At 49.7% G+C, this 140,989-nt stretch overlaps 3 protein-coding genes, 1 long non-coding RNA gene, 2 other non-coding genes and 2 pseudogenes across 24 annotated transcripts in view; 4 read left to right on the forward strand and 4 right to left on the reverse strand.

Annotated features, from left to right (window-relative positions):
- Window positions 1–211: 211 nt before the first annotated feature.
- On the forward strand, window positions 212–51,162 carry SHANK3 (SH3 and multiple ankyrin repeat domains 3). Of its 5 annotated transcripts, none has more exons than XR_012511035.1 (23): window positions 212–376; window positions 1,694–2,338; window positions 2,682–2,885; window positions 3,740–3,811; window positions 5,741–5,849; window positions 5,925–6,076; window positions 6,172–6,339; window positions 6,438–6,554; window positions 6,940–7,017; window positions 7,958–8,024; window positions 13,453–13,726; window positions 16,743–16,945; window positions 18,055–18,168; window positions 23,248–23,323; window positions 23,583–23,665; window positions 24,128–24,252; window positions 24,351–24,483; window positions 25,422–25,502; window positions 32,912–33,042; window positions 33,712–33,796; window positions 38,222–40,481; window positions 48,621–49,960; window positions 50,974–51,162. XR_012511035.1 is itself a non-coding variant. In XM_074375876.1 (23 exons), the coding sequence occupies exons 3-23, from the start codon at window positions 2,051–2,053 to the stop codon at window positions 49,210–49,212; spliced, it is 5,412 nt and encodes a 1,803-aa protein (XP_074231977.1). In that variant the 5' UTR covers window positions 212–376; window positions 1,241–1,396; window positions 1,694–2,050; the 3' UTR covers window positions 49,213–51,162. The 5 variants fall into 5 exon arrangements, 4 of the variants coding, with proteins under 4 accessions (XP_074231977.1, XP_074231978.1, XP_074231976.1 ...); XM_074375876.1 differs by adding an exon at window positions 1,241–1,396 and having other exon boundaries at window positions 48,621–51,162; XM_074375877.1 differs by adding an exon at window positions 1,316–1,396 and having other exon boundaries at window positions 48,621–51,162.
- Window positions 51,163–52,411: 1,249 nt separating this feature from the next.
- Window positions 52,412–59,754, forward strand: ACR (acrosin). The gene is made up of 5 exons (XM_010957330.3): window positions 52,412–56,314; window positions 57,273–57,479; window positions 57,713–57,996; window positions 58,490–58,635; window positions 59,153–59,754. Exons 1-5 carry the CDS (start codon window positions 56,238–56,240, stop codon window positions 59,666–59,668), a joined length of 1,230 nt encoding a protein of 409 aa, XP_010955632.3. The 5' UTR covers window positions 52,412–56,237; the 3' UTR covers window positions 59,669–59,754.
- Window positions 59,755–65,878: 6,124 nt separating this feature from the next.
- LOC123617490 (glucose 1,6-bisphosphate synthase pseudogene) lies at window positions 65,879–70,297 on the reverse strand (annotated as a pseudogene).
- Window positions 70,298–72,436: 2,139 nt separating this feature from the next.
- On the forward strand, window positions 72,437–72,882 carry LOC123617492 (riboflavin kinase pseudogene; annotated as a pseudogene).
- Window positions 72,883–77,622: 4,740 nt separating this feature from the next.
- Window positions 77,623–77,697, reverse strand: TRNAP-AGG (transfer RNA proline (anticodon AGG)). The gene has a single exon. It is a non-coding gene; the product is annotated as a tRNA-Pro (tRNA).
- Window positions 77,698–79,207: 1,510 nt separating this feature from the next.
- Window positions 79,208–99,080, reverse strand: RABL2B (RAB, member of RAS oncogene family like 2B). 15 transcript variants are annotated; one of them, XM_074375893.1, is made up of 9 exons: window positions 98,966–99,080; window positions 95,840–96,002; window positions 85,812–85,841; window positions 84,585–84,664; window positions 83,839–83,918; window positions 82,503–82,614; window positions 82,061–82,155; window positions 81,583–81,666; window positions 79,208–81,411 (listed from the first exon to the last, which is right to left on the reverse strand). In XM_074375893.1, exons 2-9 carry the CDS (start codon window positions 95,944–95,946, stop codon window positions 81,331–81,333), a joined length of 669 nt encoding a protein of 222 aa, XP_074231994.1. In that variant the 5' UTR covers window positions 95,947–96,002; window positions 98,966–99,080; the 3' UTR covers window positions 79,208–81,330. The 15 variants fall into 15 exon arrangements, with proteins under 15 accessions (XP_074231994.1, XP_074231992.1, XP_074231993.1 ...); XM_074375891.1 differs by having other exon boundaries at window positions 79,208–81,423; XM_074375892.1 differs by having other exon boundaries at window positions 82,061–82,158.
- On the reverse strand, window positions 87,926–87,998 carry TRNAA-UGC (transfer RNA alanine (anticodon UGC)). Its single transcript has one exon. It is a non-coding gene; the product is annotated as a tRNA-Ala (tRNA).
- Window positions 99,081–135,702: 36,622 nt separating the features above from the next.
- LOC141579477 (uncharacterized) overlaps window positions 135,703–140,989 on the forward strand; it is an 11,003-nt gene continuing 5,716 nt past the window's right edge. Inside the window, exon 1 of the long non-coding RNA XR_012511036.1 lies at window positions 135,703–135,861. This is a non-coding gene — a long non-coding RNA (uncharacterized LOC141579477). The remainder of the gene's footprint in view (window positions 135,862–140,989) is intronic.

Below are 140,989 nucleotides of genomic sequence, written 5' to 3' on the forward strand. Positions count from 1 at the left end.
CCAGGAGGGGAGAACAGGGGCAGGAAGATGGTGGAGACAGGATGGGGCCTGGAAACACCAGCTTCCTCTCTCCAGGGCTGGGCCACAGGAAATCCAACCCTCATGCTTCCCAAGGTGCTTCCTGCAGATAAGTGGGCTTCCGACCGCCCTTTCCTGCTCCCCCCTTTCCCTACCCCTCCCATCCTGCTCCAGCCCCAGGGGACCCTGAGCTCTCCCACTCAGTCCAGGCCAGTGGCCTTGGGAAGAGCCTGGGGCAGGGTGGTGGTGGGGAGGTCTGGGCATCCTGGGGCCACACTTCTAGGCAGGGACGGTCCGCCCAGGCTCGGGGAGAAAGCAGACCAGACCACAGACAACGCTGGAGATTCGGCTCTTCGGGGTCAGTGAAGTCTTGGGAAGCAGAGATTTTTTCCTGAAGGAGTGGTGGGTAGAGGAGGAGAGAGCCGAGTCTCCCTCAGGGGTCAGGACTGGTCCTGGGGAAGAGGACCCAGCTCTGGGGTCGACTAGAGGCTGTTCTGGGGGCAGAGGGGTGGTATTGTGGGCTTTGCGGTGGTCAAGGTGGCCCTGTGGTGGTGGGGGTCTATGTGGGGCTCTGTGGGGAGGGGACTGTTCTTGGAAGGGATGTCAAGCATTGTTCAGTGCCAGGTCAGGGTATTTCCAGGTTGTCATGGAAAGGGGTAGGGAGATTTTCTGTGTGTGTGTGGTGGGGGGTGGGTGCAGGGGGTGTTCATTCAAGTTTATTCCTGGGAGGCTCACGGGACCCAGGGATGCTCTTGGAGAAACTGGGTGAAGCTGGGGCCTTTTCTACCAGGGACCAGGTGTCCCAATGCTGGGTTGTTCTGTGAAGGTTATCAAGGGTGTCTTGTGAGAGGGTGAGCGGCTCTGCGCTGGGGGTCAGGGCCTGTTCTTTGGGAAGGAGTCAGGCATGTTGGGGGAGTTTTGTGGGAGTCAGAAGCTGCTTCTTAGGAAACCAGGGATATTTCGACGTTTGCGGGCTGTTATTTGCTTTCGGCGACCTTGGGGCACAGGGTTTCGCAGCACAGGGGTAGTTCTGTGAGGTTGATCAGTGTCGGGGGGGGCCTGGCGCGCTCCAACGGGGCGGCGGTGCCTAAGCTGGTCTCTTTACTGCGCTCCCCTCTCCTCCGCCCACTCATCACCCCCTCCCGCGTTGCCACGACAACGCGTAAAACTAAAATTCACTTCCCAGTCGCAGGTGGAGACTAGTATCGCCCCCTCCCCTAAGCCCTTCCTCATAGGTCGCGCCCTCATACTGTCGTCGCTAAGGTGACTGGGAGGGGGTGACAGACGCTGCATCTAGGTGGACCAGAGGACCCGAAGAGGGGGGAGATGGAGATGCGGGCTTCAGAGTCCGGAGCGAACTCCCCAAACTCGGCTAGGGGTGGGTGAGCCGCGCTTAACACTGTGTGGTCCTAAGGGTTAAGTCGAAGGGTTAATCGGCTCTGGCTGTGGGAGAGCCCCTGGCCTCTCCAGGTTTCCGAGTTCCCCACCGTCCAACTCCCAGGACTGGGTCAAGGTGGTCCCTGTCATCTACGGGGGCCTTGAATGGGGTGGGGAGGGGAGGTCGGTAGAGTGGGGAGAAGCTACCACCCCCGGAAATTAATTCTCCTGTTTTTCTCTCCCTTTCCTGCCCTGCCCCTGGTCCCTGTGCCCAACACGGCCCCCACCCCCGCTCCAGGACCCCCTCCTCGCCGCTTCTTCCCCGGTGGTCCACGGATGCTCTTCCGCAGCCAAAGGGCGGTGCGGCCCTCGCTGCTCAGCCACTACCCCCACACCGAGGCCTAGGACTCCCCACACCCCCAGCGCAGCCCCTAAGGGCCCCCACCCTGCTGCACGGCCCTCACCCTTCGAACGAAACCCCTTCCTCACCCCAGGACCCCACAGAGATTCCCCCGCCCTCGGCTGGCCCTGAGCCCTCTCGGCCCCCGCCTCCAGCGCAGCCCCCTTGCCACCCCCGCTTCTCTCCCGGCTCAGGCCCCCTCCCCCCGCCGCCCCCGCCCCCGGGGAAGGCAGGCGCCGAGCTGAGCCGGGGCCGATGCAGCTGAGCCGCGCCGCCGCCGCCGCCGCCGCCGCCGCCGCCTCTGCGGAGCCCTCGGCGCCGCTGTCCTCCGCGCCGGCCCCGGCCCCGGCCCCCCCCGGCCCCATCCCGCACAGCGCGGCCGACGGGGCTCCGGCGGGGGGACAGGGGGGGCCGGGGGGCCGCGCGGAGTCCCGGTGCGCCCCGCTCCTGGCCGCTCCCGGCCCCGGCCCCGGCGCGGGGATGGACGGCCCCGGGGCCAGTGCCGTGGTCGTGCGCGTCGGCATCCCGGACCTGCAGCAGACGGTGAGCCTCGCCGCTCGGGTCCCGACAGCATCCCCCGCCCTCCTCGCCCAACCCCCCACCGGCGCGCTCTGAGCTGGGAGCGGGAGACCCCAGGCCCGCGGCTAGTCACCCCTCCCCCGCCGCCTCCGCCGGGACCCTCCCCACCGCCCGGGCGGGGGCGGGGCCCAGGGAAGCACCGCCCTTGGGGCGAGGCCTTGCCCTCTGGATGCGGAGGCGCTGGGTCCGCCTCGTGGGCTCCCGAGCTCTGGACTCGCGGGGGCCGGGGGACTTGGTGCCCTGCGCCAGGCAGGCGGGGCGAGCCCTCGCTCATCCGGTCCGCTCTCATGAGCCCGCTCCGCCGCAGAAGTGCCTGCGCCTGGACCCAGCCGCGCCAGTGTGGGCCGCCAAGCAGCGCGTGCTCTGCGCCCTCAACCACAGCCTCCAGGATGCCCTCAACTACGGGCTCTTTCAGCCGCCCTCCCGGGGCCGCGCCGGCAAGTTCCTGGACGAGGAGCGGCTTCTGCAGGAATACCCGCCCAACCTGGACACGCCCCTGCCCTACCTGGAGGTGAGCGGCGGGCAGGGGCGCGAAACTGGGGACGGCAAGAGAGCGTTCAGGACGCCCCACCGAGCTCTGGGACGTGAGCTGTGGGGGGCGCGGCAGCGAGGAGCGACGGCCGTGTGGAGTTAGTGTGGAAGCGGTGGGGCGCTGTGCGTAGCGTGCGCTGTGTAGCGTGTGAAATGTGAGCAGCGTGCAGTGCCTGCGATCAGCGGCTTGTGCGGTGGGGTGTAAGCGGGAGTGAGTGCCCAGAGCGCGGTGTTGAGTAAGGCAGCCGTCGGCTGTGTGCACATCCGTGCGGTCGTCCTCCCCGTCCCCCGCCCCTTGTCTCGCTTGAAATTCTCCAAAGGGCAATCTGTCTTCCACCTTTGCTGAGCCGTTCATGATGTAAAGGCTGTTGAGTGCCCTGTGAGCAAGGGGACCCAGACTCAGAGTTGCGGGTGGGGTCGTGGCAAGTGCAATGAGCATTGAAACAGACATTATGGTAGCTGAGCTCAAAGCTGGCTAGGCCTCCGCGGACAGTTCTACTAAGAGAGGGGCTGTCTAGGAAGCTAAGCCTGGAACCTGGTCTTGGAAGAGAACTAAGGTTTCCAGGGGATTCTGGGGATGGGAATGAGGAAGAAAGGGCACTGCAGGCGAGGGGACAGCTGGGCATGCATCACACCTGACCTCTGTGTCGGCGGTGTCGGTGGTGGTGTGTATGGATTTGTGAGGCTGGCAGGCAGGGGTTCTGTTGTTGAGGGTGGGTGGGAGGTGGTGTGGGGCCTCAGCTGCACAGGAGTGGGCAGGACTGGGTTCTGTGCCTGCTTTCACCCACTCAGCCCAGGTGGGTGCCTTTTTCTACCTTGTTTTTACCTGAGCAGTTTCGATACAAGAGGCGAGTTTATGCCCAGAACCTCATCGATGATAAGCAGTTTGCAAAGCTTCACACGAAGGTAAGGAGGCAGCCATGGGGAGGGGACTCCAAGGTTACCTCCTGCACTACCCCCTCCCCTCGACGCCACTGACCATGACAAATGTTCCCCCACCCCAGCCTTGACTGGGTTTTGTCATGTCAAAAATGTCCTTTAAAAGTTTCCTTCTTGAGGCCCTCCCTCATCTTGGGGCTGACTGGTCAGTCCCTCCGGCTTTCTCCTGTCATCAGGGGCCCAGGGTAGGTGTTGAAGGTGGCTGGAGGGCTGGGTGCAGACTCTGGGCACCACGGCTTTAGGATGGGTGGTCCAGTGATGGGTTCCAGTCGCATCAGACTCTTGCAGACCCTTCTGGTGGGCCCCTGGTTAAGAGGTAGCGTGCGACAGGGCAGTGTCTTGGTGAGCACCTGCAGGGAGAGAAGTGAACCAGCACCTGATGTTGCTGGAACTGGCGGGGGTGGGGAGAACAGGGAGTCCAGCCATCAGTGGTCATCCAGGGCTGGGCATGTGTAATTAGGTGTCTCATTAGTTTTCTCCTGAGAGGGGCTATTATTATCCCATTCTGCTGATGAAGACTCTGAGTCCCAGGGAAATTAAGTGACTTGCTCATAGCTCTGCATCCATTGATTCTGGGCCTGGAACCAGATTTGTCTGACTCTGGGGTCCTGTGCCTAGGCTTGCCTATGGGGTCTTTACTCCTGGGCACTGTTGGTAGGAGGGCCTGAATCCAAATACTCTTTGCAGGGCACCTCACTGCCTTCTTTGAATGTAGGAGGGGCAGAGTGGGGCCACAGCCCTTCCCACAAGCAGACTCCTTAAGCTCCTACCCCAGGCTCCTGAGGGCCAGTGGACGTTTGCTTACTGGATACTTCATTGACAGTCTCTGGAGCCTAAGAGAGGGATCTGAGCACTCACCTCTGTGCCCCAGTGACCCTGTTGTGACCCTGGAGGATCTGTGCCAGACTTCTCTTCCCTGTGGCTTGTGGTGGGCTCTGCCACCATGGGTTCCTCCTGTAGTTACTTCTCCAAAACTGTCCTCAGTGACTCACAGGACACCAGTGACTCTTAACCTTCAGTGAGTCCCACTTGTTTTTAGGATGAGTTTCAATTCCTATCACAGTCCTGTGTTTCTGCTTGCCGGGGCTCCAGCTGACCCCACCATCACATGACCCTGCCTCGTTTCTTCCCTCAATTGTGAGCACTCTTCCTCCTGTTCCGCTGTCCTGACCCACTTGAGGAGGCCACTGTTTCCTATTTTTGATGCACTTTGTTTCTAGGGGGCTTGGGGCCTCTGGCCAAGGCACCTTGCCTTGTGCATGCAGCATTGTAGCACCAGCAGTAAAGCTCAGTAAAGCTTTGCTTAGTGAATTAATGCACGATTGGGTGAAGGAATGAAAGGCAGTCAAAGTCATGCCACAGGAGGGGACACCAGCAGTGGGGGAGGACCCGGAGGTAGGGTTCTGCCATGGGGTGAGATAGTGAGAATAGTGGTCTAGAGAAGGAACAGGCCACCTAGGGAGCGATGGGGATGGGGGTTGCCCTAGGCTGGCTTCTGTCTAGGTGGCCTTGGGCTCTTCCAGGCTGGACAGGTGGGGGCACCAGGGCCAGGGAGAGGGGCCAGGGCAGTGGCGGAGGCTGGCGTAGGGAATTCACTCGGAGGGCGTGACAGGGCAACCTGGCCTTGTTTAGGGGCCGGCTGGGCTCAGGCGAACAGCTATGCTGGGCTTGGGATGCAGGGAAGGACTTCAAGTGGCACGTGGGTCCAGCTGAGCTGGGTGCAGGACTGCAGTGGGAGGGCAGGGCTTAGGGTGACATGAGTGGAGTGACAAGGTCATGATGTAGGGTGATAGGCCAGACTGAGCAGGTGGCCTGAGGCTCACTGGTGGAAGGTGGGTGATGGTCAGATAATGGTGGCTGTGGTGCTGGGCTGACTGGGATGCCTGGGTTTTCCAGGCAAACCTGAAGAAGTTCATGGACTACATCCAGCTACACAGCACGGACAAGGTGGCCCGCCTGCTGGACAAGGGGCTGGACCCCAATTTCCATGATCCTGACTCGGGAGGTAAGAAGCAGAGCAGGAAAGGGTGTGGCCTTGGAATGGCCAGGACTATAATCTTCATCTGTCCCCTGAACCCAGAGTGTCCTCTGAGCCTTGCGGCCCAGCTAGACAATGCCACGGACCTACTAAAGGTGCTGAGGAATGGTGGTGCTCACCTGGACTTCCGCACTCGTGATGGGCTCACTGCTGTGCACTGTGCCACACGCCAGCGGAATGCGGCGGCTTTGACGGTCAGTGTGGGCGGGGCCCTGGCCTGGGGGGGGCACGTGGGCCAGGAGGGTGAGGAGGCTGGCCTGGCATGGGTACTGAGGTTCCTCACCGTCAGACCCTGCTGGACCTGGGCGCTTCACCGGACTACAAGGACAGCCGCGGCCTGACGCCCCTGTACCACAGCGCCCTGGGTGGGGGGGACGCCCTCTGCTGTGAACTGCTCCTGCACGACCATGCTCAGCTGGGGACCACAGACGAGAACGGCTGGCAGGAGGTCCACCAGGTGGGCAGGGAGCACGAGGGCTGGGTCCCAGGCTTGATCTGTGGGCTTGGGGTGTGGGTTCTGTCTGGGGACCCAGCAGCACCTCCCTCTTCCCCCAGGCCTGCCGCTTTGGGCACGTGCAGCACCTGGAGCACCTACTCTTCTATGGAGCCGACATGGGAGCTCAGAACGCCTCAGGGAACACAGCCCTGCACATCTGTGCCCTCTACAACCAGGTGTGCCTGCACGTGTGCACGTGTGTGTGTACACAGAGGTGACACTATGGAATAACTACATGTGTGTGCACATCTGACCCTGTGTGTCATTCCACAAGTGTGTGTCCTGTGTCCTGCAGAGGGCTGTGGCCTTGAAGGCCTAGGTGTGCACATCTGTTCCCTGTATGCACATGTTACACGTGTGTGTTCTGAACAACCAGGTGTGAATTGTACGCATCTGGGTCCTCTGGGCTGGGTGGGACTGGCGTGCGTATACCTGACCTGCTTGTCTCTATGCTACACATGTGTGCGCTGAACACATAGGTGTGGTTCATGCACCCTGCACACCTGTGTGCCCAAGCGCTGTCGCTCAGCTGTGACTCCCCCGACTCTGACCCTCCCATAGGAGAGCTGTGCTCGTGTCCTGCTTTTCCGTGGAGCCAACAAGGATGTCCGCAATTATAACAGCCAGACAGCCTTCCAGGTACACAAGTGTTTACAGGAGCACGAGGCTGCCTCGGGCATGCCAGTCTGTCCTTGGTCTTTCTGAGCCTTGCTTTCTTACTTGTGAGGCAGGAAGGGAGCTCTGAGCTAAGGATTGCCCAGGGTGAGGTGGAGGAAGAGCGTGAGCCAGCGCCATGCCCAGTTCGCGGGGAGCGTTCACTGTGAACAGTGCCCTTGGTCCCCGTCCCAGGGAAAGGAGAGGGGGGACAGAGGGCTCTGGGGCCTGGGGAGAACAGGTGTGGGCTGGCCTGCCAGAGACAGGCGGCAGGTGTAGGGGCTACGCTGGGGGCAAGACAGGTGGTCCCAGCCCCGATTGGGCTCTGGCGATGTTTCTGAGCCCTCTCTCTCTGGCCAGGTTCTGAGCACCGGATGACCTGGTGGATGGGTTTCTGTGTGGCCTGGAGTTTGTGGGGGGAGTCTGGGACCAGGTTCTGGGGACTCTGGATCATGGAGGGAGCTGGGACTGTGCTCTCAGCGGAAGCAAGGGTCATCATGGGTCTCTGGGGAGACGTGGGAAGAGCAGATCAGGCCACTGTGGTTGTCCAGTCAAGGGGGTGGAGGCTGCAGCGGCAGGCCTGCCGGGTGATGAGACGCAGGAAGGAGAGAAGGGAAGAAGGAGGGAGACAGGAGTAGGGCAGTGTGGGCTGAGGCTGAGACAGGGAAGATGGTGTGTGCAGGGCCATTAAGAGCATAGGCAGGGTGAACAGTGCACCCCAGCTTTAGCTCTGAAAGTCTCATGTCCCAGGAGACCCCTCAGTCCCAGGCAAACTGGGGAGTGAGTTAGACAGGGGCTAGGGTCCGAGCCTGGGGCCCCCAACTGAGGAAGGCCCACATGGAGTCCAAGAAAGGGCCCTCAGGGCCAAGGGGGCGGTGAGGTCGGTGCCACTGAGCCTCCTCCCTTCTGCCCCCGCCTCCCGCAGGTGGCCATCATAGCAGGGAACTTTGAGCTGGCAGAAGTCATCAAGACCCACAGAGACTCGGACATTGGTGAGTTCTGCCCGCCCAGGTGCCAGCTGGATGTGGGTTTGTGGGGGTTGTCGGGGCCCGACAGTCTGATGGGCAGTGGAGATGTTACAAGGGAACCCCCCATTCCCTGAGCCTCCTCCTCCAGCTCTCCCAGTACAGCTGGGAGTAGTCTCAGTGGTCCGTTAGTTGCTCCTGCAGGTATGGGGAATGTGTTGAGGGCAGGCCTCTGTAGAGTGGGCAAAGGGTCAGGGTAAAGGGCGCTGTTAGGTTAGGGCTGTGGGTTGGGGCCCGTGCTGGGTTTAGGGGTCAATTTAGGTTGAAAGTAGAGTTGAAGTTAGGGTCAAGGCTTGTCTTGTTGTTAGGGCATATGCAGGACCAGCAGGGGACATGTGGCAGTGGAGCTCAACCACTGACCCTCAGAGTTTCACTTCAGCCTGGAACATGGGCCAGTTTATGTGGCTGCAGCAAGTAGCAAGCCTCAATGTGACGCAATGGTGTGAGTCCTCGTGCGATGAAATCAGAACGCGGTGGTGGGGCCACATGCAGGGAAGGGCAGCAGCCGTCTCAAGCGAGGGCTCTGAGCTCTTGGCACCCAGTGCGTCCTGGGAGCCCAGTATGTGCCCAGCAGGAAAGCCAGGGGTGCTGTCCAGTCTGGCAAGAGGAAGGGCGCAGGGAGGGCCCCACCCCTTCCAACATCAACCATGGGTAGGGGGCTGGCCTGAACCTGAGCTCTGCTGTCCCTCTGGGTGGGCCTCTTCTCATGGAAAGAATATTTTCTGCCAGAGGCTGCCCTCTCCAGCCACCTGACCACAGAGGGGCTCCCATCTCAGCTCCCTCTGCGCTGGGCGGGCCAGGCTTTTTCTACCCATGGTTCTCTGGAACACAGACTCCCAGGCTCCCCTTTCTGCCATGAGTGATGTGTCCCCATTTTAAAAACCTTTGCAGTGACAGTGGACAGCAAAGGGCAAGGGCTGATCTCAGGGTTTGAATCCTGGTTGGTTCTAATGTGAGGCTGTGGCTAGGCTAGGGTTAAGACTAAGGTCCAGTTCATGTTTAAGGAGTTTTCCTGTATAGTCTTCCTTGAACAGACCTCCCTGCAGTGAGGCTTGGTTATGAGCCCCTGGTGCCCCGCACAGGGTCAGGGGGCTGTGACGGTGGGTGGACTGTCCAAGGCTGCTGGCAGGCCCTCAAGCCGCAGCTCCAGTAGGTGCCTGTGGAGCACATGACTGAGCTAATGAAGTGGTGTAGGCTTCAGGCAGAACTGTGATGAGGTCTGAGGTTTGAATTAGGGGTGAGAGGCTGAGCAAGGGCTCCAGTTACGCTCTGCTGGGGGCTGGTAGGGGTTTTGAAGGTGTTTGTTAGCCTGGGAGAAGCCTGGTTTGTGGATGCATGGGGTCCTCTCTTCTGCTTGTGATGTCATTTTGGGAAAGCTGCTTGGGACCTCTGTACCTCAGTTTCTTGTAAGTAAAATATGGTCTTTTATGGTTGTTTGCAACCCCTCCCCCCGCCGGCCTCATGTGGGATTCGATTCTGTGGGTCTGGACTCTGGCGGGTAGCCTTGGTCCAGCTGGTTAGAGGGTAGGGGCTTGTCCGTGCTCAGGCTGAGGGTCAGGAAGGCCTCAGCCCCCCACCCCCCGTCTTTGGACAGGGATGCTGTGGTCCCTGGGGTCACCATTATTGCAACTCTCCATCTGGCTGACCCAGAGTACACTCACCTGGCTGGGGTAGGCATTTCATTCCTGAGCCAAAGTCCGTATCAGTTAGTTCCATTGCAAGCATCAGCTCTGGTGGCCGTGCACCCTCTCCTGCTCAAGTGTCTCTCTCACACACTCCGATGACACAGCCAGAGCTAGTGGGTAATGTATTCATGAGTATTTATGATAAACTCTGTTATCTTAATTCACTCTCTCAACACCCCCCAGTGAGCGATCATTATTAGTCCATTTTTACAGAGGAGGAAACTGAGGTACGGAGGGGTTAGTGGTAGAGCCTGTCTTCAGACCCGGGCAATCCAGGGGCCCATCCTTGTTACTCTCGCTCCCTCTGCACACATTCACTTCAAGGACACTCCCTCCATGAGTCATGTGTCCTACCCCAGCTTGGGGACCTGGGTGGGGCCTGCCCACGGAGGAGGAGCCAGAGGGAGGCTCTGCCCAGCCTTCCATCTTCCTTTTCCGTAAAGAGGAATCCCACCTGGAGGGTCTGGTAGGCTGTGACCTGTCACTCTCCAGGGGACAGGTCACTATGAAGTCTCTTGGCAGCCCCATCACGCCTCCAGACTGGCCGGCCAGGAGCAGGGGCCCTGGCCTGGGGCAGTAGCTCTGCTCTCTTGCTTGTTGCCTTGAGCTGCTCCTCAAACAGGCTTCTCGCTGACTTGCTGTCCCCAGTGCTTTTGAAGAGTGCCCTTGGGAAGTGCTTCTCACCTGGTAAGGTACATTTGAGTCACCCAGGGATCTAGTTAAGTGTAGATTCTGACGCAGAGGGTCTGGGTGGAGCCTGAGATTGTGCATTTCTGAGGCTGAGGGGAGGCCCACACTTTACATAACAGGAGTCTAGACTAGGGCTTGGCAAACAATGCCCCTAGGCCAAATCCAGTCCATGGTCTGTGGTTTTTTTTTTTTTTTTTTCAGTTAAGGCTTTAAAATTGAGGATTTAATAGAAAGATCTAAAAAGTAAAATAAAATTGAGGATTTAAATTCCAGTTAAAACTAAATTCATGTAACATGAAATTAGCTATTTTAAATTGAATAATTCAGTGGTATTTAGTATATTCACAGTGTTGTGCAACCAGCTTTATTGAATTCCAAAACATTTTCATCACCCCAAATGGAAACCCTGTATATATTAAGCAATAATTCCACATTCCCCTCTCCCTCAGTCCCTGCCAACCGTTAATATACTTCCTGTCTATAGAGATTTACCTATTCTGGATATTTCACATAAGTGGAATGACCCTTGGTGTTTGGCTTCTTTCAACAAGCTGAAGTTTACTGTAGGATGTATCACTACTTCATTCCTTTTTATGGCTGAATGATATTCCATTGTTTGTGTATGTGACACTTTGTTTATCCATTCGTCCTTTGATGGACACTTGGATTGTTTCCACCTTTTGGCTATTGTGAATATTGCTGTTATGATCATGTATGAAATGTATTTGTTTGAATACCTGTTTTCAGTTACTTTGGGCACTTAGGAGTTGCTGGATCATATGATAATTTTATATTTAATTTTTTGAGGAACCACCAAATTGTTTTGAATCAGTTTACACCCCCACCAGCAATGTGTGAGGGTTTCAAATTCTTCAAAATCTCACTGACACTTGTTATTATCCATTTTTAAAAAATTATACACATTCTAATTGATGTGTTATCTCATTGTGGTTTGATTTGCATATCCCTAATAGCTAATAATGCATCTTTTCATGTGCTTATTGGCCATTTGTGTATCTTCTTTGGAGACATGTCAAGTTCTTTGCTCATTTTTAAATTGTTCATAGAATAAGTTAGGAAATGTTCCTTCCTCTTCTATTTTCTGGAAGAATTTTAGAAGCGTTGGTGCTAGTTTCTTTCCATATTTGGTAGAATTCATTAGTGGTGCCCTCTGATGCTGGACTTTTCTTTGTTGGGAGATTTGTGATTACTGATCCAACGTCCTTGCTTTCCATAAGGCTGTTTAGATTTTCTATTTCTTCTTGAGTCAGTTTTGGTAATTTGTGTTTTTGTAGAAAATTTTCCATCTCCTCCAGCTTATCTAATTTGCTGGCGTACAGCAGTTCATAGTATTCTCTTAAATTCTTTTTAATTCTATAGGATCAGTAGTAATACCCCATTTTCATTTCTGATTTTAGTTATTTGTGTCCCTCTTCTATTTTTCTCTCAGTCTAGCTAAATGTTTGTCAATTTTGTTGATATTTTCAAAGAAACAACTTTTGATCTCATTGATTCTGTCCATGTTTCTATTCTGTCTTTCATTTTGCTCATATAATCTTTATTATTAACTTCCTCTGCTAGCTTTGGGTTTGGTTTGACTTTCTTTTTCTAGTTCCTTAAGATATGCAATTAGGTTATTGATTTGAGACCTTTATTCCTTTTTAGTGTAGGTGTTTACAGCTATAAATTTGTCTCAGTATTGCTTTTGCTGTATCCCATAAGTTTTGGTATGTTGTAATTTTGTTTTTATTTTCTCAAAGTGTTTTCAGTTTTCCTTATGATTTCTACTTTGACACATTGGTTGTTTAAGAGTGTGTTGTTTAATGTTTCACATATTTGTGAATTTTCCAGTGTTTTTCTGTTCTTAATTTCTAGCTTCATTACATTGTGATTGAAGAAGATACTTTGTATGATTTCAGTCTTTTAAAATTTATTGAGATTTTTTGTGTGACTTCGCATATGATCTATCCTGAAGAATGTTCTTCGTGTTCCATGTGCACTTGAGAATACTGTGTACTCTGCTCTTGTTTTGTGGAGTGTTCTGTATGTATCTGCAGGTCTAATTAGTTCAAGTCTTTTATATTCTTATTGATCTTCTCTCTAGATATTCTATGCATTATTGAAAGTTGGGTGTTGAAACCTTAAATATTATTGTAGAACTGTCTCTTTCTCCAAATATGTCAATGTTTCACATATTTTGATACTCTGTTGTTTGGTGCATATATATTAATAATTGTTAATCTATTTGACTAATTGACACTTTTATCAATATATAATGTCTTTCTCTGTCTCTTGTAACACTTTTAAGTCTATTTTGTCTGACATTAATGTAGCTACTTAGCTCTCTTTTGGTTACTATTTACATGGAAAAAAAATCTTCATTTATTCTCTTATTTTAAGCCTACTTGTGTCTTTGGATGCTTTTGTAAACAACATATAGTTGGATCATGTTTTTTATATCACCATCTGCTATTTAAATAAAGTTTTATTGGAGCTCAGCCACATCATCTGCTTATATATTGTTTGAGGCTGTTTTCTTGCTGCAGTAGAGTGCTGAGTTCTTGCAACAGGGACTGTATGGCTTGCAAAGCCTGAAATGGTTACTATCTGATTCTTTACAGAGTTTGCCAACCCTGGTCTAGAAAATCTTTTACAGTTTCTCTGGTTATGGTCAATTGCAGATGGCCCCATATAGTAGTAGTCTGGTGAGATTTGTCACATGTGGTCTGTTCTGTCTCCCCGGAAGCCTGTGGAATGGGCAGTTCCAAGATTTGATCTGAGCATTCCCAAGACATTCATTTGGCTGACAGGATAGCTTCTACCCCTGAAGCAGTTTGGTATGTGACCCCCAAATACAGTTTTAGACATAGGGTGACCAGCTGTCCTGGTTTGCCTGGGACTGAGGCAGTTCATGGGACACAGAATTTTACTTTTAAAATTCGGAAAGACTAGGCAAACCAAGATAAGGTGGTCACCCTATCTAGCTGCTCAGAGTCTCACCTGTGCCCCTCCCCCCCCAGTACCATTCAGGGAAACCCCCAGCTATGCGAAGCGGCGGCGGCTGGCTGGCCCTAGTGGCCTGGCCTCTCCTCGGCCCCTGCAGCGCTCAGCCAGTGACATCAACCTGAAGGGTGAGGTACAGCCAGCAGCTTCTCCAGGACCTTCACTGCGAAGCCTTCCCCACCAGCTGCTGCTCCAGCGGCTGCAGGAGGAGAAAGACCGGGACCGGGATGGTGACCAAGAAAATGATGTTGGTGGCCCTGCAGCAGTCAGGGGCAGCCAGAGCAAGATCAGGTAGGAGGTGGCTGGGAGGCCCTGGCAGGGTCTGGGTAGGTGGGATGCTGGAACTGGAGCCAGGAGGAGCCACCATGGGGAGGCAGGGAGAGGCCTAGTGGTGCTTGGCACTTCTGCAGTGATGAGCTGAGGCTTTGAGTCAGGGGGCTCCCAGACCCCCAGATGGGCCTTGCTGGATGGGGAAGGGAAGAAGGTGAGGTCCTATGGCCTGGGGCAGTCTCCCCCATGCTGGTCTCTGGTTGGAGCTGGACTTGCCCCGAGGACAGTGGGCATCTGGTGGAGCATGCTGGGAGGAGAGGGTCTGGCCGGACCTGTGGCTTAGAAAGTCTCCTGTAGTCCTAAGGAGGAGGGTGAGGGCTGGGATGGGGCAGGGCTGGGTGACATGTGGTAAGAGGTTAGGGAATGGAGCCTCCTCTACATACGGGCTCCAAATCTGTACGTGATCCCTAGCCCAGTCCCCAAGGTGGAGTTTTGGTCTTACCCCCACCCCTCCAGCCCTGTATAACCATAGGACTCCATGGTTCTTCTCTTTACCCCTCATCACAAATGCTGGGACTGAGAACCAAGGACATGTGAACGGCTTGGCATTCCCAGAACTTAGAGCAAACAGCCTAGGCTGGAGCCCTACTGAGCTGAGCATGGGGAGTGGAACATAGATGCTGGCTCTGCAGATAGACGGTCGGGGTCCAGGGCAGCCATGGCATCTGCTGCCCGTGTGGCCTGGGGCAGACCAGCCAACCACTCTATGCCTGGGTTTCCCAGCAGTAAGGTAGGACTGACCCTACCCAAGACGTTTCCTTCAGGGAGCCTTCTGGAACCTGGGCAGTGAAGGCTCCCTATTGGGACCCCCTGACCCGCAGCACAGGCCAGCCATTGCTGATTAAGTCATCTCTCCTCCCTGAATCTTGAGGGCGGGAGCTGTCGTTCTTGTTTCCTACAATTTCCCCATAGAAGGTGCTCAGGAGACATGTTGAATGAAAGTGACTTAAATAACTTTGTTCTCACAACAACAGCTGAGCTGAGCAGCTGAGTGTGTATCATCTCACTTAACCTTGACCTTATATGAGGCTGTGCTGTATTTTACAGATGAGGGTCCCGACGCTCAGGTGGGGTGAGTGACTTGTCCAAGGTCACAGAGCTAGGAAGCAGCTTAGGTAGACCCCAAGGAGACCTGATTCCCAAATGTACTAAGCCTGAGTGTCTCGCAGTGGGCTTAGGGCACAGTTGGAGCTTATAGAAGCTGCTTCTTCCTCTGCTCTTGTCCCTGCTCATACAGCCTTGACTTGTGATGTCTTCTCTGTCTCTCAGTGTCCTTACCCAGACTCCAAGGCTGTCTTCCTGCCCCAGATCACTTCAATTCTCCCCCAAAACTTTTGCATGGCCCATGGATTTTCTAATGGTGGGATGGCTCAGTGACTAAAAGAACAAACTTTGGGATATTTCAGTTTTGCAGACGAGCTGTTTCTGAGCTGGTGGTGTGTGGATGCCCTGGTTTCATTCATATTTTGTATATTCATTAATTCTTTCAGCAAACACAAACTAAGACCTATTCTGTGCAGGGCTCCAGCTCACTGCCCTGTGGAGACAGCAGAATTATTATGGTTTTTTCTGACATTTAGTAGTATCCAGAGTGCCAGATGTGGTGGGAGCTAATAGCAGGGGTCCTAAAAGTCTCAGAAGGACATAGACAGCTGGGGCCCAGGGCTAAGAAGCAGTTAGGTGGGGAGTGATCCAGGTAAGGGGGCCTCCCAGTGAGTGGCCAGGAGTGGGCTGAGGAAGTCTGGCGCAACCTGGAGGGATAGGGTCTGGGGGGGTGGGGGCAGAGGGAGAGGTCACCTTTGGTGGAAGGAGAGAAAGTGGCATTTGAGCTGCTTTTGAGGAGGTGGGGGTTAGAGGTGGGGGCAGTTCCCCTAGCGCCCCCTGTTGGCCGTTGGCAGAGCCTGGCATGAAATGTCACAGAGGTCCACCAGCATCACAGGGCAGGGCAGAGAAAGGCGGATTTGGAGCTGAGAGACAGTAACTTAACAACTGGCTTGATGAGCAGGATTTGAATAGTTGAGGTGTTGGGAACAGCATCATGAACAGCCTGGGGAGTAGGAAGGTACCATGTGACTGGAGTGTAGCTAATTCGCAGCCCAGAGAGTCTGGCTGTTGGCTGAAAATGTGGACCTGGTCAGCCTAGCTACCAGGGAGCCAGTGCAGGCTCTTGAGCAGGGTCAGGCTCGGTGCCCAGGTCGGGGGAGTGGTCCAGGGAAGGTGGTCAGCGTGGAGTGGGCATGAGCATCAGGGGCAGGTGTCCAGGAGGAAAGGACACAGGTCTGGAGGGGGATTTGGGCGCCCAGCACATTCAGCGGTCAGGGTGTGAAGAGGCCAAGGCCCAAGCTGGAGGGTGGGGTGCGGACTCACTGGGGGAGCCCCTCCTGGCGGTGAGGCGAACCTTCACTGAGGCTGCTTTTCTGATGTCTTAAGCCCCCAGTCCCCTCTCCAGCTCCCACCTGGCCGCTCTGACCACCGTTCCCGCCTCCCCCTTCGCTGGGCTTCTCTGTTCGACCCCTCCTCCTCCCTCTGCGCACAGTAGTCCTCTTCGCCCCTGTGGCCTCTCCCTCGTCGGGGCCGCGGCGACCGGGCCGCAGGGGGAGAGGAGGGAGCCCGGCCCGCCGCCTGCAGAGGGAGGAGCCGGGCCGCGGAGGAGGCGGGGCGCGCGGAGCGGCCGCGGCATGGAGCGAGCCCGGCGCGCCCGGGAGCGCAGCCCCGCGGCCCCGGAGCCCTGAGCGGGCGCGGCTCGTGCGCTGGCGGGAGCTGGCCGGGCGCGGCGGCGCGGCCCATGGAGCGGCCCCGGGCCGGGCCCCCGGCGGGCGGGCGGGCGGCGGCGGGCGGCGGGCGGCGGGCGCTGCGGCGGCGGCTGCGGTGAGGCCGGCGGCGGGGCCGGGCCGCGCGCCATGGAGGCCCCGGGCGCCGGCTTCGCGTGCCCGCTGCCCCCCGGCATCGCGTCCGTCACCTACGTGTTCGTCTACAGCCCAAGCGGGCCCGGCGGCCCCGGCGGCCCGGGCCCCGCGCCCGGCCCCGGCCCGGCGCCCCCCGCGCCCCCTGCACCGCCGCCCCGGGGCCCGAAGCGGAAACTTTACAGCGCCGTCCCCGGCCGCAAGTTCATCGCCGTGAAGGCGCACAGCCCGCAGGGCGAGGGCGAGATCCCGCTGCACCGCGGCGAGGCCGTGAAGGGTGAGGGGGTGCGGGGGGCGGGGTCGCGGGGGGTGCGGCGTGGGGCGAGGGGCCTCCTGAGCTTTGAAGGCGCCACTCGGGGGTGCATGGCCGGGCTTCTTGGCGATCGAGGAAGGGCTGATGCCATTTTGGGGTGTCTCTCATTAGGGGTGTCCGTGGAAACTCTGAGCCTCTGTGGTCATTATGGGATGCGTCTGCCACTGGGGATTCCTTGTGTCGCTGTGAAGGGCTCAGTCAGGGAGGGGTGTCTGTCTGTATGGGGTTCCTGTCATGTGGGTCCCTCTCCATCCTCTGTCGTTATGGGTTCCCTGTGTCACCATAGAGGCTCTTCTCGTCATGGGGGTGTTTCTGTGTCATGATGGGGGCTGGTGTCATTGGGGTTCTCTGTGTTTGTAGGGCCCTGTCCCTTCCCTGAATTGTGGGGTTCCTGTGTCACTTCTGAGACTTCTTCATTGGAAACCCTTCTGATACATGGGGTTTCTGTGCCGTTGTAAGGCGTATCTGTGACAGTTATATGGGTGTCTGTGATGAGGGGCGCCTGTGCCATAACAGGCTCCTCCCATTTGGGGGGGTCTCTGTCATCACTGGGGTCCTGATCTCGTGAGTGCCCTCTGTCCATGGGAGCCTGAGGAAGAAACAGTTACAGACATCAACCTTCCATGGTCCATCATGTGACCTAATCCCCTGGCCACAGCATAATGACCCTGACCTCTTGGCAGAGACCCCTGGGGTGGGCGACAGAGCAAGGATGGGGGTTGGTTCAAGAGGTGGGAGGAGAGGGGTCAGCTGGGTGAGCAGGAGCAGGGTTGTGGCCCCTGCCTCTGCCTCCTGTCCCCCCTCGAGTGTGTCCATCTGTCAGTCTTTCTGTCCCCCACATGCCCATCCTGTGCTGTGCCCATCTGTTCTTTTCTCTTTTCTGTGTGGATCCCAAAATCTTCTCAGGGAAAAAGCCAGGAAGATGAAGGGAGGGAAAGAGAAAGAGAAAGGGCGAAGGTTGGTGGGCAGAACCTGAGTCTGAGGTGCTGGTGCTGGTGGTGGTGGTGGTGGGAGAAGTGGGCTCTGGCTTCCCTGGTCTACCCTGACAGCCTGTCTGGCTTTTGTCCCTCCAGTGCTCAGCATTGGGGAGGGCGGTTTTTGGGAGGGAACCGTGAAAGGCCGCACAGGCTGGTTCCCGGCTGACTGCGTGGAGGAGGTGCAGATGAGACAGTATGACACACGGCACGGTGAGTGACCCCTGCATCCCCTGGGTGGCTCCCAAGAGGTGCTGCCCCTTCCAGCTTTCCTTTGGTCTTGCTTAGAGGCAAATCCACATTGACACTCACAGGGAAAAGACTGGAGTAAATTGAAACACATTTGAGTTGGGTACAAACTTGAGTACATGATAGACATGGCACGTACACACCTCGTACTCACTGACACGTGTGTGCATCCAGACCCTTGCCAGCTGTGGAGACACATGTGATGTGCCCACAGGATGCACACGTATGAATGTGCACCAATCTGTGATCGTACACGTGGCTCCTAGTGACCATAACCCACTCACAAATGGGTCTCACAGAAATACTGGGTACTTGGAGTGCGAGACTCCTGCGTGGCTGGCAGACAAGTAAAGAGGTCAGTATGAGAAAAGAGGAGTCTTTCCAAAGTGGACAGATTGTCCAAGTGGGCAGTGCAGGGAGGACTGGACCAGCCAAGAGGAAATGAGGCCAGTTGGGCCCAGAGGGGCTGTCATGGGTGCCCTGGGGTGAGGATGGCCTGACGGTAGCAGGTGATGGATGATTCCATCCTTAGCCTGCAGGGAGGACACAAGGACAAAGGCTAGTTCTCCTGGGGTGAGCAACCTCAGTCTGACCCTGCTGAGCACCTGTGCCTCCAGGAGGGACCCCTCTGGGAGTTGGGATCTGAGGTGATCCTGCCAGTGGAGAGGAGAGGCTGGTGCTTCCAAGACCCTAGGCCAGGGCTGACTGTGTGCCCTTGCAATGAGGACTTGAGGGTCTCTGGAGGCCCCTAGACCGGCAGGTATTTCTTCTGGCCTGGAGAGCTGGTAGGACAAGGGAGCCCTCCTGAGTGGTGGCTAGTGGTGGTCACCAGTGGTGTGTCTGGACCCAGGGTGCGTGCATCAGTCTTTCTGCTCAGGAAGAGCTCAGGCCTGGGGTTGGTGTGCTCCTTTATCCCAGGTGGAGAGTTTCCCCAGGGAGCCCACCCATGTGTGGCCTGGACTCCTGTCTGGTGTGGAGCAGGGCAGAGGCCCAGGGAGGCAGGCCTGTGGCAGCTGATCCACTCGTGAGCAGGAGCCTTTACTCCCTTACCTGGCCGTTCACCGCCCTACCAGGACAGCTCTCCTGGTGGCTGGGAGCGTGGGACGGACACGACCCCTGTGGTGTGCCTATGGTGGGTGGGTGGGGTGATGTGTTCAGGTGCGGAATGGTTTCAGAAGCTTGGGCTCTGGTGCCAGCTGAACAGAGGAGGGGAGGAGAAGAGGGGGCCTCCAGACCTGAGTCAGGAGTGGGTCCTGTGCTCCCTCACAAAGAGGGCAATGAAGGTTCTGTTTTGAGGGATCCAGGGGCAGTTGGCCCTGAGTCTGAAGCTGCGGAGGAAGGAGGGGAGGTCTGGACTAGAGTTGGGATTTGAGAACAGCAATCGTCTATTAGGTGCTTGACGGGTGCTGGACCCTGTGCTGGGAGCCAGAATCACAGAGGCTGGCTGTCAGCCCAGTGAGGAGCAGGCGTGCACAGGGCTGTGGTAGGCGTGAGCAACGGGGAGCTCCTGGGTTGAAGGAGTCACGGAGGGCTTTAAAGCAGAGGTGTTGTTTGAACTGAGCCTTCCAGGACGGCTAGGATCATCTTAAGTGGTCGGCTGAAGGGGTGGGGAGAGCCTGTCGGCCAGAGCACGGCACTGGATTCTAGACCTGCATGTGCAGGCACCCAGCAGGCACCAACCAGCGTCAGGATACCTGGCTTGATTTTAAGCACTTTTACATCTGAGGATTCACTGACTCGTCCCAGCAAGTCTGGGAGATGGGGACAGTTGTCAGTCCATTTCCAGGAGGGCGGGTTCCCCGGCCCAAGGAGCAGAGTCTTGTTTGCAACGTCGGCAGCAGCTTCAGGGTCTGTGCCACAGCCGCCATGCGTCGTGGGCTCTGGCTGAGTAAACCTGTGTGTGTTGGGGGGGGGGCGGCAGAGCCGGAGTGGGGAGCGTGCAGCTGGTCAGGTGGCTGTGGACCAAGGGGAAGGACGGTGGGCTTGAAGTCTGTGGCAGTGTCACAGGAGGAGTCCGAGGGAGGTTGTCCTGGTTGTGCCGGTTGTTTCGGGTTAGGGCGACGGCCCAGGTAGGCCAGAGTGGGGAGATGGAGACGGGGTGGGCAGGGCTGGGATGGAGTCAGGAGAAGGGAGAGGACTCAGAGTAACCTGGTGAAGGAGCTGAAGGCCTTTGGGCAGTTGTGGGGCTCTGAGACAGGGGTGGCTCTGGGGTTTGTCATCTGAAAGTGTCAGAAGGTACCTGGGTGGATGGGAGCAGTTCATGGACGGGAAAAGGGAGACAGGCCTGTGGGCCTGCCCTCTGGGAGGGGGTGGGAACCACCTCTGCCCTCACCTGCAAGCCCGGCCGCCAGCTGCTCTGGGCAGAGTCTCTGGTTTGGGACCCAGGGGCTGAGTTCTGCCAGAGGAGAGAGGGCAGCCCAGGAATGGGAACCTGCTTCCAACAGGCCCAGATCCAAAGAAAGATCTGTTTGTGAGACTGGAGCAGGGACAGAGAGGGACTTAGAGGCCAAGGAGGGGACACTGCCAACACGTGTGGACCAGGCTGATGCCCAGGGTCAGCAGAGAGTGTGGCTCCCACGGCACCTGTCTAGGGTGAAAGGAGCTGTTGCAGGCGGGGAGGGTTGAGCCGTGAGGGGAGGAAGCGGGGAGATCGGCCCTGTGCATGCTGGGGGCTGGTATAGGACCCCCCAGGCTGTGGCCCTGGCTGGCATCCTCTCTCCTCCCCTTCTCTTTCCAGGACTTGGGGGTCATGCTATGTGTTATTGTTTTAGCTGACTTTTATGTGTCTGATTTAAAAAACTGGAAAATGAATTTGTGTTATATAATAAATATATTTTGTTTAGTCAACAGGATATAAAAACAGGAGGCCAGTGATCTGTGGAGTGTGTGTGTGGGGTCCTTCTGCAGGCAGGCACTAGGAACATTTCCAAAGTTGCGTCAGTGTGGAGAAGCATGTGATGGGGCAAGGAGGGGTCTGTGGCCTCCCTGAGCAGTGATGCGGCCTGCTCTGGCTTTGGGAACGACAGGACGGTGGGTGCAGGTGCTCTAGAGGGAAGAGTGCACGTGAGTGCCTGGGAGGTGACAGGGTGATAAAGTGACAGGTCATCGGAACCTAGGGGACCCTCCAAGGTGACTTTTCCTGCTCTGTAAGGAAAAGGCCGACAGGACTGTCAACATGCTAAGAACCACAAAAGTTAGTATCAGGGTCCCGCAATCTGGATCTGAGGTTTTCTTGACATCTGTGTCTTCTGATGTTTGCAGGAGCTCTTTTGTTCATCCAGCCACTGCTCCGTCTACTGTTAGCATCCGTCTGTCCTTTAACTTACCCACCCATCCATCTACTCACCCATTAGCCCACCTAGCAAACCCCATCCCCTCATCCCCTCCTTCCATCTATCCATCCACCCCCCACCCCTCGCTCTTTTCCTCCATCCACTTACATCTCCATTTACCTTTGGTCCATTCTTCTATCTGTCTCTTGTTTCATCCATCCTTGCATCTTTCCATCCACCCACCCACCCAGCCAGTTGTCTACCTATCTCTCCCTCTAGTTAGCATTTGGAGTGCCTGTTATGTGCCAAGTGCTGTACTTGGTACTAGGATCACAGAAATAAACAAGACATAGTCCTTACCCGCAAGGAGCTCACAATCAGTGGAGGAGACAGGCCTCCCTGCACAGGCTGCTGACTGTCCCTGGAATACCCCAACTGGCACCTGCCGTGTGACTTTGCCCTGAGTGGCCCCACTCCCAGGAAGTCCTTTACCCACATAATCTGACGGCTGCTCCCTCACATCCTTGTGCCTGCATTAACTCTTCCTTCCCGATGAGGACTTTGTGTGACCACCTAGAGCTGCAGACTTTCTCTGTACTCCCACCTGCTTACCTTTTTCTTACTGCTTACCAGCATTTGACATGTTATGTTTGTACCTGTTTCTTGTCTCTCTTCTATCTTTGAATAGATCGTAAACTCCACAGGGTAGTGGTTTTGTTCTCTGCTGTATTCTCAGAGCCTGGTACATAGTAGGAGCTTGTTGAATGAAGAAAGTGATCTTGAGAAATGCTGAACTTACGGATAATGAGGGAGGAGCTGAGGGATGAAATTTGTGGTGGTGGTGGAGCTGGAGAGCTGGAGACAGACGTGCTGGGAAGCTGGGGGGCAGGAGTGGGTGCGAGGGTACAGGAGCATCTGATGTACGTGCAGCTGGAGAAGTGAGCCTGGAGCAGGGAGGTTGGGACGGAAGGTGTGGATTGGAACCTGCAGGTGTGCAGGAAATCAGCGAGGCCAAGGGTGGAGCAGCGGGCAGATAGCTGGCCAGCTCTGGTGGTTATGAGGAGCTTGGAGATCAAGAGTACAGGTGGGGACTGAGAAAGCTCTGTGATGCAGTGACATCAGGGAAGGGGACCCAGCCCTCAGCCTGAGCCCCTCCCTGCCCACCCAGGGGCGGGGTCTGGAGCAAAGGACCCCATGAGGTCGAACGTCAGTGGGCTGTGGTGAGGGATTCAGCAAAGTCACAGGGCTGCTTCCACACCAGTGCACCGAGGTGTGCAGCATGATACTTGCAGCGACTGTGGGTCGTGCACACACAGACATGCACGTGTACAAGCATGTGTGAGCACAGCACTGGCACGTGGGTGCAGGTCACACAGACATATGCCTGTATGCACACAACACACACTCAGGCTGCGGGCTATGGGCCACACACTTGTGTGCACACCTCCTCTGCCCTTAGTTTGGAGGCTTGCTGACTCTCCTGTTGCCCTGGCCTGTCTGGTCTGCTGTGTGCAGCCACTCAGATGAGGGTCCTGCCCTGATCTGGACCCTGACCCCCAGAGGCCAAAATTTCCAGCAAGGCCCCCTTAGCCTTCTTACCTTAGGACCATTGGGCCCAGGACCCCAGGATTTGGACCCCTTCCTTCCATGTGGGCACAGCCAGGCCAGGGGTGTGTGTGTGTAGACAGAGGCTGATGACCAGCATGGTCAAGGGGCGGTTCGGGCCATTTGGAAGGTAAAACCCTCCACCAGCTCCTGAACCTCCCCTCAGAAACCCGGGAGGACCGGACGAAGCGACTTTTCCGCCACTACACCGTGGGCTCCTATGACAGCCTCACTGCACATAGGTACAGGTGGGGCAGGTGGGCGGGGGGGCGAGGATGGGCATGCATGCAGATGGGGTGTCAGATGTGGAGGGAGGCCGAGAGCTAGTCAGGGAGGCCTGGGGTGAAGAGGTCACCACCGGGAGAGGTGGTGCCCAGCCCACCTGTCTTCTACCTTCCCAGATAAGTCTGAGGACAATTTTTGGGCACATGTGGGGGTCAGCCTGGCCAGCCGTGCTTTCTGGCAGGTTTCTCCTTACCCCTCCCTGTTTCTCTCCATCAGCGATTATGTCATTGATGACAAGGTGGCTGTTCTGCAGAAACGGGACCATGAGGGCTTTGGTTTCGTGCTCCGAGGGGCCAAAGGTAATGAAGGGTAGGGCACCGGGTTGGCAGGGGTGGTGCACAAGTTGGGGTGTCTTCTGTGTCTTGTGGCTGACCCTCCCCTCTTCTCTCCTCCTGCCTATCCCCTGCCCACCATGTTCGCCCCTGCCCCCTGCCCTTTGCCCTTGCCTCCCTCACTCCTGGGCTCGCCCCCCCCCCCTTTCTTCTCTCCCTCTTTCTCTCCCCTTTCTGTGACTCTGTGTTCTTAGTCTGGAGTGTTGATGAGAGGCAGCAGCCTCTTCCCTCATTGATTTACGGGATCTCTGCTGTGTGTCGAATGGTGTGGGAGGCCTTTCTGGTAGGAGTGGGGGGGAGTATTTCTCAGAGGGGCGTGTTCTGGAATCCTGGGCTGGGTCACTCACAGGGTTGCTGTGTGGCAGCTGCCCCCACCTGGGCCACGCTGGTGAGGTGCCGTCCTAACTTCCCTCACCCCGACTCCCACAGCAGAGACCCCTATTGAGGAGTTCACGCCCACGCCAGCCTTCCCCGCGCTGCAGTATCTGGAGTCGGTGGATGTGGAGGGCGTGGCCTGGAGGGCTGGGTTGCGCACTGGAGACTTCCTCATCGAGGTGAGGCTCATCCTTAGCTGTGCAGCCCCAGGGGGTGCTGACCTCTGGGCCCCCAGGAGAGCACACCTGACTGCCCAACCACCCCCTGTCTGTCCCAGGTGAATGGGGTGAATGTGGTGAAGGTTGGACACAAGCAGGTGGTGGCTCTGATCCGCCAGGGCGGGAACCGCCTCGTCATGAAGGTGGTGTCAGTGACAAGGAAGCCAGAAGAAGATGGGGCTCGGCGCAGAGGTGAGGTCTCAGGCTTTGGTCCTCTGTGCCCCGTCTCTCCCCTCTGGCCCCTGACCTTAGACCTTGACCCCAGGCCCACAATCCTCGTCTCACCCCCGCCACGGCCCCAGACTGTTGACGTCAGGTGCCTGAGCCTACACGCCCACATTTGTGGCCTGAGCGCCAGTCCCTGATGCTAACCCTGGTCCTGGCCAACCCTGGTCCTGGCCTCTGACCCCTGACCCCAGGTTGCCCTTCCTAAAGTCCCTGCCCCCTCCTTCCCGTCCGCATCCCGGCCCCTGGCATGGAAGAGCCCTCCTTCCACTGCCGGCAGCTGCCTGGAGGCCGGGGTTGCCATAGCAACTGTGAGGTTGACGCTGCTGCCGCTTATTGTGGAGGGAGGGGGAGGCGGCACCTGAGGGAAGAGGAAGAGCGTCTTCTCCCCGCGCCGACGTCGCGGCACAGCCTGGGCCCAGGCGCTCTGCCGGCCTGGCCCAGCCCAGCCCAGACCCTGGCTTGGCTGACCACACCCTGGTCCCCTGAGGTGCAGTGGCCTCCGAGGCCTGAGGGGGCCCTGGAGCAGCAGGGGACCGGCCTGCCGGGAGACCCCTCCCAGCCCCCACCCCATGGCTCTGGTGCCCCCTTGCTCAGCCCTCGAAGCCTACAGCGTGGGCACTCAGACTGGGGCTGGCCAGCACCGTGACCCGCCTGGGGCCCTTGACCACGTCCTGAGGCCCTGACCACCCCGGCCCAGCCTGGCCCTCAGCACCCCTGAGCTCCCAGCGCCATGAAGAAGTTTGCGTCTAGCCGCAGCCTGAACAAGATCCTGGCACAGTGCGACTCGTCCTCCCGGGAGTACGAGGAGATCCAGGCGGTGGAGCGCAGGTGGCACCTGCACCTGGCCACGCCGCGCTGCCTGCTGCTGGACAGGAGGTCCAAGGCCTCCCTCTTCTTTGCAGCCCCGCCGCCCCCCAAGAGGGCCCCCAGCACCACGCTGACCCTGCGCTCCAAGTCCATGACGGCAGAGCTCGAGGAGCTTGGTGAGCGGCAGGGCAGACAGCGGGCAGATGACTTAAGGTGGGGGCCAGGCGAAGGGGGGCTGGGCCAGAGGGGAGGAAGACGGACAGATGAACGTATGAACAGGTCAGAGGTGAGTGGGTGCTAGAGTGGTGGAGGGGTTGGGTGAATGTGGGGTGAAGAGGGAGATGACATGTGGATGGATGAGGGCTGAGGGCTGAAGGAAGGAGATGGACAGTGGGGCAACCAGGACTGATGGTCAGGGAGCAGGGCCCCTGCTGTGCTTGCATGCGCGTGCACGTGCTGCCTCTGGCTCTCCACATCTCCAGTGTGACTGTGCTCCTTCATTTCATCCAAGTGAGGAAAGGGGCCTGGGCTTTGCTCCTGGCTGGCTCTGCAGGCACTAGCTATATGATCTCTGCATTTATTCTACCCTCTCAGCAACTGTTTATGCATCAGTTAAGCAGGGGTAATTACAGTGAGTGGCTGACCTCCCAGGGCTGTGTGAACATTGCTGGTACAATAATGGAGTAGGCCCTCTTGAGTTGCAGGAGGCAAACAAGAGTCTGCTGGGGCTTTGATGGGGCATTTGGTGGACACGATCCCAGGATGACCACCAAAGCCTCATTGTGGGCATGTGTCTACATATTGGACTGTTAATAGCCTCATCGTTGGCATGTTCAGCTATACATGAATATGTCCTGACATTTGTGACAGTTAATAATGGTCATGCCGTGACTTAGAGTGACCGTCAGCATCTTCATCATGGCATGTCCGAACACACATGGACTGTTAGCATGCTCTACCCTTCTATAATCTGAGTCCAACCCTAGTTCTAAATTTTGCTCTGGTTCCAGCCATGGGAGGACCCCTGACTCTGGTCCTAGGCTGAGTTCTGACCCAGTCCTGGCCACAGGAAGGGCCCTAATCCTGGTTCCAAAGCCACAAGCTTGATTTCAGGCTTGATTCTGCCCAGGCCATGGAAAGAACCCTTACCTGTCCCGTAAAATTATTCCTGACCTCACTCATGGGCTAATCCCTGACCCTGGTCCTTTGCTGAGCCATCCCCTTCTAAGCAGGTCCTCCTGACTGCAGTTTGGTTTGGTGTGGAGGACAGCCACCAAGACAGACTGAGCAGACATGGTCAGGATCTTCATCCCTATAAATATTCTGGACAAAATAAAACTTTAAAAATACACTGCCAATTCAAAACAAAGGAAGAGGAATTTCCCAGTTCTCAAAAATGAAGAGAGAAATGAGACCCAGAAGAGTGCGAGGAAGCTGATGCTTCCATAGTCCGGGGGGCTTGGGACAGGGTATCCATGCAGAGGGCAAGGGGTCAGGGCTCTGATATCCTCACAAAGCCAAGAGCTGTGGCTGTGGACCCATGAGAAGTAGGAAGGCTAGAACCAAACCCAAGAACTGGAATTAGCATCAGAAGAACTGGAAATTATAGAATTACATGAAAGAGACAAAAAAAAAGGTGTTTAAACATGAAGTTTAAGAGGACTAACAGAATTCACAATGAAAGAGCAAAATAAAAATAAAAAGGATATGCAGATTTAAAAAGGATCCCTAAAGAGATGCTACTGAAACAAAAACTGTAGTCACTGGGATTTTTAAAATCTATGCATGGGAAATAGTATACTAGACCCACCTGAAGAAAGAAGCTGTTACTAAAAGACAGATCTGAGGAAATTACCCCAAATGCAGCTCAGAAAGATAAGGAGAAGCGAAGTATCAAAGAGCAGGTAAGAGATATGGAGAACAAGTGAGAAAATCAACCTAAATAGAGTCCCAGAGGGAACGAATAAAGATTGGGAAAGAGGCTATATTTGAAGAGTAAATGGCTAAGAATTTTCTAAAATTGAACAAGGGCATGAGACTCCAGTTTGCAGGAGTCTAAGTCTGAATCAAGGAAATAAAAACAAATCCACCTCTAGACCTGTCATCGTAGTATTTCACACCACCATAGTCAAAAAGGAAAATCTTGACTGCTGGAGACAGATGATTCAGAAAGGAACAAAGGTCAGGCTGACAGCAGACTTCTCATCAGCAGTAGCAGATGCTAGAAGGCAATGGAAGAGTAGCTTTAAAGTCTTGAGTCCAAATGCCTTTCCACCTGGAATTTTATACCCAGTGAGCCTGCTCATTCAAGAGTGAGGCAGAGAAGCTGGCAGACTTCTGGCCCCGGGGTCACAGGGTCCAAGGTTAGTCGGGGAGCTGATCCATCACACTGACTGAGGATCCTGACTGGTCAGTAAACCAATCCCAGTAGGCAGCTGGGTCTGGCTAGACAACACATCAGGCTCTGGTGGGTAGTTTCCAGGAAGCCCTTTCGGAGGCTGTCACATTGCCATGTTCAGCTGTTTGTTCTGAAGGGACCCTCCCTGTTCTACACAAAGAGGTGCTTGGGCAGCCTGATACCTGTAAACCAGGGATCCAGGGACTCTGCCCTGTGGAAACAGGAGAATTGCCCTCTGCTCTCTGGGATGCTTCTGTCTGAAGAGACCAGCGAATGGAAGAAGAGCCTCCTTCCTCTCTGCTCTGGGCATTCCCTCTGCTGCCGTGTGACAGGGTTGCTCTGCAGACCCTTGTCTTCCAGAGGGGCTCACTCTTGTAGCCTCAGGCCAGCATCCTGTTCACCAGCTTTTCCCCCAGCAGAGTCTGGGGGAGGATGAGGGGACAGCTTAGTACGAGCCTCTGTCCACACTGCTGAGCAAGGGTCACAGCTTTTGTTGAACTGGACCCAGGCTCTTTCTGTTGCTCTGTTCAGAGAAGGGCCTGGGCAGCCAGGAGCACAGGAAGCCTGCCCCACTGGCCCAGCTTCTCTAGAGACACTTGGTTGGAGGGAGCCAGGCCAGCATCAGGGTTTCCCAGGTATCTAAGCAACACGGGAGACCCCATGTTTCTGCTTTAAAAAAAAGACGGTTCATTGCCAGCATAAACTTGCCAGGTTTGTGCCACATTGTTGAGGGCTGATAGAACCCCCTTAGGATCCTGTAGTCTATTGAAAAGATGACCTGAACACCTGGAAAAAAAGGAAAATGTGAGGCAACAGAAAAAGCAGGGTGTAGGGGCCAGGGGTGGGGGTCAACGCCAGGTTGGCTGCTGGCTGCTCGGAGGAAGAGGAAGAAAAATGTATCCTGGTGGGGGGATGGTGTCCCAGAAAATGAAGGGTTGAGGGGGCTGGCAGAAATGAGATTGAGAGGAAGGGGCTGGGTGGGGGCCCTCCTCCTGAGACAGCAGGGAAGAGGAGGAGGAAGGGGGGATAGCGCCGGTGCCCTGAGGCCCCAGGGGCCTGTCACGGCCACCAGGTGCTCCTGTGACGGTTTGAACCAAGGACGTACTCGGACAGCAGGGGTCAGGCCAGAGAGCACCTTGGTGGGCCTGAGACCCTCCTGTTCATCCTCTTTCCCATAAGAAATCTGGAACTTCTGGGTCCCTTTTTCTTTTGTGATGAGAATGTCAGGGCAGGTGTCACGCCAGTGTGTGGTCCCTAACCAGCCTTGGCCTGGCAAACACATTGACCTGCCCCCTTTTTTGGAAACACACCGCAGGAATGCTCACCGGTGACCACCACAACCATCGGTGGCCTCTGAACTTGGTTTTTATGGGATTTTGCCTTTTTTCTGAACAAACATTTCATTGAACCAAGTATGATTTAGCTGTGTGTCCACGTGTGTGCACGTCTGCGTGCAGGTGTGCGTGTGGCTGTATACAAGCATGCCTGGGTGTGTGGGTGTGTGCATGCACACAAGCACTGTTTGTACTTGTGGTTGTTCCCACCTTGACTTGTGTTTACTGACTCGGCCTTTGGGCACATTTGCCACTCACGGTCTGATGGGGTGTCGGCCAGGGGTGGTGGGGGTCTGGGAGATCCTGGTTGTTGGGAGGCTGAGGATGGGAAAGGAGGGGTGGGAGTGGGGAGCGGGGGCCTGGTGCCAAGGGACAAAGCCTCACTTACCCCATTTACTCTGTTTCTTGATTCCAAGCCTCAATTCGGAGAAGGAAAGGGGGTGAGTCATCTGCTATGCCTCAGGCCCTGCTTTGCCTGGTCCCTGGGCGAGGCCGTGCTGCTGTGTGAGGAGGGTCTAGCTCAAGTCAGGGGGTCTGGAAGCCTGGGCTGTGCCCCCTGTTGGCCTCCTCCCTGGGGATCTGGTGGGGTCACAGTAGACGGACCCGGAAAGGCTCTATGGGGCTGGGATGGTGAGCGTGGCCACAGGCCTTGGGGGCTCAGCTAAGCTGGAGGCTGGGGCGTGAGAGCCATGGAGCAGCTGACACAGTGCTGGAGGAGCCTCCCAGTGGAGGCTGCAGCGTGCCATGGCCGGAGTGGAGGAGGGAGGGTTCACAGGGCCCCGCTGTGGAGCTCGCCTGGGGAACAAGGTGGCTGGGCCGGTATGGGCAGTTGTGTTGGGTGCTCAGCCCCAGACCGTGTTCCTTCTTCCTGCCTGTCCTGTTCCTGGCGTGGGGGCTCCATTTCTGTGCTGATCTGTTGCGGGGTCAAGCCCAGTGCTGACGGTCCTTTCAGAGCAGGGGTCTGGGCCCAGTGTCACCCCGGTTGTTGACTTCACCATGCTCTGCTCCTGCCTTCAGGCTTCCCCTCCTGTATCCTTTGAGGCTCCTTCCTGTGTGTCCTGTGTGTCCAGCCTGGCTGCAAGTGGACAGCGTCTAGTGACGTCTAGGGCCTTGCCTCGGCCAGCCTGCCCCACCTGTCAGGTAGACAGGAGCCTCTTTCTGCTGTGCCACCAGACAGAAGCCTGAGGTGGCTTTGTAGTCCCTGGCGTGTGTTCATTCACTCGTTTGTCCATGGGCCTAGTGCCCACCCGCCCCTCACTCCAGGATCCTCTGGGCCTTCTCTGTGCTGAGGACATGCTTGCCCGCCCGTCTCAGCCCAGGCCCTCCTATGTGACCTGTGGCCCTGCCCTCTGGACCCTCCTTTCGCCCTCGCCCCGGTCCCAGCGGAAGAGCTTCCCCCAGAGCCTTTTCAGGTGTAAGACGGGTGACTGGGGCCCCTCTAGGGACACTTTTCTTCACACCCTTGAGTGGACACACAAGCTATTTCTGGACTGTTTTGCTTCTGTCCTCAGCTCACTAGCGGGGCTCCTAGGGTGCTGTGCTGTGGCCTGTGCGCTTCTTCCAGTTGTGGGGGGCTGCTGGCAGTTCGGCGCCCCCACGGGCCCCTCATCCCTGCTGGGGTCCTGCAGCATCTGTGTCCCTGCCGCACATGGACTCCAACAGCCAGGGCGTGTGGGGTGATGGGCGTGCGCAGTGCCCGGTGCCCCAGGCCTGGTTCCTAATGAGCTTCATTTCTTTTTTTTTTTTTTTTTAAGTATTTAAAGTAATTTACTTAAGAATATATTTTCTAATTTTGTTGGGGATTGATGTCAACTTCACCAGCTGATGGTTTGCAGAGTTCTTGATTCTTTCCCTTCTGAAAATAATTCTTGTTTGGCCTCAGCACCATCCCCCATGGGCAGTAATATTTGCTGCGCTGACTTCATGTGCACACTGCTTTGGGTCTTGGGGTTCAGTTCTCCTGGACCCACAGATGCAGCCTCTAAGGCCATAGCTCAGGTGAGCATGTGCCCTGTGTGTCCCACGGAAATATCTTCTCTCCACTCATGTCTTTATGTCTGTGGTTTCTAGATAATTTGGTAGTTAAGTCTGATCTGTTACTTATCAGATCTGTGATCTGGGGCATTTTATCTGTCAGAACTTCAGGTTCTTCTTGGGTAAAATGAAGTCGGTAACAGTGTCTTCCGCACGTGGTTGTTGTGCGATGAGAGGGCGAACGTCCGTCTCCTCTAACTCTGGAAATCACCAAGGACTTAACAAATGGCAGGGATGGTGATTTCAGCTTCCAAAGGGAAATTACTCACTTTGTTACAAAAGCAAACAGGAAGGCCCCTCTAACAGCTGTCCCGAGTCCACGCCTGGTGCTTCTGGGAGCTGTGCACAGGCCCAGCAAGCTAGTCTGTGGATGGAGTGTGTTTTGCTGGTTCGTTATGGCATCTGTTGAGCTCCTGTGTACTTGGGCCCACACTGGATGTTCAGGGAATGCAGGCTATGGTATTTGCTCTTCTTCTGAGAGCCTGTGGGCTGACTGGGGGGATGAGGCACCGAGACATGAAGAATTGTAGCAAGTGTGTCCTCCGTGCTTGCCCTGAGCCAGGTACAGTGGTGGCACTTCTGACACATGTGCTGATGCTCACAACAGGCACTGAAGCTGGTGCCTTTTTAATGCCTGTTTTATCAGGTAAGGAAGCCAAGTCACTGAAAGCTTTGGTCAGGACAGTCGGTGTACAGGATGGGTCTGGGCTGGTTGGGGCCGGATGTCTGTCTCGGGGAGCTTGTCTCCTTCCCCACAGCAACTGCCGAGCAGTTGCACAGGTAGAGCCAGCAGGTGCTAGTAGGAGGCCGACTGCCGTTCTCCAACGCGGGGCACTCGTGGGGTAAAGGACCCCCGTCACCAGATGCGTGGTCCTCTAGGGCTGGCACAGCCCCTCAGTGCCGGCCCTAAGTGCACCCACTCTAGGCATCCAGCCACAGCTGATAGCTCTCAGACACGCGTGTTTGTTGAACAAAATCTCCAAGTCCTGTTGTTAATCAAAAACACCACTTTTAAAAACATGGAATAGCTTTAATAGAAACAAGCAAACAAAGCTTTTCTTTTATAACGGATATGAAAAGAATGCTGCCCGAGGGCGCCTGGTGCCATGCTCCCTTCCAGGCCCTGGTTCATGGCCTTGTCCCTCCCCTCCCAGCTCCCTCCTGGGGGCTGATGAAAGGACCTCCAGCGTCGCCCCTCCCCGCACCCTGGGTGGGGCTGCTTTCCCAGGGTTGCAGGTTCTTCCCAGGAGACCTATTTGGTAGGTCCCTAGCCTGGGGTGGTGAGTCCTCTGTTCAGAAGGCACCCCGCCTCCCACAGTGGTTCTCGACTTAACACACGCACATCTTCCGGGCACTTCAGGGTCTGCCTTGGGGCTACAGCTTATCTTTCAGTGCAGTGGGGTACAGAAGGGTTGGGGTGCTGCCTTGTGCTGAGGAGAAGAGTGAAGGGCAGAGGGAAGCAGGGAAATTCAGGAAGACTCTGGGCTCTAAACAGTGCTGCCCCAACCCTGGTCCTCTCCCTAATGGTCACTCAGGCTTCTCCTGGGATGGGGTCTGTGGCATCACCTAACGCCTCCCTGAGGATGGAGAGGCCAGGGTCTGGGTTCTGCTACATGAGGGGCTCGGATGGGGTGCAAGTTATGGGGCCTCTTGTCTTCCATTTGGGGAGTTAGGGGCCTGAGGTGGTCAGGGCCCCGTGTGGCCTCTGTCAGCAGCACCAGGAGGACTAGCCTGGGGGAGGATGGGGCAGTGGGGCTACAGAGGGCTTTAGCGGACTCCAGGTCCCTGTGGCTGAGACAGCACCTCCTTGGCTGTGCAGAGAAGTTGGACGAGATCCTGGCTGCGGCCACGGAGCCAACGCTGAGGCCAGACATCGCGGACGCTGACTCAAGAGCTGCCACTGTCAAGCAACGGCCCACTAGTCGGAGGATCACCCCCGCGGAGATCAGCGTAAGCCTGCCTGGCCGCTGGGGCCGCTGAGGGATGGGTGGGGTGTGGGGTCTGGGTGCCATGTTCCGTAGCTACTGGGCATTTGGGCATTTTGCGGGGTGAGGGTCTGGCGTTTGGATCCCACTTTCCAGGGGTGGGAGTGAAGGACCCCACAGCCTCTCTCGAGATACTGGGGGCCATCCCAGCCCCAGAGTGGCTGCAGTTCAATACATGCTGAGTTCTCCAGGCTGTGGCTTTTGGTGCCTCCTGCCTTAGTCCACACTCAGGACCACCCAGAACAAGCACTCCCACCATGCTGAGGCCACAGCATGTTGTGTCTCTGACCCCCCACCCCCTGCCCCACCTTACTTGGCACCTTCTGTGCTGCCCACCCCCCCCCCACCTCAGTCTCACCTGGCCATACCCAGGGCCACTGCCTGCTCTGACCCCGTCTGCATCAAGCCTGCTCAGTGCTGTCTCTGCCTGGGCTCCCACTGGCTATGGCCTTGCTCCCTGGAGGCAGGGCCTGAGTCTGATTCCTGGGTCAGGCACCGTAGGCGCCAGCACTGTTGGAATTAGTGCATGGGGTGTCTGCTCTCAAACTCAGGAGGAGGATGGGAGGTGCTGGTTGGATAACCGGGGACCCCAGTGCTCTAGAACCTCCGGTTACCCCCCTCCCAACTCTCACAGTCATTGTTTGAGCGCCAGGGCCTCCCAGGCCCAGAGAAGCTGCCAGGCTCCCTGCGGAAGGGGATTCCACGGACCAAGTCTGTAGGTATGGCTGGGCTGGGGGCTGCATGGGGCTGGAAGACTGGGGCTGGGGCTGGGGTGGGTGTTGGGTGGAGGACCCCCTCTCTCCCCATCCTTCAACTGAGGTTTCCAGTTTCTCTCTGAGTCCTGCCTCTCCCTGGCCCCAGCCCATGAATCTCATTTGTTTGTGGACACATGCAGGGGTCAGTCCTTCCCCCAACCCAGAGATGCTTTGCTGAAAGATACGCTGAGGCTTCTCCCCCAGCCATCGCTCCCCGTCCAGTGGGCGCCCCTTCCTGTACCTCCCACAGCCACCAGCATCCCTGTCCCTGGGTCTTCTATACCCTACCTGGCTGCTCCCTTGCAGCCTGAGTTCGTGTCACCTGTCTGATGCTAAAGTAACCCTCCCCTGTACCTGCCTCCTCCCTTCCCCGAGACACCCCAGGAATTGCTCTGTATCTCTCCTCTCCTTCACAGCCAGCTTTCTCCAAAGGTCACCTATACTTACTGTCTACCATTCCCCACCTGCCTCTCATCTTGGGGCAGGCCAGCTTTGTCCAAACCTAAAACTGAAATTGCTCCCACCAGGGTCACCACTGCTCCCATTGGACACATTTGATTTCCTGCTCCCTCCTCCAGGAAACTTTCTTCCCTGGTGCTTTTAGGACAACACTTCTTGGTTTTCCTCTCAGTTCTCAGGCTGGACCTGTTCAGTATCCTCCCATCCCAGCCAAGACGTGGGTCCTTCTCAAGGTCCTTCTCCTTAGCTTCTTTGCCTTCTGCACCTGTCTTCTTGGGGCCTTATCAGTCACACCTCACACTTGGCCATCTCCTCTCTTGACCCTAGACTGGGTCATCTCGTAAGCCCTGCCCACTGCCCATCCCTCTAGGCATCCAGTCCCCCTTATCTGCCCACCTGTCCATCCATCCACCTATAGACCTGTCCAGTTTCTCTCCATCTGTCTACCCACTGACCTGTCCACTTGTCCACCTGTTTGTCCCATCATCTGCTAACTATCATAGTAAATGCCTATTCAGCAGTTACTACGACATTCTGTTTTATACACACTGGTTTGTTTAATATGTACAGTAACCCTGCTAACACTATTAGCACCTCTTTGTTACAGAGGAGGAAACTGAGGCAGAGGTAAAATTACTTGCCCAAGGTCACACAGCTGCCTCACTTGTCTTCTGCTCACCCATCTGGCTGATCAGCTGCCCAGAACCCAACCCCTCATTCACCCCAGGACCCCTACTGATTTGTGTACAGTCTAGGCTGATCCCAGGCAAGGTCTGGGGGCTCAGGTGGGGAGAGGTGACATGTCTGCAGACAGCTCAGCTCAGCAGTTATGTGGTGAGTGTGAAGGCACATTTACAGGTGGAGCTGACGAGGGAGCACCAACCATACCTGGGCACCAAGGAAGGCTGAGGTGGGGGTGTTTGGGCTTAGACATGCAGGATGAGCAGGGGTTTCTGGAAGATAATGGTGTGAATTGCTGACAGGCCATCATATGCAGAGTGTTCCTTCAGGGCCTGCTGTAGGTCATTTCTGTAGGTGGGAGAATGAAGAAGAGGGCAGATGAGATGGCAGCTACTTTGGAGCCGAGAAGTGCTCCTCCCTAACCTCCCTGGCCTAAGTCCTTGGTGTCTTCTGTGGTTTCCTCCTTGGCTTCCTCCTTTATTCTCTGCCTCCCCCGACAAATTAGGGATGGTCTGCTTCCCAACACAACTTGTAGCCAACTCCTCACTATCCTTGCAGCCCTGCCTGGCCCCAGGCCTCAGTGTCTTGTGCCTCGACCACACCTTGGGTCTCCTCTTGGTCTCCTGCCCCAGCTTCACTGTCTAGCCCAGCTCTAGCCAAGGGGGGCTTTCTGAAGAGTAGAATCACCTCATGTCCCTACAGCTGGCACCCGTGGGCTCCTCATTGCATTGGGGTTCCTGGGGCCCAGCCCAAGCCCTCTCCTGCTTCATCTAGGGACATTTGCCTCGACCTCCCTCTGACCTATGTTTGCCAGGACTTGCTGTCCCCCACCTGCCCTCACTCTGCTTGGATGGCCTATCCCTCAGCAAGACCCAGTCCTAGTACTGACCATCACAGGTTCAGAGTTAAGTGCCTGTCCTGCAGGCTGTGAGCCTCTCAGTGAAGATTGCCAGCTCTCCTGCACTCATCCCTCCTGGACCCTCCTGTGCTCAGTGCATGAGTGAGCTAATAGGGGTCACCTTTAATCACCCTCGCCCTAGTGTGTCACCCGTTGCCCACAGGAACACTGGCTGAAGTGTCAGACTCGGGGGTTCCTACCCCTGGTCCTGCCTGTGTGGCCCTGGTCTCAATCCTTGAAATCTCAAGGTCCTGATCTGTAAGTGTGGGGACCATCTCATACCTGCCTCCAAGGCCACTCTGAGGCTCGCTCAGGGGCTGCTCTCGCAGGCTAAGTGCCCAGCGACGGCTAATGTTGTTAAATTTCGGTTCTGCATCTTGAGGCTGGTGCACAGAAAGTGCTGGAGAAATGCTCATGGCTATTATTTAGGCAGATGGCCCCACCCGCTCCATGTCAGAGCAAGTTCTCATTTTCATCCCAAGGCAAGCATTCACCCTAGGTTAGGCTGTGGCATGCCACACCTGCACCCTTCAGGAGCACTGGCTTTTCCCTCACGGTGCCACCTCGTGCACAGGCTTGTGGATGTTGAGCCGTGTTTACATGCCACACAAGAAACGCAGCAGGGCAGAGACCCAGGCTGAACCTGGCACAGATTCTGTGTCCAGTGGTGGGGGTGGAAGGCAGACCTAAAAATGATGATGATGACCTCTGCTGCCTTCCTGGGGCGCTTCTAGGTGCTTAGCCCTGTGCTGTGTGCTTTAAATGACTCTAGTTCACACAACCCCACAGCAGGAGGGGGCAGTTCTCCTGAGATGAAATTGAAGTGCCAAGAGGTTAAGGAATGTCAGACAGTAACTGGCAGAGCCGGAATTCAAGCCTAGTCTTTCACATAAAGTCCCCCTCCCCTTGCTGTGCCCAGGGATACCAGAGCTGTTATGCAGGACAGTGTGGGAGGCCCGGTGAAAGCACTGTGGTGGCTGAAGGAGGAGGTGGTTGGGAACAGACAGTCTGCATCCTCGTGAGTTCCTAAAAATGTGACCAAGCCCAGAAAGAGGCCAGGCATAGTTTCCCAAGGTACTTTACCAGAGACCCGTGTGTCAGTAGGGAGCAGCCATTCATCTACTCACCTTGGATTGGGCCCTCTTACACCTGCAGCCTAACTGAACACACCTGCAGCACAGGTGTCTGCACTGTGCACAAGGACACTGGGGAGGTCCTGCCAGGTTCTAGCCAGGAGGCATGATGGTGGGGGCCCTGAGTACTCCAGCCCTGCTCTTGCACGGATCCTAATGACAGCTGAGTGAGGCAGGCAGGTGGGGTTCACTTTAAGTCTGTTGTCCATGAGAGAACTGAGGCTCAGAGGGGCTCAGGGCCTGGCCTGGGATCACACAGCCAATAAGGAGTAAAACTGAAACAAGTATCAGGTGCCCAGCCTGCAATTCCATTTTAATCTTCCTTCTCTCTCTTACTGAACTGCAGCCACTAGGGTTACAGCAGTGACCTCCTGGCAGCTTCTCCCAGTACAGTGCCCGTGGGTCTCTCAGATAGAGCCTCTCAAGGCTTCTCTTTTTCACAAAGCAGCCCCTCTCCTGAGCATCAGCTCTATCTCTGTCAGAGGCGTGGCTCCACTGGCCACAGTCCTGCTGCTCCTCTGTCTGCAGTCACTGTATCACTTCTGCTTAGGAGAGTTCCCTCACTTCTGTCTCCCTTCCTCCCACCTCTGCTCACCACCAGGGCCTCCCAGTGGCACCTGCTTTTTCCACTGCTGGTGGTTCTGAGTTGAGCCCTTGCTCAGTCTTGGGTGGAAAGGCCTACTCCAGCCACCCCTAGCAGTTCTGTCTCCACTACTAGGGTAGGGGAGTGGGGACAGCCCCTGCCCTGCTGGGCCCTCTCCATGTCCCAGGGCTTGCACAGATGTTGGCCCCAACTCAGGTAGTCAGAATTTGGGTCTTTTTACAGAGCCCCCACTGGTGGGGCTCTCCCCTCCCCGATATGGGAAAGGATACCTCTCCCCAATCTTCACAGGACCCCTCCCATGCCAGCACAGGGCTGGCCTTTCAGGGATGAGACCAGACTGGGAGCCTTTCTCAGATCCCCTGCTCTGAGCTCCGCGTGTCACTTCTTGCTCTCCAACCCCAGCGCCCACGTCCACCCTGACCCTGTCCTCTCACAGATTTCTAATACTGCGAATTTCTAATAAGCCTTTGTGTCTGGGACCTTGACTGCTCCGGGGTGGAGCCGGGACAGGGCCGACCTCTGTGGAGGGCAGGCACCGGAGTCCAGAGGGACCTCCTCAAAGGCCCTGGCCCCCAGCCACCTGGCCAGGCTCACCGGGGTCCCTCTGTCCGCAGGGGAGGATGAAAAGCTGGCATCCCTGCTGGAGGGGCGCTTCCCGAGGAGTACGTCGATGCAGGATACGGTGCGCGAGGGCCGTGGCATCCCGCCGCCGCCCCAGACCGCGCCGCCGCCCCCGCCCACTCCCTACTACTTCGACTCCGGGCCGCCTCCCGCCTTCTCACCGCCGCCTCCGCCGGGCCGCGCCTACGACACCGTGCGCTCCAGCTTCAAACCCGGCCTGGAGGCGCGCCTGGGTGCGGGACCCACGGGCCTGTACGATTCCGGCGTGCCCCTGGGTCCGCTGCCCTACCCCGAGCGGCAGAAGCGCGCGCGCTCCATGATCATCCTGCAGGACTCGGCGCCCGAGGCGGGCGACGTACCCCGGCCCCCGCCAGCAGCCACCCCGCCAGAGCGCCCCAAGCGCCGGCCGCGGCCGACGGGCCCCGACAGCCCCTACGCCAACCTGGGCGCCTTCAGCGCTAGCCTCTTCGCGCCATCCAAACCTCAGCGCCGCAAAAGCCCGCTGGTGAAGCAGCTGCAGGTGGAGGATGCACAGGAGCGTGCGGCCCTGGCGGTGGGCAGCCCTGGCCCTGTCGGCGGCAGCTTCGCCCGCGAGCCCTCCCCGACGCACCGCGGTCCTCGGCCCAGCGGCCTCGACTACAGCCCCGGGGACAGCCCCGGGATCGGGTTCGGCGGCCCAGGCCCGGGCAAGGACCGCCGGCTGGAGGAGCGGCGGCGCTCCACCGTGTTCCTGTCCGTGGGAGCCATTGAGGGTAGCCCTCCTAGCGCTGACCTGCCTTCCCTGCAGCCGTCCCGCTCCATCGACGAGCGCCTTCTGGGGCCCGGCGCCGCCACCACCACCACTGGCCGCGACCTGCTGCTGCCCTCCCCTGTCTCTGCTCTGAAGCCATTGGTCAGCGGCCCAAGCCTTGGGCCTTCGGGCTCCACCTTCATCCACCCACTCACTGGTAAACCCTTGGATCCCAGCTCACCCCTGGCCCTTGCCCTGGCTGCCCGCGAGCGGGCTCTGGCCTCCCAGGCACCATCCCGGTCCCCAACACCTGTGCACAGCCCTGACGCTGACCGCCCTGGGCCCTTGTTTGTGGATGTGCAGGCCCGTGACTCTGAGCGAGGGCCTCTGGCCTCCCCAGCCTTCTCCCCGAGGAGCCCAGCCTGGGTTCCTGTGCCTGCTCGCAGGGAGCCAGAGAAAGCTCCCCGGGAGGAGCGGAAGTCACCAGAGGACAAGAAGTCCATGATCCTCAGTGTCCTGGACACGTCCCTGCAGCGACCAGCTGGCCTCATTGTTGTGCATGCCACCAGCAATGGGCAGGAGCCCAGCGGGCTGGGGGCCGAAGAGGAGCGCCCAGGCACCCCAGAGCTGGCCCCAGCCCCCACGCAGTCAGCAGTGGTGGCAGAGCCTCTGCCTAGTCCCCGGGCCCAGCCCCCTGGCAGTACCCCATCCGATCCCGGGCCAGGCCAGGGCAGCTCAGAGGAGGAGCCAGAGCTGGTATTTGCTGTGAATCTTCCGCCGGCCCAGCTGTCCTCCAGTGATGAGGAGACCAGAGAAGAGCTGGCCCGCATTGGACTTGTGCCGCCCCCTGAAGAGTTTGCCAACGGGGTCCTGCTGGCCACCCCACTCCCCGGCCCAGGTCCCTCGCCCACCACGATGCCAGGCCCGGCCTCAGGGAAGCCCAGCAGCGAGCCGCCCCCTGCCCCGGAGTCTGCAGCAGACTCAGGGGTGGAGGAGGCTGACACTCGCAGCTCCAGCGACCCCCACCTGGAGACCACAAGCACTATCTCCACGGTGTCCAGCATGTCTACCCTGAGCTCGGAGAGCGGGGAACTCACCGACACCCACACCTCCTTCGCCGACGGACATACTTTTCTACTCGAGAAGCCACCAGTGCCTCCCAAGCCCAAGCTCAAGTCCCCGCTGGGGAAGGGGCCGGTGACCTTCAGGGACCCGCTGCTGAAGCAGTCCTCCGACAGTGAGCTCATGGCCCAGCAGCACCATGCCGCCTCTGCTGGGTTGGCCTCTGCTGCCGGGCCTGCTCGCCCTCGCTACCTCTTCCAGAGAAGGTCCAAGCTGTGGGGGGACCCTGTGGAGAGCCGGGGGCTCCCTGGGACTGAAGACGACAAACCAACTGTGATCAGTGAGCTCAGCTCCCGCCTGCAACAGCTGAACAAAGATACCCGCTCCCTGGGGGAGGAGCCAGTTGGCGGCCTGGGCGGCCTGCTGGACCCTGCCAAGAAGTCGCCCATCGCGGCAGCTCGGTGAGCATGGCAGTGTGGGGAGGGTTCTGTCCCATGTCCATGCCTGCCCCCCCGTTCTTCCTCCTGTCCATCTACCTCTCCCTCCGTTCCCCCTCCACGGCCCGTTCTGTCCCATCCCTCACCTGTTTGTGGCATCCTCCCTGTGCTCCCATCCGCCTCTCTGTTCTTTATCCAGCCTTGCTTTGTCTGAGACAGAAGGCTCTTTCAGGGATCTGAAATTTCAGGGATGCTGTTCTCTCATTCCTATTGGTGCTGGGAGTGAGAGCTGGGCACCCACCAGAGACCCAGGCTGGGCCTGAGCACCCCCACAGCCCTCTGGGAGGTGTCCTGCCCCTGGGGTCCCTGCAGACTCTCACCCTCACTCCTGACCATAGCTGCCTCTACCATTAAGGGTCGTTCTGTGGTCCACTCTGAAGTTGCAGCCCACCTACGTCCCAGCTATTTGACTTCTCTGTGGCTCTGTGCACCCCCCCATACATCCTCCCTGTGACCATGTGGCTGTCACATGTGGCTGGTGCCGTCTTTCCTGTAGCTGCCTCACTTCCTTCTGAGACTTAGAGTACACTGGATCCTTCTCCTTTTAGGACCCAGCACCAATTTCCTATTTTCTGCCCCAGAAACATTTCTGTCTCTCAGCACCACCTCAGAGTCCTTCAAACACGGACTCCTGTGTATGCTTTTCAGAGTGCATTAAGAAGCCATTCTCAGAGGGAAATCAGACCATTTCTCTGCACCTCCATCTGCTCTCTCTTCTCCCTACCTCATCCATTCCTCTGTCCTCCCCTCCTACCTCCTACCCAAGGTGGGGACTTGAAGAGGCCACATTGTGCCTGGAAATGGGGGAAACACTGGCTTGGGGCGGGGGACAGCAGGGGCTGAGGTGCTGCTCTGGCTAGGCAGAAGCTCCCAGAGCCTCAGGGCTCACCCCTTAAAGACCCATTCCCATGGCCTCACCCCCAAAGTGGACCCCCTTGGGCCCGTGGGCTCCGTGGACGCAGGTGGGAGAGCGGTTCCTGCCCACAAGTGCTGTCTGAGGCAGAGCTGGTCGTCCCCAGGCCGGTCCTTGTCCACCTTGCCTTCTGTGCCTTGAAGGCCCTTCTCCACTTCGAGCTTTTTGGGTAGCATGTGGTAGCCACTTCCTGGCTCCTCCTTCTGGCTACCTTGAAGACCAGCCTAGGGAGCCTTTCCTGTCAACCTTGGAAGGCAGAGTTCACAAAGCAGGGAGGGATTCAGGTCTTACTCACAGGGCTTATCTGATCTACTTTGTTGCACCTAAGGACTCAAATGATAAGTGGGGGCTTGGGAAGCTAATGGTGCCTCTCCTCAGCGGCCCAGGAGTGCCGCCCTCCAGCTCCTGTCTTCCCAGGCTTGCTCTGGGCCTTTCCCCCCTTTTTGCCTCTTCCAACTGACAGCTGAATATGAAAGCCCTCTTCCCAGCAGGGCAATGTTTAAGGTGACCTTAGAGTGGGTGTTAGGGGTGAGGCCAGGGAGTCCCGTTGGGATGAGCAGCCCGGTCCTAGGCCTCTGAGGAATAGACCCCTGATGGTGAGGGTCCCTGACGTGGCCTGGACCAGCCCCCATCTTTGCTCTCCGCTTCTCCTCCCTCTGCCAGCCCTTCCATTCTTCTGTGCCCCTTGGTCCTGATGAAAATTAAAGCAATTTAAAGTGGGTAGCACAGGGCCTGGCACAGTGCAGGCCCTCAATAAAACATTCACTAAACGCGTGAAGGATGAAGCTAAATGCAAGTGCTGTTTTTTGTGATGTGAGGTCTAGGGAGGTGGCTTAGAAAAAATACCACAGAGGGACAGACACTTGGTTGAGGTTTGCTGGTTTTCAAGCCTCACTGTGGAGCTCAGGGGAACCCAGGTCTTGTCCTTGGCTCTGCTGGCTCCCATGGGGCAGCTGGGCAGTCACAGGGCAAGAGATGGGGGCCACTCAGCTGGACCTTTCACCACACCCCCATGGTCATCCTCAGCGTTTCCCCTTTGTCACGGCAAGCCTGTCTTGTCCAGTGGCTCTGGGTTGTGCCAGGACCTGTGTTTGTTTCCTTTCCTGGATGTGTTGTGGGGGAGGGGTACGTCCAGCAGCTCCAGCCTTTCCATCCATCTGTTCTGTGGGCCCACCGGAGAGTGAGCCTCTTTCACTTAGGAGCCCCTGCAAATTTCCAGCTGGCTTCATGTGGATCCCTGCTTCCCCTGCAACAGCCACTGGGGTCAAGGAGATGTAGGGTTGCCACTGGCCAGGCCTGAGTCATGTGCTCTCCTAGGAGCCGGGGCATGGGGTCAGCTCCGCTAGTAGACAGGTGCTGAGAGTGAGGGGAGTCTTCCACAGGAAGATCAGATGCTGTCACCAGAGGGAGCAGGTGCCAGAGAGCCTAAAGCAAGAGACAACCCTTGTGACATGGTGCTCACTGTGTCACAACTTGCTTTGTTTCCTGGCATCGGCTTGGGGTCAGATGGCGCTGGATTTCAACCTCCAGCAGTGGATAAGCCACTTAACCTCTGTGAACTTCACTCCCTCCCCTGTGAAATGGTGAGGGTGACACACAGCACCACCTGGGAAGCACCAGGCACTGAGCCAGGCAGGTAGGTGAACACTCAGAGTCCTTACAAGAAGATGAGTGCTGTGCACTAGAGGGTGTCAAGTCATATGATTTCATCCTCGCAACCATTCTGTTAGATGGACAATAATATAATCTCCATTATCCAGACAATAAACTTGAGGCTCTGAAGAGATGCCGTGTGTCCAGTAAGTGGTGGCCTCTAACCCCAAGCCCCACTCTCTGACCACTGTAACCCGGAGTCGTGAAACCCCTTCTGGTGACAGACACTGGATTTACGTGCAGGAATTCTCCTCACACAGAAGCGCACGTTTTCATCCTGCCGACCGACCTCTGTACTTACCAGTCAGATGTGTAACAAACAGCACGTGTTCTGGAGTCACTTGTGCTTGAGCCCGGCCAGTGCCGCCTGATGGGCCCGGCCACGTGAACTCACCCGCCTGCCCTGCCCTTCCTTTCCCACTTCCCTCCGCGTGCCCTTCTGCTCCTGGTCACAGCTCCTTCCTCCCTCCCTCTTACGCTCACCTTCTTGCCCTCAGACCTCTGGAGCTGGGCCCCCTGCCTGCACTGGACCCTTTACTTCTGACCACTGGCAGGCAGCTGAGCAGGAGATGCAATGGCCACACCCAGTGGTTCGCCCATGTGGCCGGCAGTGTCTGTGCTACCCGTCCGAGCCACCACTGGTGGCTAGAGTCTGGCATTCATTTCTCTCGTAGGGATAAAACTGCTTGTGAAACTGTCTTTTAGAGAAATGGCCAAAGTGTGGGAAGTTCTGATGTCCAGGTGGGGCTATTTCCTTTCCAAGACCAGTTCTAGCAGAAGCCCCAGGACAATTGCCACAGCCACCCTGTAGGTCACATCCCTGATCCTTGCCCCCTGGCCCCTCATGTGTTCCCTCCCAGGCCCACCCCTCTCTTCATCCGATGGACACCACAAGAAACGAAGGGCCCTCTCTGCCCACCTTCCCCACTGACGGCTCAGTCTAGGCTCCGGGGCCCTTTAGCCACAAGACACTCTGTGGCCTGAGATCTTTCTGGGGGAACTTACCCCTTAATGCCATGGGTTTGAAGCTTGGTAACTTGTAGAAATGCCCCAGGGCCATCTTTGATTTCTGGGTGGAAGCACCCCAACGTGTGTCTCTGGAAGGCCCGTGGCCTTTGGCTTTTTGGAACATTGATCTCAGACCATCCATCTACTCTATCCCTTTAGCTTTGAGTCTAGCCTGGTCAACAGAGCCCCACCACTGTCTCTGAGCTCCCTTTGTCTTCCAGACTCCATGGTTGGATCCGAGTCCCACATGTGGTCCGAGGACCGCGGCTCTGTGAGCCCCACGGCAATACTCAGTTTTGCTGTGGCTCTCGGTTTTATACCTATCTGACCCTCACATCTGATCTTACAGAAGATATTTCGTGGTGAAATAGCTTTGGAAACACAAAGTTAAAGAGGTTCCTCCCCTGCAGTACTTCTCAAAACCTTTGATGGCCAGTGTGCCGTGGTCTCAGACGGCTTCTTTAGTAGATCACTAATGAGAGTCTCACAGAAGACACACTTTCCTCTGATGGTGGAGAAACCCTGTCCTGGGGTCCTCCTGTGAGCCTCTTGCTGCTGGTATGTCTGACGGATCTGGAAGGAGCCCTGCATGACTGCAGGTGCTTCAGGCCAGCTAGGCTTGTTCTTCTGAGACCGGACTGACACCTGTTGTGTGCCGGCCAGTGAGAGGCGCAGGGGCCAGGTGTGCTCTGTCCTTACAGGTCACTCAGGGTTGGGGACATGTGAGGTGTGCTCACAGGAGATGTGGTCAGAGCTTCAGGAGCTCTGAACTCTGCTGGGGAAGCAGGAAGGGGTCCCAGAGGAGGGACGACATGGAGGCACTTGGAGTGCATCAAGATCGGAGCCATGAGCTGGTGTGGGCAGTGAGAAGTTGGAGGGCTGGAATAGGACACCAAGACCAAAGAGAAGGCACCAGGACACAGACAAGCCCACGTCAGTTTGTGCTCTGGTTGGGGACCGTTTCCGTAGTCAGGCTCCCAAATCGCAAAAGGCCGCAGGCCTTGACCTGCCCCATGTGAGCACAGTGGCAGGAGGTTCAAGGCAGGGGCTGGGGCCAGAGTGGGCTTTTTCTTGCCTCTTGGTACCCATGAGCTGACAGGCAGTCAAGTCTGAGAGAGACACGTCACATTACTTTTGTTTTATGACATTTTTTCAGTGCCTGTTGTGTTCCTGGCTTTGAGCTCGGTGCCAGAAGTCGAGGAGAACAATTAGGAAGTGACATGAAAGGTCTACATCTAGAGAAAGCTGGGGGATGAGGAGGGGGCCTGGATTAGTGCTGGGAGGGGGTGACTTGTCAGCTGGGGGGATGAAAAGATGGAGCAGCTGATGGTGGCTCCCAGGCCCCAGTGTGGGAAGGACTCAGGGAGGGAGAACATGTTTGGAGACCCCAGTAGAAGTCTGGAGCTCAGGAGAGACTGGCTGGGCCTCACAGAGGGCATTTGTGGGCACATCTGTCACAACATAGGGACATGGCCTGGGAGAAAGTGCAAACTAAGGGGAACCCATCCAGGAAGGAAGGGAAGCAGGTGGACAGGCCAGCAAGGGGGTCCTGCTGGCGGCCTTGGCAACCACAGTGGGTGGGGCGAGGGGCTCCTAACCTCACTGGCTGAGGGCTCACGAGGAAGCAAGATTCAGACATTGATGGAAAAGGTGCCGGGGCCGTGGAGCCTTGCTGAGCCATCTGGAAAAAGGCTGCAAAGGCGTTCAAGGGTGATGGTGCCTGGTGAGGTACCGTGTGTTAGAGGGTGGGTGGCCCAGAGGCCCTTTGGGAGGCTGCCAGTTGTTGTGACGTGGCCACACCATGGTTGGAGCCTGGCTGGGGAGGTGGTCAGGCAGCTGAGAGCAGTGACGGACAGTGATGGGTGTGCAGAGGTGGTGTGGAAACGTGGATCTTGACCATGGACACTGCTGGGGTTCCTGGCCTGGGTACGATGTGGACAGTTCCCTGTTCCACAAGAGGAAGGGGAGGAGGAGCAGATACCTGGGCCATGGGCACCCTTGGCCACTCCCTGCTGTGCCCTGGGGCTGTGGTAGGGCACAGCCATCATTAGGTCTTCGAGGCCGCCTGCCATCTCCAGTGTGCTTTGGGCAGTGCTGGGAGTGTGACTGGCCCCGTCTCCTGCACTCCCAGCCCAGTGGATCATGGCCCTTCAGCCCCTCACTCACAGCCTCTTCTGGCACCAGCCCTTGCCTCTGGCGGGTGCCCACCTCCCCACACCCAGCATTACCCCTTGGGAGGGTCTCCCTGGGTGCTTCTGGAGCCACCCTGCCCTCATTCCTAGGTTTCCAGTTCACCCTGGGCTGGGCAGGAGGCCTCCAGTCCCTGCTCCAGGAGACCCTTGGGGCAGGGCCAAGCAAGACTCCATCCTGTGATGCAGGTCCCCAGGCCAGGGTCATTGCATGAGGGCCCTGCAGGGGGAGCGCTATACTGGGCCCAGTCCCACAGGCACCATTCCCTTGGCAACTTCCCCAGCATTGCCCCCTCTCCCTCTTCCTAGCAGTCACTACCACCTGGGCACCCACCACCCCTTTGGCATCCTCTCCCACCCCTCTGCTGCTGCCCCATTTTGCCCTGAAGCCCCGGTGGTACAATGGACGCCAGATGTGGTGGGAGCAGGGAGGGTTTCTTCTGATGATTGGTGCCTGTTCCTTGAGCCCACCAACCCAGGTGTCCTGGTGCCCCTTTCTGCAGGGGTGGGAGAAACATGGTCTGGCCTGTTCAAGAGGCCAGGGCGGACACAGCCTTGGGAGCAGTTGGGAGTGGCAGTAGGGACACAGGCTGAGGATAGGGAGCCAGTGGAAGGCAATGGAAACCAGGTCATGTAGGAGGGACAGAGCTGGATCTCCGGGGAGAGGCCGACCTTGCACAGGTGAGAGAGGAAAAAAACAAAACCTACTTTCAGGGGAGGAAGGAGGCTCAGGATGCCCCGTGCCATGTGGGACAGGCATCAGTCAGGATAGCGCAGAGGTGGGTGGGGGAACCCAGGGGAGGGGTCCTGAGCCCAGATGAGGCAGGGGCAGGGAGAGGGAGGTGAGATGACAGCCAGAGAGAGGCCCGTCAGACAGCAGTAACACAAGGGGACACAAAGCATCACCAGGTGCCAGGTGTCTGCTGCGCACTTGCCACACAGTGTTCCGAGTAAAGCTTGTGAATGGGGTCCACCGTGGTCTGCGCTTCACAAACCAGAGAACAGATCACAGGCAAACTGGGAGCCCACCGGGCCTGCCCAGGTCTGGCCTGCACTGCCCCTCCCCCAGCAGCTCCAGATTTGTTCCCTCCCGTTGCAACTGGGCCCACTGCCTCTGAGTTCTTCCCTTCCTGGGTATCTGGCAAGGGGATCCCTGCACCTGGCTGCCCTTACTGTGGCCGTGACTGTGGGCCATGTGCCTGCTTTGAGGGCCTGGGCCGCTAACACTCTCTCTCATTGCTCTCTCCTGCCCATCTGCATGTGGCTGCTCTGTCTAGCTGCGCGGTGGTCCTGAGCGCCGGCTGTGTAAGTGAGCATGCCCATCCCATGCCTCTCACTGTCCATGTGCTGCACCTGCCCGCCTGGATCTCTGCTCTGCCTGGCTTCGTGGGGCTTTGGCGCCACTGACAGCCCCCTGAGGCTCCCTTTGACCACAACAGGGGATAGGGAAAGAAATGGGGTGGGGGTGGGGTGCCACACGGGAGTGGGTTTTCTCCGGAGGAGGTCCCCAGGCAGGCCTCCCAACTGTGGCTGTGCTGGGGAGGGGCTGAAGGCCTGGGGTCCTATCAGGTGATGTTGGGAAGTGAGGAACCGCCTGTGGGTGTGTGTGCGTGTGCGTGTGCGCACATGTGCTGCTGTGTCACTGTCATCAGCAGGCCACTGCCACTCTTGCCACTGCTGCTGCATGTATGTAACATGTGTGGGTGCTACTGCTGTTGTGTGCTGTCCTGTGTAGGGAGGCCTAGTGTCCTGGGCGTGCTGCTGCCTCACGCCTGTCCTGCACGTGCCACTGCTCTGTGTGGGTGTGAACACTGCCTGGTGTCTGTCCCAGACCTCACAACTTGTTCAGTCTTGTGCTGCTGCCAGTCTTTATCACGACTCAGCCAGTCCTGCACCAGCCCAGGTCTCTCTGGGTCCTCTCATGAGAACAGAGCTTTATGTGGGGAGTTGTGAGGGCGTCGCAGGAGTTGTACCCTCCAGGGTACGGGTGGATGGAACAGTGCCCAGAGCCGGTATCCGAGGCTGTCAGAGATGAGGCAGCCAACCCTTTGCCCCAGAGGCTGCCTTCACTCTTGGAGCCCCCGTGGGGTGGAGGGGGCCACCCGTTTTCCTACTTACATTCCATTCAGTCTAGGGGGCCCCCTTCCCCAGCAAGGCACTGGCTCTGAGTCTAGGGGCCAGGCCGGGGTAGCCATAGGATCCTACCCTTCTTTCTTCCTCTGGTCCAAAGGCTACCCTCACCGTCCCACCGTCCTCCTGGCCACTGGCCCTGCTCCCCTCTGCCTGCCCCCACCTCGCCTGATGCCCCTCACCTGGCCTTGACCCCCTCTCCCTCCGCAGGCTCTTCAGCAGCCTCGGTGAGCTGAGCTCCATCTCAGCGCAGCGCAGCCCAGGGGGCCCGGGCGGCGGGGCCTCCTACCCGGTGAGGCCCGGCGGCCGCTACCCGGTGGCGCGGCGCGCCCCGAGCCCAGTGAAGCCCGCGTCGCTGGAGCGGGTGGAGGGGCTGGGGGCGGGCGCGGGGGGCGCGGGGCGGCCCTTCGGCCTCACGCCTCCCACCATCCTCAAGTCGTCCAGCCTCTCCATTCCGCACGAGCCGAAGGAGGTGCGCTTTGTGGTGCGCAGCGTGAGCGCGCGCAGCCGCTCGCCCTCGCCTTCGCCGCTGCCCTCGCCAGCGCCTGGCCCCGGCCCCGGGGCCCCCGGCCCGCGCCGGCCCTTCCAGCAAAAGCCCCTGCAACTCTGGAGCAAGTTCGACGTGGGCGACTGGCTGGAGAGCATCCACTTGGGCGAGCACCGCGACCGATTCGAGGACCACGAGATTGAGGGCGCGCATCTGCCGGCGCTCACCAAGGACGACTTCGTGGAGCTGGGCGTCACGCGCGTGGGCCACCGCATGAACATCGAGCGCGCGCTCAGGCAGCTGGACGGCAGCTGACGCCCCACCCTCACCCACTTCCCGGCCGCGCCCTGCGGGCAGGGCCCCCCACTTCTACCCCCGGGCCGCGGGCTCGGCCCGCCCCCTACCTACCCCAACGGCGCCCGGGCCAGGAATGTTGCATGAATCGTCCTGTTTGCTGTTGCTCGGAGACTTGCCCTGTACATTGCTTAGTGCCCTCCTAGGCCGGCGAGCCCCACCCAGCACTCGGTCAGGAAGGGCGCGGGCCAGGGAGGCTGGAGCGGGAGGGGGTTGGGGGCAGGGTGCTCCGGCCTGATCATCTCCCGCACAGCTCCTGGTGGCTACTTTCCCAGAGGGGGGAACCTAGTCCAGCATGCGAGGTCAGGATACACCTTGGTGACTCGGGGGGAGGGGGGAGACATTGGGGTACTCGGTTAGGGGCCAAGGAGCCCCTCTGTTTTGCATATTTTAATCCACTCTATATTTGGAACGAGAAAAGGAACAAATATCTCTGTCCTTAATAGCTTCCCTTTCCCTCCCCTCCAGCCCCCACTGGTTCCGCTGCGGCTGCCCAGTCTTCCATCTCTGGCCCCTCAACTGCCACTGCCACCCCACGTGGGGCGGGGGACGCTCCAGCTGGTCTGGGGTTGGCCAGGGTCCTAGTAACCCGCCCTGGGGCCCCAGCTGGGCACCCTCCCCTCGCTGAGGTACAGCGTGCCCCACCGACCCTTCAGGTGCTGCACGGAGGAGGGGCGGCGGGCAGCCAGTCCTGTTGGGCCCTAGCAAGGTCAGCTGGCCTGGGAGACCATTGCCCTGGGCTGTGGGGGGTGAGGTGGGGGGGGCAGGACCCTGGCACCCGCCCCCAGCTATCTCCCTCACAGGGTCCCTCCCCAGAAGGTGTCTCGCCTCCTCCCCACTCTGTTGGGCAACTACAGCAGAGGGGCCTCCCTGTCTCAGACCCTGAAGTCTCCAGTTCCGCCCTGTGTGTGTGCGCACATGTGCGAGTGTGTGAAACTCGGGGTGTGACTGAGTGTGTCGGAGCCCCGTGTGTGCCTGACTGGAGAGTGGTCCCAAGGGGCCACTCTGGACTAGTGTAGGGGCTTCAGAAGCGTGCACAGGGTGCGTGCATGGGTGTGTGCCTGTGAAAGCGCCCCGTTTCCACTTCCAAAGAAAGTCAGAGGTCGTCTCGTACTCTGGGACCTGCTGTTTGCCCAGCCTGTCCTTCCAGAGCCTCGCCTAACCTGAGCAGGCCTTCTTGGTGAAGCCCTGCTGCTTGGGGAGGCCACCAAGGGCCCTTGGAGGTAGTGCCCCCCCATCGGGCTTCTGAGGGGATCATAGGGGGCCCCTAGAGTCAGGCCACCGCAAGCCCTGGGGGAGAGGCAAAGACCCCAGAGGGCACCCTAGCCCCCTTTACTGTGACTCCTCACACTCAGCAATGACCTGTGGGGTGGGGGGCCCTGGGACATTTTTAAACCTAGGTTTTGGAGTCTGGACTAAGCTCCATCCACGTCACTCACAAGTTTCTGTTTATATTTCTAGCTTTTTTTAATAAAAAGAAAAAAAAATCCAGAAAACAGAAGTTTTCACAGCCCAGGGGCCTGGCACACCGGTCTGTGCCCACCTGCCCCACCCCAGCCCACCGGCCCCATTCCCTGGGCAGAGTCACACCCAGTAACCCTTTCACCAACAGACCAGGTCACACACAGCAGCAGTCACTGTAACAGACTGCCACATACACACTTGTCTCACACTCACCTGTGGGTTTTTGGTTCCGTTCAATTTGGGTTTTTAACTTTACAGGGTCAGTTCCGCTTCACCCCTCCTTTTGTATGGAGTTCCATCTGGGGGATTTCACCCCTGCTCCAGTCCTGAGGCCTCCTGACCCTGACGTTGTGATACATCCCACAGAGATCTATGTTTCTTATATAATTATTATTATTATTGATAATTATTATAATATTATTATGTAATAAATTTATAAGAAATGAAGTCATGTCTCAGTTGCCTGCTCGGGGAGGTATCGGGAGCACAAACTCTGCCGCCCCTTGGCCAGGTCTCACGAGCCTCTCCAGCCTTGAGTGAGCCCTCAGCTGTGCGGTGCTGACCTCAGTGCCCCGTCTCCGACTCAGTCTCTTTGCTGACCTCCACGCCCATGTGTCTGACTTCTTTTTGCATCTCCGAGTCCTGCTGGACTTGAGCCTGTACTTCCTGAGCTGGAAGCTTTTCTCTCTACTCACCAGCTCAGTGAGTGACCCTTCCTGAGCTAGAAGTCCGGCTGTCCTCCATGGCCCCGTCCCCTTCTCCACCAGTGTCCAGATACTTCTAAATTCTGCTGCTCCTGTCTTTGAACCCTTTCATGTCTGTCCCTGCTGTCCTGCCGCCACAGTGTCTGCCCATGTTTAGGCCTTCTCCCTCCGAGCCAGCTTCCACCAGCAATGATGTGGCAAGTCCTGTGTGGTACCTGGTAGAGGGTGGCTGGCTCATAGGAAAGGCAGAGCACCTCAGTGAGTGAAAGGAGGAGGAACAGTGAGGTGAGTGGATGGACACTTTCCCATGAACGAGCAAAGGAGACACAGAGGGAGCCATGGGAGTGTGGAGACTGCAGGGCCCAGGACTGAGAGAGGGCCGGGGCTGCAGGGATGTGACCTCAGAACAGTGGGGCTTGGGGAGGGGCAGTGGGTGCAGAGCCTGCCATGCTGGGCCAGGGAGGAGTGTGATGTGACACATGACAGATGTAGACCTCGATTCAGGTCATCACCGGGTCAGGGTGGGGCTGGGCAATGCCTCCAGGAAAGTGTAAGAGAGTAAGAATCGTTGACGGAATGAAGCCTTGTGGGCAGAAGAGGGATGGATTCAGGTGTCTTTGCCCAGAGGAGCTCTGAGGGGCAGATGAAGGCTTGGATGGCCTGCCAGGGAAGACAAAGGCCCTTGTGAGGCTGGGATGGTGAGTGCCTGGCAGTGGGACCTTCAGAGAGGCTTGCCACCTGTGCAGAAAGCCCACAATTTCAAATTTTCAATATATATATTTTCTTGTTGTTGTATTTTCAAGTTAGAATCTGTGGTCGTCATACAGGAGAGACCAAGAAGGAAGTCGAGGAATGAGGAGGATCCAAGTGTGGGGGCAAAGGTGGAGCATGGTGGCAACTTGGGGGTTGGCCCCTCTGAGCTGCACGTGGAATCCTGGGTCTCCCTGGGACTGGGTCTGGAGCTTGGGGCAAGTCCAGCTTTTCAACGGAGGAGAGGAAGAGCACAGGGAGGGGGCCAGCCGTCTATGGAAGTGCCATCACGGCCCCCAGGGACCTGGGGAAGAAGACCATATCCCCACCCCAAGTCAGAAGCCACCCCAATGTCTCAGAAGATGACCGGAACACTCAAGGCGGGCCAGAGATGCCCACCAGAGACGGTGGAGAGATGGCTGAGGGACTGAGTGGGATGAGCCTCCAGATACCCCAGGGCAGACACTTCCTCACATGCGGCTAGGGACTCCCTTCCCCGTTCTGGCCTCATCATGACCACACAGTGTTCCAGCTTTACCCTCTCAGGGGCCCTAAGCAACTCAACAACCCTCTCTCTGGAACCTGGAGCAAAGGCTGTGGCTCCAGCTCTCCCTTACCACCAGCCGTCCCCATGGTCTTGTGGGACACTCTGGGGTGGGGCCTGGTCATTAAGGCTGGATGGACGACGAGGTTTCTGCCCTGCAGAGAGCTATGCCCGAGAATAGCAGGGCCGGGTGGGAGTGAGCAGGAAGGGGAGAAGTGAGAGACGGACAGGTGGGAGCGGGCAGGGCTTAGGGATGGAGTTGGGGTTGGCCTGCTCAGGTGAATAGGTGGGGGATCCAGAAGTCAGCAGGAGCAGGGGGATGGAAGGAGTGGACTAGAGAACAGGGAGGAGGAGTCTCATTCGGAGAAGGAGAGGGGTCCTGCTCCCTGTACTGGGAGCCCCACCTTGGCCTGAGCCAAGCCCCCAGCAGCCATTGAGACCCTGTCCTCTGGCCCTGGAACCCTAACTGTCCTGTACCTTCCCAACGCCCTCCTTTGCGCTTGGGAACAGCATGGAGAAGGCAAACAAAGTCACTCTTAGTCGAGGTGTTTGTTGCTTCCGCTAGGTTTGGTGACAAAATTGAACCTGCTGGTCTTGTGCCTAAGCTTCAACCCGTGACTGTGGCTGGGAGCAGGTACTGTCGCCCCTTCTACAGTCAGAAGTGGGTGCTGCTGTGCAGAGTCAAATAGTAATTGTCTTCGACAATCTAGACACCGTGAGTCTTTGACCTTTGCTCTTGCAGAACCCATAAGTGTTTTGAAAAGCTAGGTACCAGTTTTCATTTTGAAGTTTATGTCTAACGTCTTCATCCTATGTTTAATTACTTACGGAGGTTGTGATTTCCAGAAAACTAAACATATAAATATTTAAAATAAATGGTTACATCATTCTATTACACGATTCTCAAGGACCTAAATACCATATCAATTTTATGCCCATCAAAGTCCCATAAAAACACTTGAATAATCTTTCCTTTAACAAAACTCTAATATCACTTCTAGAATTCTTGCTGTCATTTCTCGAACTATATCTCTAGAGTCTTTTTTGGTTACTTTATCAGGCACAATCTGACACTCAGTTGAAATAAACAAGGCCTCAGGTTGGTGACATAGGACCCTGTGACCCTCAGAGGAGGTGAGGCCACCTGAGATGAAAGCAAAAGAGAGGGAGGGACACGTACACACACCTTGGACATTTAAGTGGGGGGAAGAATCCTCCAGAAACTCAAATAGAAGAAACAAGCCCTGTGACACTGAGGTGTGGGAAATGAGAGACCCTAGCAGATAAAAGTACCCCAGAGCCCTGAAACTGACACGGGGGGCGGGTCCTCCTTACTGTCAGGTGGAGGAGAGAGGGGCCTCCTAACACACAGTAGCAGAGGTAGGAATCTCGTGACACTCAAATAGTTGATATTCTTGAGATCTGATTGCAATAACACAAGGGAAACAAACCCTCCTGTTTGGCAGGAAGGGCACTAATGAGCACTGAACTCAAGTAAGGAAGTGAGATCATCCTGCCGCTCCCTGGGGGAGTGAGGCCTTGCCGCTCCCTGGTGAATAAAGGTGAGATGTCCTGGCTCAGTAATAGGGAAGGCCCTTCAGACCTGCGCTGAGAGTAGATTTGGGGGCAGTCATGCAGAGAAAATGATAGCTTCCTGACAGTCAGTTACGAGAGGAGGTCTCTGGACACTGGAGAGGAAATGAGACATCCTGACCAACAGGTGGAAGAAACGGAAACATCAGACACTCGGGGAAGATGCGGCCTCATGACGCTCAGCTGCGGGGGATGAGGCACGCCTTCACTGATGTCGGGGAGAGGAGGCCCCCAGTCACTTGGAGAGAAGAGGTGGAGCCTCCAGACACAGAGCAGGAGACGTGAGGCCCGTCAGGTAGAGACGAGACCTCCTGACACACTGGTGGGAGGGATACCGTGGAGACACTCAGGACATGTAAGACTGCCTTGCAGTCAGAGGAAGAGATGAGATTTCACGACTCTCAGCTGGGGACGGTGAGACCTCAAGACACCCAGGAAGGAGAAAACCTTCAACAGTCAAGGAGCTGGGACACTTATATAGAGTAGAGGAGACCTCAAGACACTCAGGTAGAGAAGATGGACGTACATGGCGTGCAGGTAGGGAGAGCCGGGTACGCTCAAGCAGGGGATGGGAGACTCCATGGCAGTCGGTGGGGGATACAAGAATTCCTGACACTCCAGCACGGCGGTCGAAACCTCAGAGTGCTCTTACAGGTGAGGTGCAACCTCTTGGCAGGTAAAGGATATGAAACCTCTTGGTTCTCAGGTAGAAAAGATGGGACAAAGTGACACTCAGGTGGTGGAGATGAGGCCTTTGGCCCTGAGACAGAAGGAAAGAGAAATCGTTAACATTCAGGGAGAGGAGATGCTAGCTCCCTGATAACCAGGTGAGGTGTACGAGACCTGCTGGATATTCAGCTGAGGGGGAAGGGACCTCCTGAAAGTTACATGGGCTGAGAGAACAGGACAGGCACTTAGAGGAGATGCTCAGGGAGAGGGAGCAAGGCCATGTGGCAACCTGAAAACTCGTGACACCTGGAGAGAGGACAGGAGGTGTCCTAACACTCGGGTGGGAGGGGGACCCGTGACACTCCTGTAGGTGGGCTCAGGACACTCCCATGGGTAAGCTGAGACCTTCTCCTCATGTACAGGAGCTAAGATGACCCCCCAGCAGGTGGGGGTGCGACCTCCTCACCCTCTTGCAGGGGAGGTCCGACATTTTAACATCCAGGTATGTGAGGTGAGCATTTATCTACTCTGGGAGGTGAGATGCTGTCTCCTGCCAGTCAGAAGAAACAATACTTTACGCTATTCACAGAACTGTGCCGAGAATTTCCGACACTCAGGTATAGGAGACATCACCCTGCTGCACGTAGGTCCCAGAGAGGAGACCCGGGACCTTCGGGTGGAAGATATGAGACCTTGTGATACTCAGCAGTGGATAGAGAGTGGGCTTCGTAGTCCTAAGTTAGGGAAGTTCAAAATGTCTCCTTGGAAAGGATGCAGACAGCACACACTTGGAAGAAGGAAGGACAGTTTGTCCCTCACAGTGTTAAGGGTCTGTCCACTTGGACAGCTTGACTCCCTTTAACTGCTGACTTATTGCACCATCTTGCTGCCGAGGGGCTGAGCTGCCCCTCAGTCTGTAAACTGGAATGGGACTGTGGTTACAGCTTGTGTGAGGGTCAGACCCTGACCTGCACAAAGCTGGAACCTCAGATGATGTGGGACCTTGGAAGGTAGCTGGCACTGAAGATCCTGGCCTTGGGACAGAGGGAGGGGACTGCAGGCGAGCCCGTCTGGCCGCACGGGTTGAGGGCGCCTGTGCAGGAAGTTGAGAAGTCACTTCGGCGTGAACTGGTTGAACTAACGGGCCCCTAACTGATGTGATTGCTGGAAGGTGGGGGCTGGGAGGTCACCTTGCTGATTGGTCAGGAGGCCATGGAGCTTTGTGAGGTCACTGGGCTTCTAGGCCAGGCTGGGGCAGCAGTATGGTAGAGATGCTACCAACTGCCGTTCTGCTGGTCTTGGCTGCATCTGTGGTCGCCACAGACAACAACACCTGTGAGTAAGTATCAGGGACACCTCTGTGGGGTGGGGTGTCTTCTGAATAACAGACTCCCTCAGCGCAGGGCCAGGGAGGAAGCCACAGTGGGGCCTAAGCGTTCCCTCACATTTCACAGCGCCTGTGACTCACAACCCCAAGTCAGACCCTCCCTGCTTCCAATATCATCAGCCCCCAGACGCCCCGTTTCCTCCTGAGGCAGACCCCGGGCTCCCGCAGCACAGAGACCCGCACCTCCTCCCCGCCCAGTGACTGCCTGCACGGCCTCATGATATCAAGTCTCGATTCTCAGGAGCCCCTGCCCTCCTGCAGCTAATAAGGTGCCCCACCCTGCAGCTGATCCAAAATGCCCCAGGGTGTCGTCATGTGATACCTCTAGGACCTCCACGCCATGTGTAGACTCCCAGAGCCCCCAAGGTACCCCACGACTCCCAAACGACTGTGGTCTCTCACCAGCAGCACAGCACCCAGACCGCCCTCCTCTGGATCGCCACTGCTCCCAGTATGCCCCCTCCCCTGGGGTCACTTTATCTGCCTATGGCTGCTCTCCTCCCATCACTGTCCAACCCAACCCTGCAGCCCCAAGACCCCGGGGCTCATCCCTGAGTGTCCCACCCAAGATGACCTCCGTCCACTCCCACCTTTGGCCTCCCCTCTGCCCAAGGATCTCTCCCCATACTTCTAGGGCCCTTACCTGTCCTAGCTGCCTATGGCCCCAACTCTGCCCACCTTGTAATCACACTCACGAGACCCAAGAAATCTCACCCCTCAGAATCATTCCCTGGAGGCTGTGGCTTCTTGTCTCGTCAAACCCACATGGCACCACCCCATGAGGCTGCCCCTAGGCCCCCCAGCTCTTCCCCACCTCTGCCAGCCCCATCCCCACTGTGGCCCTGCTGTGGAGGTGCCAGGACAAGCTGTGCCTTTCTTGGCTTGAGCTGTGCCCCTGGTCTCCCCCCAGCGGCCCCTGTGGGTTACGATTCAGGCAGAGCCCGCAAGGGGGCATGCGCATCGTCGGAGGGCGGCCTGCGGCACTCGGGTCCTGGCCCTGGATGGTCAGCCTCCAGGCCTTCTCATATGTCGACAGCCGGAGGTACCACAGGTGCGGGGGCACCTTGCTGAACTCCCACTGGGTGCTTACTGCGGCGCACTGCTTCAGGAACAAAAGGTACGTGGGGGACACGCGGAGGGGAGTCTTCAGAAAGGCTCTTCTCAGAAAGCGACATTCTCCAGAGGTCTCTGTGCAGAGTGTCCCTGGGGCTGTGGGCAAGAAGACTGAGTGGTTGAGCCAGACCTTGCTGGGGTGGGACCGGTGGGGGGGGTCTGCGGGTCCCGTTCATCAGAGGTTCCTGTCCAGCCAGTCCACAGTGAGAGTGACCTGGCTGACCTCTGTGCTCACAGGAAAGTTGCTGACTGGAGACTGATCTTTGGAGCAAAGGAAATTGTGTGGGGAAACAACAAGCCTGTGAAGCCGCCCCTGCAGGAGAGATTTGTTGAGAAAATCATCATTCATGAGAAATACTCCCCTGGCTCAGAGGAAAATGACATCGCTCTCATAAAGATCACCCCTCCTGTTCCATGTGGACAGTTCATCGGACCAGGCTGCCTGCCCCAATTTAGGGCAGGCCCACCCAGAATTCCCCAGATGTGCTGGGTGACTGGCTGGGGATACCTAAAAGAGAATGGTGAGTAGGGGCCAGGGCTCCCAGGGGGAGAACTGCTGATCCTCCACTTGGTGGTCTCTGAGGCGAAGGGGTCACTCCTGGCCCAGCCCCTCTCAGTCCCCATCATAGTGCTGACAGTGGAGTTTCCTCACATCTCAGCTGGTCTTCTAAAGCCCCCATCCACGTTAACGTGATTCTTCAGCTGCACCCATCCATCCTCTGTCTGCCCTCTGTTCACCGTGCACATCCTTCCACTCTTCCTTCTCCTGTTTCCTCTCCCCATGCACCTGATAGCACTCCTCCACTCCAACACCCATCTCCCGTCTGCTCTTCCAGCCATGTATTTTCTTCCCTTCAGGAGCATTCTAAGGAGAGTCCGGGGGCGTTGACTTTCATGGATCTCATGTTTAAGTAGAGCATTAGTGGACGGTAGGGGTTCAGTGGAGAGAGGAAGGCAGGGCTTTACCAGAACACGTCTTCCGTGATCACTGACCGCTCAATCACCTGGCTGTAGCCGCCAGGACATCACCTATACTGCAGGAGGCACGTGTGAACCTCATCGATCTTGACTTATGTAACTCGACCCAGTGGTACAATGGGCGCGTTCATTCGACCAATGTGTGCGCGGGGTACCCTGAAGGCAAGATTGACACCTGCCAGGTAACTTTCCTTCGTGTTCCCAGGCCACTGCGGACACCTCTTTTTTGGATCCCTGAGCAAATTTCCCTGGTCCCACCTTCCAGCATCTACAGTCACACTGAGGATGGGAAGTGACACCCACCAGCTGCCCCGACAAAGAATCAGGCACCACACTCAGAACTGTATCTTACCCTAACACGGAGATCACATGCCGCAAACACTACCCCTGAAGAGAATGTTTGCCTCTCTTCACCAGAAAGCAAAACAGCCAAGTCCACCGCACACACACACTCATGTAAGCATGTAAAGCCACACGTATGGACACACAGGTTTGCTCATCTCCCCTCCTCATGACAGGCCACACACTCCTCACATCCCAACTGAAGCTGCTGGTACCAGCTCAGACTTCAGCACCACCACTGTGTTCATGGCAGCAGGAAGCCACACGGCTCCAGCAAGTGTCCTCCTAGAGTCTATGGCCCATCTGGGCAAGGGAAGTGGCTTGGGCCGAGAGTGACTTCTGTTTCCTTCTGGGCAGGGGGACAGCGGCGGGCCTCTCATGTGCAGAGACAACACGGGAAGCGCCTATGTGGTCGTGGGAGTCACAAGCTGGGGGGTAGGCTGCGCTCGAGCCAAGCGCCCTGGAGTCTACACGTCCACCTGGGCCTACCTGAACTGGATCGCATCCAAGATTGGTTCCAGCGCCTTGTACATGGTTCAGCCAGGCACTCCGCCCCCTCCTACTTCCCAGGCACCTCCAGCTAGACCTGCTTCTGCTCAGGTTTCTGGTCACCCATCCTGGTACTTCCAACAGCTTCCTCGACCACCTCCCTTCAAGCAACCCCAGCCCCAGCCTCCAGCCGTGTACCGACCCCCACGGCCACCCCCACCGCCACCCCCACCCCAGCCTCCCACTAAACCTCCCCAAGCACTTTCTTTTGCCAAGCGACTACAGCAACTCATAGAAGTCTTGAAGGAGAAGACTTTTCTTAATGAAAAGGGTTATTCTGAAATGGAGATCACAGACCTCCCAGAACTACCTGCCTCCTCCTGATCTGACACCATTCCCAATGGACCTAGCGAACCCCTCAAGCCTGAGGAAAAAAAGATGAAATAAATGAATATATACACATAAAGAGATGCTTTCTGACTTCTCCCTGTCTACCCTCCCCAACTCAATCCAAACCTTCCCCCACAGTCTACCCTCCCTCCACGCACCCTCCAACAAGTTGGAATTAATGTCAGTTGTCGTTTTTGTAAATCTTGATTTTAAGGTGATCTGGGGCTGTGTCATAATTAGTGTCTCTGCACTAAATCAATGGGCCTCACAGCTTCTGTGAGGGGAGCTGCCTGGAAATGAAGGGGCATATGTCCAAGTCTCCTGGAGGCCACGTTCTCCTGGTAGAGACAGGCCCATGAGCGGGATCTGTCCTCAGTGTGTTTCTTTTCTCCTTGAGGTGGAACATTTTGCTCTGGGCCTGTAATCTGGGGCTAACACTTGGGTCTCCTTTCTGGAGAGACAGGGCCTCTGCTCAAGGACTGGTCTGCTGGGAGGCCATAGACTGTGGGGCCTGCAGAGGCGGCGGTGGGCTCTTGTGCGCCTTCTGCAAGCTTCCCATGCACATGAGCAGGTTCAAAATCTAGCCCCTCATTTCTTCACGGCTCGTGTTGCTCTGTGATGGCATTTCTTCTTTTAGCACACAGATGTCTCCGTATTAGCACACACAGACAGCAGGGACAGTTATGAGCCGTGGGTCCCATTTCCTTCCCAGGAGGGGATGCCTAGTTTCCCAAAGCTGCTTTCCCTGGATGTGTCCATGTCCCCAAGTCTAAGCCAGCTGGTTCTAATCAGACTCATCGGTCCTTACCAATCTCACAAGTCTTCTAGTTTTCACTGAAAAATTATGCATGCAGCAGTTTACAAGTGAAGCGAGATGCTCTGGTCTGCCTTCTTGTTGCGTGGACGCTCTAACCCTGAAGATGGCTCACAGGTCCTGGCACACTGGGGCAGGAGGCACAGGGCGGGAAGGGAAAAGCTGTAGGTGGGACTAAGGCCAGAGTGCCTCCAGGCATCTGAGGGACAGGCTCACTCTTTCCTTGTGCAATCAGTAGGCAAATGTTAAGTATTCAAGAAAAGAATTCATATGAATCATATTGCTAGGAAAGATAACAGAAAATGATTTAACAGAGGCTAAACCTGCACATGGTAAAACTCTGACAAGAGCATGGTGTCAGGAATATCAGATACACAATAATGAGACTTACGGGATGGAGGTTTAATTGTGCGAAATCTTATCATATTTGCAAGGAAAAACTGATTCCAATGAATATCGCTGTAAATTTTAAATGGAAGTGGAACAAGATACAGGTAGTTAATTTTCACTGTGTAGAAAACTCATCAAGAAATAGAATTTAGCTTGTTGGGGTTTTCTGCAGAAACTACATTCTTGGCAAAGAATCATCAGTAACCTGCTCTGGTCACTACAGATGAGCCTTTGTAGGGACATGTTCTCATGGGGTAAGTATTCAGAAGTGGAAGAGGGGTATAGCTCAGTGGTAGAGCATTGGACTGCAGAAGCGGAATGGCTGGCTTGTATAGGAGGGTACATCCCAAAACCCTCAGTGCAATCAACATGGTGAACATACCCACCACTCCCAAAAGCTCCTTGTGGCAGTTTGTAGTCCCCGCCCCTCCGCCCAAGGCAACCTCTGATCTGCTTTCTCTCACTATAAAGTTTGCATTTTTAAAAATTTTAAATTAAAGGAATCACACATCAAGTACTTTTTTTTTTTTAAGTCTAGCTTCCATCACTCAGCATAATCATTTTGAGATTCATCTATACGGTAGTGTGTTCAGCAGTTAATTTTTATTGCTGAGTATTTCATCATACGGCTATACCACTATTTTTCTATTCACTGTTGATTTTTGGTTATGTTACAAATAAAGCAGCTATGAGCATTCATTTACAAGGCTTTGTATGGACATATGCATTCATATCTCTTAGCTGAATAGCTATTGTGGAATGGCTGGGTCATATGATAGGTGTATGTTCAGTATTTTTAAAAACTGCCAAAGTGATTTTCAAAATGGTTGAAACTTTTCACACTCCCACCCACAGTGTATGAGAGTTCCAGGCCTCTAGTCCCTCACCAGCACCTGGCATGGTCAGTCTACTTTTAGTCATTCTGGTAGGTGTGTGGTAATATTTCACTTGTGGAGTTTTTTCCATAAACAAATGTAGTTATGACTAAGTTTAAAGCATTCTGAAAGAATACAGTTCAGATTTCTTATCAGTGGTGTAACAGGACAATAACTTGATAGTAACAAAATGCGGAAGGACACCTAGGGGAAAAGAGGTAGACAGAAAGAAAGAAGCATGAAATAAATGTATCTGAGCAGACTTTGGATTTTTCAAGCATCACAGACATCAGTGGAAAGCAGAAGGAAATACCAACAGCAGTTCATAGAACAACTTCTCCACTGAACTGCAGCTCATGCCTCTGTTGCACTAATTCCAGAAGCAACCTGCTTAAGAAAGAGGAGGGCTATTTCCTATGTAAAATACTCCACAATTTTCAGTCTCTTGGAACTTGTTTGCTGATGTTGTGAAGGAAAAGCCAGGCTGGGCCTACTTGTAAATCCAAGTTTAACAAGCGTCGGATTACTGATCTGAGTTCTGCTGGGCTAACTCGTGAATCTAAGTTAGTAAGTGTTGGTTTACTGATTCCCTGCTCATTTTTTTTTTTTTTTTCTTGTTAGCCAGCTGGATTTTCAGAGAGACAGATCTGGGCTTGGAATGTCAGTTTGCTACCTCCCTGCCTCTGCTTTTGTGATAATGATGCTGCTAAAGCTGTTCTGTGCCTATCGGCTGAATACCCCAAGCTTGTAATTAACCCTATAAAACCTCATGCACACATCTTGGAGGTGCTCAGAGCCTCGGAGCAGAAGCCCCTCTGAACCCGCCGTAATAAATCTGAGTACTCCAACCCTCTGAGTGGTGCTTGTTTCTTGGCTGGCCTGTCATTTCCATAACAATGTCACTACATCCAAATAACAGTACTTTAAAACAGAATTCTCAGATGTTTTATAATGCTATACATTCTTCAAGGTGAACAAAATTGTGTTCAGGTCTCAATTAATTTGAAGGTTAAATTAAAAATAACATCCAAGCAGGTCTTTGTTCATCACACTCATGCATCTATTACACAAAATAGACAAAAGCTATTTTCTGAACTAAATTCTTCTAGATACGGAGCAAAACTCAAATGTTACACTCAGTACTCTTTATGATATCTTTCTTAACATGAGTCTTGAAAGTGTTGCATGGAACCTTAAAAAGCCATTTAGTGTTTCCCTTAATATTTAAATTCTTTATTTTCTTAAGAAAAAAGATTTCAAATAGAAGACTTCATGGCAATTCCTGCCTAAGAAGTTCTTAATCTCAAACATTTCACACTGCCTTTTAAAACAATGACTAAACAGACCCTTATTCCCTCTTGTTCTGTCCTCACAGGAGATGGAGAACAACTAATCACATTACTTCTTACTTTGAATCCTTTAATCAAAGTCCCAATAACTTAAAACTTAATAAACCACGTCAACAGCTTTTTCCTCCTCAGAGCAAAAGGATCTCAATTTTTTAAACTTTTTCTCAGAGGTCTTATTTTACAATCTATACTTTATTCCTTTTTATTTCTGCTGCTGCAGCTCCTTCTGCGTGCCCACGGGGCCCGAAGACAGCACACTAGCAGGAGCTGAGTTAGTAAAAGGGATGCTTTTTCCCACCTCCTAGTTCTCACAGAACTAGGCCTCTGTTAAATTATTGCTAATAAAGAAAAGCAGCTGACTCACTTCCTGCTCATCATAGTAACAAATAAACACAAGTCAGCAACTTGGCCACAGTCAGTTTACTCCCTACTTTTGGAGGGCAGGTAGGTTTGTCCTTCGCAGGAAGCGTTTCCTGTGAGGCCTCACTGACCTTCTGTTGCTTGTCTGTACTTTTAGTTTCCAGTGTGTGCTTTGGCCTTGCCCCACTTGTTTTTCCCTTTTCCCCAAACTCTAGAAAATTTGAGTTTTGATCTGCATGCTCAAGGAGAATTCATTCATTTCCATGATATCATTCCTCGTGGAAAAGATAAACAACATGGAGTCCAAGGCTGAAGCTTACTGGCTAGCACTGGAGTCTCTCCTGGCTGGCTCGGGTGATGGCCGCGCTTTCTTGTCAGCCAGGTGTGGGGGCTCCGCCAAGCTCTTGATAAGCATCACTCAGGCTCAGAGCTTGGCTGGAACCAAGTGATTCCTCAGTCTACGTACTTCGGGAATGTTTGTAAGATTCTGTTTTTGATTTTTTGATTTTTAAATTTTTGAGGTAAGAATCCAAGCTTCAATAACTTTTTACCTTCATTAAGATGTTAAATAGTAAATATTGCATTATATTAAAGCACTCAAATAAAACTGTTCTTTTCATGTAGAATGACACTGAGGACATGGCTTAGTGACCATGAATGGGCTGTCACACCATTCAGCTCCCCCTTGTTCTTCAGGCACCAGAACACAGATACTCAAGCCAAATACACATACTTTTCATATGTAGAGTATTGATCATACCATTTGGTAAAATAAAGGCTATTTCCTAAATAACGATCTACATCCTTAAAAACAAGTAAAACAAACAAACAAAAAAACCCCTACATATTTCTTCAGTGCAAAGCCTTTGAAAACAAATGCATTCCAAACAGTGGTGCTCTGCATTTAGCTGGCTGTCCGCTGTCTAAGTCACACAAGACCCAGCTGTCGGAAAGTAAGGGAGGAACAAATTGGCGATAGTGGAGACACAATGGCTAGAAAGTTATATGTAGATTATACGCATTCAGCCAAATGTTACCTGCAACAAATAGAACCATGATTTATGAGCATTCTAATCAGTTCAAACTTTGTGTTATTATCATTATTATTGTAGAAAATAAGCTCTCTAGTGCCGCTGCCCTCCCCCAGAGGCAGTCTGCTTGGGGTGGTCACATTCAAGGCCTTGAGATCGCTGCCTCTTCACTACACCACGTGCGTTTCAGTGCTTTGTGAAACACAGGGCAGAACACACTTTAAAAAGATTAAACAGCACTTCTCTACTAAGTTATTATTCGGAAGACCACAGAATCTAGCAAAAATGACCTTCCAAGATTTTTTTCCACATTAAAACTAATATACGGTTCTCATACGATCAGAAATTCTGTAGAGGTCAGCAAGATGTTAGAATAAACTGGAATTTTAGTGTTTCATAACACCCCAAATCTGTTTGTTTTATATCTTAATAACAGCATAATAAATCTACTTACAAAAATATAATTCAAAAGTTAGACTTCTAAATAAATTCAGAGCACCTTTTTCAGTTCAGATTTTTTTCCCCGTAAACTAGCAAACCCATTTGATGTAGAGGGAAGTACCTACACAGCAGGAAAATCTTCTCCAGTCTAAACATCAGCTGATTAAATCCCACCCAGTGCAGGAGCACCAGACACTGAGAAGGTATCCAGAAATTCGACAAGAACAAAGCCACTGGGAGTGTTGCCTACTGTTTAATGTTCAGTGAATGTTAGGATTCTTCATGCATACCATAAATGTATACTGCACTAAGTGCATCTTTAAGAGAGGTGCTGAAACCACACATTGAAATGCTAAATGCCCTATTTCAAATTTTCTAATTTGTAAATAAATACTGGTGACATAACAACATGCTTCCACCGTGATCTGGGAATAGTGTCGTGTTCTTGCCAATTTAACGGGTTAATTCCCTTAACTAACTCTACAATTAAATACATAACACATGCCTTTAAAAAATGTGCTATACACAACTACAAGACTCTGGAACTAAGCTTAATTATATTTTAATTAGAAAACTCACTTTTGTATTGCTATGTTTTTGTTAAAGGAAGAATAACATGTTGCTATGATACTTTGAGTGTAATGACTTTTGTTCGAGATTACGAAAATTTTGAGTAATTTCCCCCCAGACCATTTCATTTCAAATTTATACAGTTTGCTTAGTCAGCTAACCAAAATACAAGACAACGAAGGGACTAAAGACACTTGGCAGATGAGGTGGAGACAGCGCCACCACAAGTCCACTGGTCGCTTTCTTGGTGGCTCTGTTCCCTGTGCCCGTGAGAGCAAGGAGGTCAGGTGAACACCTTCATAGGCACCGGGTCAGTCCACTCCTACTTGGCTTAAGAAAATTTTTAATCAGAGCGATGACATAAAATTCATATTTCATGGCAAGACAGGAAAAAATTAAACATACAATTTTTCTCTGCCTGTTTGGGCCCCGTCCTTCTCCTTTCGTGTGCACCGTGCATCTGTGTTAACCAGACCTCCTTAGGAGAGAACCTTCCTTCTTAACCTTGTAAGGAATCTTGACAGCCCACTACTGGCTTTATATACACAGATCTGGGCTGTGTAAGCTGTCAATATATCATTTGATATATCACCCTTTGTCTCAAAAATGTATATAACTGTTCTTTGAACTCTACAGGTGCAACAGTCCTCAGAGCTTTCTGAAGGTCTATCTCCCAGGCTATAATCCTCAGGTTGGCTTGAACAGAGTTTCCCATTTCTTTCTTGGGTCAACTATGATGACTTTTTCATCAGCAAGTGCTTTGGTGAGTGCCTTTCGATTCTTCCTGTAAGGCAGTGTCGCTCTGGTCAGGTGATGTGCACATCTCTGTACAGAGCTCTACCTTTGGTTCTGTCCCACTTGTCTAAGGAGCAGCAACACAGCCAGTTTTAAAAAGTAAATATAATCTTTGGGTTATCTTTAGCTCACAGGCCGCACTGATGCCTCATTCAATTGTCTGCTGTCCTCTTCAGAGATAATGTCCCATGTATGCAATGTAACAGCGGTCTCACACAAAAATTTGGGTATTCTTTGGGAGAATCAAAGTTGTGAAGCCTTTCAAATATATTTTTGTTGGTAGCTGGATCATAACACAAGAAATATGAAGCTTTTGAAAGATGAAAATCCAACCTCATTCAGTTGCTGGCCCAGTGCTCTAGTTAAGACATCATCTCAGCAACAACAGTGGCTGTGCTCACCCCATCTTTATTCAAAGGTGAAGTTCCACACAGAAAACCAAGAGACTCTTTAAATAAAAAAAATGACTTCTTCCCCATTTTCCAGGTCTTTTATTCTACTCCAATCCATTTAAAATCTGGTAACGTTTCTTCAAAATAAAATCCTTCTTTACATGCAGTTGGACTCAACATTTTGGAAGAGACTGTGAGGGCTAACATATAAACATTACTCACATCAGCATTTCTTGATTTATTTTTTCTTCCAACAATTAAATATCCACCCTACCAAACAAAGCTGCCAGTTCATTCCCAGTGGAAACTTTGCATTGACCATCCTCCTGCAGTCCTGCCATTGCCATTGGTCTGCATCAGGATCTGTGACTTGCACAACCTGAACATTTTCTTTCTCGGCCAGTCTCAGAGAAAGTTCCAGCACTTTTCAGAAGAAGAAAGGTCCTTCTTCATATTTGGGCATGTATTGGCAGAAAAGTCTGGATCAGGATCTTTCTGTTCTGGTAATGGAATTGGAGGCTTAAAACCCAAACACCTGAAAAGCCAATCTCACACAGTCATGACCCCGTGAAAAGAAATATACACAAATTTCAAGGTGGTCTTTGAGTTTGATTCCCCGTGAAAACAGATCTTTCCCAGTTCTTCCACGTTTCTCCTCCAGTAGGTCAGCATCCACCAAATTATCATTCCAGGAACCATGCCAGGGTTCCACACAGTCTTCTATACGTTTCAGACTTTCTTTATCATGAGGAGATGTGGCCTAAACACCAGTTTCCCACACCGTGTCTGGTGTCTTCCTTGCAGTTGTGAGAGGCAGTAATTATCACACCTGCAACTATTTTGAGTTCCTGGACTGCATACGATAGAAAAGGTGTAGGAACTTATCTTGAAAAAATGTACACAAGAACATCGTTAGCCAACAAGTCTCTGGCTGCTGCAGCTGCTAGTTACTTGACCTGAGCTGTCGCACTCAAGATGAAGTTTCTCTGTGTGAAGTCTGAGAAACATCTCTCTAGGTATCTGTGGGTCCTCTGTGTTGATTGTGTAATAAGCAAGGTAATAGAGCAAAACCCCTCCACCAGGGCAGAACCAAGTCCTGCAGTTCTAAAAGTCATTCAGCAACGAAGAAACTCTTCCATCGTCCCATTCAGTAACAGATTTTCACATTGCTCTTTCATTTTGGGGTTGCTTACCGGTTTATTATAAAGGATGCAACTAAAGAACAGCCAAAGGGAGTGGATGAACAGGGCAAGGTGTGCTGGGGAGTGGGTCATGGAGCTTCCCTGCCCTCTCTGGGCCCATCACTCTCCAGGACACTTTTAGGAGTTCACCAGCTGGAAATGGAGTGGTTTTAGTTTACATTTCCCTAGTGGCTATGATGTTAATCACCCTGCCATGTGCTGACTATCATCCATACATCTTCTTTGGTGGTCTGTTCAAATCTTTTGCCTCTTAAATTTTTGTTTGTTTGTTTCTTTTATAGAGTTTTGAGAGTTCTTTTTGTTTGCTAAACATAAGTCCTTCATCAGGTATATGCTCTGTAAACATTTTCTACCAGTCAGAGACTTGTCTTTTAATTCTGTAGTGTCTTTTGAAGTACAGAAGCTTTCAATTTTGATGAAGTAAAGTTAATCAGTGTGTTCTATTATACATCATGCTTTTAGTGTCATAGCTAAGAAATGACACCAATTAAGAAATCACTTAACCCAAGGCCGCAAGTGTTTTCTTGTATGTTTTCCTGGAGAAGTTTTAGAGTTTTAAGTTTTACATTTAGGTCTATGATCAATCTTGAGCTCATTTTTGTATATGGTAATGAGCTATGGATTGAAGTTCATTTTTTGTATATGGATAGTCAATTGTTTTAGCACCGTATGTTGAAAAGACTCTTCCTTCTCCACTAAATTGTCTTTGTGCTGCTGAAGCAAATCAGTTGTTCATATACGTATGGCTCTACCTTTGAGCTCTGTGTTGTTCTTTTGATCTATTTGTTTATATTGGCATAGATACCACATTGTCTTACTATATGTAGCTTTACAATAAGTCTTGAAACTAGGTAATGTACATCTTCCAACTTCATTTTTCTTTTTCAAAGCTGTTTTGGCTTTTCTAGGTTCTTAGCATTTCCATATGAATTTTAGAATCAGCTTGTTAATTTCTTTTAAAAAAATTCCTGCTAGAGTTTTTATTGTGACTATGTTGAATCTGTAGATTACTCTGAGGAGATATGACATCCTAACAATACTGAGTCCTCTGAACTATAAACACAGTATACCTCTCCAATAAAACTTGGAACTTCTTTAATTTCCAACAACGTTTTATAGTTTGAGTGTGTAGGTCTTTTGCATGTTTTGATACTATTGTAAATGGTACTTTTATTTAAAATTTCAAAAAAAAAATAAAATTTCAATTGTTCATTGTTAGCATATAGAAATATAATTTTCTCTGTGTTAATTATGTATCCTGAAACCTTGCTTAACTCACTTATTAATTCTAGCAGTCTTGTTGTAGCTTCTATTGGGTTTCTACACAGAAAAGCAAGTCATCTGTGAATAAAAAGTTTTATTTATTTTTCCAGTCCAAATGCCTTTATTTCTTTGTCTTACTTCACTGGCCAGAACCTTCAGCACAGTGAATGCAGGTAGTGAGAGTGGACTTTCTTGTCTTGGCCCTGATCTTAGGGGCATATAATCAAACAATTAAGCCTTTCACCATTAAGCATGATGTGAACAGTGAAGTTAACTGTTAAGTATAATGTTTTTCACAGATATTCTTTATTAGGTTGAAGATGTTCCCTTTTATATCTACTTTGTTAAGAGGTTTTTACTTATTTATTTTTAATATAAAGAGAAAATGTCGTATTTTGGCAGAAGCTTTTTCTGTGTCTATTGAGATGGTCCTATAGTTTTTCTGTCTTCGTTAATCTGGTGAATTATACTCCTTTCTCTTAAAAAAAAAACCCTTTTATTTCAGAGTAATTTTAGATTTACAGAAAAGTTGCAGAGTAGTATAAGGGACCCACATGCCCCTCACCCAGTTTCAGTTTCCTGCATTGTTAGCATCGTGCATTACTATGGTACATATATCAAAATCAAGGTGTCAACGTTGGCACATTGCTATTAGCCAAACTCCAGACTTTATTTGGATTTCACCAGTTTCCCATTACTTTTCTTTTTCTGTTGCAAAATCTAATCCAGGGAACCCCATTGCTTCTATTTGTCAGATTTTTGTCTCTTCTGTTTGGTGACAGTTACTTAATGTTTTTTTGCTTTTTTCTGACCTTGACAGTTTTGAGGAATGTGGGTCAGATATTTTGTAGAATGTCCTTCGATTTGAATTGCCTGTTATTTTTCTCATGATTTTGTTGGGATTATGAGTTTTTGGAAAGAATCACACAGAGATGAAGTGTCCTCATCACATCCTATTAGGGGGTCCACGACATTACAGGACAACAGTGATGTGAACCTTGATCACTTGGTATTATGTTCCTGGTTTCTTCACTATTTCCTTTTCATACTCTATTCTTTGGAAGTGAAATGCTCAGTCTAGCCCACCCTCTGTGGTTGTGGTGGTGAAGTGTCAGCTCCCACAGGGTGCAGTACCTAACTATATTATCAGGAATTCTTCTGTAGGGAAGATTCGTCTCTTCTCCCCTCTTTACTTATTCTAGTAGTGTAGTCCCACATTTATTTAGTTCATAATTTGGATTACAATCCAATATCACATTATTTAATTTGTTGCTCATATTATTCTCTCTTTAGTCATCGGGAGCCCTTTAATGTTTGCACCCTTTCGTACAGCCCCATCAGTTAATGTTTTGAATACATCTTACTTTCTAATACTACAAGGTGCTCCAGGCTCATTTGTATTTTCCTTGCCTCAGTCCTGGAATTGGCCATTTCTTCAAGGTGACCTAATTCCTTTTATTGGAGAATAGGGTATTTAGAAACCAAGATCTGGACCCTGGGCTTGCTCATTGCTACTGGGATGTCACTGTCTTTAGGCCCTCTAAGTGAGGTCAGATGAAGCCAGGTATGTGTCTTAACCCATGTATACATGCATATCTATTATTGTTTCTGTACCTATCCATTTGCATTTCTTTCTTTCTTCCTTCCTTCCCTTCCATTCCCTTCCCTTCCCTTTTTTCACAAATGGAGGTGCTGGGAATTGAACCAAGTACTTCGTGCATGCTCAGCATGCAGTCTAACAACTGAACTATCCCCCACTCCCTCCAACTTTAATTTGGTATCAGAGTTCATTTGATTCTTCCCCTTTTTGTTTATATTGAACAAGAATAATTTTTGAATGTTTAACTGACATTGCTTTCATGGAATAAATTCCACTATGATTATAAAGTTTTAAATTTTTCACATATGCTGGATTTATTTTGCTAACATCTTTAAGAAGTGCATTTGTGTTCATGAAGCATATTGATACATAGTTTCCTTTCCATGTAATATCTTTGTGTTAATCTTGCTATCAAGAGAATTCTGGCCACATAAAATGATTTGTGGAGTATGTCCTGTGCTCCAGTTTTCTAGAAGAGTTTGTGTAAAATTGGTATTATTTTTTTCCTTGAATGTTTGGTAGAATTTACCAGTGAAGCTAACTGGGCCTGGAGTTCATTTTGTGAGAGGTAGGTAATTGAGAATTCAATGTCTTTAATAGCTATAGGGCAGTTTAGGTCATCTGTCTTCTTGAATGAGCTTTGGGAAGCTTTACCTTTCAAAGAATTTATCCATTTCATCTAATTAGTCAAATTTACAGGCATAAAGTTGTTCATAGTATTCCTTTGTTATCCTAATGATTGCCTATCTGCTGAGTTTGTAATGATGTTATCACAAGCACAGCAAATACTTCTAACATTTTCCTAATTCCTGATATTGGTAATTTTAATCTTTTTTTTAATCCTTGATTAATCTGTTTAGAGAATAACCCGGCTTTATTTATCTTCTCAAAGAAGCTTTTGATTTCAGTCATTTTTTTTTTTTTAAATTTCATTGATTTCTTCTCTGATCTTTATTTGTTCCTTTCTTCTACTTACTTGGGTTTAATTTATTTTTCTTTTTCTAGTTTCTTAAGGTGGAAGCTGAGGTCATTGATTTGAAATCTTTCTTCTGTTCTATTATAGATATTTAACACTCTAAATTTCTCCCTAAATATTTCTTTAGTGACATCCCACACATTTTTATATGTTGCGTTTTCATTTTTATTTGGTTCAAAATCCTAATTTCCCTTTTGATATCATATTTGACCCATGGATTATTTAGAAACATATTGTTAGTTACAAATACTATATGATTCCACTTATAAGAGTTATCTGGAATAGGAACTTCATAGAGATCAAATGTAGAATAAAGGTTAATAGTGCCCAGGGGAGGGCAGAATGGGGAGCTACTGCTTCATGGTTGGAGTTTCTGTTTTGGATCACGAAGATGTTCTGGAATTGATAGTGGCGATGGTTACATATGCGTGCTCTTAATGCCACTGAATTGTACACTTAAAAAGTGGTTAAAATGATAAGCTATGTTGTTTATGCTTAAACAAAAGTGAAAAAAGTTACTCTATTAAAAAATCAACTAAATCCAAAAGAATGCAGGAATGGTGAAAAAGAGGGACAGAAAAGTATAAGACTGGCTTGTTATTGGCACTGCTGGCTCAGTTGTGTGCCCACACATGTGGCTGGTCACCCCCAAGTTATTCTGAATTGGGACTGGACCACAGCCCAAGACTTGAGTGGGAGGCGTCATGAGGTGCTTGGCACATTTCTGCCGTGTTCAAGTTGTGTGGGGCTTTGGTGGCAGCTCCAAGTAGATAGGCATCTCCACAGTTAACTCTGCAGAAGCAGTAAACTTCCAGTTTATGTGTCTTCTGACATTTATGATTAGACCAGTGTTGGAAGTGCAGATGTCCATTAGATGGTGGTGAGCGTGGGATAGAACCCATACTACAAGAACGTGAAAACGCCCACAGAAACTGACATTAGGCATACCTTCAGAGTAGACTTATGTGGAGAAATCCTCAACGTGTCCAGCTTTGGCTATCTCAGATGGGAAAAGAAATTTTCTTCTTTAGATTCACTTATTTCAGCAATTCAGGGAGATACTGAGTAAGTTAAGAGACAACTAGATTTGAAACTCAATGAAGATAATGTCTTCCAGGCTCCTTAAAGCAAACTAATGAATGGCACCTGATGAAAAAAGTCACCTTATTTATTCATTCATTGTTTTCTAGTATTTTACTGCTCAAAACTATGCAATCTCACCTTGGTTATATTTTTAAAAGCAAACATTTTCCTAAAGCTGTGACTTAGTTTAAACAGTATAATGTAGTTACCATATATCATCCTTCAACTGTTAAGCTAAATACATCATGTGACAGTACTAAAAAGACTCCATCGTGAAAAATCCAAATTGTTTAGGTATTATGTTAATTAATATCTCTTTCAAAGCTTTCTAAAATATACCACTAGAAAGGTCTTAAATGGGTCTTATGAGAGAAATAAAATGTATATAAGTATGGGTGAAAAGGCAAGGCACTAATTTGAGATGAGAATTATAATTCTCGTGGTAAAGAAGCCAGTATGTATGTACTTATACAGACTGTGCTGCCAGACAGAAAAGGCTTATAAAAGTAAAAGCATTGAATAAAGGTTTGAAGTTTATTATAAACCCAAGGGGAAAAATCCAGACTTTGTATTTTTGATACATTTTGCCTTAAACATATTTTATTATTGACATAAAGACTTGTGAAATTTTCATTTTAATTAGTCATTTCCTTCATGAGGTCAAATTATTGCATCATGTTCCATTTCTGGATAGATTTGCCTCAATTCTAAATAGTCTAGATTCTCCCCCTCCAACCATTTTTGGTTTGACTTTGAGACAAAGTAAAATGAATGTTTTTCATATCTATAGGTCTCATTTTCGTGTTGGGTAACACTTCTCACTCCTTTTTTAAGAGTAGATATTCCTGTTCTTCAACACTTTTCTTGACTTTGCTTATGTTTTCTTTAAACTGTGTCAGTTTTTTTCCACTTAGGATACCTTACAACAGATTGAATCTGTTTATATCATTCCATCCTTTCACTATATGAACAGTGATTAGCATGCATATCTGTATTGCATTTTTTGAAAGAAAATCTTCATCTTTTGGTTCCCTCAAGATTTAAATGGACACATAGCAGTTCATTTATCTATCCAGTTTCTTAAAGAACACAAAATAGTTTCCCCTAAGAAAGTATTTCAGAGCCAATTAAACTATAAAATATTTAGAAAGCTATTTATTTTAATGTAATTTTATGTTCCAGAGCAAATATAAACTGTTGTAGTTGTGTATGCACTGTAATGTAATAATAGCTTACAGAATGCTTGTACCTTGGGGGAAAGGCATAAAGTTTTAGTTAAATAATATTCATACATATACAGTTTTCCTCTAACTAGCCATATGATTTTTGACTACTTGCATCTTTTTGCTTTGGGCTGTTGAAATAGTACTTTGCATCACTGTGTGCCTTAGCAAACTATTTGGTGGGGGTCTTGGGGGAGAGAAGTATATAAAAGATAATTTTAAAGATGACAACATTATAAACCACTTTCCCTAATTTACATAATGGGATGATTATAAAAAAGTATTTACGAAGTATATAGGAAAAAATCTAAAGCTGACGTTGGAGAAGCGGGGGAACATAAACTCATTTGGACTGTGTTTTGCTTTTTGCTGTATGAATTTGTAGCAAACAAACCAGTTTGTGGTTTTCACTTCTTCTTTATAAAAATATTTAGAAATCCCTATACTTGAAAGATGCCTCAATTATCAGTGACTTTATGAAGCAAAGTTTAAAATACACATGCAAAGTGTAAAAACAAATTTGTGTTTTGTTTTGTTTGAATAGCTTGCTGCTGATTATGTTCTCAGTAAGTATAAGAAAGTTCTTTGATATTTTATTGTCACCTTACTTTCTGAAATAGCCAATGCTTTTGTAAATCTTATAGCGTGCTGTTAGGGGTTTGGTAATTATGTTTATATTTTTAAAAATGTTAAGTGTTAAACTATTATAAGAAGTTAGTTTATAGTAGGACCATTTTGATTAGCCTAAATATTTTTAGTGTTTGAAATAAATCTTGGCTTAGTGAAAAAAACTGACATACAGAAAACAAATACTAAATGGCTGAAGTAAGGCTTTCCTTATTAGTAATTACTTTATATATGTAAATGGATTAATATCACGAATTAAAAGGCAGAGATTGGCTGAATGGATTAAAAGACATGATCCAACTATATGCTACCTACAAGAGATTCAATTTAGATTCATGACACAAATAGGTTTAAAGTGAAAGGATGGAAAAAGATATTCCATATAAATAGTAACCAACAGAGAGGCAGTGTGACTATACTAATATCAGACAAAATAGACTGTAAATCAAAAACTGTTATTAGAGACAAGGACATTAGACACTGGAAAAAAGAGTCAATTCATCAGGATAAAGTTATAACCATAAATAATAAATATAAACGTAGTTATAAACATATATGCTCCCAAAACATGTATATACACCAGACAATGAAACCCCAAGATATTTGAAGCAAACATTAACACAATTGAAGGGAGAAACAGTGCAACAGTATTATTTGGAGATGTCAATATTGCACTTTCAATAATGGCGATCACATCTAGACAGAAGATCAATAAGGACATACAGGACTTCAACAATATAGTTAGTCAACTAGATGTAACAGACATACACACAACACTCTACCCAACAACAGAATACACATTCCTCTCAGACACACAGAGAACACTGTCTAGGACAGACCATATGTTAAACTACAAACAATTCTCAATAAATTTAAAAACACTGAAGTCATACAACATATCTTCTCTGACCACAATGGGTAAAGCCAGAAATCAATAACAAAAAGAAAACTGGAAAATCTGCAAATATGTGGAAATTAAACAAATGCTGTTAAATAAATTAATCAAAGGATAAATCACAAGGGAAATAGAAAATACTAAGAGATGAATGAAAGTGAGAACCCAACATATCAAAACTTACAGGATGCACCAAAGGCAGTGCTTGGAGGGAAATTTATAGCAATAGATGTCTACATTAAAAAAGAAAAAAAGATCTCAAACCAGTAATCTAACTTTACACTTTAAGAAATTATAAAAAGAGCAAAGTAAACCAAAGCTAGCAGAAAAAGGGAAAATAATGAAAATTAGAGATAAATGAAATAGAGAATAGAAACACAATAGAGAGAATTAATAAAACCAAAGATTGGTTCTTTGAATACGTCAACAAAATTGACAAACTTTAGCTATAATGGGAAAGGAAAAAGGGAGAAGATGCAAATAGCCAAAATAAAAAATGAGAGTTGGGACGTTACTACTGATTATATACAAATAAGAAAACACTATAAACAAACACATGCCCCCTTAGATTATATAACCTAGATAAAATGGACAAATCCCTAGAAAAGCACAAATTACCAAAATGGATTCAAGAAGAAATAGAAGAAACTGAGAGTTTGAACAGATCTATAAAAAGCAAAGAGATCAAATCAGGTAAAAAAAAAAAAAAAAGTCCTCTAAGAAAGAAAAGTGTAGGGGGAGGGTATAGCTCAAGGGGTAGAGCGCATGCTTAGCATGCCTGAGGTCCTGGGTTCAATCCCCAGTACCTCCTCTACAAATAAAATAATAAACCTAATTACCTCCCCCCACCAAAAAAAGAAAGAAAAGTGTGGTGCCAGATGATTTCACTGGTAAATTCTACCAAACATTTAAATAAGAATTAACACTCCTTCCCAAACTATTCTGAAAAATGGAAGAGGAGAGAATACTTCTTAAGTCATTATGAGGGCAGCATTACCTTGATACATCACAAATAAAGAAAATTACCACAAATACACACAATACCCCTTATGGCTACAGATACAAAAACCCTTAACAAAATCACAGCATGTTAAAAAAGATTATACACCATAAACAACTGGGATTTATCACAAGAATGCAAGGGTGGATCAATATAAAAATCCATCAGTCCAACTCACTACATTGATAGAATGAAGAGGAAAAACCACACAGTCATCTCAATCAATGCAGCAAAAGCATTTGGTAAAATCCAGCAGGCTTTCATAATGAAAGCACTCAGAAAGTTAGGGATAGAAGGGAACTTCTACAGCATGGTAAAGGCCACACGAAATATCCATAGTTAACGTCATAATCAATGGTGAAAAACTGAAAACTTTCTCACTAAGATCAGGAAAAAGACAATGCTGCCTGCTTTTACTACTTAATTCAACATAGTACTAGGATTTCTAGTCAAGGCAATTAGGCAAGAAAAGGAAATAAAAGGCATCCAAATTGGAAAGGAAGAAGTAAAACTTTTTCAATATGCACGGGACATGATTCTATTTACAGAAAACCCCAAAGTATCCACAGAAAAACTGCTAGAGTTAATAAATGAATTCAGGAAAGTTTCAGAGTGCAAGATCAACAGACAAAAATCAGCAGTTTCTATAATCAGCAATGGACAAATAAAAAAGTGAATAGCGTCCAAAAATATTTAGAAATAAACTTAACCAAGAAGTGAAAGATTTGTACATGAAAATTACAAACATAAGATAGAAAAAGAAAATAAAGATATAAATGAATGAAAAGACATCTAGTGTTCATGTACTGGAAAACAATATTAAGATGTCAAAACAGTCTTTAAAAAGAACAAAGTTGAAGGACTCACACTGCCCAAGTTTAAAACTGTATTACCAAGCTACAATAATTAAAACAGTGTGGTACTGGCATAAGGATGGACATCTAGACCAATGGAGTAGAGTTAAGTGTCCAGAAATAAACTCATAGAATTTTTGACCAACTGATTATAAATTAAAAAAAAATTTTTTTTTGAGGGGGGGATTAGGTTATTTATTTATTTTAATGGAGATACTGGGGATTGAACCCAGGACCTCATGCATCCTAAGCACATGTTCTGCCACTGAGCTATATACCCTCCACTCATGATCAACTGATTTTTGACAAGAGCAGCAAGACTATTCAAAGAGAAAATAGTCTCTTTGGGGTGGTGGGGGTGGGGAAGGGTACAGCTCAGTGGTAGAGCACATGCTTCGCATCCATGAGTTCCTAGGTTCAATCCACAGTACCTCTGTTAAAGAAAAAAAAAAAAAAGAATAGTCTCTTTGACAAATAGTGCTGGGACGACTGGATATCTATATGCAAATGTAGGAAGCTGGACCCCAACCTTACACCATATACAAAAATTAACTCAAAATGGATCAGTGACTTACGTATAAAAGCTAAAACCACAAAAGTCTTAGAAAAGTCGTAAGGATAAATCTTCATGATCTTGGATTTGGATCTTGGATTTGGCAATGGATTCTTAGATATGACACAAGAGCACAAGTAACAAAAGAAAAAAAGATAAACTGGATTTTATCAAAATTTGCATTAAAGACATCAAGTAAGTGTAAATACAACCTAGAATGGGAAAAATATTTGTAAATCATAAATGAGGATTTAATATTCAGAATATATAACTCATAACTCAACAACAAAAAGATAACTCAATTAAAAAATATGCAAAGTACTTGCATAGTTATTTCTCCAAATAAATATACAAGTGAAGAGGTGCTCAGCATTAATCATCAGGGAAATGTATCTCAAAACCACAGTGAGGTAGTGCTTTATAACCACTAGGGTGGCTAAATTTGTCTGTAAAAATGGAAAATAACAAGTTAAAGCAAGGATGTGGGGAAATTAGAGCATTTGTACATTACTTGCAGGACTGTAGAATGGTGGTTCCACTTTGGAAAACCGATTGGCAATTCCTCAAAAGTTTAAACATAAAATGATCTTGTAATCCCACTCCTAGAGACACACTGTGCTATAGACTTACCTATGTTGCCCCCAAACTCCTGTTGAAGCCCTAACCCTCATGTGATTGCATTTGGAGACAGGGTTTTAGGAAGTAATTAAATAGGTTAAAAGAGGTCATCAGGGTCAGGCTCTAATTATGATGTCAAGATGGGGGTCATAAGACGTGTGATCTTTTAAGACAAAGAGAAAGCAATCTTGGTCTCTCTGCTCCAATACAAAGAAGAGGTTATATGAGCACAGGAAGGGCAGCTGCCTACAGGCAAAGAGAAGAGGCTTCAGAATGAAACCTACCTTGCCAGCACCTTGATCTGAGATTTCCCAGCCTCCAAGACTGTGAGAAATCAGTATCTGTTGTAAGTTACCCAGTCAGTGGTATTTCGTTACAGCAGGCTGAGCAGAACAAGACACCCCAAATAGCTGAAAACTGGTGCTCATAAAAGCACATCTACAAGCACGTCACAGCACCACTATTCCCAGCAGCCAAACGGTGGAGACAAATATTCATCCGTGGATGCAGGGATAAACAAACACAGTGTACATGCACAACGGAACGCTACTCAGCACAGAAAGAATGAAGTGCGTGACATAGGGATGAATCTTGAAAATGTGCTAAATGAAAGGCAGACACAAAAGGTCGCATATTGTTTTATTCCATTGATATGAAGCGTCCAGAATAGATAAATCCATAGAGACGGATTATAGATTACTGTTTACAAGGGGCAAGGGGAGTGGGTGTTGGAGAGAAACTGCTTCATGAGGGGTTTTACTTAGGAGTGACGGACATGTTTCAGAGGTGACTGCTGCACAACCGCGTAACTGTACTAAATGGCACTGCATTGTGAACTGTAAAATGGTTAATTTTATGTTACGTAAATTTCACCTCAGTGCATTATTAAACAAGATTTGGGTGGTGTTCCTGTATGTCAGGATGAAATGAACTTTAAGAAGCAGGTGGATCTGAGCATGAAAAGGTGGAGGCCGTGGCTGTTGCTGGCACCCTGCCGGAGAACTCACCCCCCAGCTGCTTCAAGTGTCGATGGATAAAACTCATAGGTGCCCTTTCCTCAGAGAATTGCCCTTGCGAAAACGGGAGCCACTTTGCCCATCCCTTCCACCTCCTCCTCCTCACACCTGGCTAACTGGCACGAAAGCCTCCTTGGTCTAAAAGTGGGACCAATTCTGTGGGGCAGTCTGTCTTCCCGAGCTTCCCCAGGAAGTGGGAAGAGAGAGTGACGCTGGCGCCCAGCAGTGACAGAACTGCCCCAATAAGTCATGTGAGTAAGAACTGCCTTCTCAGGGTCTGCTTCTAGGGAACCTGATGCAAAATGATTACATAAAAGCAATACTGATGGTGAATTTTATGGTATTTGAATTGTATCTCAATACAGTCATTATATTTAAAAAATGCTTATTAGGCATTTATAATAACTAAAGGTTTTTGTAGCTGTTGTGGCTGTTGTATTTAAAAGCCCACCTAATCAGGGCAACGCATTCCTGAAATTTCCATGTCAGGTTAAACCTCTGAAGTTAAAATTGTAAGCATCAGTAATTTCAAGGGTAAAAATATGTCTTCTTGACTCCTAAACAAATACCCATTCTTTTAAAAACACTAAATTCCACTGAAATGGTCTCTGTCACAGTCAGTCGAGAGTCAATCTGGTCACCCTCGCATGACAGATCAAGGCAGTCTCCCTTCATGAATGTGGCTGATGATCTGCAAAGTCCTCTTGTGACTTTGTGCTAAAAATTCCACACCCACAGAGCATGCACACTACTCAATGTTTATGTAATTCAACCTTTACTGTAAATAAAAAGTAAAAATAAAAAATAAATAAAGGTAAGGAAAATGATACACAAGATGATCATAAAAACACCCTAGTGAACCACAAGTCCTGTAGAAAACGGAAAAGGCAGCAGGCAGTTCCTGGCAGCCTCTGCCACCCAAGGAGTACAGTGTCACACTAGTCCTCAAAAAAAAAAAAAGCCTCATATGCTGAAATTGGGGTATTAAAGGAAGCTGTCTTAAAGTCAATCTCTTACGATGCAAATGGGTGTGCCCTGAGGTGTGGCTGCATTGACCCTTGAGGTTTACAATAGTGACACTGGTGTGTCACTAAGTGTCGCCAGACCTGTCACCTGCTGTCACCTGATTTTCACAGCAAACTTGGGCCTGTGATCTTGGCCTTGCTGTTCACCAATGTCCCAGCCATACCTAGAAGAGCTCCTGAAAAACGTGTGGAATGAACAGGTTTCTGAACAAAACTATTTCCTTACACTGGTTGGTTTATTTGGAAGATTGAAGAGGAAAATAGTAGTCAGGAATCAGAAACCGTTCCCTTGGGGGAAATGCAATGAACAGGCCGGGGTCAGTTCTGGGAGGAAAAGCACTACCGACGGTCTCCCTTCATTTAAGATACACGCACAGAACATTCCTGACTCTCTGCACTGTCCCAACAGAACCTGGGGGGAGGTTATGATACTGGTCCGTCCTAATTCTGCCTCATGCTGTGCTGTGGGTCTCTTACCTGAGCTGACCCCATCCCTGTGCTTGGCAATGGTGGGGTTCAACTGTGGAAGGGTCAGGTATCAGGGGCCATGGAAGCTGGGGAGGCAAATGGGATGGGTGGTTTGTAGGGGGTGTAACAGGGGATGGCCTGGAGGAGTTTCTCAGTTGAGAGCTGAAAGACTGCTGAAGGGAGGGGTATTCTGAACAAACACCCCCCAGCCATGGAGAGAGCCCTCCTCCTGTGACTCAGGAGGGAGACGGGCTCTCATTGCTGCCATGCTGCTCTTGGTCCGGCACATCTTCCTCCTTCTGCTCCAAGTCAAAGTTCTGTGAACAAGGCTGCAGGTGAGGCCTGGCCTTGCATCTGCCCATCTGCAGCTCTGACACCTCTAGGGGCAGCACCCACATGAGCATGTGTTGTCTGCAAAGCCACTCTGTTGGGTTATGTTCTGCACCCCTCTGAAGAGGAGCCGTTTTCTCTACTTGGGCCTGACCTACCTCAAGTTCCTGCAAGACCTCGTCCATGAAGTCCCGGGAGTTCTGTTTGTAAGACACAGCTAGTCGAATTGCATCATTGAAGAGCTGGAGGTAAGGTGGAGGTGGTGGGAAGGAAAATAGGGGTGTGGATCCCAGTGCCTGGACTCTGCCTGCCCTGTACCCACTGCCCCTATCCCCATCATTAAGTCCACAGGATAGTCTGCCCTAAAATCAGCAAGGTCACCCCTCAACTCACCTTCCCCCATCACCCCTACTGCATGCACGGTCAATGCACAATTTCTTCACCAAGCCCAACCCACCACCTCCTCTACTGGCAATACTCAAAATGCCCCTTCCTGCTGCCACATGGTCACCGTGACCCGCACAACATGCCCGGCCTGTCACCATCCCTGTGGCCAGACCTTTTTATTCCTTCCCTGAAACTTCAGCACCAGGACTTCCCCAGCCTTACCAGCCTGTCCTCACAGTCTACCATTACCTTTACAACGTTGGTACCATCAGCAGCTGAGACGAAGTACAGGGGCAGGGAGAACTTCTTGGCAAAATTGAAGCTTTTTTGGGTCACCTTTATGTCTGCTGCAGAGAGAAGGTAGCACATTGGCCTGTCTACCAAGGGAAAGGGAGAGAATTTTGCAGGGTGGGTCACTGGAGGTCCCCATCTAGGAAGTGGGATGAGCAGGGACAATCAAGGGACATGTCTTAGAAAGAGGTCATTCAGCAGGGATCTGTGTCTCGATCAAAGGGCAGGTTAGCTCAGTTGGATCTTTCCTGGGAAGGGAGTGATGGCAAGCAACCAAGGGCTTTATCTTGGGAAAGAGAATGGATCACTGAAGGTTCATTGCCCCAGGAAATGAAGAGGAAACAAGTGATGGTGGGTCCCCTCATGAATTGCTGGCACCCAGATGCAGGGATGGCCTCACCATCGATTTTATTGGCCACCACAATGCACGGGATCTCTGGCCTGAACTCTCGAAGCTCTGTATACCAGGTGCTCAGGTTCTTGTAGGTGATTTTCCTCTGCACATCAAACACCTGCAATGAGCAGAGGAAGAAGACAGCTCAGGTGCATCAAGGTCTCTGCATACCACCCCCATGTGACAGACACACAAGCTGTGAGCGTGCGTGTGTGCCACAGGCTTGGGAACTCGGAACGCGCACCTGCTCTGGGCTGCAGCCCCTCTGACCACAAAGGCTGTGCCTTGCCCACCCTTCTCAGGGAACTGCTCTAGGATGTTTACATTATCACCTAATCTTACTTACCTATTTTAACTAAATTGTATCATTTTATTCACCAGTAAGTCTGTTACAAATTGTAAGCTTTTTGTTTTTCTCTTACTCTAATCTTATTATTGCTTAAACTTTGTTTAAAAACTCCTTCATAATAATTTTAAATGTTTCTAGAATTTCCTCTTATTTTGGTTTACTTTTAGTTTTAATCTTTAATTTCATATTTTAAACTTTTTAAAAGTAACTTTTGTATTTTACTATTTTGTAGCTTATCACAGTTTTATTAACTTTTTATAATTTATAGTTTTTACCTATTTAAAAATACCAGTAAGAGGCAGGAGCCCTACAACTAGCTCTAAGGGCAGGGAAGCCAGAAAGCCTAACTAAGACGCTTCAAGCTGCTCCAGGGATCCTCAAGCCCCTCACAGGAGCCCCTCACAGGCCAGCTTCCTGCTTCCAAGCCATCCTCCAGAATAGACTCACAGGCCCAAACTGCCCCAGTACAACAGTGGACTGAGACAGACAACCTTGTAACCTGCTGGAGTGGCAGATCTTACTTCTGAACAACCCAGTCTTTCCTGGGAGCAGCCACACCCAGAGCCAGGGGTTTGCCCTGCATGTCGGTGGGCCCCGGGCAGCAGCTGTTCCCTGGGAACCACAGGGCCATTCAGCCCCAGCATCTGCCCTAGAGAACAGTGGCTAAGGGAGGCCTTAGGAGCTTATCTGAGCAGGCAGGCTCCACTGGGTTCTTAGATGTTATGCCCAATGTTGAAGCCCTGAACTTGCTCCTCCCCACTGGAATGGTGGCTCCATACAACTCCCCACCTCCCCACCTCCCCCAGAAGAGCAGCTCACCCTGGCATGTTCTCACTCGGAACCTCTGGGGAGTTCATGCAGCCCAAAGCCTACCCCAACCCTTCCCTTCAGCACCCACCCCAGTGAGAAGGGCTCAGTCCTGCTTGGCCCTCTGTCCCTTTGCCCCTCAGGCCAGACTTGCCCAGAGCCTCTGCCTCTCAGGTGGTTTCATACCATGATGCAGGCGTGGGCCTTGTGGTAGTAGGAAGCGTGCATGCTCTGGAACCGCTCTTGGCCTGCTGTGTCCCAAAAGTCTGCAATATGAACACAGCTCTGACTGCATGATGGGGGCAGGAGGGCAGAGAGCCCCAACACTCTGAACATCTCTGTGTAGCCCTGTGTTCAGAAACACAGGCCCACGTGGGGAGCACAGGGAGGAATGGAGACCACACAGCTCGCATATGTGTCATGCCACGAGAGGTGTGTGTATGCCTGTGTCCATGGAGATGGGTGAGAAGGAGGCACAGGGCCTGGGCTGGGAGGAAGAGGAATACAGACAGAAAGTCCTAAGAGGGAGAAGGTAAGTGCCCTCCTTCCCCCCACCCACAAGATGCAGGACCCTCCAAAGTCAAAACCAGGCCAAATTCCCATGTGTGATGATCACAGATGGTGGATGCAGTCAGGCTGGATGTGTGGCCTGGCCAAGGAGAAGGTTGTGACCCAACTGAAGGTCAAACCCTTTGTGGAAGACAATATTCAGACTGCATCTGTTATGCTTTCACGCTGGCTGAATTAGAGCGCCAGGTCAGAGTGCAGAAGCTGAGCCCCTGCGTGCTGTTCCCCACCCTCCCCTGGCTTTCCACGCTGCACCTACCACCCCTCGTCCACGTCTGAGGCCTCATTTCCCCCTGCTTGACTCTCTCCCCACCCCCTTCTCCTCCCTCTTGAGCGTCGGTGCGGCTCAGCATTGGGCTGCTCACCCACAAGGATAGTCTTGCCGTCTACTGTGGCCGTGTGCTTGTACAGGGTTAGAGCGTATGTGGACAGCTGCTGTGGCTGACTGCACTTAGGTTAAGAAGCAAAGATGAATAAAAAGAGAGGTAAGAAAGGTGCTGAGTTGGGGGGAGCGAGTTGTTGGTGTGATGGAACAGGCCCTCTTTCTTCTTTTTTATGAAGGGTTATTTACACTTAAAACTGAATAAATATGGCAGACAAAGGATCAGCTTCAAACACACCCAATACAAGCACCATGGAAAGGTGAGGGGCGGGAGAGGCTGGGATTGCATCCTGGCCATTCAAGTCCAAGGGAAAACATGGGATGGAATTTTACAGGCATCACGTAGTTGGCAAACGCAACTGTGGATGCCCCAGCTCCTTATGATGGGGCCCGTGCAGGCCAGAGAGGAAACCCAGCCGCAGGAAGCAACATGACAGTTCCAGGGAGAAAAGCCTCCATAAGCCAGACAGCTGACAAGCGTTTACACACTGGAGTTTGCCTGCGTATGAAACGCTAACAACAACACTTTCTGAAGCTGCAAGATGCTGCATGGTTTAATCATCAGAGCTGGGATGACGCAGGTGGGTGGGTGCAAAGGAGAGCCTGGCAGAAGGTGAAGGAAGATGTATTTAGACTCTGCTTTGGGGGTTTGGGGCTCAGGGCAGGGAGCAGGAGGCTCCAGGGCTCTTCTCACCCATGGTTCTCAGTGGGTTCACTTGGGAAGCTTTTAAAAACCACCCCAGTTGCCAGGGAAGGTCTCATTCCAAACCTGCACACATGACAATTCATGGAAAGAGGGTGGGGCTGGCAGTTCCTATTTTACAAAGTTGATTCACACCAGAGACTTTCTAAGTATTAGAGAGCCCAAGCTTTGAAATCAGAGAAGTTAGGGTTAGGGACTTGTCCAAAGCCAGAGCTGCTAAGAAGGAAGTGGTGGGGTTTGAGTTGAGGCATTTGACTAGGTGCTATCAGCCACTCTCCTGCCTTCCTAATGTAAAGCAAATCCAAATGTAAGTTTCAAAATATTCAGCATCAATTACGTGTGATGCCATGTGGGTCAGCTGGTGAGAAACCAGTATGAATGAAGGCATTCACTCACTTATCCCTCCTCCCTGGTCCCCTGGAGCAAAGAGGTGAGCAGTGGGGGTGAGCTGACATGAGGGTGGGAAGGGCCACAGGAACAAGGAGCATTTCAAACCTTGAAGGATACAATCCATCCATGAGAAATCTCTCCATAAGTCTGTAAGGAGAACGTGCAAGGTGGTCAGGTGCATCCCCCAACGCTCCTTGTCCCTCTGCACCACCCAACAGATGAAACTTGAAAGCCAGCTGTGGCTTCGTCCCTCCCACTCCTTTCACAGCTACACAGCTCCCTTTCAAGGACAATGCCCAAGGACCACCACCCACCCTCTTCCTGACTCTCTTTAGGTTCCTGACTCCCCTTAGGTTCCTGACTCCCTTCAGCTGCAACACTGACCCAGCACCTACAGACACTTTCCCTGCAGGTAGGGACCTCAGCTTACTCCTTTTAGGGAGTAAACAAACTATGGTACCTCTATACCATGAACCACTCAGCAATCAAAAGGAACAAACTATGATATACCCAACAATTTGCATGGATCTTAAGGGTGTTAACGCTCAGTGAAAAAGGTCACATGCTGTAGAACACCGCCAAGATGACCCAATTATGGAGATGGAGCGTATGAGCGGTGCAGGGGTCAGGCATGGTAGGGGTGAAGTGGAGTGGGTGTGACTCTAAATGGGTGGCATGACCAAGACCTCTGCAGTGACGGAACAGTTGTGTATCTTGCTTCCAGTGATGCTTATACAACCTACACGCATGACAAAATGACACAGCATCATACACATGCATTGAACTAATGCCAGTTTCCTGACTTTGACATTGTACTGCAGTTATGTCAGGTGTAACCTTTGGGGAAACTGGGTGGAGGGCACACAGGTACTCTCTGTGCTCTCTTTTCAACTTCCTGTAAATACGTTATTTCAAAATGAGAAGAAAAAAAAAACACATACTAGGAGAAGATATGTGCAATACCAGTTATGGACAAAGAGTTAACACACAGAAATTATGAACAGCTCTGATACATGAATAACAACCTGTGTACTAAGAATATGAACAGGCAATTCATGGATGAATGGCTAACAAACATATGAAAAGATGCTTAATATGTTCATTTAATGATTTTAATGTAAATTAATTATTTTAATGCAAATTAAAATAAAATGAAGTAGCACACACATCCTTCAGATTAGCAAAATTGAAAAAGTCATATGACACCAGATGTTGGAGATTTTGTGGAGCAACAGAAACTCTTGTACTGTCCTGGTAGGAGTGCAAATGTGATATAACTATTTTGAAGAGTAATTGGATTATCTCAGACTTTGAGTTAATCCTAAAACTTGGCAATTTCACCCCAAATCTAACAGGATGTGTGCCCAGGATAAGAAGAACAAAAATATTCACCGCAGTATTGTGTCTAATATAAAAATGATAATTTCATAAATGTTCTTCAATAGAAGAATGGACAAATACATTTAGTACAAATTTTTTTTTAATTTACTGAGTGATTGTCATTTGCCAGATACTGCGCTAAGCACCATGAGATAACACTGAACAAAACAGATGAAAATCCGTGTCTTCATTCAGTTTCCACTCTAGTGAGTGAAGATAGACAAACATGCTCTTAAAATATACACCGCCACATGTATGGTCACTGGATTTGGAACAAAAGCATTACTGCAATTCAGCGAGGTAAAGGATTGTTTTATAAATTAATGTTGTGGAAACAACTGGATATCTGTGTAGGGAAAAATGAACCTTGAGGACATTACACAAAACGGTGGAGTAGGAAGTTCTAAGGATCACTCCCTTAACTGAAACAATGAGTAAACTAGATAAAACTATCAGAATCAACTATTTCAGGCCTCTAGAGCCTGACCGCACACAACCAGGAGAGTGCTGGATGAAAGGGGAGGGCTGACCCAGTGCAGAACAACGTGCGCGTGCACCAGCACCACCGCCTGCTCCTCAGCCCACGGCAGCTGTATGGTGCCCTGTTTCCAGGCGTCTGGCTGAGCAGCAGAGATACTGTCCTTGAAAAGTCAGGCCTGCATGTTTTGATCAGTTGGGTAGATCCCTGAGGAACAGGCCTCAGCTCTCTCAGGCTTCAGAGGCTTCCCCTGATGGCATCTATTGGGAATTTATAGGGATAGGAATACCTCTTTTTTTTTCTTTCCCTTCTTTGGAGCCGAACACTTAAAAAAATTGGAGGGGGGATTAGATTTTTATTTATTTATTTATAATAGAGGTACTGGGGGTTGAACCCAGGACCTTGTGCATGCAAAGCACGTGCTCTACCACTGAGCTATACCCTCCCCCCTGGAGCTGAACATTAAAGGAAATCTTTGTCAGATCACTGTCTGACCACAGATAATGGAACAGAAATGTCAGTGACCACACACAACAAGGAATACACACTTTGCAAAAATAGTTAGAAAGAGTTACAAATGGACACTCCAGCACTGGACAAGCTGAAATTAGCCACCCCGGAGGAGTGGGAATGTCTGAATTCCAAAGTGATCACGTTAAAATACTCAGAATTCTAATTCTCAACCAGAAAATTACATAGCATACGAAGAAACAGGAAGGTATAGCCCATTCACATGATAAAAAGCAGCTGACAGAAACAATCAATGAAGAAACCCATATCTTGGAATTACTAGTCACAGACATCAAATTAATTATCTTAAATATGCTCAAAAAGCTAAAGGAAATCATGGACAAAGACCTAAAGGAATTCAGAAACAATATGTAAACAGAATGAGAGTGTTAATAAAAGATAGAAATTATGAAAAGAAACCAAACAGATATTCTAGAGCTGAAAAGTACAATACTTTAAATAAAAAACTCACTAGAGAGTCAACAAAATATTTGAGCAGGAAGAGGAAAGGATCAGTAAACTTGAAGATAAGGCAGCAGAAATTATCCGGTCTGAGAAGGAGAGAAAAATGAGTAAGAACGACCAGTGCCTAAGGAGCCTGTGAGACAACATAAATCTCATCAGACATAGCACTGAGATCAGAGGGCAGTAGAATGACATATTTAAAGACCTGGAAATAAAACCTGTCAACAAAGAATTCTATGTTCAGCAAACTATCCTTCAAGAATGAAGGAGAAAGTAAGACATTCCCAGATACGCACGAGCTGATGTAGACCTACCAGAAGATCTTTCCTGTAAGAAATGGTAACGCGAGTCCTTTAGGTTGAAATGAAGGGACACGAGACAGTAACTTGAAGCCGGATGAAGACATAAAGATCTTCAGCAAAGGTAGGTACACAGGTAAACACAAAAAACCAGTATTCTTGTACTTTTGGTTTGTAACTCCTCTTTTTTGCTATATGACTTAAAAGACAAATATGTAAAACTACAATGATAAATCTATGTTAATGAGCACTGAATGTATAAAGATGTAACTTGTGACAAGATAATATAAAGGGGAGGGACACAGGGACACGGGAGCAGAGCGTTTGTATACTACAATAACTGTATCTGTATCCAAATACGTTGCTATAAATTTTAGATGAAATGCACAAATTCCTAGAAACATAAAACGACCAAGCAAATTTAAGACAAAACAGAAAATCTGAGTAGACCTATACCAAGTAAGGAGATTATATCAGTATTCAAAAACCTCCAATAAGGAAAAGCCTGGGACTGGATATTTTCACTGGTGAATTCTATCAACCATTTAATGAACACCAATCCTTCTTAAACTCTTCCCAAAAACTGAAGAGGAGGGAACACTTCATAATTCTTTTTATGAGGGCAGCATTACCCTGATTCCAAAGCCAGACAATGACAGTACTAGAAAAGAAAACTACAGGCCAATATCCCTTAACCCTTATGGATTTAGTTGTAAAAATCCTCAAAATACCCACTAGCAAACTAAATCATATTAAGAGGATTATTATACATCATGACCAAGGGAGATCTATTCTCAGAATATGAGTGGTTCAACTTCAGAACACTAATCAAACATATCATATGAACAGAATGAAGGAAAAATCCTACATATTCGTCTCAGTTAAGGCAGAAAAAGCATTTCACAAAAACCAACACCACTGCATGACAAAAACACTCAATAAATTAGGAACAGAAAGTAATTACTTCAATAAGATAAAGGCCATATATGAAAAACCCAGTTAACATCATACTCAATTGTGAAAGAATGAACGCTTTCACAGAAATACAAGAAGGCTGCCTGCTTTCACCACTTCCACTCAACACTGTACTGGAAGTTCTAGCCAGAGCACTGTGATGATGACACAGTTATTCTGAGTTGCTGCCTAGGCATTTTACAGTTTGACAACCCTGCTCACACCTGGAGTCTGGACCTTTAGATAAGGTCCAGACTAAGTTTAGGATTCCCACAAGTTCCTGCCTTGCTTTTCCCAGGGCACCTTTAAAAATAAACATGTAGAGTTGAGGCCAAGAAAAGTTAGCGACCTCTGCCCCAACTACCTTGTAAGTAACAGGTGCTTACTACCCTGCTCTCAAATCTCTTGCTCATTCGAGACCTGGGACAGAAGACTGCCCTTCTCCTGACTCACTGCCCACCTGTTTATGGGATCTGTAAGTAATAAATCTTGTGACTTTACTTCCTTTGCATGGGTGTACTGAAACTGTGCCTTCAATTGAAACAATCCCAGGGTTTTCCCAAGGTGGGAGCTCAGATGCTGAGGGAGCTACCTGTTATCCCTGTGTGGGTGGCTTGTGCCTCCTCATTCAGTAGTCATAATCTGCATATTCTTAACTGAATACACCACCTATTGGAGGCTCCCAACACAAGCACCTAGACAAGAAAAGGAAATAAAAGGCATCCAAATTGGAAAGGTGAAAGTAAACTTATACCTGTTCCAAGATAGCAGGGTCTTATATGTAGAAGACTCTAAAGAATCCACAAAAAACTATTAGTGCAATAAACAAATTCAGCAGAGTTGCGGGATATAAAAGATACACAAACAAATCAATTGTATTTCTATACACTAGCAGTGAACAATATGAAAAGGAAATCTAGTCAAGGAGACGTAAGACTTACATACTAAAACCACAAAACACTGCTGAAAGAAATTAAAGGAAGACATAAATAAATGGAAAGACATCAGTGTTCACGGATTTGAAGACTTAATGTTGTTCAGTAGATAACACTACCCAAAGCAAACTACTGATTCAATGCACTCCCTATCAAAATCCCAATGACAGTATTTGCAGAACTAAAAAAATACACCCCCAAATTCATGTGGAATCTAAAGGTATCACAAGTAGCCAAAACAATACTGTGAAGGAATAACAAAGTTGAGAGACTCATAATTCCTCAAGTACAAAACTTAATACAAAGCTACAATAATGAAAACTGTGCAGTACTGGCATAAATATGGACGTATAGACGAACTGAGAACCCATAAATAAACTCTCACATATATGGTCAATTGATCTTTGAATTGGTGCCAAGACCATTCAGTGGGAAAAGAACAGTCTCTTAAACAAATGTTGCTGGGAAAACTGGATATCCATATGCCAAAGAATAAAGATGAACCCTACCTCACATCATAGAGAAAAGTTAACTCAAAATGGATCCAAGGCCTAAACTTTGAGCTAAAACTATAAAACTGTTAGAAGAAAACATACGAGCAAATGTTCACGGCCTTAGATTTGGCAGTGTTTTCTTAAATACCACCAAAAGCATAGGCAATAAAGGGGAAAAACAGATAAACTGGACTTCACCCAAATCAACAACTTGTACAAGAAAGGACACTACCAAGAGAGCACAAAGATAACCCACAAAATAGAATAAAATATTTACAAATCATATATCTGATAAAAGTTTAATACGCATTAAATATAAAGAACTCCTATAACACAAGAACAAAAACCCAATAAAGAAGGGAGTCAAAAGGTACAAACTTCCAGTTATGAGTAAGTTCTGAAAATGCAATGTACAGCATGGTGACTTTAGTTAACAATATTATATTATATACTTGAAAGTTGCTAAACCATTAAATTTTCAGTGTTCTCACCACACACCTAAAAGGGTAACTGTGTGAAGTGATAAATGTGTTAACTAAACTTATAGTGGTAATCATTTCACAATATATACATGTATCACATCACCATGTTGTGCACCTTAACAATGTTATATATTACATCTCAAGAAAGCTTGACACAACTTTTTATTTAAAAAAATTTGAAACATTGATTTGATTAACATTAAGTGCTTCTGTTCATCAGAATACATCAATAGAGTGAAAAGCCAAATAAAGGTCCAGAATGTATGAAGATACTCCTTCGAGTCAATAATAAAAAGACAAACAATCCAATAAAAATGGGCAACAGACCTAAACAGGCATTTTACAAGAGGGAATCCAAATAGCCAACAAGCACCAATAAGTGAAAACGTACTCAACATAATTAGCCACCAGTGAAATGTAAAATTAAAAGTCACTACAGAAACCCTTAAACATAATATTTATCTATATAGATGAATGATTAAATTGATGATTGTGTTGGTTCAATGTTTTATTACTTTACTACTTTCTTCCCTGCTTGATCCATTGATTACTGAGAGGAGTGTCTATTCTGATTCAGTTAAGCTATTAGTCAGGGGGGAGGATATACCTCAAGTGGTAGAGTGGCATGCTTAGCATGCACAAGGTCCTAGGTTCAATCACCAGTACCTCCTCTAAAAACTAACTAAATAAGTAAACCTAATTATCACCCCTCCCCAGCGAAAAAACAAACAAATAAAATGCTTAGGGAAAAAAAAAGATATTAGTCAGACTTGGTCACTCCTTCGAACCATCCAATGGTTTCCCATTTCCTTCAGATCAAAGCCTTCTGAGCCCTCTAGCCCTACCACTGACTCTACTGCTTCCCCTCTTCTCTTCTCTCCCATTCTATTCTCCTTCTGTTGCTCCGTCTCGGCCACTAGCCATTTACTCTTCTTGAAATGCTCCTTCCCAGGATAACTGCAAGGCCTCCTCCCTTGCCTTCTTCAAGTCTTTGCTTAAATATCACCTTTACAAATAGGCCTGCGCTAACCACTCTACAGTATAACTGCACTTTTTCCCCATATATGTTTAAGGGTCACGTCTTATCTGTCTGTCTGACAACTTAATACACTCTAGCCATGATTTTACATGTCTGAGATTTAAACTGTAGCTTCTATTGTAAAGGGCGGTAGAATTCATTCATAACTAAAAACTGAAAAGAAATACCATCCATATTATAAAAAGAAAATACACCACCTTTTTAGATGGAAGTAGAAAATCACACAATGAAACTGCTATAGCCACAGAGGTTAAGAGGGCAATGAAAAAGACCTGCGCTTGCAACACTGTCTTAAGAAATCATACGCTCAGAAAAAGGAAGAGCAGAGATTGAGAAACATGTCTCATCAGAGCAGGAGCAGCAAACGAGTGAAAACAAAGGCAGAGAGGGGTTTTCTTAAGGAAAAGCTGGCCTCTGGAAGACAGGACTGAAGAGAGACAAACGAACCCCGGAGGCTCATTCTTTCTCAACTTTCAGGAGGTGAGCAGAAAGCCAGCTTTGCAGGCCTGAATTCAAAAGCAGAGTAGGTGTACCCCCTGGAAGCCCCAGAAAGCTCCAGCTGCTACAGGGTCACAAAGAAGGGTCCCTACCCTTCCTTCCCCAAGTATTTAGAGGATTACGGCACCACATCCCTCTCTGGAGGCCCCTCCTGTGAGGCGTCCAGAGCACCTGCTCCTGCCCTAGGGGACAGCAAGAACCTGGGACACGGGGAGTGCTGTGTATTTTCTGCTCATAAAACTTCCCCTAGTTGACTTGTTTTTACTTACACTACGTGGCCTTAGCAGGGTGTGTGCCTTTGCCCTCTTTGCACAATGATGGACAGTTATGAAGGGGAAAATGAGATCGTAAAGGCCAAGATAGACAGCTATCAAAGAAAAAGGGCAAAGCATCTGAATCCAATTACCCTTAAAGGGGACTAGAGAAGGCCTTATCTTGTTATCAAGCAGAAAGAACACCTGGGGTCCAAAGAAATCTGTAAGGAGGAGGAAGGTAAAGCCTGGAAGAGCCCGGAGCGGCTCCCCAGGGGGAAGATGGCTTCTGGAGCTGCAGAGAGAGAAGCCACAGTAAGAGCACGGTTACCTCTCAGAACTGGGCCAGCAATACTCAGTGGTGCAGAAAACGGGAAGAAGCAGCATGGCATACTGGCTACGTCTCCAGGTGGCCTGGCTGTACGTGGGAACAGAGTGAGGGGCTCTCAACTATCACCTAGAACAGGGTCTGACCCTGGGAGCGCTCGTGCTTGTTGAGTGAACGTCTATTAAAGGGATCCAGGCAGGATGACCGGATCATAAGCTCACCAGGTCACATGTTGGGGGGGGGGGAGGACATCTGGCAGCTGTAGAGGCGGCACATGCAGGAATGGAGGAAAAGCCCCCTCAGGAGGTCTGAGGGCACTGCTCGCAAGCATGGAGCGGCTGCATCACTAAAACCCATAGTCGATGGAGGCTTGAGGAGCCAGAAACACAGGCCCAAAGAAGAAATGGACACAGGAAGCATGAATGTGCTGCTTGAGAATGAAAGGCACCCCCCACCTATTCCAAGAAGGCCTGGTGATTGGGGCTGCCACTACTACAAATTTCTAAATTGTGCAAGGCAGCAGCATTGCCTCCAAACCACTATCCAGAGCTGAGGCTGGGCAGATGCCCTCCAGGTGTGATGAATACAGGTGCTGGTAACTTCTCAATAGTTTTCTCCCAAATGAGTTTGGATTCACAAGTTGGAGATACTGAAAACTGGCACAGGATTCTTAAGTTCCAGTGAAGCTGAACCAAGATTTTCTCACTTGCCCACCTTCCCTCAGATACACTGTGTTTTCATTATGGTCTTTGCTTCTGGGACAGGTCCTTGCCTGAGATACTGTTAGGTGCCGGGGACTGGCTTCTTTTCTAAATGTTGTGATTATAGAGGCCAATGCTGTGGTAACTTTTGAGGTCCTGTTGACTGCTTGGATTCTTATTTTTTGTTGCTGTTTTAAGTGAGGCTTATAAGAGACTGGCGTTGAATTTGGGGGCTGGGTGGCTCTGGGGCAGCAGGCCAGCCACATTCTGCAGCACCTTTATTGCTCTCCGCCTGCCTGCCATTCCCTTCTCTGTTGGTTCTAAACTTGGGTGGGGACAAAGAGTGTTATTTACTGTATAATCTCCCCAGATGAAAACACTCGACCTCACGTGTACTCTGTAGGCATGTTGCTGAGGATGGTCAAAGCAACTATAAAATACTCAACTAGAGCTGCAGTGTGCGCACACAGGGTGGGGCAGAGAGAGTGAAGGTGAGTTCATGAAGATGGCCTAAAAACCAACAAAGCCCCTAGAGAATTTTCACAGCTACCTGAGTCTAAGGATATGTTAATAAAAGAAAAAAGTAGAAAACAAGGTGGAACTGGGGCACCTGGGAGATAAGACTAAACCAGGCATCAGGTCAGCATAACCCCATCCTGAAAAGGCAGAAATGGATGTGTGCCCCCAGTAGTCCAACACAGTGAGAAACAGGATCACACCTTGTGGAGACCAGCAGCCAGCACTGCAGAACCTCCCTTCAAGTCTCTAGGGGGGAGTTCCACACCTGTGCACATAAGCACTGATGTCAATTAAAAGAATGAGCCATGCTTTAAGCTAATTAGCCATCATTTCTATCCAGTCTTCCCAGTTCAGTGAGTTCTGTCAACAAAGCATCTTCAGCACTTTCTTCAACCTGTTACTGCCTGTGCTGGTCATACTTCTCACTTGTTTCTCTGCATTCCCACTGTCCCCACTTTGCAATCTCTTAGCCCACACACCACACACAGGAATACCCCAGCTCTCACCTCCTCACCAGGACTGCTTCAGTAGTCTCTAAAGTGACCTGTCCCACACCTTCTGCCAGGACTCATGGAAAAAGCTCAATTTCCTCAGTCCTATCACTTGTCTCCCCCTACCCCCACCCCTGCCACTCACACACACAGAGCTGCTGTGTGATGCCCCCTTGTTTCCCCCATGCAGACCTGGGCTCCAGCCAAGACTACTCTTTCACCACTCCCATAGAAGCCATGCTCCTCTGTGCCTCTGGAGGATTTTTCTAATAATCCAGACCTACTCTGAGCCTGGCTTTTCTTCCTGATCTCCCAACATACTTGGACTTGCCCACAGCGCTGTCCCCCAGGCAGATGATTTTCACATTGTCATCAGCATCGTATTTCTCCTGGTCCAGCTCATAGGGTTTGGCTTTGTCCCCGGCCATTGGGTCCTGGCTGTAGAAAGGGGATCAGCTCACGGGAGGGGGGGTCTTGTCACTGTCTGGGAAGATCAAGAAGAGGCTGTTGTTAAAGAGATGAGAAGTCTCCTCAACTGAATCTACTTCCTTTTCCTGGACAGAGGAGACAATGAGCTGATGAGAGGGGCCCAAGGACACACTTATACCCTTCACTATTCACCACCAAGCTGGCTAGCACTTGCTGAACCATGGGGCTGTGATCTTGTCTCCACCAAGACCTTCATAGGATGCTTTACGCCATGTCATCTCTTTACTGCAGCTATGCTCAGGACCACAACTCACAGCCCCACCTGGAGACACAGTATTCTAAAGCCATGTTGAAGCTTTACAAGTTTTATACACATACGTTTTCTCATTTGTGAAACAGGGACAAAAACCAGTGCCCAACACATGACTGATGTGAGACATTGTCTGACAAAGAGACAGGGCTCTGTAAGCCTGAATTCTCATTACTGAATGACAGATCACACAGCCAAAGATGCCTAACCTGTGTTCCTGATCTTCTACTTCATGCCTCTAATCTCCACTTCATTTTCCATCCTACTTCAATCAGTAGCTGCCTTTTTCTCTCTAAACCCAGGCATTCCCCAGACCCTCTTCTCTGGGGTTATTTCAACCTCTACTAGTTTCAAGAATCTCCTAAATGCTGATGATGCCAAATCTGTATCTCCACCTAGATCGCCTTCCTCAGTGCCAGACTCAGGTATGCAACTGCCTAGCAGATTCTGACTAGCACACTATTCTACACAGGCCTAAACAACATGTGAAAACACAAAACTGAAGCCCTGCCCACCCCAAAGTCACTCCTCACATTCCTCGTCTGTACAAGACATCATTAGCCACCCAATGCCAACATCTAGGCGTAACATAATCTCTAGCTCTATTCCACTATCCTCAGGCACAAATGTAACTTTACAAACACTACTGAGAATATGCCACAGTCCACACTCCAAGCTAACTAGGCACAGAACCGATGCAATGACAAGGCAGCAGCAGTACCGCACTTACTGAGCACCCACCACAGGCAGAGCTTGCACCCGGCTCATAGGATCCCAGACACGACGGCAGAGTCTACTGTGGCAAGAGCTATGACTGATGTGTCCACAAGGGTGGAAAATACCAACAGGACCCCCGAATTTCCCTGACTGCAATGCTACTGCCTCTGCTCAGGTAGGGACTCAGCCTCGTTTACCGAGATACCCTCAGCCTCAAAACCAGTGACTGCGGAGCAGTGACTGGGAAGTGGCAGATGCCTGGTTAGCATAGTGAGGGGCTGCCCCTTCCACCTCCACCCTGCAGCTGGAGCGACCGTTCGAAAGCCAAACGCAGCCAAATCCATTCTCGAAAACTTCCAATGGCTGTCGAGGTCCTCGCGACTCAGTGGGCAAGCTCTTTTCCACTTAAGTAGTTTCGGGCACCGAACAGGTCTGGGAACACCTCACCTCCGCGGCCAGCCTAGGCTGCCCTCGCCCCCGCACCGCCGCGCGAGCCTACCGTCCCGTTCTCCGCCCCCCGAGGCTTTGGAGGGCGGGTCCCACGTGCGAGACTGACGTCTCCCACACGCCTTCTCGGGCGCTCCCGGGAAGGAGGCTGGAGACCACGGGAGCCGCAGGTCGGCCTGCCCACGGCCAGCCAACCCCGGATCCCGCGCCCCGCGAGGACCCCGCGAATCAAGCGGGGTACCGCCGCGCCTCACTCGGTTCCAGCTCTGCCAGCGTTCTCGCAGCTGCTACGCAACCGCGCAAGGACCCCGGGAGGGCTGCCCGGCCCAAGGCCTGAAGGACCCCGCCGGGCGCTGCCTGGCTAGCGCGGTGCCAGGCGAGAGTGGCGCCTGCGGGTGAGCATCGGGATCCGGCTGGCCTGGGGCTGCCAACAGCCGGGAGTCTGCGGCGGCCTTGGGCCCGGGGACTCAGCCGGGGTTCAAGCGGCCGTCGGCCCCGGGCGTGGCTGGGCAGCGGGGGTCTGGGGAAGCGGCCTGGGGCCTCCCGTGCGCGGGTGCTGGGGGGCAGGCGTGGGGCCGAGCCTCAGGAGTGAGGAGTCCGCACGTGTCGGTGCCCACGTGCGGGGGTTCTTTGGGGTGATGGAGGGGCGGGGCCTCGTGTGTGGGAGGCATATGACCAAGCGACTTCTAAAGTTTGTAATTCTGCAGTGGGCGATTTGAACATTTTTTTTTTTTTTAATAACTCGTTTGTTGTTATCCAAGAATGGAGCCAGCCGGGAGTGGGCCAGATTTGTCAGGGAACTTAGTCTCCCTTCCACGCAGGCCAGCAGGGGAACGCTGGCTCCGGGGCATTCACTGACTTATTCAGGAAGGACTTGAGAGGGCAGCCGTGGGCTGTGGAGAACAAAACAGAGCTGCCTTCTTGGAGCTGACCTTCCGGTGGGACAGACACGTGTAAATCAAATAGTTGTACCAACACAATTACAAGCATGTCCTCCGAAGAAAACGCGCAAGGAGCAGGGAGAGCGTGTGACAGGGGAAGAGGGCTGAGCTCCCGTGAGCGGCGCTAACCAAGGGAACGCCGCGGCACTCCCGGGCCCCGCTTCGCGAGAGCCTCCTAACGCTCCCGCGGCTCCCCGAGCGCGCAGCGGGGGCCAGAGGACAGCCAGGCTCCACCCCGCCCAAACCCGCCCCAAAGACCCGGCCGCAGCGTAAGGACAGGACAGGAGACCTCGGGCAGCACCTTCCTCCCCGACTCCCACAGGCTTCGTGGGAAGGGGCACAGGCGACAGCGGACGTGTCACTGCCCCGTAAGCTGACCCGGCAGGGCTCCTACCTCTGCGCGGGGACACCGGAGCCTGTGAGCGGACGCTTCTCCGGGGCAGCCCCGGGCCCTCTCGCAGGCCCCCCAGCCCCGGGGTCCCGGGGAGGAAGGAGGGGCCGGCGCCTGAGGAAAGAGGGTTAGCTCGACCCCCCACCCCACCTCGGGAACACGCCTGCCGCGTCTGCCCACGCGACTGTGAGTTCACACAGACGCGCACTCACCGCGGACCGCGGACTTCCGCAGAGTTTCCAGCAGCAGCTCCCGCGGCCTCTCCCGCCTCTCCCGCGGGAGGGGCCGGCGCTTCTCCGGGATCGGAGGCCACGCCCACTCCTGAGGGGGCGGGGGAGGGGAAGGGAGTGGGAGGAGCGCCTCCCAGAACTGACCTGCCCCAACCCCAGAAATGGCTGCAACCCTCTAGCTCCAGAGGGGACCCTACTGTGGGGACAGCACTGCCCCGTTGGGGGCCACGCAGCCTCACAGCCAACAGTCTGAAGGGACCTGACCCTCACAGAGAACGTGAGAGTATCCAGACTGTGACCATGGCATCTAGTGGTCAGAGGTGAGGACACAGGTTGTCCTGGGTGTCACCACGGGGCCCAGGGGTCAGAGGATGAGGACATCCTGGATGTGACCACAGGGCCAAGGATCGGAGGACAGGGGTGTGAGGATGACCTGACTGCCTGACTGGGCTCTGGTCACTGTCCATCACTGCAGTCACTGGACCCCAGTGCCAGAGCATCATCCCTGAGATGTCTATGCCTGTGATTTCTGAGCATGTTGGTCAACAAACGACCAGGTCCTCCACTGAAGTGCTGGCCCTTCTACCCTGAGTGGCCCTTGCCAGGCCCCAACCAGAGTGTGTGGTCTCAGGGGCTACAAGTGGATCCCCAGGGCACATCCACACCTGGGCCCTGAGGTGACCACAGCCCAGGAGGGTGGGTTCCTCACATGTGTCATCCTTTCAGGGAGTGTCTTGCACATCTGCACCCCTCATGCTGGCTGGAGGCCAATGGAACAGAGTGGACAAACGCTGGGGTGGCTCAGAAGGCTGACTGGGGTGAATTCTCTGGGGGGCCTCTCTCTCACTCTTGACTGTACCCTTGTCCCTCAGTCACCGCTGCACATGGACTTGGGGCTGCTGTCCTCTTATGGGGATGTCCACTCAGCTGCCCAACAGCATCCATCTGACTCCTCTTTCCCTCCCTCCCTCCACCTCCTACCCTTCATATTTCCTGCTCCGCCCCTGCTCTCCCTCCCCTGGCCCCAAGCTCTCCTCTCTGCACCCTCCACAGCCCAGGGCCCCAGGTGGAGCCTGTAAAAGGGGGCCTTGGCTTCCTCCTCCCCTGCTCCCCACACTGCCTGAAGACTAAACCCTCACTCCTGGCCAATGCTCACCTTCCCCCAGGTGAGGTTTCCTCCTGCCTTCACCCTCCTGCCTTCAGGGGGCAGAATCATGGCCCAAAGTTGTCAAATCCTGGAGCCTGGGACTTCATCAGGCTCCCTGAAAGAGGGGAATTAGGTTGCAGAACAGCTGAGTGTGGAGCAGGGGGAGTTTCCTCATCACCCAGGCGGGTGGTGCAATCACAGGGCTGTAAATGTGGATGAGGGGCAGGATGGGTGTCAGTGACTCTGTGGGAAGGACTCCCTCACCATTGCTGGCTTTGCACTGGGAGGAAGAGTCCCGAGCCAAGGATGCAGGGCTCCAGTAACTGGAAAGACCCTCCCCTGGAGCCCCCGGAAGGAACCACCCTGCCCACACCTGCACCAGTCCAGAGAGACTACGTAGGACTTGTGACCTACCAGACTTTTGCGGAAGCTGTAACAGCAGCTGCAGGGGACTAATGCAGTGTCTCTTTCCTGCAGCTGCTTCCCCTGCCTGATTCTGCCCTCCACCTCCTTCCTCCAGTCCAGCTCAGAGGCTGCCTCCTCCATGCAGCCCTCCCAGCTGTACCGAGGCCAGAAGTTCTTTCTCTCCCTGTTCCCAGCATCCAGGCCCTTGTCCTGCTGCCCCTCACACCCTCACACATGGGGATGAAAGCTACCTCTGTGTCATTCCTGCTATAAGGGCACAGGGACCAGGTCCCACATATGCTTGTGGCCCAGACAGTTGGAGCAATACCTCCTACAGAGCAGCTGATCTGTCTCAGAGATAAAGACCCCGACATCATCCAATGCGACAACCACATCAATTTCCTAAGCCTGGAGAGTGGGAGGCTTTTCTAAAAAATCTTGGCGTAGATTTTTTTTATTGTTAAATATTGTTTTGTTTTCAAGGGAACAATTCAGTAGTGTTTATCACACTCACAGTGCCTGCAAGCACCACCTCTCTCTGGTTCCAGCACATCCTCATCCCCCAAAGGAGACCCCATCCCACTAACCACTCACTCCCCATATCCCCTCCCTTTCCCCTGAAAACACCAGATTACTTTTGACCCCATAGATTTGCCTGCTGTGGACATTTCATGTAAATGGAGCCAAGGAAATGTGACATTGGTGTCTGTCTTCTCTCCTGAGCATCATGTCTTCAGGGTTCATCCACATTGCAGCAGGTGTCAGGGCTTTGTTCCTCTAGGCCGAGCCATTTTCCACTAGGGAATGAGAGTAACTGTCACTTCAAACAGAAGTGACAACCTGTACACCCCATTCTGACAGAGCAACCCCAGGGGAACAGTGTAACCTCATTACATTAGATGTTCTTTTTGGGGATCTGGACAAACACACAACCTGTCCCCCTCCTAACAAACCATCACGCTGAGCACAGGGGACCCAGGTAAAGGTAGGGGGTACACGTGAGGCAGAGGCCCCAGAGGTGGAGACTCAGGGAAACCTGCATCACTCCTCGCTGACCCACTGACCCTATCTGGGCCCCTACCCTACTGTGGACGTCCCCACATCTAAGCCCTGACCCCCTCCATCTGAGCCCTGACCCCACAGCGGACGTCCCTGCATCTGAGCCCTGACCTCATGGTGGACATCCCTCCCACATGGTTCCTGCAGCCCTGTGGCAGCCCCCAGCCTTATTCTCCTCCTCCTTCTCTTGTCTCTGATCAGCCTGCCTGTGGGTCCCAGAAGTGTTGGTACAAACTCTGGAATGGCTCACCTGGGTCAGCCCCATCCCTGCCTCTTGACTTTGGACATAACCTTTGTCCCTTCCGTCCTTGGTTCCTGACAGGAATTGGGGGTGTCACGGTGACATTTATCTCATTACACCTTCATTGTAATGCTAAAAATCGCTCCACTTACACCGTGACAGTTCCGAGGTGGACCATAAAAGGCCAGAAAGTGGGCAGTGGCCCAATTCCTGGGAGGTCCCCACCCATCCCCCAAATAGCAAGACTATTCCTCCCACTTGTTAGCCTGGGAAATTACTTAACCCATAAAAACTTATGAACCCCGTGCCCTGGGGCTGCTCTCACTTCCTGAGTGGTCTACTTTCTGCTTATGCCTGACTCTCTAAATAAGCTTGCTTTCCTTCTACTAAGGCTCGCTCTTGAATTCTTTCCTGTGCGAAGCCAAGAACCGTCACTAAGTGGTCTGTCCTGAGGACCCCTGCAGGTCCCAGGACATGACACTTTCCATGCCAGCAATGGTAGGGACTGGGGATGAGAGTGGTCACTGCAGCATCACTCAGCTCCACCTCTCAGTGATCAGGAGAGGGAAGGCTAGAGGAGCCCAAGGCCCAACATAGGTGAAGCTCACCCCACCCCACCACAGGGACCCCTCCGGCCCCATCCTGCTTACTCAGGCCCACCGTCTGCACCCCCCCAGTATCCATGTCCCACTGACCCACATTCCTGGTGTGAATGTCCATGTACACAAGCTGCTTCCCACAGAGGATATCCACCTCCCTCCAGCTGTCATTCTCCCTGACGACAACCTGGACCCTGCATGTCCTGAGAAGGAGGAAACCGAGGAAGAGGCTGGTCTGTCCTGCCCACCTCCTGGGGGCCACTGAGCCTTGAGGTCTGGATGCTTCCAGGTGTGGGATAAACCTGCCACTGCTCATTGGAGCCTCCCCCTCTGAGATCCAGGAAAAAGGAGGACCCACTAAAATGAGCCCGTCCCGAGGATCAAGTCCACTTGGATTTGCCCTCCTGACCCTAAACTAAGACCTGCGGAAAACAGAGCCTGTGATTCCCCTAAAGCTTGTTCTGCAAAGTTTCCACCAGATCCCTTTCTACCCTGTTCTGAGCAAAGTGCTAGTCAATCCACACTGCCGTCCCCTCATGAGCAGACCGGGAAGCTGAGGCTCCGAGGAGCCAAGTGACTGCCCAGAAGCACAGACGTGGAGCCACAGAGTGGAGTCTGTGCTCACCACCTGCCCATGGTGGCCCACAGCAGGTTCCACATCCCCCCTCTGAGGGACCAGCTCACAGAGCCTCCTCTTAGGAGGACTCGCCTTGCAAAACCTTCTCTTCAGTGGAACTCATTACAAAACCTTCCTTTAACAAGATTCATCTTACAATCCTGTTTTTAGGGTCACCCAGGAGGCTTGTCACCCTGAAGAGGGTTCAGCCTTGTTTACGAGGGCAACTTTCTGGAGTCACACTCACCACCTGCTTGTGAACTCCCAACTCAGGCCCAGAAAGCCCCCCCCCCCCCCGAGCCCCGAGCCTCATGGCTCTGCCTGTGTCCCTGCTCCCCTCCTGCCTGGTCCCTCCCTCCCGTGTCCCCTGCAGAGTCACCAGGAGCTCCCACCTGCCCAAGGCAGGCTGCCTGCTCTGCCCTGGGGAGGCCTCTGCTGTGTCAGGTAGAAGAAACAGGAGGTACCTGTGGGGCCATCCTCACACAGCACAGCAGCCAGCACCCACCTACTGACCTGGTCAGTCTGGATAGGCCTGGGTGGGGCTCAGAAACCTGGAACATCTCTTGGTTCTCATTTCATTCCAGCACTGCCCAGGGGTGAGTAGCTAAACAACTCTGCCAGCAGCAAAGTGAGGATGTGTGTTCTCAGGCCCCTCCCAGGATATGGTGCTCACCTGGCCAGGAACCCAGCAGCCCACGGGGTTCACGTGGGTGGGCACTGGGAGGCCCCAGGTGTTTGAGCTCAGCAACCAGGGAAGGTGGGGCTGCCTCCTGGGGTGTGGGGAGTGGCAGGATCACAGTCCTGTGAGGGGCCTGTTAGCCAAGGTGAAAGGGGACGCAGGGATGCAGAGGTTGGAGAGATGCATCTGGCCTGGGAGAGGGGTCCAGAGAGGAAGGGGAGAGACTGGGTGGGGGCAGGTGGGTTACAGCAGACTCCATGCAAGGGACTGCAGGCCTGATGGAAGCAACTCAGAGCTGGAGAGGAGTGGCCGGCAGGTAGTCAACTTAATTCTATTCCTTGGTAAAGCTGCTGTGTCAGAGTTTGAAACACCACCAGGAGACCCTGAGCCCAGTTCTGCCCTGGCTTCATCCAAGGCGCTCAAGTGGAAAACAGAACCACTGCAGGCCCCGCCCACGTCCGCACAGAGAACGGATCCCATCAGGGTTAGGGTTAGGGTAAGGGTTAAGCATCAGGGTCAGGGTCAGTCCTCTGGGGACCAAAGCATTTCCATCCACCGCACTGGCTGCCACGTGCAGTGGCAGGGCCAGCGGCTGGGGGGCCATGTGGATGCTGTGGGGTATCCACGGCGGTTCATGGTTCTCACCTGAGACACAGAGGGAAGGACCCTGGTCCTAGGGCACCGCTGGGAGACACAGGGTCCTGCCTCCCCAGCAGGACCCACCAGGAGGCCGTCCCAGGGTCCGAGGTGCTGAGGTTCCCACAGCCAACAAACGGGTGAGGGCTGAGGCCTCAGAGGCCCTGACTAGTGAGGGGCCTGGTGAAGAGCTGGAAATTCTGACAATATGAACAGTGCATGTTCTGCTGTCCTGGATGCCACAAATTACTATTCTCAATGTGAGAAATTCATACACACCCAGACAGGCAGGTGTAATATACAGGAGGTAGTCTGCCCAGAAGCGCCTGCCCTGTGTATGCTCTGGTGAAAATCATGTGACTGGATGTCCCCCTGACATCAGGACCCAACTGCTTAGATTTCTACTCAGCAGTTTGTCCCTTTCAATTTTTATTTCAGCATTTCCTATTTAAAATTTGGAATGCACCAATTCTTGCTTCCAAACCACAATGGTTCTGTTGCTGGGTCCTCTAATGAGGGAGATAATCTGGCTTGCACAGCTGTAGAAGGATTCGCTTTCTCCCCTGAGCCCCCAGGTGGGAAACCCTTGGGAACAGTTACGGAGGAAAGTCCAGGCAGGACCATCTGTCCAGCGAGCCCTTGGGCTGCCGAGCTGGATTTTCACACCCAAGAGGGAAGTAACCCACCTCCTGAATGCATTTTGTGAAACACCACCCACTGTTACCAACAGGACTGGGACACACGTCATGTCAAGACAGGAAGGCAGGATGTGGGCGTGAGCCCTCCGGCTCCTCAGGTGTGAGAAGGCGTCTCCCAGGTGTACACTCAGCCCTGAACTTTGCTGACCTTCTGCCTTGAATAGACTCATACTCTCTGGACAGTGACGTGGGTCCTGGAGTCAACCAGTCTGATAAGGAGTCTGCACAAAAGCATCCCGGGGACCAGCGCTCCAGACGCCCAGCCATGGACACCTGCTGACATTTATCAAGTGCTTACAGCGTGCTCAGGGAGAAGGAAGAAGAAGCTGTTTTCTTCTATTTCCAGTGCAAATCAGAGATGCACAAGTCCATTTGAATCAACCACAGGAGTTTTCAGAAAAGATGTTTTCCTGATATAATGAAGGACATCTCAAAGAGAAGTTACCTCATCTCTTTGGGGGGAGGGAAGATGGGTTTGTATAACCCATCTTTTCTTATCACAAATAATTTAAAATATAATGCCAATATAAAGTGGATTTTAGTGGACTTAACTGAAATCCTCATCGCCCCACTAAATACAGTGCGGAGCAGCAATCGGCTCGGCGCTCACTTTGTGCGGGAAGAAAAAGGGGTTCCTCCTGGTGCCCTAGCCGCCTGAAAGGGGGTGACACAGACCACGGGGAGCTTTTAAATTTAGGCTATTGTGCAAAAGAAAATCTGGGATTATGTCAAGTGCAGTCAGGCACTAGAAGGCGTTGTTAAAATCAGGAACTTTGCTGTTGAAATTGTTAGGCTTAATGCTGCAGAGCTACGAAGAGTCTCCGGTAGACATTTGTGATATTTACATTTTTATCTCATCAAACAATTAAAATAGAGGTCATTTCAGGGGACATTTTTTTTATCATAGAAAATTGAGTTGAAAGTAAGCACTTGTGAGATCTACTCTCAGACACATTTTCCCAGCAGCGCTGTGAGCAGAGTCCGGGAAATTCAGTGCGGCATCTGCCCAGAGAGGGGAGGACCCTCCTGGCTCCGCCCACTGCGGGCCTCGCGGCGCCCTGGAAACCAAGGTTAAGGGGCAGAGTTGCTGCCTTTGAAATTTGTGTACTGAGTGTTTAGTTCCACCTTCTGGTTGAGGAACTCAACACCCTTTAAAATGAGTGAAAGCCTGCACGTGAATGGTGTGTTATGATTGCTGCAAGTTGTTTTAATCTAAGCTGCAAATGCTTTAATCTAAGCTAGCAAAGTTGGTTACTTCGCTAATAGCAGGCTCTGAAATGATCAGACTTTTGGAATTTAAAGTTCCAGAAATGCACATCATTAGTGTTTTATCAGCCCAAACTATTATACAACTTTGATCTAACTCACAAAACTGAGTACACATTGTAGGCGGCTTCTGTGTCTGAACATCTGTGTTCGCTGAAAAGATAATAATTACAACAGATAAAAATAGTTGTCTGTTGTAATTTTACTTTTTCCTTCTTTTCTCTTAAAACTGTCAAAAACTCTGAAAGTTTTTGCTTACCTAGTTAACAGAAACAAGCAATATTTTTATTTTATTTTGGCTACTTGTTACATAATTCAGATAGTTACTAAAGGAACAGGATCATAACAGCAAATATTTTAAATTTTAGTTTATCATTTTTATATAAATGCCAGTGAATTATTTCCTGAGTGGGTGAGATATGTACAATGTTTAAAAGCAACTTCTGGTGTTTGTGGAGAAGCATTTTAAAAAATACTTTTTGAGGTGAATTTGAGTTGCAGAGGAGGAGAATGCCTGTGATAACAAGTGGACAGCAACTTGAGAACACGCCAGGACCACAGCCCTGAGCCTCTCCGGCCTCCACCCACCCTAGTTCTGTGGGGGAAGGGAAGGGTCTCAGCCCCCAGCCCACGCTGGGGTACGTGCCCTTCCACCCACAACTCATTTTAGAAACTTTCCTGACTTTCCCGCCTTCCCCTCTCATTCACACTCCTGCGTCTCCTCATTTTTTGTTGGATCTCGTGTGTAAACGGCACTAGTAAGTAGTCTCTCCATCCAGAAGACCAAACTCTGAGAGGCGCTGCTAACCCAGGAGCCCTCTGACCACTTGCCTTGTAAACCTGGCAGGGGGAGCCCTGCCCTCTCGAGGCCTGGAGTCTCCTGAACTCCAGGTCCTGCAGCCCTTGCCTGAGGAACTGGCCTCTCACTGATATGGCATCCAGTGCCCTTTGTAATTTCTCTGGAGTTTTTCTGTGGGTTTCCTTAACGCCAGGAACGTTCTCAATGCTGCTCACTCCCAGCCTTAGAATTCTTTTCTCTGAAGCCCTGCTTCCTCGTCAGGGTCCTTCCACGAGGCTGCAGGACTGGGCACCACAGGAGGTGTGACCCACGGGGAGCTGAGCCCACAGCATCCATGGCGCCCTCCAGCCTCAGCTACTTCCTTCATTGCTCTCAGCTCTGTTTAGGGTCATTTACATTAAAAAAATGGGCAAGTGTTTAGTAAGACAGTGGTGCATAATTAACGTGCCCACCCCCCACTCCAACCTGCTTGGTTTGCTCCATCCATGAAGCAGGGAGCGTTCTGGGGACAGCCCCTCAAAGGGACACGAAGCTGCCCCTCAAGTGCATCTGTGGGTGAGCAGAGGTGACCCAGGAGGGACTGTTGGCCCAAGGTTCCCATCAGTTCATTCTCCAAGTGCTACCTGAGTTGTCCACAAATTAAAGACTGGCAATTAGAGGAAGCTTCTGGGAGCTGTTCAACGCAGCATGGGAAGCGCGCATCTGCAGCCTCTCTCTGAGCAGCACCGCCTCCAACATCCATCCAGAGTTCCTCCCCAGACCCTGCTACTGCGGCCCAGGTGGCGGGAAACCAGGGAATGGACCTGTAAACCCTGCGGCATGCCCTATTGGGGGCGCTGTTGAACATGTGTGAAACCCTCACAGGTGAAGTAGAAGAAGGTGGTGGGATGGTCTGTGGTGAGGGACCCTGGGGTCTGGAAGGTGTCACAACCATGAGGCCACATGGGGAGGAGCAGGCGAGCATCACAGCACAATGGTGCAGACGGCACGGGGGCTCGGGGAGTGACAGAGATGGAGAGCCTTGTGTGTCTTGGCCCTGGAGCTGGAGGTCAAGCCCAAAGCTCACTCACTTCTGGGTTGAACAGGGAGAAGGTGGCTCCAGCCCCAGACATTTCTCTGGCCACCACCACGATTAGCTCCGAAGTTGGCTGTATCATCAGGACTTCAGCACAAAACATCCTTCAGATACAGGGGACCTCCCCCAAAGCAGGGCACAGGACAAAGCTCTTTCATTCCTTCCCCTCTGTCTGCAGGACACGAGGGACGCCTCCCCTGGGCTCGCCATCCTTACTGTGGAATCTGGACTTGGAACCTTTCCTATCTGACCTTTAAATTTACTCAGCTTTCAAAATGGTACTAAACAGAAGGAGAAGAAAGAGACAACCACAGACTAGGAGAAAATCTGTGCAAAACACGCACCTGGCAAAGGGATGGAGTCCAAAATACACAAGAAACTGAACACTAAGAGGGGAGTGCTCTCAGTTCAACACCGAGAGAACAGCCTGATTAAAAGTGGGCAAAAGGTCTGAGCAGACACCTCAGCAGAGAAGATATTTATCTGGTAACTGAGCACAGGAAAAGCCGCTCCACACCTAGGTCGTCAGGGAAATGCGAATCAGGACAACAAGGAGGGCCAAAACCCAGAACACGGACAACACCGGATTCTGGTGAGGATGTGAGCAGCAGGAGCCCTCATCGCTGCTGGTGGGAGTGCAGGAGGGCCTGGCCGCTTTGGAGACAGCTTGATGGTTTTCCACAAAACTAGACGTGCTCCTGCCACACGGCCCAGCAGCTGTGCTCCTTAGTAGCTACCCAAAGGAGCCGAAAACTCATGTCCACACAAAAGCTGCACACGGATGTTTACAGCAGCCTCATTCATAATTGTCAGAACTTGGAAGCAACCAAGATGTCCTTCAGTAGGTGGTGGATAAATTAACTGTGGTGCATCCAGTGGAACGTTACTCAGTGCCAGAAAAAGTGAGCCATCCAGCCATGAAAAGACCTGGGGAACCTTAACTGCATGAGACTAAGTGGAAGAAGCCGATCTTAAAAAGCTACACACTGTATGACTCCAGCTCCACGACATTCTGGAAAAGGCAGAACGACGGAGACAGTAGATGATCAGGGGTGGCCCGGGGTTGGGGGACGGGTGAGGAGGGGAGCTCAGAGGATTTCAGGGCAGCGAAACTACTCTGTGAGACACTGTCATGCTGGACACATGTCATCCTACATTTGTCCAAACCCACAGGACGTACAACCCCAGGACTGAACCCTGAGGCTTTGGCTACAACAAACATCCAGCACAAAGATATTAGTAATCAGGGAAGTTGGGGAAGGGTCAGGGGTATGTGGGAACTCTGTTTTCACTCAGTTTTTCTATAAATCTAAAGCTGAATTTAAAAAATCTATTAGTTTAAATTAAGGCAAATAAGGCCAACTCCCAGCAAGACTCTGGGCTGCCTGAGGGCTGAGGAGGCTGAGGGGTCTCGGAGCCCCTCCCCGCTGGGTGGCACGTGGTTCAGTGAACGGGGAGATTGTGGGTCAGCAGAGACCACAGGGCCACCTGCTGTAGCTGAAGTGCATGTGAACCGGGGGGGCTGGGGACGTGTCTGGTGGATGGGGACGTGGCTCGGCCCCGCCCTGTGCTGCACGGTGAGCCTCAGGCCTGGCAGGCGAAGGTGCACCTCCCTCAGCCTGGGCTCCTCTTGGCTTTGAGGGTCTTGGGGACATGGAACTGGGTTAATCCCAGCCTCTGGTTACAAGTACGTGATGTCCTGGGCCCACACTGGCCCCATTAACTTCATCCAACTACGTCATCCAAGTTCATTCATTTAAAACTGTTGAGCCCATCCCTCAAGCCCCGCAGCAAGACTGGAAGAGTCAGTGTGAGGAAAATGGCACCCTCGTCCTCACAGCCCTTTCGCAGGCAGGACATCCTGAGTCCTGACGCTGGGAGTCTTACTTACTAATTCACCCTCAGCTGTCTTCCAGAGAAACGCGCCTGCAGGGAGATCGGGGGGAACTGAGCTTAGATAAGTGAGTGAGGTGCAGACCTTGGGAAGGATGAGTCCCCCGAGGTGGGTGACGAGACCCACCCCACACCCGTCCAGGAAACGGCCAGCTGTCTACTGAGATCTGACATCTTCAAAATCGGCAGGACTGTGACGTGGGCTCCATGGACTCTGGTCTCGTTAGTGGTATTTTTACAAAGGTCAACGTGGGAGTTCCACCAAAGGTCAGGATCCGCCTTCCTCCTTGGCGGCTGTGTGGAAAAGCCTGGGCGTCGACTCTAAACACATGTCCTGCTCACTCTCAGAGGGTTAGATCAGCCCGGACCGTCCGCCAGCAACAGAGCAACCCAAGTCAGGGGTCCCCAGTGACTGCGTCAGGGAGGGCTGGGCCTCAAGCTGCTCCTGCCTTCCCTCCAGGGTAAGAGGGGGGCCGGGGAGCTTCACTGCGGATTCTCACCAGGTGCCCCCAAGAGGAGAGGAACCTTCATTTAGCCAGCACAGACCCGGGGCAGCGTCTGGTCACCGGGAGGAAGCAGGCGGCACCACCCAGAGGAAGACACACTGGCCTCGGGGGGCCCAGGGACTTAGCGGGGCAGCAGACATGAGGGCAGAGGAGTGGAAGGTCACGTCACCTCCGGTGGTTTTATTCTCTCTGCACCCCTGAGTGCTGTGTGGTAGCAACACTATACTCAGAGATTTGAACAGAGTGGAAGAGGCGTAATCGGGAAGCACACGTCCCTGATTTGAAGGTGGAGGACTCTGGGGGTGCTAGGGATGAGATGGAGGGACAGATGGGCGGATGGGTAGACATAGACAGACTCAGAGGCGGAGTTACAGACACAGCTGGCAGACACATGAATGTACGCACACACTCATGCACAGATACATGTGACATTTACACAACTTCCTTTCAACAGATACATCTATCTTTCTTAGTTTAAGGGAAAGAAACCCTGAGTTTTACTCTCGTCCTCCCTCTCCACTTTCTGCCCTGCCTCCTCCATATAAAGGGAAAGATTGCATTGTCAGCATCCCTGTGGACAGAGCTGTGCTGCCTGCCTCCTCCCTTCCTCCCTCCTCTTTCCTGGTGCTAAACTTAACGTCTGATTTCAGCAGTATTACAGAAAAACAGGACGGAGGCCACATCCTGACTTTACCCCCAAGTGGACGCTCACAAACCCGTAACCAAAAGATCAAACCATCACAATTTCCCAGAAATGCTGACTTTGGTCTTAAACAAGCATGGTCTTTTCTGCAGCTCCATGGCCCCAGGCTGCACACACGTGAGAGTGTGTGAGGAACACGTGTGCATTTCTAGTGACTGGCCATGACAGAGAACCACGGGTCCCTCATTTGAATCTATAACCAGAGCCGGGACTGCTGAGAGCACACTGTTTTTTTTTTTTTTTCCCTATAATTGAAGTATAGTCAGTTTACAATGTGGTGTCAATTTCTGGGGTACAGCATAGTGTTTCAGTCATACTTACACGTGCATATATTCGTTTCCATACTTTTTCATTATAGGTTACCACAAGGTATTGAATGCAGTTCCCTGTGCTGTACAGAAGAAACTTGTTGGTTATCTATTTTATATATATTAGTTAGTATCTGCAAATCTCGCACACGTCTTAATCACCTTCCAAGTGGCAGTCTCTCTATCTGCAGACAGGTGGTTTCTCACGCAACAGAACATTCCCATCAGGAGACATTCACATCTGACTTTCCTGACAGGGGTCCTGGGCACGTGACCTTGGACCCTGGGCTCTGGTTCCGACCGCGTTCTTATCCCGACTCAGGAGTAGCTGTTCTTGGGGCTCCACCTGAGGGTGTGGGTTGGGGGCTCAAATGGCATTAACTCACAGGTTTAAAGTTAACTCACACAAAACATGGATGCAAGTGTGTGCAGAGGATCTGTGCCCTGACCTACAGGTAAGAGTGTTTGGTGTCTTGACCATAATCTTGAGACCACTGTCCTGTAGAAGCTTATGCCCAACTCATCTCAAAGGCGCAGGTTTGAGCACCTTCTGACACCCCGTAACCATGGAAACAACCTCAGCACCAGTCCGAGACCTCTCCTGGAGTATGAATGACTGCCTTATGCTAAAACTGTGGGATTTTGCTTATTTTGAACCATAAGATGTTATAATGTCCAAATGAGATATGTAGGTGGTAAACCATGAAACATTTAAGTCACTACTTCACAAATTTCACACACCGAGTACTGTTAGCTCACCTCTAAAAATCCCTATAAACAGGAGACAATATTTTAAAAATTGGTAAATAAAACTCCACATGGAAATGAAAAATAAGACAAGGTTATTATTATTATTTTTTAAAAAATGTAATCCCATGAGACTACAGTTGACAGTGAAATTCTATGCCCTGAAACACACACACACACACAAATACGTGCAGGGGAACATGGTCATTAGAAGTATCACCTGTACTTTTCCTACTAAAAGTTCTTCTCTTACATCAGCATTAATGCCTCCACCACTCCAATCTTCATTTCAAATCAGCAACAAAAATGTTGCTCTTTCTCCAATGTATAAAAAACAGAGGATGCCTTTTACCCCATTTTTAGTTTATTACAATCCTTTTAGGCCCTGGGAAATGGAGAAGAGTGGAGCCTCAGGGTTCCCCAGGGCAGCGGATGGCAGGGGGCTGCGTCCCGAGGTGATGCCCAGTGCGGGGCTGCAGGGACTCAGGTCCCCAAGATCTGGGTCAGCAACAGGTCTGGGCTCTCAAGATACAAATCAAGACCCCCCAGAATGGTAGGAACCAGGCTATGTGTAACAATGAACTTGGGTAGATGTGTGTGCTTGGGGTTGCAGGGAAGAGTGAAAGAGAATCTCTGAGTGTGGGGGCTCCGGAATTATAACTAGCGAGCTACTCAGATTAGTATTCACTTCATTAATACCAATACTCTGCCCAGAGGTGATCCCTTGTGATATTTTAGAATATATTTTCTTTTCTAACTTATTTCATAATTATATTGTTTACTCGACACCTCCAAGTGAATAAATATACATCTTTGTCAGCGTTTCTAAAAAAAAAGAAAAATACAAATCAAGCTTTCCATTAAGTGTGTGTTTTCCTGATTTTCTTTGAAGAAATTAACACGAAACTCCCTCAGAGGGAAATAACACCGGCTCTTCTGTTTGGTGGGGAGAAGAGTGTGGAGCCAGTTAATCTATTTTGCATTGTTCTTTGTTTTACCAGATCTTACTTTAATTTAAAATCAATTCACAGAATGTTGGAACATGTAGCGTTCAATAAAAGAGCGATTAGACAAATAGTGTTTTAAGTACAGATGTGCTCAGCGCTCTGCCGCAGTGCTATTTAGAGGAACAACCCCTGGATTGGCCATTCCAGAAGGATGTGCTGCTTCCTAAATAAAAGTTTATCTTCACATCATACTTTGTACTAAGTCTCTAGTGATAAAAAGTTTCAACTAAATAATTGAGTGATACTGTGTTGCAGACTTCTTTTCCTCCAGATGAGTTTCAGGGAGGCAAATTTCTCTGCCAAAATTGAGATCTACTTTTTTTTTGTTGTTAAAATAATATATTTAAGTAAATTTTAAAAAATCAAATAACATCAATGGCTTATACTGCAGAACATGACGCACTGGTAGACACCACTCAACCCACGTCCCTGGGCAGGTGCTCCGACACCTCTGCTCAGAGGCCCCCCTGCAGAATGAGCGGGTTAATGCAGGTAAAGGCTCAGTAGTTTTCTGGCCCCGGTGAGTCCTCACTGAGTATGAGCACCCCCACCCCAGTCCTCTGCAGAGCACTTAACTACTCTCACTGACTCCCCAGGACCCACCTCCACTTTTCCAGGTTGGGTCTTTTTACATGTTCTTAACAGCTTTATTGAGATATAATTTATAAACCATACAATCTGCCCATTTAATTCAATGGGTTTTAGTACACTGGCCCCACAGGTCAATTTTAGAACATTTTCACCACCTCAAGAAGAAACCCCAAGGCCTTTAGCTGTGACCTCATGTCCTCCCTTCCCCTCAGCCCCAGGCAAGCAATAACCAGCTCTCCAGCTCTTCAGATTCCCTGACTTGGTGTGAGTGAATCACACGCACGTGGCCTTCTGTGCCCGCTTCTCTCACCGAGTGTCGGGGTGTCAGCGTTCGTCCACCCAGAAGCTTCTTCAGTGCCTGGTCCCTTCTTGAGGTTGAGCAATGTTCCACTGTGGGGGCAGACATCACCTGCACCCTCTCACCCTCTGATAATGAGAAGGAAAAGACAGGCTGGGCTAGCAAAATAACTCGTAAATCGTAATAAGTGTCGGTTTAATGATCTCAGTTCTGCTGGGCTAACTTGTAAATCTGAAGTTTAGTAAGTGTCGGTTTACTGGGCAAATAAGCTAACTTGCAAATCCAAGCTCAACAAGTGTCAGTAACATGATCTGCTCCTAATAGATAAGTTCCATTGTACTGATTCCCTACTTTTGCTGTTCACGCCTTATTGGCTAATAGCCCCGTGCTTGTAATTAACCCTATAAAACCTCATGCACACATCTTGGAGGTGCTCAGAGCTTCGGAGCAAAAGCCCCTCTGAGCCCGCCGGTGTCATAAATCTGAGCTCTCCAACCCTCCGAGTGGTGCTTGTTTCTTGGTTGGCCTGTCATTTCCTTAACAATGGCCATTTGGGTTGTTTCTGCCTCCTGGCTCTTGTGGATTGGCTGCTATGAACACTGGACACCAGCCCTTGTGCAGACACGGCTTCCTTTGTATTGGGTGTGGGCCTAGGACTGGAAATCCTGGATCCTCAGTGACTCTCTGTTTAACCCTCTGAGGAACCGACAGGCGTTTGGCAAAGTGGCTGCTGCTGCTGGTCTTCCTGTGCCATCACATCAGCATCACACCGTCATCATGAGGGTCAGTGAGCACCGAGCGGGCCAGGCATTCTCTGAGCTATGAACAGCCCCAAACCCAGCCAGCTCCCATTAAAACAGATGAATGTCTGCCCGCGATACCCAGAAGTCTGCAGATAGTGTATCTGGCCTCCCAGGCATCCCGAGGGCCAGGACTTTATCCCTCAGAGTATGGTCATTGTGATGAAAAGATGGCTGCCAGGGCACCAGACATCACAACCACTTCTAAAGAAGAAGGAGAATGCATGTGGCCAGGTAGCAAAATCCACTCTTCTCCTGTTCCTCTCTCCTGGCACTTTCTGGAGAGAGATGCAGCTTTCCCAGGACCCAGGAGTCTGTTTCCTGGTGGGATTCACTTTAGATAAAGGGGAGGAGGACAGGCCACAGGGGTCCCAGGGACATTAGCGGCTGGAGGCCTCTTTCCATTTCTCTAGCAGGACTAACAGGTGAGAAGGGGTGGGGCGGGGTCCCTGAGGGAAGTCAGATGAAGCTGCCCCTATAAATAGATGGGGAGGGGACCCGCTGGAACCTTCTCTGGCCAGGTTGGAGGAGAGACTGGTGCTCACAACCCAGGGCTGAAGCCAACACAGGAGACCCCCCACTAGGCCCCAGGATGTTGGGGAGATGTCTCCATCCCTCTTCATAAATCAGAGAAGGCCAGCTCTGAAATTCCTAAACTCCATGAAGCTCAGTGACTCTCAGCTGTGACCATTTTCCTGGGTCGTCTCAATTTCTTAGCAGAAATCTTTGTCCTCCTTGGGATTTGGGAGCATTTACACTTGGCTCTCACCTTGTCATTAGCACTCATGGAAGTGCTGAACTCGTGGAAACTTCCAGAAGGATCACCCATGCGTCTGAGGAGGATTCTGCTGTGTCTGACATCTCTCAGCCACACCTGGGCTTGTAGACCACCTCTCGATAATTCATCTCACAGCTCAGTAAATATTTGTGGACTCTGACTTCAAAAGAAATCCTAACACCAATACTGGAAAAACCAAGTGTTTCCAATTCAGTGTTTCAAAATCTTGGTTTATACTTTTCTGCAAAGATTTCTGTCTTTCAATAAAATCTTACTTTCTGCTATCGTTTTAAAAACAAGAAAATTAACCTTTAAAGATTCTTTATGTTTTGAATACATGAAGCTTTATAGCCAAAATAAGTAAACTTTCAATTTCATGTTCTCAGAAGCTGTTTGGAGGAGGAGCACTTCTGCCCACGTCTCTGGTTGAGAAGTCTCAGTGGGACTAATGGGATGTGAGTGGGTTTGCCGCACGGTGCAGCCTTGTGCAGCCTGGTCTGAGGCAGGGCTCACAGGCGGCACTCGGATCCCCTCAATGAGGGAGAACTTACAGATTCTCCAGAAAGTAACCAGCCTGCAAGTTCCCAGAGTCTGGTTGCAGTGGCTACAACTTGTTAGCACTGAAGAATTACTTCCCAACAACTCTTCAGAAAAAAACTAAATGAGATAAACAGTTTTGTTTTACTTTTAAAAATTAAATTAAAGAATTGTTAAAGATGCTTTATTCACTTTACAGACTAGAATATTAAAGTTTGAAGCACTTTATGAAAACCAGTCATTTGTCACCTGTTTTAAAAAAACAGATTTAATTTTATTTTAAGCCTCAGGATCATTTAAATTTTATCCATAGCTTGTTCAAATAAGTAGCATTTAATTATACAGAAACAATTATACAAGTAGAATTCTAATCTAAAAAGTGCTAAAAAGGCCATATGGTAACATGGGTACATAAGTCCTATATCCTTGGATGCAAGAAATTCTAGTTTCAGGTGATTTTTCACCTTAAAAAAATTAGTCTACACTTATGGAATTAAACAAAATTGTCACTTGATATTTGAAGATGAACATTTCACGTAAATTAATGTAATAATAGCAACACATCGCATTTACAAAACCTCTGTGATAATGGTAGCTTGTTCATTTTAAAATCCTGGGCCATGGTTTCTAGGTTCACTGTTTGCTCTAAGGCTCTGATATAAAGTGGCTTATTTTCCTCAGGGGCAGCTGAGGCCAAGCTCGGGCCCCAAGCTCCCACCCACCTGCTCCCAGCCTGCTGGTGGGGAACTGCTGGGAAGTCCTGCTCCGTCCACTCGTCCTCAGAGGGAAGACCTGGGGTGCTGTGTAGATAGGTCAGCACGGAGCAGACTGCTGGGGAATCTTGGTTGGATTTTCACAATAAGCTAAGTGGTTAGTCTTAGATTCATAGCTTCAGATACATTTGTTTTTAATATTTTGCTCTTGGAATACAAAAAGTGAAGTGTGGTTTTCTATATAAGCAAAGTGACTTAAGAACAAATAGTCGACAAAACGCTCTGAAATACGGGGTATATTTTCTGTTTGTTCCTCACCCTCCAAATCCCTCTGGGGTGCAAGGGAGCGAAGTGACTCTGGCCCAGTTCCCCTGACAGCGACTCCCGCTCCAGGATGATCTGGACTTGGGCCTCCTCCAGCCTCCCCATCATGCTCACAGGCAGGCGGCTGCATGGTCAAGCCCTCCAGGGCCCACAGCCACATCAGGAGCCCCCCTCTTCAGATCATGTGCCCCCAGGCAGCTGATCACGTGCCTCCCAGCTGCTGCTCACATGTGTCCCAGCCGCTGATCACTTGCATCCTGTCCCCTGATCATGTGCCCACCCCCGGCTGATCATGTGTCCTCAGGCCCTTAATTACGTGTCCACGCCCCCAAGCCCCTGATCAAGTGCTGTCCTGCCCCTGATCACCTGCGGTCCAGGGGCACATTCAGTGCAATGTTGAGGCTCCCACCATGACTGTGATTTCTCTCTGCTTCCTCCTTGCCTCTGCTCTGAGCATTCAGGGGCCCTGTTCTTACATGCACGCCTTTGGATTTATCTCCTTCAGGAGCTGACCACTGGCTCCGTGTAACAGCTCTCCTTCCTCCAGCAGATGCTCCCTGGGGGAGGGAGGAGGACTTGTGCTGCACACCTGTGAGCTCTGGGCTGTGGGGACAAGCCCAGAGCAGCTGTGTCACCTGGCCTGCTGAGGTGCTCAGTGTCAGGGAACTCAGGAGCCAGCAGCCTAGTCGGGGTGCTGGGGGCCCTCGGGGACTCAGGAAATGTCCCTTCCAGCAGACAGCCCAGCCAGAGTGGGAAAATACTGGGGGATTATGGGTGGGAGAGAGTCATCATCTTGTTTCTGGTTTGTGAAGTCCAAGTTGGGGCAGGATGTGAGATGCACCGTGGGGGCAGGAGCTTTGTCAGGGCCTGATGGAGGGAGCTGGGCACAAGACTGGGTTGGACCACAGTCAAGTCTGTGGCTGTAGAGTGGCATTAGTGTGGGGACTGGCCATACACTCTGGAGGAGGAGCTGACAGTCACTGGGGCACAAGGAAAGTGGGGGACTGGGAGGCCCCAGGCATCTGGGCTCAGCAGCCATTGAAGGTGAAGCTGCCTCCTGGGTTGTGGGGAGCCACAGGGTCACAGTCCTGTGAGGAGCCTGTTAGCCCCAAGGTGAGATGGGGACACAGTGGTTGGGCAGATGCATCTGGCTTGGGAGAGGGGTCCAGGGCGGAAGAGGAAAAGGCCAGGTGGGGGCATCACCTTAAATATGATCTTTAGCGAAAAACATAAGCAAGGCCTTGTGGAGGGAGGGAGTCATTTATGGCAGTTTATCATGAAATCTCAGTAAAGGAGGGTGTGTTTGTTTATTGAAGATTGAAGTCAGGCCTTCTCCACTGATAGAGTTACTTGAGGTTTAATCATGCTTCTGTTTCTGGTACCAAGAGGGACACATCCTTACAAGAGTAGATTTCCCTAATAAATGTAAATGTTGCTCACAAAGGGGAACCTCTACTCAATTTTCTATGATTAAAAAACAAATGAGTCAGACCAGACTAATCCTTATGCCAAAGAGGGCGGCTTAGTCTGCTCCTCCCGACATGGACGTACCCCAGTTTGCTTGTGCTTCATCTGCTGAAGGACATCCTGATGTCAAGGTGTTAGGCATTGTGAGCAGGGCTGCTGTGTGTAGCTGCATCCCAGTTTGTGTGTGGATATAGTTCTTCAAAGCAGTAGCCTAAACAGTGGAAGCAGGACTGTGGATCCCAAGGTGAGACTTGCTTAGCTTTGGGAAAACCTGCCAACCTGTCTTACGAAGTGGCTGTGCATGCGTTCCAGCAGCAGCGAGGGAGCGCCCTGTTGTTTCTCCCCACCAGCAATGGGGTTGTCATAGTTTTGGAGTTTAGCAGTTCTAACAGGTGTGCCATGAAACCTTGTGATTTTAAGTTGTAATTCCCTGATGTTGAGCATATTTTTGTGTGCTTATTTGCTCTCTGTATGTCTTCCTGGGCTGGTGTCTGTTCAAACTGTCGACTGAAATGAATGTGCAGCCTACAAGTTGAGAGTTATGTTTTATCTGGTGGGAGGACTTGAGCTGGGATGACAGCCTCTCAGATGGCTCTGAGGGACTGCTCTGAAGAGGTAGGGGAGGAAGCTAGGATATATAGGAGCTTTACAACAAAGACCAGGTAGTTGGAAGAATAAAAGATTACTTGTTATCTAAAGAAAAACAGGCATCTCAAGTTAAAGAATTCAGTGCTTTTCTATGTATGGGAGGGAGAAAACATTTGGGCTCAATGAATTCACCTAGCCATCCACGGTCAGTCTCCTGTCCTTTCTTGTTCTGAGTCCCCTCAGAGTGCACCATTGTGAATGGCTGCAGAGGCTGGTCTTCACTGGCGGGTGGTGGCTGCAGCTGATTACTTGATGGCATCTGCATGCTTTGCTTACTGATATAGTTTGCAGTATTCTTCATTCACAAAATCTTTACCCTTTTTTATGGGGTTATTTTAGAGTTCTTTGTATATTATGAATCCAAATCACTTATCAAATGCATGTTTTCTAAGTATTTTTCTCACATTTGTGGCTTATCTTTTGGCTTTCTGAATTAGGTCTTTCAGAGTAGACATCTTTTATAAAGTCTGTAATATTACTTTCTTGTGGATTGGCTTTTTGTGTTGTGTGTTAAAACTCAAAGGTCATAATTTACGTGACCAAACCCAAGGAAGGTCATGTCGATTTTCTTCTGTTTCTCATACTTTTGGATTTTAAACATGTATAAATAAACGAGTGAATTTGTTGTAAGTGTTAAAGTTTGTGTCTCCATTCACTTCATTCCATACAGCTTCCAATTAATTGTTTCTTAGCTATTTGGAGAACTTATGGATATTTGTCTCTATTTCAGTCTGAATTCCCAGTTTAAAGGATTCAACAGAACTACCCTCCTGGGGCAGGCCCTCCACTGGCAGCAGCTGGGTCCTCGCTTTCCCACTGGCTGGCCAGGCCCGGAGCCCTCCTCCCCCACCTGCAGTAGGAATGCATATTCTGCCTGCAGCCAGGTCTCCTCTGGACCTGCCAGGGTTTGGGGACAACAGGGGTTATGTCCATGCTGACAGGAGCCCAGTCTCCTCAGGACCCAACAGGAGATGCTGCACTGAAGGAAAGATGAGGAGAAAGGAAAAGTGGGGAAAAGTAGGGAGAAGCTTCCTGTGAGGGGCTGACTGTTGAGGTGAGTCCGTCCTCAGAGGCCCTGGGAGAGGAAGGGGTGGGTGTGGGAAGCTGGGGGTTTTAGTCAGGTTTTGCGTGTAGGGCAGACAGTGTGCCATGTCCTTCTTTGGCACGTGGCGTCCTGTTTTCCCAGCACCATTCATTGAGGAGACTGTCCTTTCCCCGGTGTATGTTCCTGGCTTCTTTCTTGTGAATTAACTGACCTCATACCCCTAGTTTTATTTGTGGGCTCTCTATCTGTTCCTCTGGTCCGTGTCCTGGTTTTCTGGCTAATTCCACACTTTTTTGGTGACTGTAGTTTCCTACTGCAGTGTGAAGTCAGGGAAGGAGATGCCTCCAGCCTGTTCTCCTTTTGTAGAATCTCTTTGGCTGTTCAGGGGCCTTTGTGTTTCCACACATGTGTTAGGAATGTTTGTTCTGTTTCTGTGAAAAATGCCACTGAGGTTTATTTTATTGAAGCATAGTCAATTTACAATGATCAGTTACTTTCTGGTGTAGGGCACAGTGATTTGACCAGGGTTGCTTTGAATTTGAACATTACTTTGGGCAGAATGGACATTTTAACAATATTAATTCTTTCTGTCCATGAGCAGAGGCTATCTTTCCATTTATTTATGTCAGTTCTGTTTCTTTCCCTAGTGTCTTAGAATTTTCAGTGTGCAGGTCTTTCACATCCTTGATTAAATTTATTCCTAGGTATTTTTTTTTTTTGGATGCAATTGTAAATGGGATTTTTCAAAAACGTCTTTTTCTGATGTTGCATTATTAATGTATAGAAAGACAACTGATTTTTGTGTATTGATTTTGTACCTTGTAGCTTTACTGCCATGATTCATTGGTTCTAAGTGTTTTTTGATGGTTTGATGTGGAAAACTAGAAATCAGAAATCGCCCTGTTTGGACTCCATCCAGGTCATCCACAGCACCTAAGACACAGTGGCTCCTAATCTTCCCACAGTGCCTCTAAGTTGCATGTGGACTCCTGCAAGGGCATTAGCATCAGCACTTTGGGTGAACTGGATCTGGTTAAGTGTGGGCCTCTGTAAGGAAATCTGTCTTCTCTGCTTTTTTGGCGTGGTATTGACATGGTTGTTTTCAAAAGTAATTTAGTTTCTAGTAAATTCAAATGTTTAAAAAAACTTCAAATAGCAGTACAAAGTACTCACATTTGCCACCTCACATAAAACACTCCAGTGGGTTTTACTAAAACTGGGATATTCCCCCAGGGAACCAGCACATAAACCCCTAATGAGGGAATTTTACAGTTTCATCTTGTAATCCCGTCCACAGGCCCCCTTCAGCCTTCACCATTGCCCCAACTTATGGAAATGTCTTTTTCCATTCTGATCCCATTTTATTTTTCTGAAATCATTATGATTATTTCTCTCATTTTCAAAATCTTAATGGATTTAAAGCACACAAGATGAGTACGATCTGGGCAGCCTCTTCTGACTCCCTTCACTCAGAATGTTTTCAGTGTTCATCGAAGTTGTGACATGTATAATTAGGTGCTTCAACATCTTTTCCCCACTGTGATTAAAAATGCATAATATAACATTTACTATTTAAACCATTTTAAATACACAATTATATGGCATGAACTATATTCACATTGTTGTACACATATCCTCACCATCCATTTCCAGAACTTCCTCATTTTCCCCAAGTGAAACTCTATCCATTAAACACTAACTCCCCTCAGCCCCTGTCAGTGACATTGTTTCTGTCTCTGAGTCTGACTTCCGTGGATGCCTTGTGTAAGTGGAATCATATACCACTTGACTTCTGTGTCTGGCTTATTTCACTTAGCATAGTGACTTCAAGATTTATTCATGTTGCAGCATGTGCCATAATCCCTTAGTTGTTAAGGCTGTGCCTGTCCCATTGCGTGTGCACCACATTTGGTTTATCCATTCATCTGTTGATGAAAACTTGGGATACTTCCATCTTTGGCTATTGCGAGTAAAACTAGTATGACCATGGGTGTACCCATATTTGTTCCTGCCCCTGCTTTGAAGTATTTTGAACATATATCCTCAAGTGGAATTGATGGATCCCATGTTAACCCCATGTGTAAGATTTTGAGGAACTGCCATGTTGTTCTCCACAGTGGCTGCACCATTTTACTTTATTCATTTATCTGGTAGAATCCTATGGCCGTTTATGGACATACCTCATCTGTTTATCTATTCAGCCTGTGATGAATATTTCAGTTGTTCTACCTTTTTGGCCATTGTGAATATTACTGCTATGTATATTCATGTACATTTTTTTGAACACCCGTCGTTGTTGTTTTGGGGTATATATCTAGGAGTGGGGTTGTTGGACCATAAATTGTATTTTAATCTTTTTGAGGAAATGACAAAGTGCTGTACATACAATCTTTACCATTTTCCAATTCCACAAGTAATGTTTAAGGGTTTCAGTTTCTCTACAGTTTTGCCAATATTTGTTATTGTTATTTTTATTTTTGATTGTGGGCATTCTAGTGTGTTTGAAAGGGTACGGCATTGGGGTACTAATTTATATTTCCATCATGACTAATGATATTTTCCTGTGCTTGTTGACTATTTGTCTTGTCTGGAGAAGGGTCTATTCAAGTTCTTTTACTGTATTAAAAACTGGCTTATTTGTCTTTTTGTTTACGAGTTGTAAATTTCTTCATATAGTCTTGATAAAGATTCTTTTCAGGAATAGAATGTGCAAGTATTTTCTTTGATTTTGTGGGCTGTCTTTTTACTTTCTGGATAGCATCTTTGATGCACAAAGGTTTTTAATTTTGAGGAAATGTAATTTACCCTTTTTCTTTCATTGCTTGTGTTTTGGTGTCAGAGCTAAGAAAATGGTTAAATCCAAGGTCATGATGACTTATCCCCCCCCACTTTTTTGATAGTTTATACAGCTGTCTCTCTCTGTGAGGTGTTGGTCCTAGGACACACCCTGTGGATATTGAAATCTGTGGGTGCTCAAGCCCTTTATATAAAGTAGTGTAGTATTTGCAAACAATCTAAGCACATCTTCCTGTATACTTTAAATCACTTCTAGGTCACTTATAATATTTAATACAATGTAAATAATACGTAAATAGTTCTGAAAATTGTAACGTGAAATAGTTGCTGGCATGCAGCAAATTCAAGTTTTTCTGTATGGTACTTTCTCAAAAAAATTTTTTTTTTTCCTTTTTGAAGCTGGTTGATTCTGTGGATGTGCAACCTGCAGATAGAGAGGGCTAACTGTAGTTTTATTTCTTTTTAAATTTAATCTTTTTATCTATCTTGAGCTAAAATTTTGTGTCTGGTGTGCAGTAAGGACCCAATTTCATTTCTCTGCACTTGAGTAGCCAAATGCCAGGCATCATTTGTGGAAAACACCACTTTCCCCCCAATTCAATATTACTCACTCTTGTCAAAAAATCATTTGATCCTAGATGGATGGGTTTATTTCTGATCATTCATTTCCATGGGTTTATAAGTTTATATTTATGCCAGTATCACATTGTTTTATTTACTGTTGCTTTGTACTAAGATTTGAAATTGGGAAATGTAAGCCTTCAGCTTTGATTTTCTTTTTCAAGGTTGTTTTGGCTGTTTGAAGTCCCTTGTAATTTCATATGCATGTTAGGATAGGCTTGTGTATTTCTTCCCAAAGGCCTTGGGACTTTTCACAGGAATCACATTGGCTCTGTAGGTTGCATTATGTACTGTTGCCATCTTAACAAGATTAAGTTTTTCTCTTACCATGGGACATCTCCATATTTACTAAGCATTTCTTTCAGTAATGCTTTATAATTCCTAGTGTACGAGTCTGGCATCCTCATTAAAGTTGTTACAGATTGTTTTATTAATGCTGACATTATTTAAAAGGGAATTGTTGTCTTAAAAACCTTTTCTGATTATATATTGCTGGTGTATACAAATAAAATTTATTTTTGTAGATTGATGTTTTGTTCTGTACTTTTGCTGAATTAGTTTCCTAGCTGAAATAATTTTTAGTTGATGGTTTAGGAGGTCCTATATATAGGATGATGTGTCTTTGAATATAGATGATTTTACTATTACCCTTTTGCATGTGGCTGTATTTTCCTTCTTTCCTCATTGCTCTGTATAGCGATTCCAGTACAGTATTGAGTAACAGTGGGGAAAGCCAGCATCATGGTCTTATTCTCAATCTCAGGAGTAAGGCTTTTAGTTCTTCAACATTGAGCACGATGCTTGCTGTGGGTTTTGCATAATGCTTTTTATCACATTGAACAAATTTCCTTTTACTTTTTTGAGTGTTTATGAACATGAAACAGAACTGCATTTTGTTTAAAGTTTTTTCTGTATCAATTGATATAACCATGTGTTTATATGTTACATAGTTACTGTGGTATATTACATTGCTTGGTTTTAATATGTTGAACAACCTGGAGTTCTAGTGTAGAGACATTTGTTTGTAGTGCATAATCCTTTTAATGTGCCTTTGGTTTCATATTGCTATTATTTTGTGGAGGATTCTTACATGTATATTTAGAAGGGATACTGGTCTGTAGTTTTCTTTCTTTCTTTCTTTTTTTTTAGCCTGTATTTGTGTGATTTGATTAGATTGGGGTTGGTGTCATTGGCTTAGAGGGTTAGGGCTATGATTTATGGCTATGGTTTTTTGTTAATAGTTTTGGTTATGCTTCCCAGTTTTTGGTATCTGGTTATGGTCATGGATTCTGGTCCTGGTTTATAGTTTCCAGATTCTGGTTTCAGGTGTCAGGTTTGGGCAAGAGCTTGGGGTTAAGGGCTAGTGGCTAGAGTCAGGGCTCAGGGCTATGTTTGGGCTTGGAATAGGGTTTGAGGATTGGGATTGGAGCTCCTGCAGAGCATACAGGGGTTTGAGTTAGGGTTTAGGGTTAGAAGTAGGGGCTTAAGGGTTCAAGGTTCGGATTCAGGTTTGGAGGTTTGGTGTTCAGGTTTGTGTTTGGTTACAGGTTCAGTTATTAGTTGTTTTATTATTATTTTTTTCTTGTTAGGGTTAAGGGGTATGGGTTAAAGTTAGGGTTAGGATACTGGTTTGAGGTAAGGTATGGGTTAGGGTAGGTAAGGTATGGGTATGAGTCAGGGCTAGAATAAGGCTAGTGTTCAGTCTGGGTTGGGGCCAGTGTCAGGGTTTAAGGTTATTGTAATTGTTGTAGAGTCAGGGTTAGAGGGTTAAGGTGAGGGTAAAGGTCAGTGTTTAAAATTTAGGGGTCAGGGCCAAGGGTCTTGGGGCCTAGGATTAGGGTAGTTAGGGTACATGGTTATAGGTTAGGTGATTAGGGGATAGCTGAGGGTCAGGTTTAGGGTGTTAGGGTTAGAGGTAGGTTTAAGCATCACTGATCCACTTCCTCCTCTTTCCTCTCCATCCCTCTGAGGTCTCCAGGATGGATGGGATTAACCCAGGGCCACACATGAGTCAGAGAGTTGACTGTAACAGTTTTTCTGCCCCACAGTCCTAGGCTCTGAGAGAAGAGTGAAATGTTTGTTCTTGTCACTGACTGTTTCAAATACAATTCAACCTCAGTCAACGCTTGTGGGGCCTCAGAAGTCACACAGTGTTTTCCTCTGCCCTCTCACCTGGGCAGGGCATTGCTGTCCCCACTCTGGCTGGGCAGCCCCAGGTTCCAGCACAGTGTTGGCACCCAGGACACTCAGTGGACATGTGTGGATGTACACAGGACTGGGTGGAGGGAGGCTGCCAGCCTCCAGGTGCTCTCTTCATGAGGTCTGGTGGTCCCCTCCTGGAACTGGCTGGATGTCTTGTCCCATCTGAATGGGCATCAAGGCATAGTCAAGTCAGGCAGGACAGCCATTGACTTCTGACCATCTGGGCAGTATTCTTGGTCCTCCAGCTCAGGCCAGCTTGAACCCTGTCAAGCCCCTGTTGCCAATAACTAAGCTGACTATGCTGCTGGGCAATTCAACAGCTCCCTGGACAGCACAGATATAGAGCCCCTTGGGATGTTCCAATTCTCTATATCCATGGGGTTGACAAAAGGGCCTCCTGCCTCGAAACCTCTTAGCTTGCTAAGAGGGATAATAAGCCAGGCGGCGCCCTGATCTGGGGTCCTTGGCGGCGCCACACCCCATCGCCTTTCCCTGGTGTGCTTTTGGAGCCTCCTCCCCTCCCCTCAGCAGAAATACTGGTCCTGAGGCTCGCAAATGCACCCGCCGCACCAAGCCTCGCTATTGAGCCACAGGGTCAGCCTTGCACAACCCTCTTTTGCCACAGGAGAAGCCCGCAGAAGAGAGGAGTGGGGAGTCCAGCTTGTCAGCGTAACAGACAGGGTACAGGGACCGCGACCAAAGCACCTGGAGAGGCCCGGGACCATAGCACCCAGAATCCCTTGCGTGGCCTGCGACTACAGTACCCAGAAGTCTCAGCGTGCCCCATCCTGGGGCTACAGTACCCAGAGCCCTTGGCGTTTCCACTCTTCTGGGGACTACAGTACCCAGAATCCTTGGCATGCCGCCCACTTGGGCACTACAGTACCCAGAATCCTCAGCACTTCCGCTCATCCGGGGACTACAGTACCCAGCTTCCTTGGCATGCCCCTACCCTGGTACTACAGCACCCAGAATCCTCTGCGCGGCCCTGGAGTGCAATGCCAGGGACCACACTACCAATCTGGTTCACTGGCAGCGGAGGTTTTTTTTTTTTTTCCAAGCTTGCAGTTTGTTACCTGGTTGGTGGCCACTCTGGCGCCACCCTTTCCTGCTCTTGTTTTTATCTCGCGTAGCTGGGCAGCCAGGACCCGTGAGAGCGGACCTGCAGTGACCTGGGCGAGTGGTGCACCGTGGACCTGTCCCCAGTTTTCGCAGGGTGGACTGAGGCTGGGGGACTCCCCCAGTTGCCAGCTAGACTGCATCTCTGCGTGCACCTGTGGGGCCCTGAGTTCTTTCCCCTGGCATCGGGGTTCTCACATCAGTGATGGTCACCTGGCATCAGAGGCATCGGCACCTAAAGCCCAGGTTTCTGCCCAGCCCAATCTTTGAACCTCTGTGACTTCCCTGCCAGCCCCAGGGCTTGAGAGCCCTTGCACCAGGTGGGAAGGCCTTTCCAGCCTGGTACCCTCTTGCTTCTCCCTCTTGTTTGTTACAGAATTGGTTGTCTGGGTCCTAGTGGGGGCCAAGACCTGCTTTGGCCAGGGAGGCTCTTTTTCCAGTCAGGTTCATGCAGCCAATAATGAGACAGATGCCGAGACTGGAAGAGCACAAGCTTTATTCAATGGCCAAAGACTGGCAAAGTGGTAACCTAGCTCACAAATCAGCTTCCCAACCCAATTCGGTTGGAGACACTAAATACATAGAAGGGTCAAAGTGAAGGGGAAGGGTGGGGACTGGGGGGGTCTGATCAGGGTTGGGTGGGTGGAGATTGGAAAGAGTGGGAGGAATATTCATGACTTAACAAGGATGTGGTTGGACCCCACACTGATACAACTCCTTTTCAATCCTTGTATGGGAGTTTTGGATTGTTGTCATGGCAATGTCAACTGTCATGGTGCTGCTGGGTGTGTCATTTAGCACGCTAATATATTACAGTGACCCTGTAATAAGGCTCAAGGTTGACTGGAAATCAAATCCTCTGCAGTCTTGGGCCTAGTTGGCTCTAGTCAGTTTTTGTGTTTTTCTCTACGCAGCTTCCTCCTGAAACTTGAGAGTCATTGGGTTCCACTCAAGGGAGGGGCAGGGGAATGAATCTGGGGCAACAGAGTCTGATATTTCAACATTTTAATGTATCTTGTTTCTTTTCTGTTGTATGAAAAATTCTGAAGTTGTGTAATTGTGAAAAAATTCAGAATTGCTTGTGTTTTTAAATGAAAGTTATCCAGAGGGTTAGAAAAAGGGCATCCAACAACTCCTGAAGAAGACCTGCTCTCATAATCTGGTCCATTTGCTCCCTTGATCTCCAGGTTAAGATAAAGTTCTTCCAGGAAGAGTACAAATGCATGGAATCATTTTCAAGTCACTTCATTTGTTTTTTTGCAGCTTATTCCTTAATTTCATATTAATTCTGGTATCTTTAAAGTAGCAACTGGTGGCAACTGCCACTCTCTGCAAGTTGCCAGTTGCTAGCTCCCATGTAAGCAGATTCGAGATAGACATGGCCTGTTGATACATGACTTCCCCATGTTCTTGCAAAACATCATCTATTGTAACACAGCCATTCACTGTCTCTGAAAACTGTTCAGTGTCAGTTTCCAAACCTATGAAATGGTTTGTAAGATGATTCAAAAAGTCCTGAACATATTCATACAGTGTGGGATAATCCTCACAGCTGTCCTTGTAGGATTCTGTATAATTAGAGGAACAAATTGGAGGGTAAAGTTCAGGATGTTCATAGACAGCTTTGACGTGAATAAGGAGCCACAACTAACTGGGACTTAGCCAGTGCTGACCCCGAGTTCTGCAGTGGGGTGCCAAACTGTGAGTTCATCTTGTTCCCAGGAGGGGTCCCTTACAGGGTGGTTCTTGGAGAGAAGTGCCTATAGTCCGTTTCTAAATTTTAGCCTTTTATGTTATCTGGAGAGACAGGGAATTCCCCAAATCATCAAGTCCTGGCCCCTTTTTGTTTAATAGTCCTTCTTTTAGCTCTCTCTCTCCTTTTTGCCATTTAGTTTAAACAGCAAGGAAGAAGCAGCTAGGAGACACTCAGTACTTTCTGGAAATCTTAGCTAGTTCACCCCATGCTTGGTCTCATTTTGAAATTTCCACATTACTGTAGGAACAGTGTTACTAAACTTTCTGATATTATATAACAAAGACTCTCTTTTCTCTATTTTGTAGTCAGATTTTTTTTTGATACTATCCTTTAAGTCCTCACCAACAGCCTCCTCTAAATATGGACTTCTATTAATAGTATGTTCATGCCACGTCAAGCTTTCACTAACACTTCTGAAATCCTTTTCACTTTCTCCCACTGCCTGGTATCAAAGCCACTCCCACATTTTAGGTTTTTATTATAACAACCCACTGCTATAGGTACCAAAATTTGTATGAATTATGTAATGCTTCTTAACATATTATCAACTTAGCAAACACTTATGTTCTCCCACAGTTTCTGTGGGTTCAGTATCCAGGAAGGGTTAGCTGGGTGGTTCTGACTCATGACCTCTTATGAGGTTGCAACCAGGTCATCATGATTATCATCTGGTGCTGGAGGATCTGCCTCTAAGGTGAGTGTTACTCCTTTGCCTGCTACATTATTGCTGGTGGAGGGCAGTTCCTCCTTGTGGGAGTGCAAACTTGGGTTAACAAACTTTGATATTGTAATGACTGCTTTTACCAAATCATATTCTCACCTTTATGTAGTCTCATCTTTATGTAAACACATAAGAAATGTATAATAAAAACCAGTGCTTTCTATATTTATCTTTATACTGCTACTTCCAAGCAAAATGTCCAAAAGCACAAAAGACTAAACTCTCAGTACCAGTCACCACCTTATCTATGGAACTTAGCTTAGTTGCCTTGAAGCTGCTTTGCTAGCAGGAATCTGCTACAAACTGCCTCCTTGCCATAAAAAGCAGAGACAAGCTTTGCTTGCTTTGCTTAGTTCGAGGTCATAGATTCAGGGCTGCTTGTGCTTGTGGAAAGCCATACCTCATCCCTTGCCCTAACCGGCAGGACATGCTTTGCTTATCAGGTGCAGGTGGATAGTGCAGGCTGCTCTTGCTCACAGAAGACTGTGACTTAGGCCTTAGCTGGGAATAGCTGGGCTGCTTCACATGCTTAGATGATTTCTGATCATTGTATGGAGACTCTGTGGTGGTCTGGGTTTTCATTATCAATTGTTTGGAACACCTTAACCTTGCTCATGATTGTTTGAGGTTTGAAATAACTGTTTGTACTATCAATATTGTAACCTTCTCTCTAAGTATACGTTAAGATTATAATGTTTCTGTTTTGCATGAACTGAAACTACTGACCTCTATCCCTGCATGTACACCATGCCCCTTAGTCATTCCTATGATGTATTTTACCTTGATTCTTTGCCTGACTATTCTTGATAAATACAAGAGCTTTGGAGGAGCTTGGGGAGTCAGTCTCTGGCTCCCTCTCACTCTCTTGACCCGATAGTCTTGAGTGATCTCATTCTTCCATGGTGGGACTTTTGCTGGACAAAATCCACAACAAACAGAACACACATCTGGTGACCCCGACGTGATCACTGCTTGCAGGGATGCGAGCCCATACCCCCTGGTTCCCTGCATCTGTTTGCTTGAGTGTGCTCACAGTGTGTGGCTCCAGGTATCCCCTAGAGTCTGTGAACCAAGAGAGACAGAAAGGAGGAATACCCTGTGCCTTAGGCCTGTTCTCCAAAGTTCAAAACATCACATGCTTTTTAATTTTTATTTTTAACACCTTTACTGTGGTATGACTCCTGTACAGTAAACTACACACATTTCAAATGTACAATCTGATGAATTTTGATAGATGTATACACCCGTGAAGCCACCACCACAATCAAGATAGCTAAGATTTCCATCACTCCCCAAGAAGTGCAGAATTTGAACTCTTGATTTATCCCTTGCCTCCCCATTTATCCCCTGGTAACCATAAGTTTGTTCTCTATGTCTGTTTTTGTTTTGTCATTAAGTTCATTTGTGCCCCTCACCCCCCCCCCTTTTAAAGATTCCACATATAAGCGATATCATATAGCATTTTTCTTTCTATTTCTGGCTACTTCACAGGATTTTTTTTTTAACATTTTTTATTGATTTATAATCATTTTACAATGTTGTGTCAAATTGCAGTGTAGAGCACAGGATTTTTTGTTTATTAAATGCAAAACTCCAAATTCAGCCCACACTCAAAGGCAGAGGAATTAGGCTCTCCCTCTTGAAGAAGTGGTCAAGGAATTTGTGGGCCTATTTCAACCATCACAGCAGGACCATTTTATATCTCTTCCCTCAAGGATCACAGTCCTTTCTACCTGATGTGCAGTTTCTGAAAACGTTTGCTTCGTATGTTTGGTCATCTTTCTAGTTGCTTATGGCAATGGGCTAGTCTCACGCTAGTTATATCAGAGACCTCAACCCACTGATTTGGGCCTTACATGCAGATTTTCTTCTCTCTGGCTTCAATTTCCTCATATTTAAAGTGGAAATTTTTGACTTAAAAGAAGAGACAGCAACAGAAAGCTATCACTTTGCTCTCTGCTTCCATTCCCAAAGCATTCAATTGTTTCCTTATTTACCTTTGAGTCACCTTAGATTTGGGAAGAGAATGTTAAGTAGAAACAATAGCCTACTTCATCATATAAATTATCTGCCCCTTTATTGTACAAATTATCTAACATTTGACTCTGACTGCCTATTGCCCAACACAGGCCCAGGCATTACAGGCACCAATAAGTGTGAATGACTCCTGGGCACATATCCAGAGGGAACTTTAATTGGAAAGATACATGCACCCCAATGTTCTTAACAGCACTATTTACAATAGCCAAGACATGGAAACAACCTAAATGTCCATCAACAGATGGCTGTTAAAGAAGTTGTGGTACATTTATACAATGGGATACTACTCAGCCACAAACAAAATACAATAATGCCATTTGCAGCAACAGGGATGGAGTTGGAGATTATCATTTTACGTGAAGTGGGCCAGAAAGAGAAAGAAAAATTCCACATGATATCACTTATATATTGAATATTTTTTAAAAAGACAAATGAACTTATTTACAAAACAGAAACAGACACAGGCATAGAAGACAAACTTACAGAAATGAAGTGGGGGAAAGGGGGTGGAAAGGGATAAATTGGGAGTTTGAGATTTGCAGATACTAACTACTATATATAAAAAAACAAGGTTCTACTGTAGAGCACAGGGAGCTATATTCAATATCCTGCAGTCACCTATCATGGGAAAGAATATGAAAAGGAATATGTGTGTGTATATGTATGACTGAACTATTACGCTGTGCCCCAAGAGTGACACAACATTGTAAATGGACTATAATTCAACTTAAGAAAAGTGTGAATGACTCAGTACTGCCGTCTTTTCCTGTCTTGTGCTAGCTCTGGAATGTGAGCACAAGGGGCAGGGCAATACAGAAGTAAGACAGGGGCCGGGATGCTGGCTGAGGAGGATGTAGCTCTGGAAAGGTGCGGGCAGCTCACTTCTTATTGTTAATGAAAGCTGATTATGGCCCAGATGGCGATACTTCTCCACTTGTGTGCTCTGTGGAACCATGTCTGGGAAGTGTTGGAAAGGAGCCCCAGGCCCCATTCGATACGCTCATGTTTGTAGGTGTCTAATGAAAAAAAGCACAACCTAGAAGTTGGGAATTATGTTTTACTTGGGGGTGTGGCTGAGGACTATAGCCTGGAAAGAGCTCCTCATGTAGCTCTGAGGAACTGTTCCAAAGAGGTAAGGGAGGAGCCAGGTTATATGAGTTTTTGCTGAAAAAAAAAAAAAGTATTCAAACATTAAAAGACTATTGCTGATAATGAAAAACATACATCTCAGGTTAAGGATTTTAGTGTTTTTCTGTGCACGGGAAGATTCAAGAATCTGGGCTCACTGAAATTATTCCTTTGATATGCTCCCTAACTGTCTAGGGTCAGTATCCTGTTTTTGTTTTGTTTTGTTTTTAATTCTAAATTTCCCTCAGGGTGCACCTTTGTGAGGGGGCTGCTGCAGTGACTGATGGCTTGATGGCAGCATAATCTGTTGTCTACACGGACCTGTACCCATGTTATTATGTCTGCACACATAATCTGTGTCTGTACATGGATAAATGATCTTTGCCTCTTCTTCTGGGTCCTAAAACATCCCATCAAAGGCATTTATGGTAGGTTGGCTCTTGGTCTCTCTCCTGGGAATAGAAGCCACTCTGATGAGGTAACTGATAGCTGTAGTCATTCCTCAGAAGTTTCTGCTTTTATTCAGATAAGGAGAGCTCCAAGCAGGCTTTTTTTCCTGCATCTAAATCTCAGGTGTCTTCAGCTTAAAGTGTCTTTATACCAACTATGGGGTTCTGCCTGGCTTTCCATACCTACAAATTTGTTCTCCCTTTTCAAGATTCCTTTATCTAGTCTGAGCCCCTTGCCTTTTCCACATGAATTTTAGATTGGTTGTCAATTCCTGCAAAACACCACCTGGGATTTTGGGAGGAAGAGCTGGCAGTCACCAAGGCACAAGGAAAGTGGGGGACTGGGAAGACCCAGGTGTCTTGGCTCAGCAAACAGGGAAGGTGGGGCTGCCTCCTGGGGTGTGGGGAGTGGCAGGACAACAGTCCTGTGTGGAGCCTGTCAGCCTCAAGGTGAGAGGAGGATGCAGTGGTTAGACAGATGCATCTGGCCTGGGAGTGGGATCCAGGGAGGAAGAGGAGAGCCCAGGTTGGGGCAGGTGGTTTACAGCAGACTCCATGCAGGGGACTGTGGTCCTGATGGAAGCAGCTCAGAGCCAGAGAGGAGTGGCTGTCAGGTGCTCAGCTTCACTCTCCTGTTCCTTTATAAAGCCACTGTGTGAGACTGAAACACTGCCAGGGGATCCCTGAGTCCAGTTCTGCCCTGACCTCGTTCAAGGGGCACAGGTGGAAAACAGAACCACTGCAGGCCCCGCCCATGTCCCCACAGGGAATGAATCCCATCAGGGCACCGGGCTCACAGACTTCAGGAGACCCCTGCCCTCAGGACTGGTCTTCTTCCTTGCTTTGGCCTGCTGGTCAGAGATCCAGTTACCCCATCCTGGCTCCACCCTCCAGGGCCTGGATTCTGGGACAGCTTGGGGGTGGTGCAAGACCCTCACGCTCCTTTATCTGCCTCGGGGTGAGAATGTCTGAAAAGCTGCATTAGCCGATTTAAAAGGCCTGAGTGTTTCCAGCAGGTATGGGGGAAAGGAAGGTGTGTGTGGTTCCTACATCTGCAGGACCTTCCCAGGGTAAAGAACTGTGCCTTCCCCTGGCGAGTCCACTCCCCACACCATCTGTCCAGGAAGCTCAGATTCAGGAGTATGGGGGCCAAGGCTCTCCCCTTGCTCATCTGTGACTTCCCATTCCCACAGCGAGGAGCCTGGCTCCCACCGCCTGCCCTTTATCTACTCATCTCTCTTTTCCAGGTTCCATTCACAGTGGTTTCAGAATTGTTAGCTACTACACCCTGGAAAGAACTCTGTAATACAAAGCCCACAGGTTAACAGTGGTCCATTCTGCCTTTGCAGAACTGTTCTGTGCATTTCCAAAGTTCACTGAGGTCAGCACCTTTTGCCCCACCACCGACTGAGTTTTTACACCTATTTCTAATACAGTTAGATTCTGTCACATTGTGTGTTCCATCTTGCGATGGTGCTACACCCTAAATAGCTAAATTTGAGTAGATTATGATTGATCTTTGGGCTGTACAAAGGTGTGGGCTTAGACATACTTACAGTGACACCAAGCTAAAGTTTCACATGGGATACTTCAGCCCCACAACCCCACCCTATGATCTGCTTATGTATATAATTGTGCCTTTTCCATGATTGTCATAAATAGGGTCATACTATGTGCAGCCTCCTCAGACTGGATTCTTTCACTTAGTAACATACAAGTAAGATTTACCCATGTCTTTCTGTGGGTTGATGGTTTAATGTCTGTTGCTGAGGAGTATTCCACTGCGAGTGTGTGGGAGGAAAATCAGTTTTCCCTCTCCCCTTCTAGGTTCTTGGTTAACACCCCCCCCATAAGACAGATTACAGGGAGAAAAAGAAGCAAGTTTAATAACATGTATACCTCCTGTATACAGGGGAGATACCCAAGAAAACTGAGCCCCTCCCTGAAAAGGCCAAAGGCATCACCTTAAATATCACCTTCAGCTAAAAACAAAAGCAAGGCCTTGGGGAGGGTGGAAGTCATTTATGGCAGGTTGTCATGAAAGCTCAATAAACAAGGGTGTAAGGTTTAAAGTTTGTGTCTCCATTCACTTCATTCCGTATGGCTTCCAATTGATTGTTTCTTAAGTATTTGGAGAAGTTATGGATATTTGGCTCCATTTCAGTTTGAATTTCCAGTTTAAAGGATTGAGCAGAGCCGCTGTCGGGGCGGGGCCTCGGCTGGCTGTGAGGGTGGCTGGGTCCGCGCTTTCCCATTGGCTGGCCGGGCCCGGTGCCCGCCTCCCCCAGCTGCGGCGGGAACTCGCCTGCGTTCTGCCTGAGGATCTGGCGTCCTGCGCAGCTGCCTGGAACCACGTCTCCTTTGGACCTGCCGGGGCTTCAGGACAACAGGGGGTTATGTCCCCGCTGACAGGAGCCCTGTCTCCTCAGGACCCAACAGGAGGTGCTGCACTGAAGGGAAGGTGAGGAGGAAGGAAAAGTGAGGGAAAGTGAGGAGAAGTTTCCCGTGAGGGGCTGATGGCTGAGGGAAAGCCCTCCTCAGAGGCCCTGGGAGAGGAAGGGCTGGATGTGGGAAGCTGTGGGGTTTAGTCAGGTTTTGTGTGTGGTGCAGACAGTGTGCCGTGTCCTTCTTTGCTGCGTGGTGTCCAGTTTTCCCAGCACCATTCATCGAGGGGACTGTCCTTTCCCCGGTGCAGGTTCCTGGCTCCTTTCTTGTGAATTAACTGACCACATCCCCGTAGGTTTATTTGCAGACTCTCTCTGGTCCATGTCCTTGTTGTTGTGCCAATTCCACAATTTTTTGGTGACTGTGCTTTTGTAATGCCGTGTGAAGCCAGGTAAGGAGATGCCTCCAGCCTGTTTCCCTTTTGTAGAATCTCTTCAGCTGTTCAGGGTCCTTTGTGTTTCCACATGAATGTTAGGAATGTTTGTTCTGTTTCTGTGAAAAATACCACTGAAGTTTATTTTATTTTATTGAAGTATAGTCAATTCATGATGTTCTGTTATTTTCTGGTGTGGGGCACAGTGATTTGATGAGGCTTGCTTTGAGTTTGAGCACTGCTTTGGGTAGAATGGACATTTTAACAACATTAATTCTTTCTGTCCATGAGCACAGGGTATCCTTCCACTTATTTGCGTCTGTTCAGTTTCCTTCCTCAGTGTCTTAGAATTTTCAGTGTGCAGGTCTTTCACGCCGTTGATTCAGTTTATTCCTAGGTATTTTTTTGGGTGTAATTGTAAATGGGATTTAAAAAATGTCTCTTTCTGATGTTTCATTATTAATGTATAGAAAGGCAACTGATTTTTGTGTATTGATTTTGTACCTTGTAGCCTTACTGCAATTGATTCATTAGTTCTAAGAGTATTTTGATGGTTTGATGTGGAAAACTAGAAATCAGAAGTTACCCTGTTTGGACTCCATCCAGGTCCCTCACAGTACCTAAGACACAGTGGCTCCTAATCTTCCCACAGTGCCTCTAAGTTACATGTGGACTCCTGCAAGGGCGACGAGCATCAGCACTTTGGGTGAACTGGATTGCGTTAAGGGTGGGCCTCTGTAGGGAAATGTGATGTCTTCTCTGCTTTTTTGGTGTGGTATTGACATGGTTGTTTTCAAAAGTAATTAGTTTTTAATAAAGTTTCTTATAAAGTTTTCTTATAAAGTTCTTTATAAAATACTTTAAGTAGCATTACACACTACTTGCATTTGCCACTTCACATAAAATACTCTGGTGGGTTTTACCTAACGCTGGGATACTTTCTCAGGGAACCAGCACATAAACCCCAAATGAAGAAATTGTATGGTTCACCTTGTAATCACATCCACAGGCCCACTTCAGCCTTCCCCATTGCCCCAACTTACGGATATCCTTTTTTCCATTCTGTGCCAGTTTTCTTTTTCTGAAACTATTACTGAGAGTTTCCCTCTTTTTCAAAATCTTAATGGATTTAATGCACACAAGATGAATACAATCTGGGTGGCCTCTTCTGTGTGTCTCCTTTCACTTAGAATGTTTTCAATCTTTATCCAATTTGAATCATTAGTGATTCATTCACATTTTTCATTGTCATTAAAAATACAGAACATAACATTTACCATTTAAACCATTTAACTATGCAGTTCTATGGTATTAACTAGATTTACATTGTTGTACAGATGCCTCACCGTCCATCTCCAGAACTTACTCATTTTCCCCAAGCGAAGCCCTGTATCCAGTGAACACTGACTCCCCTCAGCCCCTGGCGGTGACACTCTTTCTATCTCTGCATCTGACTTCTCTGGATGCCTTGTGTAAGGGGAATCATGTAATATTTGTCCTTCTGTGTCTGGCTTGTTTCACTTAGCATAGTGACTTCAAGATGTATTCACGTTGCAGCATGTGTCATAATTTCCTTAGTTTTTAAGGCTGTGCAGTATCCCATTGTGTATACACTACATTTAGCTTATCCATTCATCTGTTGATGGACAGGTGAGTTATTTCCACCTTTTGCTGTTGTGATTAGTGCTGCCATGGATATGGGTGTACCCATTTCTATTCCAGTTCCTGCTTTCAAATATTTTGAACATATATCCTGAAGTGGAATTGATGGACCACATGCCAATCACATGTGTAAGTTTTTGAGGAACTCCTATATGGTTCTCCACCATGGCTGCACCATTTTATTACTTCATATGGCAGAATAATATGGCAGTTTATGGATGTCCCCTGTTTGTTTATCTGTTTAGTCTTTGATGGACATTTCAATTGTTCTACCTTTGGGGCCATTGCGCATAGTGCTGCTATGAATATGTCCCTTTTTTTTTTTTTGTTTTAACACCTATTTTTAATGTTTTGGGGTCTATATCTAGGAGTTAGATTGTTGAACCATAAGGTAACTGTATTTTTTACCTTTTTGAGGAAATGCCAAACTGGAAACTTGAACTGTACCATTTTCCAATTTTTCAAGTAATGTTTAAAAGTTTCATTTTCTCTACATTTTTGCCAATATTTTTCTTTTCTTGTTTTGTTTTGTTTTGTTGACTGTAGGGCTTCTAGTGTGCTTGAAAGGATACGGCATTATGGTATTAATTTACATTTCCATCATGACTGATTTTTAACATCTTCTCATGTGCTTGTTGACTATTTGTCTTGTCCGGAGAAGGGTCTATTTAAAAATGTATTTAATTTAATTTATTAAATTATTGGTGTTTTCCTTCTTTTTCATTTTTATTAGGTGGAATTATTACTGTTTGAGTGCACATATACATTATATTGCATGTAGATACCAATATACAATATACTGTAGATTTTGTTTGTTTGTTTACATATGGGGAAGGGTCTATTTAAGTCCTTTTACCATGTTAAACATTGGGTTTATTTTGTCTTTTTGTGAGCTGTAAATGTTCTTGATATATTCTTGATAAATTTTTTTTCAAGTATATAATGTGCAAATATTTTATTTGACTTTGTGTGCTGTCTTTTCAGTTTCTGGATAGCATCTTTGATGTACAAAAGTCTTTAACTTTGAGGAAAGGCACTTTATTTTTTTCTTTCTTTGCTTGTGTTTGCTATCAGATCTAAAATAATGGCTAAATCCAAGGTCATGATGACTCATCCCCATTGTTTCTTTGAGAGTTTATACAGCTTGCCTCCCTATATGTGACATCCTGTGGATACTAAATATCTGCCAGTGCTCAAATCCATTATATAAAATGGTGTAGTATTGGCAAATAATCTAAGCACATCTTCCTGTATACTTAAAATCATCTCTAGATCACTTATAGTAAGTAATACAATGTAAATGATATATAAATAATTTTGAAGAAAGTATAGTGTTATTTAAATAGTTCCTGGCATGCCACAAATTCAAGTTTTTCTTTATGGAGCTTTCTCAAATTGTTATTATTTTTTTATCTAGAGGTGACTGATCCTACAAATGTGGAATCAGCAGATGAGGGCTGATTGTCACTTTACCACTCTTAAAATTAAAGCTTTTTATGTATCTTGACTTAATTTTGCATGTAGTATGAAACAAGGATCCAATTTCATTTATCTTGGAAATGAAAAAAATTTCATTGGATAGACAATTGCCTGGCAACAGTTGTTGAAAACACAGTTTTTTTTCCCAACTTAATGTTGCCCACTGTAGTAAAAAAAAATCAGTTAGTGTGTGTGTATTTTCACATTAGAGTTTTGCTCTGGATACACACCCAGCAGTAGGATCTCAGACTTTTCTTGCTTCTGACCTAAACAGGAGGAGGTCACTATGTGGAACCTACACTTCAGAAGAGGGGGCTTTAGCTCCACCTCCTTGATGGATGTCATGAATTATTAGGAATTCTGCATAGGAGTTTTCTATTCAATCCCATTTATTAAAATTAAAAAAAAAACTATGTCATCATTTAACTTCACCACTGTGGACACCTGGATAGTTATTTTAATCTTTTGGTTATAACACAGAACTACAGGTTTGGTTGCTCAGTTAATTCCTGCTTTGGCTATTGAGAACTCTTTCATTGGCTCCTGTTTCCTTTGCGATCATTCCATATTTTGGGTTTTTTTCTGCCCTGGTACTTCCTTACTTTCTGATACAAGATTCAAGATGATCCTGGCTCATATATTCACTGTCTCAGTCCTAGTATAAGCCATTTCTTCAGAGAGTCCTGATTCCTTTAATTAAAGAATGGTATTAAGAACTTACATATGGGAGGAAAATGTTCTCAGCTGACAATGCAAGGAAATGTGTGCATGTGTTCCCACCTTAGTGTATTGTTGTTGCTCAGGGACCATCATCCACCCACCCCACCCCAATCTGCCTCAACCACATAGTGTTTTAAATTTAAGTTACTTAGAAATGGTCAAAGCAAGAGGGACACTCTGACCCCCGCTCCCTAAAAGCAGGAAATAAGCCTGTCATGTGAAAAGTTCAGAGGCGCATATAAACATATCTCGTAACTTCTTTAATTTACCACCCCAAGCCCAAACTCTGTTTAGGTTTTTCATTGAGTACCCAAAAACTACATTTCTTTAGGCTGTCAATTCCTAACAAATTTATAGTTTTCTAGATGTATAAAATCAGCCTGTTTTTACTACCTCTTACTTCTCATTTCTATGAGACTTTTGTGTGTAGGAATTAAATTGTCTTTTTCTTCCACTGCTCTGTCTCATGTTAGTTTTATTATTAGTCCAGCCACAAGAAGTCAAGAGGGATAGAGAGTGAAATTTCCCCCTCCCCAATAGTATACAGTCCTAATTGTAAAGATTTCTATGTGGAAATGTCTGTATTCATATTAAGCAGAAGACAGGTTTATACTGATGCCTCCAACTAGATCCATTATCTTATGGATAGTGTACATCTCCCCCCCACTTATCTGTAACTCCCAGTCAGACAGTAGAACCCTGGTTCCCACCATCTTCAGTCCATGCAATTCATTTCTCATTCTGCTCCAGATGAGTGGTTTCAGCGTTCTTAGCTCCTGCCCCTGTGGGATGGATCTTACAGATCCCACTGTTTACGTGCAATATGTTTTCCCTGTAGTCTACACATTCCGTTCATTCCTGCAGTTACTGAGGCTGGCCCCTTCTGCTCCACCAGCAGCAGTGAGTGTTT

The sequence above is a fragment of the Camelus bactrianus genome, chromosome 12 (genome assembly GCF_048773025.1).
Source record: "Camelus bactrianus isolate YW-2024 breed Bactrian camel chromosome 12, ASM4877302v1, whole genome shotgun sequence".
Lineage (NCBI taxonomy): Eukaryota > Metazoa > Chordata > Mammalia > Artiodactyla > Camelidae > Camelus > Camelus bactrianus.

Coding starts and splice junctions, on each gene's coding strand:
- SHANK3 (XM_074375876.1), top strand. CDS start 2,051: ATGCAGCTGAGCCGCGCCGCCGCCGCCGCCGCCGCCGCCGCCGCCTCT. Junction 6,555..6,939: donor TCTGTGCCCTCTACAACCAG/GTGTGCCTGCAC, acceptor ACCCTCCCATAG/GAGAGCTGTGCTCGTGTCCT. Junction 33,797..38,221: donor TCCACGGACCAAGTCTGTAG/GTATGGCTGGGC, acceptor CTCTGTCCGCAG/GGGAGGATGAAAAGCTGGCA.
- ACR (XM_010957330.3), top strand. CDS start 56,238: ATGGTAGAGATGCTACCAACTGCCGTTCTGCTGGTCTTGGCTGCATCT. Junction 57,480..57,712: donor CACTGCTTCAGGAACAAAAG/GTACGTGGGGGA, acceptor CTGTGCTCACAG/GAAAGTTGCTGACTGGAGAC. Junction 58,636..59,152: donor GCAAGATTGACACCTGCCAG/GTAACTTTCCTT, acceptor CCTTCTGGGCAG/GGGGACAGCGGCGGGCCTCT.
- RABL2B (XM_074375880.1), bottom strand. CDS start 95,946: ATGGCCGGGGACAAAGCCAAACCCTATGAGCTGGACCAGGAGAAATAC. Junction 83,919..84,584: donor CGGCAAGACTATCCTTGTGG/GTGAGCAGCCCA, acceptor TTCATATTGCAG/ACTTTTGGGACACAGCAGGC. Junction 81,667..82,060: donor ATGGTACCAACGTTGTAAAG/GTAATGGTAGAC, acceptor CCTTACCTCCAG/CTCTTCAATGATGCAATTCG.